Source organism: Meles meles, chromosome 5 (genome assembly GCF_922984935.1).
Source record: "Meles meles chromosome 5, mMelMel3.1 paternal haplotype, whole genome shotgun sequence".
Classification (NCBI taxonomy): domain Eukaryota; kingdom Metazoa; phylum Chordata; class Mammalia; order Carnivora; family Mustelidae; genus Meles; species Meles meles.
The window spans coordinates 138,166,337-138,310,515 of record NC_060070.1 but is presented as its reverse complement, the minus strand read 5'-3'; the positions used below and the strand labels follow the sequence as shown (position 1 = coordinate 138,310,515).

General features: G+C 42.3%; 2 protein-coding genes across 5 annotated transcripts; one reads left to right on the top strand and one right to left on the bottom strand.

The window, feature by feature from the left end:
- Nucleotides 1–66,388: 66,388 nt before the first annotated feature.
- Nucleotides 66,389–115,920, bottom strand: TMEM170B (transmembrane protein 170B). 4 transcript variants are annotated; one of them, XM_046005845.1, is made up of 3 exons: nucleotides 115,601–115,920; nucleotides 98,163–98,333; nucleotides 66,389–67,433 (listed from the first exon to the last, which is right to left on the bottom strand). In XM_046005845.1, the coding sequence occupies exons 1-3, from the start codon at nucleotides 115,917–115,919 to the stop codon at nucleotides 67,252–67,254; spliced, it is 672 nt and encodes a 223-aa protein (XP_045861801.1). In that variant the 5' UTR covers nucleotide 115,920; the 3' UTR covers nucleotides 66,389–67,251. The 4 variants fall into 4 exon arrangements, with proteins under 4 accessions (XP_045861801.1, XP_045861802.1, XP_045861803.1 ...); XM_046005846.1 differs by lacking the exon at nucleotides 66,389–67,433 and adding an exon at nucleotides 78,760–86,393; XM_046005847.1 differs by lacking the exon at nucleotides 66,389–67,433 and adding an exon at nucleotides 78,760–86,281.
- Nucleotides 115,921–116,087: 167 nt separating this feature from the next.
- On the top strand, nucleotides 116,088–116,570 carry LOC123942253 (vegetative cell wall protein gp1-like). Its single transcript, XM_046006113.1, has one exon. It carries the CDS (start codon nucleotides 116,088–116,090, stop codon nucleotides 116,568–116,570), a length of 483 nt encoding a protein of 160 aa, XP_045862069.1.
- The last annotated feature ends 27,609 nt before the right edge of the window (nucleotides 116,571–144,179 follow it).

Below are 144,179 nucleotides of genomic sequence, written 5' to 3'. Positions count from 1 at the left end.
TCAGAAAGTACGATCAGAAACTATATTCCAAAATTTTGCTAATCACTTTGAAAAGCCAAATCTAAGACCTTTTTTAAGTGTGTCATGTTCTCTCATTTAGCTCCATTTGATGCTGATGAAATTCTTTTATTCACCTTCTGCAACTCAATGTTTTCCTGAGACTGTGCTCATCTTTTGTTCCATTCCATCTTCTCTGTCTCTCCCACCCCTGCATCACAGGCCTTCTCCAGAGTTCTAGTCCCAGCCTTTCCTGTCCTCCCTTTCTCCTTCCCACTGAGCATCTCTTTACCCAGCATCTCTGTAAGGATCACTCCCTCACCAGATGCTCTTAATGACAATGACCTTCAGGCCCCCTGGCTGGACGTCATATTATGCTGCTGCTTCCAAGACTACAGAATCTCCTTTTGCTCAGAAACCTTTCACAGTCAGCTCTATTGCAATACAAGCTTAGATAAAGTATTCTCTGGGCTATGTAGTACGTGGATTGTAATATTATATTGCTATAAATTCCTCATAAAATCTTCATCTCCCTAAAGGAATGGAGATAAGTCCCAAACATATTGACTAAAATTCAGCTCTACCTCTGGGAATGAGCTATTTTCTTCTAAGACTAGAGGTCCTGAGAAAATGATCCACATTTCCCTTAAAGGATAAAACACGGTTCAAGCTCAGAAATATTTAACTATAGGCTTATCATAAGCATTAAAAAGATATTGACCACCTATCTAATACTGACATCCATTTCTCTAGTTCACTGATTCAATGTAATGTACATATTATAATAATAACACTGATTCAAGGTAATGTGCATATTATAATAATAACTACTTTGTGACCTCAAGGTAACATTTCCCATTACTTTCTTGTTGCAAGATTAGCTAAAATAGTTGTATGTGTGTGTGTGTGTGTGTGTGTGTGTGTGTGTGTGCGCACGCACATGTATATAATCCCGAAATTTAAAAAAAGTTTCCAACTGCTTTTGGTTGCTCTTTGAAATCTTCGGGGTTTTGTTTTTGTTTTTGTTTTTGTTTTTCCAGATTTTTTTCATTTATTTTATTTTATTTTTAAAAAATTTTATTTATTTATTCAACAGAGAGAGAGATCACAAGTAGACAGAGAGGCAGGCAGGCAGAGAGAGAGGAGGAAGCAGGCTCCCTGCCAAGCAGAGGGCCCGATGCAGGCCTCAATCCCAGGACCTCGAGATCACGACCCTAGCTGAAGGCAGAGGATTTAACCCCCTGAGCCACCCAGGGGCCCCTAGATTTTTTTTTTTTTATTTATTTATTTTAGTGAGAGAGAGAAAGAGAAAGAGAGAGAGCATGTGAGTAGGGAGAGGCAGAAGGAGAGGGAAGGAGAATCTGAAGCAGATTCCTTTTTAAATGTGTAGCCCTACGCTGGGCTCAATCCCACAATCCTGATATCATGACATGAGCCAAAACCAAGAGTCAGACGTTTAACGCACTGAGCCACCCTGGCACCCTGGCTTGTTGCAATCTTACCTTTGTTTTTCTTCCTAGAAAATGCACATGTGCCTTGCGCACGTCAGTAACTATAAAATTAACATTTTTAGCCCTAATATATCTTTAGAACACAACCCTCAATTTTTTCTGCTCAACAGACCCTTTCACTTAAATATTAACGTGAATTCCTAGAAAGCAGGGACAATATTGGATTTACCTTTCTATTCTCCATGCCTAGTACAATGCCCAGCACAGAGCAGACCCTCACAAACATTAAAGAAATGAATGGACATTATGCAAGATAATGAGATATGTGGGAAGCACCTAATGGTCAAGTATATTGGTATGGGTTACTATTAATTTAAAAAGTACTACTAGTTAAAAAAAAATAACAACCAACATTTGTACTACACTTGAAGATATATTGACATTAAAGTAATATATTAATACTTTAAATATAATTTAGCACCATCTTGCTCAGTATAGTTTCAACCTTCATGGCTACTCCTACAAACTAGTAAAATCAGCCTAGTCAATGTCCCTGGAATGTATTATCTTTATTTCTTTGCTTCCATAATCAATCACCTTCTTGATAAAATTGGATTACTATTTACTCTTATTTAAATGTTCTTCAAGATCTATCTCAACCCCCACCTCCTATCGAAAGCATTCCCTCGGCCTTCAAGTCAACACATCTCTGACTGTCCTCTGAATTCTTAAAGTGCACAGTCTAACCTCATAATGGATAATCAGGATACAACTGTGTGTCTAATTTTAGTTCTATCACATTCTACGCAAACTTTCTCAGCTGTTTAATCTTCTTGAACTTTGATTTTCCGATCTTTGAGGAAGACACACTACATTTACTTCTCAAGATTCTTTTAAGGATTAATTAAAATAATATTTATAAAAAACTTATCTTGTATGCCTTAAGTATTCAATTAAGAGTAGCTCTAATATTAACACATGGCACATACAATTTGCCATCTTATTGTGGACCTTTAGTATATATTTCAAAACTCCTTAGATTGGAGGTGTTTCTTTGTAATTCTTTAATCACTGAGAGTTGTGCTTTACTAAAGGGCTTGCTGATTTACTTATCATGATTGTTATTTTTGCTGCTATCTTTATTATTATACCTCAGGTGTATACAATACTTTATAGTTCACAAAATTCGTTGATATACATGATTGTATTTTATTTTCATAACCTTGTGAGGAAATAGGTCAAAAGATTTTTAGACAAAACAACAAGAAGCACAAAGTATAAAATAATAAAATTGTAAGTTGACTTTATCAAAATTTAAAATTTCAACTACTTGGAAAGTATGTCAAGCTGAACAAAATATTTACATTCTATATATCTGATGGAAGACTTATGTCCAGAATATATAAAGATCTCTTACACCTAAATGATAAGATAATTTTTTAAATGTTCAAAGTATATGAGCAGATATTTCAAAAATGAAAATATATGAATGGGGGATGCCTGGGTGGCTCAGTCGGCTAAGTGTCTGCCTTTGGCTCAGGTCAGGATCCCAGGGTCCTGGGATTGAATCCCCCATCAGGCTCCTTGATCAGCAGGAAGCCTGCTTCTCCCTCTGCCTACTGCTTCCCCTGCTTTTGGTCTCTCTCTCTCTCTGACAAATAAATTAATTTAATTTAATTTAAAAAAATAAAATATTAGTTATTGGAATATTAAAATTAAAATCACAGTGCACTTCATAAACCACTTTATCTGCACAAGAATGACTAAAGTTTGAATTATTGACTATAACCATTGTTAGCCAGGATATGAAAAAACTGGAACGCACATACAAAATGGTGAAGTTTGGGAAAGTTGAGTACTTTTTAAAATAAATAGATATACCCTTATCATAAGACTCAGCAATTCTTCCCCAGGTTTTGCCCAAGAAAAATGAACCCAAATGTCAGCAAAAACACTGTTACATGAGTGTTCATATTTACTTATGAGAGACAAACACCAAATGGCCATCAATGGGTGAATGGATAAACAGAAGCAAAGCTGCATAATGAAATAATACACAGCAATAAAAAAGAATAAGCAAAAGGAAGAACTATTGCTATATACAACAATATGAATGAATTTCAAAAGCATGCTGAGTGAAATGAGCCAGATACAAAGAATACATACTGTCATTAATAGTTTTCTCCAGCCTGACTACTGACATCATAACTTCTACCATGAAGTCTATTTCTGACATCTTGCTTATATCCACATCCATTAGGTCTGTGGGAGAGGCCATTGTCTCTGGATCTTTTCTTTGTTGGAGTTCCTCCTCTCAGTCATTCTGCTAAGTTGTGGTTGAAGGAATATACAGCTGAAAATATCAACCACAATCCAGGCAAGGTGCACCCTGGGAAGGTTTGGAGCAATGAGAACTCACTACAAAAAATATATATATATACTGTCTAATTCTATTTATATAAAGCGCTAAAATAGACTAAACTAATCTAGAGTGATAGAAAGCAGATCAGTCAGCTGTTGCCTGGGGCTGGGAAAAGGGGGAAAGATTAACTACAAAGGGACAAGAGTGAAATTTTAGGACCAATAGAAAAGTCGTGTATATTGCTTATGGTGGATGTACACCTTTATAAAAATGTATCAACTGTATACTTAAAATGGGTACATTCCATTGTGTGTCAATTATACCTCAATAAAACTGATTTAAAAGGAAGGAGGAAGAGAGAGAGCTCAGGAGGGAGCTTGGATGGTTGACTTGATTTGCTGAACACTAGAGCCCAAACCCAAGTCCTCTCATTCTCAATTACATTGCTCTTCCCCGAGACCATATTGCCTCTGGATTACCATGGGGGAAATTTAATCATTATGCCTTTTGAATGTTGAGAAAAAGCACATTTTTTTCAGAAATTGCCACTTGTCCTGTGTTTCCAATCAAATTTCCAAAGGGTTAATTCAATCTGCATTCTGCTTTCCACTTAGGACGACAGGTACGGAAACCTGGAGAGTGACCTGGTGACCGCCCATGAGGGTGACCTGTGCCGAAGGGAGGAGCCTGCTCAGACCCCATGCTTCTCCAGTCCTTATTGGTCCACACCACACTCTTCTTGCCACAGCTAGAACTAAGCATCTGTTCTTCCAGCTCATGGTCTAGGGCTTTTGCTGCTCTCCTAGAAGCAATATGTACTGTGAATCAGCTTTGTCCAGCCCTGTGCTTATGGTTTACACTGGGGTATTATTTAGAGACACTGGATTGAAAGGGACTTCTAATTCACTCCACAACTTCCGGGCAGACTTTCTGTGGCTTTATCTTTCTTCCATTAACGTACCTATTTATCCGATTAGCAAGCTATCTGCACTCACTATTGAGAGTCTGGATAGTTCATTCAGTGCATTTAAGTCTCGTGACTGTGCATTGCAGAAGGAGCACAGAAACCTGAAAACAGAGAAGGAGAGCGAATGTAGATACTGGGCAAGGACAGGCATGACAGGATCAGAGCAACATGGCGGACACCCAGGCACCCATTAGTGGGTACCACATCAGGAGAAGGGAAAACACCAAAAGCCAACCATTGCTACATCTAAGACTTTGCCTGGAACATGGGACACAGTGGTTTGGTGGCTTTCAGAGCCAGAGAGATCTTGGCTAGGGTGCTGTTTCATTTCTGAGTGAATGTGAGCAAGTGATTTATCTCTGAACTTCCACTTCCACACCATGCAGTGAAAATAATAAAATCTTTCCTCAGTATTATTAGAAGAATTAATGGGTCATGATACAGGAGAAGGTCACAATAATTTTTTATAGTAAATAGAATGGTAAAAATAGAAGAGACCCTAAATTCTTTTAGCTCACACCCTTCTCTTAAAGATATATATTTTTTAGGGGCACCTGGGTGGCTCAGTGGGTTAAAGCCTCTGCCTTCGGCTCAGGTCATGATCCCAGGGTCCTGGGATGGAGCCCCACATCAGGCTCTCTGCTCCTCAGGGAGCCTGCTTCCTCCTCTCTCTCTCTCTGCCTGCCTCTCTGCCTAGTTGTGATTTCTCTCTGCCAAATAAATAAAATATTTTTTTAAAAAAGATACATATTTTTTAAAGATTTTCTTTATTTATTTACTTACTTGACAGAGAGAGATCTCAAGTAGGCATAGAGGCAAGCAGAGGGAGAGGGGGAAGCAGGCTCCCTGCTGAGCAGAGAGCCTGATGCCGGCCTTGATTCGGGGACCCTGAGATCATGACCCAAGTTGAAGGCAGAGGCTTTAACCCACTGAACTACCCAGGTGCCCTCAACACCCTGCTCAGGTGAGAGAAGCACTTGCTTGTGATCCTACCACTGGCCATTGGCAACCCTGAGATCTCCTGACTGGTATGATCTTTCCACCACGCCATGGGGCACATCTAGTTGGTCATTCTAATGCTATATGTGTATGTGGTTAAGGGTCCAAATCCAAGGAGCTATCAGAAAAGACAGCTCTCTTACCTCACATTTTCCACTCAAGAACACCAAATTAAAGTACCTCCTGTTTTAAAAGCTGCTCTGATGAGTAGTTTGTAAACCTCTGGTAGATTTCCATAACCCAAGCCATATTTGATATCTCCTACTCTAATTTCTGAATGGAGGCCGTACCGGGAGTTCCCAAGATGGATCCCTCAAACTCTTCAAAGTCCACCGTCTTTCAGAGGTGAACAGCAACCATTTGAGGGTTGCCCTACACCCAGACCTCCTTCCTACTTGAGAAGAAAGCTCCACATTTTGTGAGCCTCAGGGGAATGCTGGACTCTGCCAGCTACGACCAAAGGAGCAGAAGAGAGATGTTACCTCCCCCGCCCCTAGAGCTAGAACTGGGTCAGGTGACATGTACTCTGCCAATCAGTTGTTGCCATCAGCCCATGATCCCTAAGTGAAGGGTGCTAAGATTAGAATTCACGGTGGCAGCATCAGGGACGACAATGCAGCATTCATGTGTAGTGTCTAGGACTGTGTTTCTCAACCTTTTTTTTTCCACTGTCGTTCTCCTAATGAGACTTTTCAGACTTTTTTTACTAAATTGCCCTCCCATGAAGTTTTCAGATAGTAGATAAAATGTATATCTGCTTATGTACTGTGTATACCCAAGCTTTATACATAAGAGTAGGACTTTTGCATTCTGCTCATTGGGGTGTGATATCGCCCTAAATGAGAAAGCATATGGTTTCCATCGGCATCCCATCCAGATGTTCCTGAGAATCAATAATGGTCGTACATCTTGTTCCCTAACATCTCTAGTCTGCTACCCATTTTCACAGTCTGGATCTTTTTTTGAGTTACCTCAGCTTTTTCCAATAAGGTCCTGTCTTACTTTGGACTTGCCCAGAAGTAGTCTCTGAGATAAGGATTCAAGTGCACGTTATTTATTTCAATTGGTGCTCAAGCCCCTGGGGGTGCTCAAGGTCAGAGGATAAGGCATTCATCAGAATCATCCTGCCCAATCATCCAGCTGTCAAGACAGCTGGAGAGTTTGTACACTAATTCACAGCAGTCATCGTCTGAGTACTACTGCCTTGGAGGCGAGGCACCCCACATTTCTAGCCTGCCTCATATGAGCAGAGCAGCTCTGGAGACCAGAGAAAGCCTCCAGGTAAAGAGACGGCAATGCCAGCCGTTGGAAGTCCAGCCCAGGAGATGTGGTCAAGAGATGTGGTCAAGGCACTGACAATGAAAAACAGATGAAAAACATAAATCATGGATTTTCACCAAGGATTTTGAGGACTATGTCAAGAGGACGACGTAGATGGAAATCAAAGAGAAAATTTGATATGAAGTTCCCAAATTACATTATCAGCTGAATTCCTATCTTTATGTGTTTTGTTTGCTTGTTTGGGTTTTTTTATGTGTAAGGATTGGAAGAAAACTGGAATGGGGTTGTATGGAAGGATTTAGAGACCTCTAGTTTTCCCAACCCTCAACCTATTCTTAGCACCCCCTTTCATCACCTCCTTCCCAGACTGATTAGGCTTGTCATGTTCTGATCTTCCAAAAGGAGAAGTGTAGATTCTCTTCATGTTCTATGCTCCTAACCACCCGAACACAAGGATCCTTGATATCCCCAGACCTGTAACTGAAGTCAGAGCCCAGCATTTCCAAATTTAGGGGAAGGGGGGAGGCAATATTTACAAAGGCAAACCCAGTAGGAGATTTACCCACCATAAGACTTATCATATTGACAAAGATCAGGGAATGTGTGAGAAAAGGGATCCTGAAGACTACCGAGCCAGGCAGGAGGAATAAACATCACTTTGATCAGGAATAAATATGAGTACACTCACCCATGATTCTGGATCTACCAGTGCTAGGCTGAGCAGCTGTGAGTGGTTCTGATAAAGGGCTTGTCAGCTGAAGAAACCTTGGGCTTCATTGGAAGTGAAGTCTGGGGAAAGCTGAGAGGTCAGAAATGGTGAATTCAATAGAGAAGAGAAGAATTCAAAGATGTCAAGAGATAGGAATGCAGCTGTAGATTTAGCCCTATAGATGATCTCATCCCTAGGGCCTGAGATATGCACTGATGAGGGAAACACCAACGTCTTTGAAAAGCAGCACAGTGGCTCTTCTCTGTGGGCTGGGGTGACTGTAAGATACTGCCATTGCAAAAGGCTCTTCAAATAGCATGGCCTTGGGAAAGCCCCAAAGTGACAAAGAGCATGTAGTTACACTAGGGCAGACAGATACAAATAGGTTCAGTCACCTTGGGGGACATTAGGACTCATCGGAAGAGACTGACCTGCTGGGGTCTTGGACTGTGGTAGATTGATCATAGGGTTCTTTGCCCTGCTGGTTGTATATAACGAAAAAAATATCCAAGGCTGGTAAATCAAGGTTACCACCATGTCAGAAAGTCGGGGTCCTTCCTAAGTCCCAATGAGTTCACAGATCCACACTCCCTTTAATGAAGCCTGAAGAACCCACCTTCTACCACTGCAGGTGTATTCTGTGAATTTCCCTCCTAGCCTCCTTCCCCAAAGGTACTTGTGTCCATTCCCATGGGTCACTGTACTGGGGAAAGGAAAATGCCCAAACTTTTCAGAAATATTTGGACAATGGGTTCAAGTCAACAGTGTTATAAAAGCAGGATACTAGTAGAGCTCAGGCGATAAATAGAAGTTTAAAGTGTGTGTGTGTGCATGTGTGTGTGTGTGTACATGGTGCTACTGGAGAATGGAATCAACATGGAGAAGAGTGTGACATTCATGATGTGTTTTCGTTCATGTAATCGCATCTATTCTCCCCTTCCTTGCTGAGCTCCTTCCCCCCTGCATCTCAGTGTCTCACACTCTCCAATCTCCCTCCCACTCCAGGGTCCTTGAACTTGCTTGTCCCTGGTCTGCACTTTCTTCCCACCTCTCCCTACCCCCTCACCTAATTAATTCTTCCTCACCCTTCACAGGTCCGCTCCAGCTGGGACACTTCCATCCGGAAACTTGCCTGTGCCCATCTCTGCTCGCATCTAGGAATCTAGGTCAACTTCCTTGGTTCAACAGCATCACAGGACAGTGTTCCTTTCCTTCAAAGCACTGTGCTCAGTTTGTTGTTTTAGGGGCATGAGGGTGACTTGATCAGTATCTGCTTCTTCTGCTCCATGGTAAGTATCCTAAGATCTGGAACCACATGCTTTTCTTCACCTCTGGATCCCGGTCTCCTGAAGACAATGTCTGGCATGGTGGACTCTCAAAACCATTTGTCCAGTGAATGAATGACTACATGAATGTACCAACACTGTTTGTCTCAAAAAAAAAAGTCTTGTAAGAACTAAAATTCATTATACATTGGCCATTATTCTTCAGGATCTTGAGTTCTGACAGCACTTTCTTCTGGTGACTGGAGCAGAGGTAGAAACCTACTATCCTCCTCACTGCCCCCACGTCTGAGGCTATCAGTGTGTCCCCCTCCAGAACAGCACCTGGATCAATAACGTCACCGAACGATACTCTTTCCTACACAGGACAACATTTTCACCAGACTACAATAGCTGTCTTGAGATTTGGAAAAAAAAAAAAAAAAAAAAAGTAAGATTCTGTGCAAGGGTAAAAAGGGGAAATGGAGCCATCCACCATCTCATTGTCCTGTGTTTTTTGGCGTCCCCAAGAAGGGGCTGATGGAAGGGTTTGCAGCTGAGAGACTGCATTTTAATTGGTCTGCAAAACTCTCATAAAGCTTTGTTTCAAGTCTTTAATTTCACCATACTTCCCTTTTAACAAACTTCAAGGAAATAACTCACCCCAAACTACAGCCGCGTACTGCCAAAGAGCTACCAAATAAGAAAGGCACATGTTTCCTGTATTTGGGTCAATGAACCGGCACCGCTCACTTAAAAGGCTTTTTTACTAGCAAAAGAGGTTTGCCTTCAGTGTTACTTTTCTAATGAAAACGTTTGGCGCCACCTGCTGTCAAAATTCAAAACTGACGGCTTTGCATTCAGGGAGCCTTCAATGTCTCCCACAGGAGCCAGCTAGATATGAAAACCCCCCACTACAACTAATTGGGTGAATTTTAAGAATATAGAGAATTTAAGTTCCTTATTTTCTTACTGGAAAAAAAAGTCCCATCTGAGATACTTCACCACGCGTGGCAATTTCCATTCCCGCAGAAGTGTTTAACGGAAAAGTTTCTTTAAAGGAATATACTTTTTGCACAGCTCGTTACTGAGCTAAAAGGGCAATTGAGAGAAGGAGAGAAATTCCCCAGAAATCCTACAGGCCTCTTCCATCGCTAACATACCAGGATCCTGAGAAGGCTGGAGAATGTGTCTGATGCTAACATTTGGCCCAAGCACACTAATCCAGTTGGCTAACTTTCCCTTTGAGAAAAGTCTCGCATTCCACTCCCTTGAGTAAAACATAAATAAACCCAGTTAGTACCTCTGATGCTTTATGAACTGGAATTGTACGTCTTCACCTCCCATTCTTTCCTGAGTATGAGAAAAACAAGAGGGGTAATATCGAGCGCCTGAACAAGCTCACGCTAGGATCGCTAGGATAGCTGACATAATGAACTAGTTGACTTATTATTTTAACTAGCTGACATAATGAACACAAATGATGTTTCAGAGAAATCCACCCCCTTATAAATCAACTGTGTTTACAAATCCCCACACGCACAAGCTGTGTATCTGAATAGCAAGGAGAAAAAAAAAAAAAAACAAAAAACAAAAAAACGATTTTCCTGGAAATGTATAGGTTGATTAGCAGAGACAAGCCCTGTCTGCCTCGCTCGCTCCAGAAGAACACCCAGGGTGAGGGCATTGCGTAGCATGCTGGCCTCATTTGTGCTGACCAAAGGAAATCTAGTCCTAAGCATCAGCCAGTACAGAAAAGCATCTGCAGACTTAGCAAAGTGGTAGGGTTTCGGGCACCAGAATCTAAGTCAGTACTTCGGAGAGGAGTCGCCAGAAACAACCCACCAAGAGCCTGCCATTCAAGCCCCTCTTTTTTGACAGGCAAGTAAATGGAACCCTAAGAGTTTAAGACATTTCCACGGGCCCTTGTCAGGTTAGGGCAGAGCCAGGGACAGACGGGAGGTCTCCTGATTCACACCTTCTTCTTCCCCTGCATCATCACGTTTGTTCTAACCAAGGATCTCCTCTGGGATGCAGAACACAGAGGTGATGGAGAAGCCACCTGTGAGTGCCTATAATTTACATCACTCATTTGGACGTCTTCCCCCTTAAGGAAAGAAATAAAGCTCTTAAGATAAAATAAAGGGGGAGAGGAGGGAAATGACGACTCCGGTAAGCAGAGGGCATGGAGCAAAGTGAATCCTGATGCTTGAGTTGTTAAGCCCCTGCTATGTCCCAGGTACCCTACGCACTTCATCTTCAGGTCTGGTGACACTCTTCAATAGAGCGTGATTATGTCTATTTCATAGGTGAGCAGGTGGTAAACGACGGAGCATCATGCAGAAATGAAGGGCAGAACCCGCCTGTGACATCAGGGCTCCCCATCTCCAAACCACACCCTCTGTCCCCTTCACCAGGCTGCCTTCTCTGAACACCTACATCTGCGCCCACTCGTGGGCGCCCATGAATAGGACAAGGGGCAGAGATGCTGAAAGTAGGTCCTGCTTCGAGAACCTAAGGGGGTTCTGTTTCTAATAATCCACATTAATAACACAGCTGCCCCGGGCAGTGTCAAATCCGTAGTTGTTGAGCTCAACATTTGCCTTGAAAATGAGAATTAGGGATGCTTGGGTGGCTCAATTGGTTAAGGGAATGTCTTCGTCTCAGGTCCTGGAACCGAGCCCCACATCAGGCTCCCTGCTCAGCGAGGAGGCTGCTTCTCCCCTGCCTGCTGTTCCCCTGCTTGTGCGTGCTCTCTGCCTCTCTCGCTCGCTCTCTCACTATGTCAAATAAATAAATACAATCTTTAAAAAAAAAAAAAAAAAGAAAGAAAAAGAATGAGAATTATTGACTCAGGGTGAAAACTTCAGTCTCCAACATTAGTCATCTTGCCTAGCAGACCTGGTTTGTTTTTAGTCAAGTGTGGGGTGTGTGTTCACCAGCAAAACATGTCACAGAGGATGTTGACACACACATAACCCCCATCCGCCTATTACAGCTGCCTCAGACATCTCTTGGCTGACAGAATAGGGTCTGTTTCCAACCCCCACACATCTTTAGGGAATGTGATCTTTGCAGGGATCACGGACAGGAAATGACCTTGAGGGAAGTCACTTGATGTCATTCCTTGAATATGCTGCTGTCAGCTCCTAAAACTGTCAGGAATGAGGTCGAGTGAGTGTCCCCTTCAGCTGCACAAACAGAGGCCACCAAATTCCAGGAAAGAAAAAAGTTGGTAATCACAGTAATTCGCACTTGGACCACACAGGGCAGCTGGTGATAGGAGACGGCTTCGTACTGTGAGTCAAGCAAAGGCGAGCTCAGACCCATCAGCTGCCATTTTCCCAAGGCAGGACATTGAACGACATGCTTAGCAGCTCAGTCTTCCCATCTGCTTGGTGGGCTTCAGACCATGATGTGAGTAGTTAGTCCCTGGGAAAAGCTGCTTCTTGTTTTTTCTGTCTCCAACCCCACGATGTGGTCAAAAATCACTGGTGTCCCTCCGAACCAAGAACTGTGGCCCATACAAAGGGCAAACCTACCTCCCCTGCCATCAAGGTCACACTGAGTCCAAAATGGAGCAAATCCATAAGCTTGACTTTTAATAGAAGTCTGCTTGCATCAGATTCTTTCCTCCCAAACACTTAAGAATGACTGGTATAAATTCTTCTCCCTCACATCTCCTGGAAGATCTCTCTTCTCCTTGGTGACTGTCATTGAAGGGGTCTAGGTCTCACAGCTTCTCCTCCCATACTGCCTCCCTGTCTCCCCTCTCCCCCACTGCCCCTTCTCCACTGCCAGAGTGCATGCTCTGACCTGTCCATCAAAGGCAGCGGGTATTGTCGGTTGTCTCCCGACATCATTCTCCTGTCTCCTTTCAAATGGAGCCTGCATTTTATTCAGGTATCTACCACTCCCTCCTTTGCCTGGGCCTCAAGGAAAGCCATCTCTACCCCCTTCTCCTGACATGGGTCTGATTGATCTAAGAGTCAGTCCACTCACCTTGCCAGCGCCTGGTTTAGTAATGGTCTGCATCTCAATTCTGGGCAATGATAAGTGAGAAAAGGTTTCTAGTTATTTCTTGGAATGTTCTTCATCAATCTTATCTGTAGACCACGAAGCATGCATCATTCTGTCATGATGCTATCACAAGGCCTTATTCCTTGACATCATTTGGTCCCTACTGAGACTGTCAGCTCAGAGTACAACTTCTCTTGGGCTACTTACTTTTCAACCCATTCCTATGCAATACCTAGTAGACGGCAAGTCCTCAAATAACATTTGTTGACCAAATAAATGAATAAATGAATAACATTATAAGCAGTCCAAAGGAGTGAGTTTTCCTAATGCGCTTCCTAATAAACAAAAAGACAAAGACCTTACTCAACAGTATCCACTTGGTGATTACATTTGGCTACAAACTGTTATCGATCCCAGCTGTCTTTTTCCAGAACATGATGCCGGGCCAGGTTTCACCCTTCTTTCCCAATTAGGAAATGGCTTCTCAATGACATACACAAGGAGACTTCTGCACAGGCTGTTATGATCACAAGAAGTGAAGGTTTTAGGACACCAAAGACAGGCTTTCAATAGCCTGTCTTCTCAGTAGAGACAGTACCACATGCCGGCTTGCATCATCCCAACCAACGAGACGGGTAAACCGAGGGGACCCTGGCACCACCTGGATGTAGATGAAATGGATATAAGGTACAAGGTCTACACCCTTAATCACCAAAAACATTAAATTAACAATCCTGCCTGTCCCTATACAGTCCAGAGGACAAATTAGCCGCCTTGTGTACAGACCGCTATGGAATCATTTGCAATTAAGAGCGGTAATTTAGCTCCTGTTCCTGTAATTACAACTTCTGTGTGGACAGACAGATCCCTCATTGTGTCTGGAACAATCCCAGCATTCCAAACACAAAGCAAGCCAAAGCAGCATATCCCAGGGCTGGCTCTTTCAACAATCTATCGCTCACAGCTCCGTGCTTAAGCCAGCTCGAGGACCCAGTTTCCTGCCATTGTTAGCACGTTGAGCCTGGAATTCCATCCAAATGGATTTGACCCTTTCCTAAACAACAGTGCATATTTCCCTGATTAGTATATTCCTGTGTTTAGATGGGAAGTGGCAAGACGGGGGAGGAAAAGGGAGAAAGAGAAGGAAAATAACAAGGGAAAAAAAAACCCTTTATTCTATTCATGCTATAATGATAACAACTTGGAGCTCTGGCTCCATCCACAAGTGTAATAAAAAGGCTCTCCCGTACATAAATACACAGACATCTATCAGAAATCCCGTGTTATGTGCATGCAGTAAAGTAACTGGACCGGAAATGAACGCACACCTGGCTACGCTAATAACCAGGCATTGCTACGAGGGGTCTGTTTATTCTCAGCAGGGGCACCCATACAATTACAACCTCCCGTGACTGTCCTTATCTACATACGTTCTGTTTCTTCAGGATATTATTTTTTCTCATGGTGACATTGACTAGGAGCCTTTTGGTATGAGGCAATTGGGGTGATTCCTACATGTGCAAAACTACAGAACTCCTCTCCACACATCCCTTTGAGCATCAGACCTTATTTCTTTTGTTTTTTTCTCTAATGCTACCACTTCTACCCATTTTTATTGCCCTTTATCTCAAGCTGAAGCTACCTCATATTGATCAATTCACCATGTGTTCTATTAGCAAATATTCTATGATCACGTGTGTATTAAGGTCTATTTGTAAATGACCCAAAGGCAGAGGAAAAAAATGAGTCAGCATTTAAAAACCTGTGAAGTTATCAACATTTAAAATTTATGTGTTTCAGGGTGCCTGGGTGGCTCAGTGGGTTAAGCCTCTGCCTTCGGCTCAGGTCATTATCTTAGGGTCCTGGGATCGAGTCCTGCATCGGGCTCTCTGCTCAGCAGGGAGCATGCTTCCTCCTCTCTCTCTGCTTCTCTGCCTACTTGTGATCTCTGTCTGTCAAATAAATAAAATCTTAAAAAAACAAAAGAAATAAAACTTCTGTGTTTCAAAAGTCACCATCGAGAAAGTTAAAAGACCGTATGTTCACGGAATGGGAGAAAAAAATTGCAAATCATATACATCTCATAAGGTTCTTGTATCTAGAAGACACAGGGAATTATTACAACTCAAGATAAGTAACCCAAGTGAAAGTGGACAAGAATCTGAATAGGCATTTCTCCAAAGAAGATGCACAAATGACCAGCAAGCCCAGCAAAGATGCTCAGTATCGCTGCCATCGGAGATATGCAAATCAAACCACAATAAGATGCCACTGCAGACCCAAAACCTTAAAAAAAAAAAAAAAGGGCAGATACTAAGTGTTGGTGTGACTATGAAGAACCCAAAATGCTCCTGTGCTGCTAATGGGAATGTAAACTGGTACCAGTGCTTTGGGAAACAGTGTGGCACTTCTTTAAATAGTTAATCATAGAGTTATCATATCATTTGGCAATTCGACTCCGAGGCAGGTACCCAAGAGACATGAAAAGATTTGTCCACACAAAAACCTGCACATGAATGTGTCCAGCAGCATTATTCATAATAGCCCAAAAGTAGAAACAACCCAAAGTCCAACAACTAATGAAATGCTAACGAAAGCCTATCTAGCCATACAGTGGAATAGTATTCAGCAATAAAAAGAAATGAAACACAGGGGTACCTGGATGGCTCAGTGGGTTAAACCTCTGCCTTTGGCTCAGGTCATGATCTCAGGGTCCTGGGATCGAGCCCTGCTTTGGACTCCCTGCTCAGCGGGGAGACTGCTTCCCTTCCTTTCTCTCTGCCTGCCTCTCTGCCTACTTGTGATCTTTCTCTCTCTCTCTCTGTCAAATAAATAAAATTTTTTAAAAAAAAGAAAGAAAGAAAACACAGATGCAGGTTATGACACAGAAGAACTTTGAAGATATACTGGGTGAAAGAAGCCAGTTGCCAAAGACTACACATTCTATGATTTCATTTTATGAAATATTCAGAATTGGCAAAGGATAGAGACAGAAGTAGACAGATGCTGGGGTGCCTGGGTGGCTCAATGGGTTAAAGCCCCTGCCTTCGGCTCAAGTCATGATCTCAGGGTCCTGGGATCGAGCCCCGCATCGGGCTCTCTGCTCAGCGGGGAGCCTGCTTCCCCTCTTCTCTCTCTGCCTGCCTCTCTGCCTACTTGTGATCTCTCTCTGTGTGTCAAATAAATAAATAAAATCTTTAAAAAAAAAAGAAAGAAAGTAGACAGATGCTTATCCAGGGCTGAGGGGACAAAGGATCCGGACAGAAATATCCCCAAAGAAAATGCAGAGATGGCCAAATGGAGTATTTGGGGCCGACAATTAAGTGTGACAACAGAGGCACAACTCTGTGAATGTACTAAGTCATCGATCTTGGGCGCCCGGGTGGCTGGGCCGGCTAAGTGACTGCCTTCGGCTCAAGTCACGATCCCAGAGTCCTGGGACTGAGCCCCGCATGTGGCTCTCTGCTCAGTGGACAGCCGGCTTCTCCCTCTCCCTCAGCTGTTCTGTCTGCATGTCCTCTCTTGCTCTCTCTGTCAAATAAATAAATAACATCTTAAAAATTAAAAGTCACCCATCTGTGTACTTTAAATGAGTGAATTGCATCTCAAGTGAATCGTACCTCAATGAAACAAGCAAAAAAGAAACCTGTGAGGTTAAATAAATGTTCATAATTTGCTATCAGACTTTCATTGAAAGGGTGTGGGACTTAAACCCAGAATCTTTGCAGTCTCGTCCTAACATTGACCCCACTCTAAATTAAGTAACCAGGGTAAGTCTCTTTAGTCCTCACCTGTACGTGAGGAGGGTGGACGGATGTTCTCTGAAGACCTTCTCACCCCGAATTCTTTTAAAGAACAGTGACCTCCCAAACAATTGTGTTGATAAAGTGGCCTGACTGTTCTTTGAACTCCCTGAAGTTATCATATTCTTTTCTTTGGTTTTTAAAATTCCACATGGACTCCACTGGGTAGTTAAAATAATAAGTTAATTGTGTTTGATTTCAATGAAAGTAGTGCTTTAAATTAGCATGTTTTGTTTACATGCTGATAACAGCCATTTTCTGCATGCTGAGTTGGGGGACGTGGTGGGGAGGAGTGAGCTTGTGGAACCTACTTACTCAGAACCAGGCTGGGGTGGGTAGAGATGGGCAGCCGAGGACCTAGGAAGCCCCCTCCTACTCACTCTACATAGGACCTGTGGTCCTTCCTATGCTATTTCTTATTTTTCAGTGTCCTTCTGGATGATTCTGAGTTTATCAGGTCACTAGCCCGGCACCACATAAACTTGCAGATTAATTCTGGCCTGTGGGCGCATCAATCATGGCCCAACATTTCGAGACAGGAGTTTTGTGGTTATAATTTTGACTTTTTTTCACTTAATGGTAATGGGCACAGTGTACTCTCCCCCGCCAAGCGGACACATGTATCATTGGCCAGATGTCTGCTTGACCCAATCTAAATCACCCAAGACTGGGCACAGAGAGTGCAGAACAGGTCCCCCTGTCTCCCGAACCCTCACGTTTCCAGGTGACATAACCGCTCTGATGCAGACTGTTTGCTCTCCCTCTTCTGCTCAGCCCTTTGACTTTGTTCTGAAGAATCTCTTTTCTCCCATTAAAAAAGCATTAATGCTTTTAAACCACAACTTTAGCTCAAACCCTATCTTTTCCTTAAATTCTTCTTATCTACCTACACTCTACTGTGGTAGACTGCAGTATCATCTTTCTCTGAATTCCATTATGATAATGGCCGTGAGCATAAAATGCATGGAATGAGTTGCTAGTTATTTAATGACTGTGAAGTTGGCATCTTCAACCAGTTGTTGAGGTCAGAATTCAGCCTAACGTCTCTCTCCTATCCCTCTCAGTACCTACTATAATCACAACAGACATGAAATAAGCATTTACTAACTAGATTTGTGAAAACTGGAACTCAGAGAACACCTACAAAGATGTGGCAAAATGTGGAAAACAGAAGTAGAAAATTTTGTGAAACATTATGGTCACACCCTACTTAAGAGTTCTTAGTATCTATATAATAATATAGATATATAATATATATTATATTATATATTATATGTTATATATATAATCTAATATATAATAATAAGAGTTCTGTAAATAATAATATCACTTTCTCTAACTTTTCTATTGGCAGCATTGGGGTGGGGAGAGAGGTAGTACTTCTGGTTGATGTTTCTATTTATTCTGGCCAGAAATGAGGTCTCTGGACCTCCATGTTCCCCTCCCGGGTGCCTTATAGCAGATCTTCATCTGTACTCGGAAGATTTCCCCAGATCTTCCTCCTTTTCATCCCTTCTTTCTAATCTCACTAAATGCTCTTCAACAGTTTTCCTTGTCCTCACACAATTTTTGGAATAATAAAAATGTTTGGATCTGTGTAGATCAATCCTATATTCATATACAATTAACAACCTTCTGGAAAATAAGATTATTGCAAATTACTTTAACCAATTTGATTACGGTTTGGTTTGGCAGGTCACAGTAGCTTTTAAGAGCATTTAAGTGGACAATAATTAGCTTTCCTCTGCAAGCTTGCCAACCAGTCATGATGGAAGCCAGTCTCACACTAGATTCTCATACACACACATCTATCTGATAATCATTTCTTAACAAACCAGGCTCAGTACAGTTCAGCTGGTTCTCTAAACTCGATTAAGTCCCAACTCTCTGTTCCTTTAGGTGTTCCAAACATGTCCTACAGAAGGTTTACTCACAATAGACACAGTAATCTTCCTGACCAAGACTTGAAACACTGGAATCAACATTATTATGTTGGTTAAACCAATGACTGGACTTAGGACTAAATAAGGTTCGAGCTAAGAAAATATCCCCAAGGGAAATGGGTCCGTGGTTGAGTGAATTCTTAGGTCCTGTTCAGTCAGAAAGAAGGAACACCTCCAAGCTCTAATCTACACATCTTGAATCTTTTTAACTGCGTCAATGAGAGCTAATTAACAAGAATTAATAAAAACCCATTGTTGTTGATACCTAATGTAAGAATTAACAAGGAGGCTTTGTAAAAGATGTATTTAGCCTTTCTGATAAAACGTTGGATGGCTACATCCTAACTAGGCCAGCACCTGATTAGCACCTGATTAGCACCTGATTAGCACCTGGCACTGACATAAGCTAACAAAGCACCCACAGAATATCAGACTATTTATACTCAAATATTTGTAAGAAACTTACAGGCATCACAAGAAGCTTGGAAATTAACACTGTATAAGTTGAACCTCTTTGAAAAAATACTTTGCATCATTTTGTAAAGAATTTCTCCTATCCCTGTATTTATCTTTTAAGTGATTTAAAAAAAAAATCCGGTATTTACCCCAAAGACACAGATGTAGTGAAAAGAAGGGTCAACTGTACCCCAATGTTCATAGCAGCAATGGCCACGGTCGCCAAACTGTGGAAAGAACCAAGATCCCCTTCAACAGACGAATGGATAAGGAAGATGTGGTCCATATACACGATCGAGTATTATGCCTCCATCAGAAAGGACGAATACCCAACTTTTGTAGCAACATGGACGGGACTGGAAGAGATTATGCTGAGTGAAATGGGTCAAGCAGAGAGAGTCAATTATCATATGGTTTCACTTACTTGTGGAGCATAAGGAATAACACGGAGGATATTGGGAGATGGAGAGGTGAAATGAAAAGGGGGAAACCGGAGGGGGAGACAAACCATGAGAGACTGCGGACTCTGAGAAACAAACTGAGGGTTTTGGAGGGGATGGGAGTGGGGAGTTGGGTGAGCCTGGTGGTGGGTATTAAGGAGGGCACATATTGCATGGAGCACTGGGTGTGGTGCCTAAAGAATGAATTCTGGGACACTGAAAAGAAATAGAATAGAATAAAATGAAAAAAAAAATCTGTCAGGGGGGGAAAAAACTGGATTTCTTAAAGCTAGGCTTCCAGAAGGTAAAATGTTGTTCCTGCACCAGGCTCACTGTACCTGGGAACATTTGGAGGGTCTTCCGAGTAAGCAAAGAAACTGTTCACCTAATAACACTGCTGATCCCTGAGGAGGGTTCTGCAGGGAAGAAGAAATTCTTGCTCTACACCTTGAAGTCTTCCATATGACTGAGAATTGAATTGACATGAGACAGATTAGCAGCAGGGAAAAAAAACAAAATGTTCTATAACGCACACAAGGAGGCCCAATAATGAAACTGAGACCTAAAGAAATGACCAATGCAGGCAGTGTTTATACACCTTAGACAAAGGGACATAAATTTGTGAGGAATTGACAGGACAAAGAAAACAGGTGTTTGGGAGCTGTAATTAGTAGGGAATTCTAAGCAGAATCTAGGCTGAGCAAGTAGATTGGAAAAAAAAAAAAAACAAGGTTTGTTTCTACAGCTTTCTTGGTGATAAGGATGTCTTCTTAGTGCAGGGAGGGTGTTCTCCATATGGGAGATTTGTTTCCTGCTTTCAGGGGGACAAACATGGGGTCTGTTCTTGCAATGGCGGTGACTTTAAGTGACTTTCATTTAAAATAATCAATATGCCAAAGGGATACCTTTTGAGGTGGCCTTTGTAGGTCCCTGAAGTTGGGTTGGGACAGAGGGAATCTCAGGTCCTTTGCCTGCCAGGCTGGGCTCCCCACTTCACTTGTGGGCCCCAATCTCTCCCCAGAAGGGTTATGGAATTTTTCTAGTACCATGCCAGCAACGCATGGAACAGCGTGCAGGTCTTCAACTCTTGTGAGTTCGAGAAGCACCTGGAGAATGTGGTGAAATTCTCTGCAATAAAAACACATGTATGCACATGCAAAACATTAGCTGTAAACACCGTGTCAGAGTTTGCAGAGAGCTACGACCACCACCGCTTGCAAACTTAATCTCCTGGGAATCCACCAAGGCAGTCAGTACACCAGCTCTGATCTCGTGGCGTCAGGAACACCAGTGGACTTCCCTGAGCTCCGTCGTCTTCCCTGAAATCGGCATCACAGCGCTCTCTCTTGCTTCCTCCCTACTGCATCCCCCTCTTATGAGGAGGCACCTTGGAAAGTATGGATGAGTATTGAATGTATGGTGGTCATATCAATGCAATGACAGCCTCCAGTAAACACAAGCTTCTGTCCCCCGTGCCTTTCCCTGGACACACACAGAGTGCCCTGGCACCGAGTCAGCTCATATCCTAGTGTTTCATGAACCAGACAAGCACCCCTCTCCCAGGACTGCCCTCTGCAGGTGGCAAACAGGTAAACCTTATACCCGGGGTGTCTTCTCCTCTCTTGAAATGCTGCCCCTTGCTTTCAATCTGTTTTCCTTCCCCACCCATCCTCACCCAGAGCTGTCATTGGACCCTGAGTCTTTGCACCGCTCAGTTCAATCACACGGTAGCCACAGGGGCCTGATGCAGTATGTATCCCCATCAGGATTTCGCACTTTGAAAACACGCTGCCCGGTTCACACTACGTTGATGTTAAAGAATGCATCTCCAATAATGGCATTTTTACAGTAATTATCACAACAGTCCGGGAAAGTTACGTTTTAAGGCATTTCCTCAGATCAGTCATGTCGTTGGTCACATAGTCCTCATCAGCTAGAAGACAGATTGCTAATTGCTTGAAGTTTTTATGGGCCATCGGTGAGGAGACCCTCGGCCCATATCTAGGCAAGACTACTTCCAAAGAGACAGTGAAGAATTCTGCCCCTCTTTTCTTCAGAGAGTACAGCTTTTCCCTAAAAAGAAGAAGGAAATCAGGTTCATTTCAATACTAGTGGTGTCAGAACCCAAGTCAGGGAACACTGGCCATCCTGAGGACTTGTATTTCTGTTAGTTCCATGGGACAAGCAAGGCACCTGGCCACCCTGAGCTCAGAGCACCATCAAGGAATCACTCTGGGATGGAAGACCATCCCCTTACCCCATCTTTTACTTGAAAATCATTCAAAAACTCCAAGTCAAAAGCCCAACTTAGCTGCACCTATCTGGCCCCTTCCCACTCACACCTCTCCGCCGCCACCACCACCACCAAAACACACACCAGGAGCACATCTAGAGTCCAGATCCCTCTGTTACAAGTTCTTGTCTTTCCCCATGATCTTGTCTCACTTCAGATGAACAGCCTGGGCCTGGCTCTGGCTCTTCTTGTTCCTATACTGCCTTTCCCCATGCATGACCTCTCCTTGCCCAGGATCCTACTTGCCCTGTCAAGTCCTGGCTTGAATCCCTTGGAGAGCCTGCGGGCCCAGCTCACGCCCCCTGACAACTCGGAGCCCACCCAGTCCTATGGAGGAGGGGGAGAGGGCCTCTCTGTCTCAGGTTCACACGACCCTCTGCCAGTTCCTCACCGCAAACAGACATTCCAAAGGAGAAACTTTTAAGTTCACATGCTTTCCTAGAAGCCAACACTGATAGTGCAAAGGCTTCTAATACCATCCTGTCTTAAAAAAAAAAAAAAAAAGTCTAAGTTAATTTTATGTTTTGGATATAAGAATCTTGGAACCCTGTATTTTCGATCCACTTTTTATTTCTATTCTGCCTTTCTTCTCTGTCCAAGTTTTAATGGCTCCGCTGGAGTCGAGACCGTATTTGCTACTCATGTTTGTTTGAACACTTAGGTTCTGTGAAAATATTTGCCTCCTAAATTCCCAATGATAGACAGATGTCCTAGCTCATTGCCGTTGTTTTTTAAGCATCTTGGCAGAGAGAGAATTGGCTTCATCTTTCAAAGAATCCCATATATATATATATATATATATATATATATATATATATAGAATCCCTTATATATATATAAGATATATATAAATAATATATATTATAATAATAAATAATATATATATAGATATATATATAAAGAATCCCATATATATATATTTTTTTTTTATTTTTTTTTTTTTACTAAAAATTCTGGTATCATCACACAAAAGCACTTAAAACATCCACTCACAAAGTGCGCCTCCCACCCCTTAAAAAGGAAAGGCAACTCTCTTCATTTTCTCTCAAGGCCCACTAATGAGCTCAGTGACCTTGGGTCTAACCTCACTGAGCCTTGGTTTCCTTTGTAAATGAGGGATTTGTTTTGATTTCTAAGGTTTCATCCAGCCGTGACCTTCCACGGTTCTATCAAAACAGGTCACAGTGAAAGAAAGCATAATTTTACTCTGAGCGCAGGGATTTTCAGGAGAATATTACGAATCTGCAAATAGTGCTTGAGACGTCTTCAATCTCCTCTTGCTAACAAAATGCATTTCCACTTGCCCCAGCTCTACTCTTTCACTGAGTAATTGGAAATAGCCTTGAGCGGTAAAGATTTGATGGGCCTCAGGGACAGCAAGCTGCATTTTCCTGCCTGTAGATTCCAAAGTTAAAACACTGTTCGAGCCAATTCTTCTTGCCAAACCAGATCCAGCAGAAGCCCTGTCAACTGGGTCCATCTCCAATTCTGGCGCAATGGATATGAATACCTGTTTGCATAGACCGCGCAAATGCGCAAAGGACCCCTGGGTCAGCACTTTCGTTCCTGGTCTGTTTCACGGGCAAAGTAAGGTTCACCCTCCTGGAACTGAAAGAAGTAGAGAAAATCCGTGATCTGTTGCAGAGGCCTTTGACATGCATCCGCTCAACCATCTGGTCAGTGAGTCGAGGCTCCACTGGCCCCTTCAGTTCTAGAATTGAGGGTGTCGGGGAATCGGGAGTTGGGGAGACAGTGTTGTCAATCATCTGATGTTTTCTCCTGAGCTGGGCTGTCAGTCAGTTAATAAAGCTGCACCCATCACTTTGCTCCTACAGCCCCTGACTTCCCCACACAGCTCCAAAATGTTTCTGCATAAAAAAAGACAACTCAGTGACAATGTCTCTGATCATTTTAACCACATCTTGAGTCTAATAAAGGACGAAGGGTGAGCCATAAAGTACTTAGCTGCAGAAACTTGGCCTGGTGCCTGGAAGTTATTTGGTCTTTTCTCCCCTTATTCCCTGGATACTGTGTCTCTATCACTTTACCGTTCCTTTGGGCTCTTATTCAAACCCACAGGCTGTGTTTCTGTGAACACATACAAAATGGAAATCTAAGCTGTCAGTTTCATGTACCACTCAGAGAAGAAATGACCGATCCTAGCCCTGTCCTCAGCTGAAATTACAGGCATGTGGGAATATTTTTGGCTCAAAATTCAGTCCTCAACCTCCACTCCTCCACATGTCCTTTTCTAATGAAAAGCAATGTGGAAATGCACACACACAAACACACACACACGCACACACACACACACAGAGAACTAGCTGCAACTTCATTTCATTTGTAGCTTTCGTGAACCAAAATACAGCTTTTATTTCTTCCCAGGAAGCACATGGAGGGAGAAATCATTGGAAAATATTTGCCTCCTAAATTCCCAATGATAGACAGATTTCATATTTTCATTTAAAAATGTGCCCTTAGAAAGTAGAATTATTTTTCCCAACTATGAGTTTAAAAGGGTTAGGAAAAGTTCATTGTCAATGATTCAGTTGATAAAGGTCTAGAGAAACATTTCATACAGGAAAATGAGGCCAAGCAAAGAGGAAAATGAAAACAGGGAAAGGGCTCTGCAAGAAACCAACAGACAAGAGCAGCTCAAAGGAAAAGCATTCCCAGGCAGCAAAAGGCACGCCTGTGCTCCATCCATATACACAGGTACGGGTAGACATACACCTACTCACATGGCTTTGAACCCAATGGGCCAGTGCAACCATTCATGTTTCATGGACTCCTTTTGTGCTTTGTCCATGTAAGCTCTAAATTCTGCAAAGTTCTGTAAATGTCAAACATAATTCTAGAGTTGCTGGTTTGCTTTGTTTTGTTTTGTTTTGTTTTAATGCAGAAAATCCTGACTCAATACCACATATGACCACTGATGTATTCAACAAATATATTCTCTGATGAATTTCTACCATGTTCTAGGCACTGTGCACAGAGCTGCATAGAACCCTGTCTCTGACTTATGACACTCCTGCTCATGAATGAGATGGGTCTAGAAAAGTAACCAGAATAAAAATATGTGGTGTGAAGGAGTACACGCAGCCATGTGGAAACACAGATTAAAGAATAACTATCTCTGCTTGAAGAAACACTTGTGCTAAGTCTAGAAGGATAAGGAGGAGTTCACTAAGGAAGCAGGAAGAGCATAATGAGCAAAGGGCAGACCATGGACAATAACAACAACAAGGGAGAGAAAGAGAGTGGGGTGTATAGTAGATAGCAGATCTCATGAGACTGGTGTCTAGAAAGTGAGTCAGATTTTGAAAGACACTGATCACCATGCTGAGAAGTTTTGGTTTTATCCCATAGGCAATATTACGGCATAAAGGGATTCTCATTCCCTCTCTCCCCCTTTTTCTCCCTCTTTCTCCCCTCCCTCTGCCCAGCCTTCACTATTAATTTATGGATTCTTTGAGATTTTTGTTGCTGCAAGATATGGCAACAGCAGGACAAAGGGGTAGGAGGTAGGGGATGGCAACAGCAGGACAAAGGGGCAGGAGGTAGGGGAGAGAGAGAAATCAGTTAAGAGCCTTTGGCAATATTCTTCATAAGAGCTAATGAAGGAAGTGGGCAGTAGGAAGTGAGACCAGAAAGGAAGATTCACAGAGACAGGCCAGCAATGACCCAGACCATCCTTATGTCCCTGTCTCCTAGATTATCCCTCTTTGGGGTCATCTGTTTCCATCGAGGCTCTGTGACCACAGAGAACCCCCTGACTCATCTGAGAACAGTCTACCAAGCCCCTCTGTAGGGCGCCCGTCATATTCACTGGAGTGTCCTGACTGGGGACTGAACAGCATAACCTCATGAGACCAGAACTCATGCTGGACTTAGAGTGTCGTTCTCAGAAACAACTTTCCATCTGACTCATTAGGACAGTAAAGCTGGCAGTTTGATTCACCTTTGAAATCAGTTTCCAAAATAAAAAAATCAATTTCCTGGGTTATCAGAAGCAGCTTAATACTGGAGGTAAAAAGGGGACATTACTTTTTCACAGCTTGGTGGCCACACATCAGGATCTCCTGGAGCAGTAACTGTCAACCCACTGTCATGAACTGATGAGAAAATACCCAGACAGATAATCCCATCATTAGTAATGAGATTACTTCTTCATTAGTAATGAAGAAGCCTTTTGTGAGGATGCACACGAGGAAGGGTTACTTTTGGTTAAGGTTACTTATGGTTAACTTAAGGTTACTTATCCATATGAAAGAAGAAGCTGAAAAGCTCAGTGGATTCAGCAAAGGAAGCAGCAAAGCACCTGCTCCTGCCTTTATCCTTGGAGGGCCAACTACCCTCTGAATCAACCTGCAAACATGGGAGCACACTGAAAGGAAACAACAATTAGGACAGCTGACTTTCCATATCTACTTGCTTTCAAGCCTCAAATGTGGTATACTGCTGGTATACAATAAATGCTTTTTGAGTAAATAAGAAGTTTGGATTACACAAGTGATTTTTTCTTTTCTTTCTTTCTTTTTTTTTTTAATGATTTTATTTATTTATTTGAGAGAGTGTGTGAGCAAGGTGCAGAGGGGAGGGACAAGCAGACTCCCTACCGAGCAAATGTGAGGCTTGATCCCCAGCACCCCAGGATCACAAGATCATGACCTGAGCTGAAGGCGGGTGCTTAACTGATTGAGCCACCCATGTGCCCCTACATAAGTGATTTTCAGACTGGACTTCACCAGGGCCTAGGATTTCCCTGGAGATGCCCAGGACTGGCTTATAGTCCCACTATAGTAAGACTGCTTTATCTATATTCCCATGATGGTCCACATCTCTACATCATCTTTTATTTCAAGGGAAGTTTCTACAAGTAAGACTAGGTAACTACTAAAACCCTCCCATTCCTAAAATATCATTTGGATTCTATGCAGCAAGAAGACCTAAATGAACTGAGCACTGGCAAGTGCTCAATGTGCTCTAGCAAGTCATGTTTAATGTATTTTTAATTCACTGATGACAAATAAAAACCAGCTCTCCTTCCTTATATTTGAGGAAATTGGAATTCCAGAATTGGCTGGAATTAGTAGGAATGGGGCTGCCATCATGGGGTTCACCCAGCTTGCTTTATAAATATTATTCTACCCATATCTCCAGTTCTTCAAACTGTTAGTGATACCACTGTGGCCTAAAATGACAAACTCTTGGCACCCTCCAACCCTAACCATCCCTCCCAAACCTCTCTAGGGAAGCCGGACATCCAAACCAGAATGACTTCCTCACCCACAAAGCAATGAGGTCTGGATTTTTCTCTTCTTAGGGTATCTTTCTAACTTGTTATTTCCATAATTAGCTTTAATGACTCTCCTCCTCCTCTCTTTATTTCCAAACAACATGCTATTTTCATTCCTTGTGGGGGTGGCAGACCTCCAAGCTTTTGGCAACTCTCCCTTTGACCGAAGACCCAGGGAAGAATTTTAGACAGTCAACTGAGGGCGTCTAGGACAGTTGCATGAAGAATGAGACTGAGATGATGAGGTGGTGTTGGAGGGGGGCTCAAAAAAACATTGATGGCAAGCCCCATTTCACAGATGAGAAAGCTGAGACCTAACAGGTAAAGCAACTTACCCAAGATTGTCATTGTAGGGACTAGGAGGACATCAAACTATAAAAGCTGGGGTGTGGGGGGTGGGTGGGAATGAAGTTGACAATGTCCATGGTTGGCTTAGGTGGTGACCTGAACTTATACTTTCCCAGGTGAAATGTGGTGACAATGGCATCCATTTTCATTTCTGAAAACTCCAAGTCATGTTTCAGCAGGTCAGGCCTTTTGGTAGATGCAGCCCCTTCTTCCTAGCAGGGTGCTCTTCAGCTAACTCTGTTGGGGTGTTCAGCACTCTCCAGAGCAGCTGGTCCAGTGCAAAAGGAGATGTGGAATCTTCTTGGGTAGACAAAGTGTTCACCAGCACAGCAAACAGTTCCATAATCTTCTCCTGCAAGCTTCTGTCTCCCATGGTGGGTCCAATACACACCTGTGCCCATCCTTCAGATCAGTTCTGAGCCCACACCTATTTTGTCCCCCATCCAGACTGGCACCTCACCTACCTAGGTCAATCCCTCTCAAATTCAGTCTGAGATCCAAGAAAAATGTGCACATAGACATATGGGACACACACACACACACACACACACATCACAGAGAAACTTGGAAAACAATGGGAGGGATTGCTTTAGAGAGGGAGTTTATTTTCTTCTTCCTCTTTATCACTCCTAAAATTTTCTCAAGTTCCTTTGAATTACTAATTCAATTTGGACATCTAAACCAAAAATAAACATGTTATTTTTAAAATGTCCATGAAGGGGCACCTAGGCGATGCAGTCAGTTAAACATCTGACTCTTGGTTTTGGCTCAGGTCATGATCTCAGGGTTGTGAAAAATGGCCCAGTGTTGGGTTCCATGCTGAGCATGAAGCTGCTTTAAGATCCTTTCTCCCTCTCCCTTTGCCTCTCCCCCCATTCTCTCTCTATATATAAGAAAGAAATTGTTAAAAAATAATGTGTATGAAAAGTGTATTAAATAGGTATCCTCTCTCCTTCATGTATGCTACAATCTTTCATTCACTCAACAAAGGTTGGTTTTCACCTGGTTGCCAAAGACAGTACTTACTTACTAAGGACAAGAAGAGGACTGATACACTGTTTGTTCTCAACCTGTCACTTATCAAGGAAAGAATACACTGAAGACATCCGTTAAACACACATAGTGTAAACCCAATCCCAATATTAAAACACGATTACAAAAGATTTCTCAGCACTGGTTAATGATCCGTGTGTTACAGATGGAAACATTACCCCACAGGGTAAGTTGCTAGTTCAACCAAAGGATCCCTCAGGGAACACAGGTAATGTGGTTCGACCTGTACAAGGTGTGACTAATAAGATAACGAGGCTCAGTTTTCATTTTGTTTATTCACAAATACAGCAGAACTCCCGTCTCCAAACAAATGGTGTCCTTCAGTGCAATCACACGGAAGGCAACCATTCTAACCACAGAGACATTGTTCAGGTTATTTTTCCAACTGTTCCATCAAAACGTTGCTGATAAACAGTTCACAACCACATGGGAAAAATCAGTCTTTTTTTTTTTTTTTTAATAGTCCACCTTAGAATTATATAAAAAAGAAAGGGGAGAAATGAGGCATGGGGAGCTTCACTGGAAGAATCAGGACACAAAAGAAGCCAAGGCTAGTGGAAGTAACAAGCCAAGACCGCCAGTACTCTGAGGGCGAAAACAGGTCTTGGCATCTCCCAGCACCTAGCACAGCACCTGGCATACAGTTGGCCATTAATCAATATAGATTGAAAGAAAAACTAACAAAGGCAAGGAAGGAATGAGGCAACGTTGTGGTCAGGTCGGTAATCCCGGCATGCCGCACTCACAGAAGACCAATCCGGGCATGCCATGCTCTCAGGTGGGCAATCCTGGCATGCCGCACTCACAAGTGGCCAATCCCGGCATGCCGCACTCACAAGTGGCCAATCCCGGCATGCCGCGCTCACAGGTGGCCAATCCCGGCATGCCGCGCTCACAGGTGGCCAATCCCGGCATGCCATGCTCTCAAGTGGGCAATCCCGGCATGCCGCGCTCACAGGAGACCAATCCCGGCATTCCGCGCTCTCAAGTGGGCAATCCCGGCATGCCACACTCACAAGTCAGCATTCCCGGCATGCCACGCTCACCAGGCAGGACTTCTGCCCCACAGAGGGGCATTGCCATCACCCAGAGTTAAGGGGAAAGGGGCTTTCTACGTCCCTTTTTTCTCATCTCATCTGCATTCCTAACAAAGACACAGGGTTAGGTTTTAACTAAAAACATTCTCACCCTCCGTGTTTATGACCGTGTATCTGACACAAAGGCAAAGGGATTCCAGCATCGTCGTAACAGCCAAAGGCAGACAGGTTCAAAGCCACAGCCCTCGTTCTCAACTCTCAGGCCAAAGCCCTCGAGTCCAGACAGGCTCTTGTGCTGGCCGGAGGCCTTGCTGGCCCTGCCTTTCATGCCTGCCCCCTCGCTGAGGGTCAGGGCTTTGAGGGAGCCTCAAGCCAGTGACAGGCAGGTCAGGTGGTGGTGTGGCAGCCCTGCCTGCCGGGCAAAGCAGACACCTGTCTGTGGGGGAGGCTCGGCTTTGCTCCTGCCTGAGCCTGAAGGGCCTGACGTTCCTCGCAGTTAGCCAAGGCCTGTGGAAGCCCCTCTGGGTCCTGTGTCTGCCAGGGGTCTCTGGAGTTCACTGCTCTCCAGACGAGGGCCGCCAGCCAGGGCTGGCTGGGAATGATGGTTTTCTCCAGCTTTTTCTCTAAAACAAAAGCGATTTCAGAAGATAGTCCTCCCTAGGGTGGGGTGAGGAGTGTTGAGAATGGATAAGAGAGTGAGCTTTGTCCAGACAATCAAGATCTGCGGCTCTATTTCAGTTATCCCGGAACACAAAAAAGAACTCTTTCTTCCATTCAAAGTGCACACACCTTAAAAGAAAACAATGGCCTGCAAGTGTGTCATTCAGTAGCCAGCTGATTTTTGTGCCCCTGGAAATCCCTGACATGGGCAAGCTGGTCATATCTGGCTCCATCAAAACATTCTTCCCTCAATTCAGAAATTCCCAGCCTCTCCTCTATGCCCTCCTTTGGGTATATCGCAATTTGTGTTAGTAATTAAACCAAATCAAATTATTAATTAGACTATCGGCTTTATTCTATTAGAGCTTACAAAATACCAAGTGCTAAGAGTCAATTATCTCATTTGATCCTCATAAAAATGGGGTTTGTTCCAATTTTACAAAACTAAAAATAAGACATGTAGGCAGCACCCAAAATAGAGTATCGAATCCACATTGCTGTTTGCACTACCGACATAACTAATGCAAGCGTTGTGATTGTTGGAAGATAGTCATGCTATGTGAGCAGAAAGTGAGTTCTGCTCGCACAGGCCCGGAGTGCACGGTCACGTCACCATCAAAGAAACTTGAGAAACCAGATTAATCAGACACTTTCCACAGCCGGTCGCAAGCAGAGCTTGGCTATAAGGTCACTAGGTGTGGACTGCCTGGGAGGTGAGCGGCCACACATAGATGGCCCCCACTTACACCTTAGCCCTCTCTGACCTCTGTCCTCTCAGCGCACTTTCCCAACACCAGCTTATCTGAGCTGGCTCCAAGGCATCCTGGGCACTAAAACTCAAAGCAAGTGACATTTACAGTGGCATTCACTAGCACCTAGCAAGCCTCACGCATGATCAATGTCAACAAGTTTTTGCTGAATTACCAGTCTTGGCCAGAGACTCTCAGTGGGCCGGTGAGAGTAGCCCCACACCAACACTCCGTCATCTGGAGCTGGGCTTTCCCAAAAAGGCACACAGATGGGGTTGTGCCTGTCAAATGGTTGACTGAGCGAGCTTTCCGTTCCAGCTGGGTCCACAAGAAAAAGCCAAGCCTTCCCTAGCTTTTCCCAACCCCAAGCCCGATCTCAAGCAGGTAAGACTAAAGGCTGCTCTGCCCACATTGGATGTTTTAGGGGTATGAGCCTGAGCCCCTCAAAGCTTAGAAAACACTGACCCTGGACATTCACAGAATAAGCATATATCTTTGTTGCTGCCTCCTCTCCTCTCTGTTCCTACTCTTCCTGGTGTTCAGTGTCCTTTAAATACCCCATGAAGGCATTTATGGATAATTAGAGTATTTACTAGAAGCAGGACTCAAATCTGGAAAACTCTCATACCCAAGGAAGACAGCTCTGATGGAAATAATCAGTGAAGATGTGAAAGTTGAGGGGAGGTATCTTTGTCCGATTTTCCTAAAACTCACTCACTGGCAATAATTACTTGGAGCAGCTCCTTGAAAGACCGATGTCAGCCCCACACTCTAGAAGAATTGTACAAGGAGGTGCCTATTACAACATTAGTCTCAACAGAGAGCTACAGATGCGCCAGCATCCTTTGTTATAAGCCCCCCATTGGAGAAAGGGGGATTGCTTAGCAAAGAGTTTTAGGGCTTACTGTTTACCAGTCACTTTGTTGAGCCCTGCTCCTGGGCACAGAGGTGAATCAAAGATAAATGTTCTCAAGAAGCCTATGGTCTATGGGGCGCCTGAGTGGCTCGGTGGGTTAAAGCCTCTGCCTTTGGCTCAGGTCATGGTCTCAGGGTCCTGGGATCGAGTCCTGCATCGGGCTCTCTGCTCGGCAGGGGCCTGCTTTCCCCCGCCTCGCCTGCCTCTCTGCCTACTTGTGATCTCTGTCAAATAAACAAATAAAATCTTAAAAGAAAAAGGAGCCCATGGTCTAGCATAGAACACGAACTATAGAGGCAGATACTGTCAGTATAATGTACCAGGTCTTATGAAACCAGTCGCATCAAGGAACACAGGCATGGGATAATTCACTTCTAGCCTGGGGTTTCAAAGAAATTTTCCCAGAGACACTTTATTCACATTAAAAGCTGTGTCTTTGTCCTGGTTTCCAATAATGGAGTGATGCTGATTTCCTCCACCTGGTTTCTCTCCGTCGACACCCTTCCTAGAGCCCAATGTCTAGACATGCCAGGACAGCCAGAAAGCACCCCAGTTAGACCATGAAGGACTAACTGCCAATCCAGCTTGGCCCAGTGAGCTTCAGGGCCATGAAAGAGAGAAATGCCATTTGGGGCATTTCTCTCTTTGGGGGACCAAGAGTATAAATATTTGCTGCCTCTCAGGAAATGCTTGTCAACAATGTCATCCCAGAGACAAGGACAGATTTGGGTTTTGTGGACCCTGGAGTTTAGATAATTTGATGGACATTCTTTAAAAAAATAAAAAAAATAATTTGTAAAGATTCCTTCTGAAAATTGTCAAAGATGTGTGACTTATGAACACATTGCTAGGATCATGTGCAGAAAGGGGACCCCTGGAAGTAATGGGTCCTAAAGCCCGAGTTTCATGGACTTCCTGGCAAACCCACCTTTCCTCAAAGGCAAAGAAATGGTTTTTCTCTGAAGGAAAGGATCAGGTTTCCCATCCACCTCCAGTAACTTTTCATCCTTGAACTGCAAAGACAGAATGGCAGTTTCCCACTGAAAGAGAAAAACGTGTTCCCAAACAGGGCTGCCTCTGCCTGTTCCTGTAGGTCTTCAGGAGGATTAGAGTTATTTTTAGTAGCACAAACCTTTAGCACTCAAGTTTAGCCTCTGACATTTTCATAGCAAAGCAAATTATGATACTGGGTTGGGGAAAAAAATACTTTTCCTATTGCTTTTTGTTGTTAGTCTAATGAACCAAGGGCAGAAGATATTAATTTTTAAGGAAAATATGAAAAAATATGCATGCTAGGGGCGCCTGGGAGGCTCAGTCGGTTAAGCATCTGCCTTTGGCTCAGGTCATGATCCTGGGTTCCTGGGATCCTGGGTTCGAGTCCTGCAACAAGCTGCCTGCCCAGTGGGGAGTCTGCTGCTCCTCCTGCTTGTGCTTTCTCTCTCTTGCTTACACTCTCTCTCTCAAATAAATAAATAAGATCTTTAGAAAAAATATCTGTGTTTATTGCTTTTCTTACTTATTTTTTGGGGGGGGGGGTTGGATTATAAAGGTCTTTGGGGGGGGTTGGATTATAAAGGTCCAAAGTTCTAACACATCATATGAATGGCAGCAACATTTTTTGCTTTTGTTTTGCTCCAACACACAGTGTTGCTAAAGATTAAGAAAGAGTCCAGTGAACAGATGGATATTGATTACTCTATCAGCACCATTATTATTGATACAGTGACTATTACTAATACTAATTTAACAGCCATAGAGATCAGCTCTCCCTAAGACTTCACTAACAAAATGAGAAATGAACAAATTCAGAAAGTATCAACCCAAGCAGAGTTTAGGGGAAAAAAATTACTGGAAATGCTGGGTCTGCTGAGTTTTTCACTCCTAATCCCAATCCATGAAGCCTCCCCTGATATTCTAAATCATGGAACACCTCCTCTTCTATATCCAGCCCAAGGCAGGAAGCTAACTATTAAGCAAAATCCCTCCCTCCCTCCCCACTTTGCCTCCCTAAGGAAACAATCTGCCCTGTGGCACAGTTAGTGCTGGTGATATTATTAGGGAGGAGGCCTCTTCTAAAAACCAAAGGGCAGAGCCTTGCTAGCAGGAAGCTCTTCATTCTATGGTCCCCTTAATCTCCTCTTCTTCCCCTCCCCTTCTTCCTACTTGACAGCCTGAAGCTGTGGCTGCCATATTGGAAAACAAGAGTCGGCAAGTATGAGCAAGGGCCCTATGTGCTAAGTATGACCCAGGAGATCCCTGTCTTGGGGCAGAGGTAGGCCACCCATCGGCCATGGCCTGGCCTCTTCAGATTATTATTTGATGAGATGAATAAATCCTTAGTTCTTGAAGCTACCATTAGTCAATATTTTTGGTACTTCTTACCAAACACATTCCTAGTTGATGCAAGAGAAAGAAATAACCTGATCTGCTTTGATTTCATCATAAATGTGTTAGCAAATAATAGAACAAATATAATAGTCCTGTGTTCTCTAAGCTTCTATTTTCTCCTGGGTAAAACAGCTAACTGTCTTTGGCTTCCCTCTTCATTGGGTTGCTCTGAGAATAAAATATTATATGTGAGAACACTTTGAAAACTGTAAAGTGTACTTATTGACTATAGCAGGCATGCTAGGAGACACATCTGGGAGCCTACCTATCCTGGGGTATTAGGGCCAGCCAACAGGATACTTATTTTTTAAGTCTGCCTAGAGCTGTGCCAGAGAGAGTAAGGGTCAACTAACAAGACCTATAGAAACTTGGAACAAATATTAGAGTTAGGGTTCAAAGTACCCCTCATTAACAATGCCAGAAGGAATACAGACCAACAAATGACTAGGAGTTCTCAGATACAGCCCTGCATTCATTTCCCTGGATTTCTGCCACAAATTACCACAGACTGGGCAACTTAAACAGATATTTATTTCCTTCAAGTTCTGGAAGTCAGATGTTCAAAATCAGAATGTCCAGTAGGGTTGGTTGCTTCAGGAGGCTCTGAGGGAGAATCAGCTCCATGCCACTCTCCTAGCTTCTGATGACTTCTAGCAATCCTTGGTGCTCTTCGTTTGAAAATGAATTGCTCCACTCCCTGCCTCCATCATCACGTGGCGTTCCCTGTCCGTGACTTCATGCCTTCTAATTTTTTCTCTCTTATAATGACTCTCCTTATTCGATTTAAGGATCACCCTAAGTGAACATGATCTCAATTTGAGTTCCTTACCTTAACTCCATTACCTTAATTGCATTAAGACACTTATTCTAAATAAGGTCACATTCTGAGGTTCCAGTGGGCATAATTTCAAGGGGCCATAATTCAAACCCCGGTAGGGTAACTGAAATGCTATTAGACCCAGGTCCAGGGTAACTGAACCATATTCCTGCAAAAAGGGGAGTTTCAGTTTCCCCTTGGGGACCATGGGATCTGTGGTTACTGAGAGGTCCTCACCCTTTCTCCAAAGACTGAAATGGAGGAGGGAAATCTGGTTCCCCACAGCAGCAGAGGAGACTGTGAAAGAAGCAGAAGCAACAACATCCACTGCAGGAAAGGAAGCCAGCACTTCCCCTGCAATGCCCCTTCATCCCTCCCCGATCAGCCACCTGTCTGACTTGCCCCAAGTTCCAGAACAATCTCAACAGGACATTCCAAGCATGTTCACTCCTCCTCCTGACATCCTTCCCCTCTCCCCCACTAACTGCCCACCCACTCCCCACCTGGCAGGGCTGAGAATCACATCACTCCCCATTGTGGTCTAATCTGGGAAGATCCTGAACCCCTGAGATCACCTTAGCCACAACTCCTCCCCACAACTCTCTCCACAAGTTTTTTTATACAACTTCTTCTCTGGAATCCACCATGTGCCTTGGGTCACTGAGCTTCTCTTTTCTTCTCTTCACCTCTGTTTCTGAGTCCCATCCTGTCATGTGACAGAGCTGGGATTCCACCTTGCTCTTGCCAGGTCTCCTGAATTCCATGCGTTCTCACCATCTTCTCTTGCTGAGTGACACTGAGAGAAACTGAGGTACAAGAAAGGAAGAAAGTTATGAGGACATTAATGTTGCCCCACCAAGCATCCAGCCTCACACAACCACCGATCACATGACTTGAGGAGAAAAGAAATCCATAACAGAACTAGGAGGTCTGGGGCAAGGGTCCAAAAGCTGGACAGACATGAAAATCTGGAGGAAATTCTGAGAAGGGAAAGATCACCTCAGGCACGGGGAAAGTAGAGTTTGATTTAATGAGGAAAATGTTCCTTGAGCATTCTTGACTATCTTTTCTTCTACAATGTCTTACCCAATCCCATGCCAGATGACTTCCCAATCTGGATGTCTAGCTAGAAACTTCTTAGTTTTCACTTGTGGTTCATCTCCCCTGGGATAACCCACAGGCCCTCAATGTCAACATGGCCAGGCTTGAATTCCTTGTCTTCCTCTTCGGCATATCCCTACCTTCCCACAGCAAAAATTTAGGAATCACCTTCAACAACTTTCTCCCTTTTACCCTCTCATTCAATGAAGAAAAACAAAGAAAGAAAACACAGAATACATAGGTTTAAAGAAAAGAAGGAAGGGAAAGAGAAGGACTTAGGTGTAGAGCCCTAAACACCAAATCCTGAATGGATGTTTACTGCATCCAAGAGGTGTGGCCTTGCAGGTATAAATGCCTGGTCCCTCTCCAGAACTTAGGACAATTCTGAAGGGCCACTGCTTCTTTACGTCCCCTCCCACCCGTGGGATCAGCTAAGACCCTGTGGTGACTGCAGGGTCACCTGCAACTTTTCTCTGTGTCCCCAAAGTCATTGACCCCGAAAGCATTCCCCAGACAAACCCCTGCAGCCAAATCTCCATCTCGGAGTCTGCTTCCAGGCAAGCCAGTGTGCAAAGAATTGTCCTAATTACAAAATGTAAGAAAAGGAAATCTCAGCCTGTACTTGAGACAGTCAAAAGTGCTCGAAGTGCTCAAATTAAGGCACTTTCAATTGTACAAGGAAATAACTTTTTTTTTCCTTCTGAACAATCAAGTTATAAAATAGTTTTATAAAAATAGAATTAACACCAAGCCAGATCTTATGCAGCATCCCGTACTGGCTTTACAACAAGCACTTGAAATGACTTCTTATCCTACCGTGGACTCTCTCAACTTTTTACCACTTGGCTTAAATGTTAACAACCTATTGTCTGATTTTTATGGACTTTAAACACGGTTGCCAACCCTCCTGGAAAAGATCTGTTTTTTTGTCAGCAATTCAGGCATGAGTATTAGGATTTGAAAACAAATAAAAAGACCTAGCAAGCTCATGGGACTCATCCTTCTAGAGGAAAATGATTCCCACATCTATACACACTCCCATAAGCACACGTGTACCCACATTTCTCCTATCCCAGGTCTATTCAAAATTCACAATACAAACAGATGTGTTCTGTTTAGGGATGGAGTAATCGTGTCTTATTTCAATAAAATGATTTTGTGCCACTATTTGACTGAGTCATGGAGCCATGAATTTGAATTCCAGGTTGCCCAATAGGCTGGGAACTCTGGTGAGTTGCAGGAAAGAATTCTAAAGATGTTTAGGAATTTCCCAAAGAACTGTGAACTTAGAGAAAAATGATGAAACTTCGTAGTGAGTTCAGGAAAAAAGGACTTGAGCATAGGAAATATGATCAGAAGAGAGCTGAGTTCGCTTCAGGGAAATTCCATGAGCCTTAAGAAGTCACTGAGTTTCAGTCTGGGTAACTGCAACACAGGGAAGACAAAAGGAACTTGGAAGGAAGGAAAAAGGATCTTGCTCTCTGAATCAAGTCTGGAAGAGTCCTCAGAGAAAGATTTTGTTGTCATGCTAAATAAAACTGGAAACAGCTAAAAACTGGATCTTGAGTCAATCTTGAGATTTTTTTTTTCTCATGTTATACTGAATATATTGAATTGACTGTTGAACTTTAAAAAAAAAAAAATGATGCACCCAGTAACATAATGCTGGCTCAGTGCTTTGAGATGATCTCCAACACATAGGATCTTGGGAAAATACAGGCTTTAGTTTGGGGTATGTGAAAATTTCTCCTTCCTCACCTTCCTGGCTACACAAATGTGGCCTTCATTGGTTTCCAACTGTTATGCACTCATCCTCTGATGTAGGACATGGTAACTACAAAAGGTCCTTCTTGTTACTGAGGGATAAACCAATGAAATTGACTATGGAGTAGTGATGCTTTCAAAGAAAGATCTTGATCAAAAGGGGAATATGTGAAAATTAGTAAAAGGAAACCTTACTTAGAATGGAGTCAGGAGGCAGACGGGGGAGTTCTCATGCCCTTCAGGGCTTCAGCAGTTGTAGACCCAAGAGAAAGAGAGGGATCTTGAGTGTGGATACTACTTTACTATCCCAGCAGGAGGAAAGAAGTTTTCTTCCTCTCCTGGCAACAACCTAGTCAATGTGGTACAGAGAATCTTGGCTGAAGAGGACAAAACGAGCAAGTGGTATGTCATTAACAGATGGGGGAAGGGCAATGCTTCAGGGACCTGGCAGGGGGTAAAGAATCCCTGAAGACCATACATGGAGGTGGGAAGAACTCCTCCAGCTGTCCCCTGAGTTAGAGACAGGGCCAGGTGAGAGAAGGGGAGATGTCCTGGCCTACTTAAAGTCAATCACGGGACCACACATCTCACCAGTTACTCATTTGCGTGAATAAAAGCCCCATTGCTACCACAAATTTCAAGAGACAAGAGGCATACATACCTGGGCAGAAAGATAGGCCTGTCTATGTTACAGATGGGTTTTCTTCCTGTCAGAGGATCTTTATAGCTAGCTCAGACATGGCGGCTTCCCCGTACTCCTGAGATGGTCTTCCCAGGGACTGGGGATGGGATAGTGCTCTTGGTTACACAGAATCTCTCAGAATATTAAGGCAGGCAGACAGGGAACAATCTGTTATAGGCCGGATTGTGTCCTCTAAAATCATGTCGAAGTCCTAACTGCCAGTACCTCGGAATATGACTGTCTTTGGAAATAGGGACTTAAAATGAGTACTTAAGGTAAAATGAGGTCACAGGTGTGGGCCTTAATCCAATATGACTGGTGTCCTAATAAGAGCCGGAGATTAGGGCACAGACACACACAGAAGGAAGACCCCATGATGACCCAGGGAGAAGAAGGCATCTACAAGCCAAGGAGAGTGGCCTCAGAAGAAACTAACCCTACCAGCATCTTGCTCTTGAACTTCTCTCCTCCAGAACTGTGAATAAGCAAATTTTTATTGTCTAAGCCCCCCAAGTTTGTGGTACTTTGTTGTGGCTGCCCATGCAGACTAATATACTATCTATTGAGATCATAGTTTTAAGAGACTCCCAAGTGTCTTCATAGTGGAAGGACTGGGTCTCTGCCATTTACCCTGTTGCCCTAGAACTAAATCTGGTGCCTGGCCTACAAGATACTCAACTGGCTTGTAGGGTAAATGAATGACTTGGGAAAAATCCTTTATGGGATTGAAACTTTCCAGGTGGTCTCACTTGCTCAGCTAGAGAGTCTTATCTGGGTGGCTTCCAGGAGTTTTGCTCTGTCACAAGAGGTTATAAATGTGTAGCAGTAGTACCCTGTCAATGACAACAAGTCTCTCTGGGTGGGGGTCAGGGTTGGAGGACACAAATGCTTTTTAGTTTGCTTCTTTCAGTCCTCAGCATGATTGCATTGGGCAGGTTCATGCTTCGATAATATTTCTTTTCATGAAAATAATTGTAATATCGCCCATGGGTTGATACCACAAAATCCATGTTTAGTAATATTATTGCTATGCAAATGTTTCCATTTGGTACTCATTGCCCTAGGACGGATCCCATTTTATCCCTCCTCACTTCTGTCGATGGTATCCCTATTCTCCCATGGCTCAGACACAAGCCCTTGAAGTCATAGCTGATTCTTTCTTATACTTGAATCCCTAACTCCAATCAACAACAATATCCCCTCCATTTTATCTTTCACTCTTTCCCTTGCCATGCCCGCCATTATCACAATCCAGCCCTTGTCTCATGACATTGGAATCTTCTCTGGTCTTCCTGCCGCTAACCTTGACTCCACTGGAAGATGGGCTCTGCCGCCAGACTCACCCTTATCAAGCCTCAAAAGCTCTTCTTCCTAGGGGCCCTGGAGAGATAGTAAAGAAGGTTATTCTTAGTCATTTTATGCCTAGGAGCAGTGGCTAAAAGGTTTGTAGGAGGAGAAAGCATGGGAGGCCAGTAAAATGGCTAGAAATATTTGCTACCTTAATCTACCACCACCACTGGGAGGTCTTCTGGAATCAGAAACCACATTTCCAGCTGCTACACTATCAAATACGCAGAACAAGATTCACCTTAGGTTGCTGGACACAAGAACTCAGCTTTTACAACATACCAGAGTTCACATGTAAACTATTAATTACACCATCTTTCCCGTGTGTTTATTTTTGCAAGAACTGTTATAAGATGGCGTGGGGTCGGGGGTAGGGGGTGACATGTGGAGGCCAGAGGGACATGGGGAAAGAAGGCTGCCCCCGGGAACACTGAGTAATGGCCAAGAACTATAATTCTAACCTTCGCCCTCCATGGTTCAGTGGTTTGTGGGCTGGAGGAAGGAAAGTGACATCTGTGATTTAGTCCATATGAAACGCTTGACCTCCCCAGCTTCATGCTTCAACAGGCTCAGTGTGGGGCTGAGGCCAGCAAGCAGAGCAGGAAGCGCAGAGCAGAGGAATGTTGACGGAAGAAACATTCATATGTTCTCTGGGTGCTAATTACAAAAAAGCCTACCCTCCTACAGACTGTTTTGTGATAGATTTTCTGCTTATGTAAATTTATGAAACAAATTAATCCATTTGGTACGGTTAGCCATGGAAGGATGATTTCCTGAATAACACTGGTACAGTGCAAACACCTTCCACTGCCCTGGGTTTCTCCATGTCTATGCATGTGTCATAGGCGTTTCCATAGCAGAACCCCATAAGGGCCAGCAGCTGAACCCCCCCCCCCGACTCTGAGCCTAGGATTTCCGTGCCTGACATGCGAAGGCAATTTGGAATTAATAAAGGACTTGTAAAAAACAGAAATTGATTTTCTTATTAATCATTACAAGTCTAGGCAGAGGCAAACTATCCTTGACATGTCCACCATGCATTCGGGATTTACTCTACCACGCTGCCTCCCCTGACCCTACCACACTGGAGCTTTGAAAATCCTGTCCCTAGATACCCACTGCCTTAGAATCCTGAGAGCTGAGACTTGGAGGGAGAGCACAGAAATATCATCTCCAAGAGGATCCAACTTGGCTCATCATTCTCCACCTCTTCCAGCATACATACATATGTATTTGAAGTATTGCTCTCTTGGAGTGCCTGGGTGGCTCAGTCATTAAATGTCTGCCTTCAGCTCAGGTCATGATCCCAGGGTCCTGGGACTGAGCCCCGCATCAGGTTCCCTGTTTGGCAGGAAGCCTGCTTCTGCCTCTCCCACCCCCGACCCCCGCTTGTGTTCCCTCTCTCACTACATCTCTCTGTCAAATAAATAAACTAAACCTTTAAAAATACATAAAAATTGCTCTTTTAAGCATTATTAACCTATTAATCTAACAAAGATTAATATTTCTTTTTTTTAAAGATTCATTAAGAGCCATTATTTGAGAGATGGAGAGCATGAGTGGTGGTGGAGGGACAGAAGGAAGAAGGATAAGCAGACTCCCCGCTGAGCAGGGATTCCGACTTGGGTCTCCATCCCAGGACCCCAAGATCATGACCTGAGCTGAAGGCAGATGCTTAACTGACTGAGTCACCCAGGCACCCACATTAATATATCTTTAACTAATTGATTACTCATTTTAATTGACTATGATTGACACACACACGCACACACAACACAATGTATGTGTTGGTAACAGTGGTATGCTGGCAAAATGACTCTTCAGAAAAAAAGAGAAGAAGAAGAAGAAGAAGGAGGGGAGGAGGAGAAGGAGATGAAGAAGAAGGAGGAAAAGAAGAAGGAGGAGGAGGAGGACAAGAAGGGGAAGAAGAAGAAAGAGAAGAAAAAGAAGAAGAAAGAGAAGAAGGAGGAAGAAGAGAGGAAGAAAAAGAAAGAGAGGAGGAAGAAGAAGAAGAAAAGAAAGTCCTGATTTATATTGTTTATAATTATATTATTTATAATCTCACCACGTAAAACAGCATGACCATGGCCAGTTTGAAGCTACGATCCTGATATTACTAAAGCACTGAACAAGGACCTGGAAGATGTACCCCTGATCCAAGCCAAGCTCAAGCTCAAGCTGGCTCAATACGCTACCAGTTGGGTATAAACTAACAAATGTCAAGGTTGGCCAGAATATGTTTAAATTCCTATATTATGGTTTTGTTCTTTGTTTTCTCCTTAGGACACCCCAAAATTTGTGACAGGTAGTATAGCCTGACAATAGACAGACATATATTTCGAAACTGAACTTCCATGGACTGGACAATAAGAGGCAAAGATATTAAGACCATGTTGGGGTCTGTTAATTTGGCTCTTCTCCTGCAGCTCAGAGAACAATGGAAGTAGGCAGACCACAAAGTCCTCCTTTTCACTTTAAGCCAGTTGACCTCTTAGCTGGAGTAGCAGCCTTATTTCCAACTCCTATCGAACTATGTTCCAGGAACCCAGCTCAACCCATAACCCATGATAGGCATTCAATAAATGTTAATCAAATATGAATGTATTCTGAAACAGGGTCTTGAATTCTAACCATTAGGACACTTTACAGTTTCTGTTCTGATCAAAGACAAGCAGATGCAATAGGCTGTGGGCCAAATGAGTGAAAAAAACAAAGTAATGAATTATATACCCAGCAAAAAAAAATAAATGCTGTCCTCTCCAGTGATGCCTGGACTCATTCTTGCTGATGCTCTGGGTTTAGACCAAGTTTACCAACAGCAGATTCTGGGAAATCTATAAATAGACTTTCTTCAGGGAAGGTAAGTCTAGTTATTAAAAACCACATTCAGAAACATCATCTCTACTGACAACTAGTTGTCCCTGGGGATCTACCTAGGAAGGAAGTTGTACAAACAGCCCAGAATACTTGTATAGCTCAGTTCTCTCACCTTGAAACACAGACACCTGCTTTCCAGCCATTGATGCAGATCAAATGAAATAATGTATGCAGGGTACCTAGGACTGTGCCTGGATCACAGTAGAAGTTCAGTAAAATAATAGATGTTAGGTTCATAATTAAACTCTTTCAAGCCTCCACTTTCTCTTCTTATCCCTTCTCATTTTTTCAAATGGACTCCATTCCAGTAAAAACATCTCTCTAAAGTTGATCAAAAGTATGATTCTGCTTCTCCATCTCTGAGGTGTGCAGGAATTATTATGTGGTATGATTCCAAGAAGCTCAAGCTATAGGTGGTAAGTAGAATTCCATCTTAGCTGGTCGAAAAATGCTGAAGGGTCACAATTTCAACATTGTTGCCTTTTAGGCTATAGTAGACAGCAGAATGACTCCCTAAAGATGCTCCCATCCTAATCCCCAGAATTTATGCTTATGTTGTCTTATACGGCAAAAGAGACGTTACAGGTGTGATTAAGTTAAGCGTCTTGAACTGGGTCGATTATCTTAAATTATCTGGTGAACCAATGTAATCCTCAGGGTCTTTATGAGAGGAGGACAAGAGGGTCTGTATCAGAGAGAGGTAATGATGAAGCAGAGTTCAGAGGGTGCACTATGAGCTCAGGAGTGCTGGAAGCTTCTAGACCGTGAAAGAGGCAAGGAATGATTCTCCCCTGGCACCTCCAGGAGGGGCCAGCCCTGTGACACTTTAACTTTAGCCCAATGAGACAGATGTTAGGCTTTCGACCTTCAGAATAATAACACACTGTTTTAAGCCACTAAGTCTGCGGTAATTGATGACAGCACCCACAGAAGTCTACGCCTAGACCATCAGTGGAGCATGGGCTTCAGAAGGGAGGCAGTGCTCCCTCTCCAAAATCCACATGTGAGAGACAAGGATACAGTCTCCTTGGCTTATGATAATGTCACTTCCTCTGATGAGATTTCTTTGATGCAGGAAAGTATTGTTTGCCAATGGGACCTCAGACCTTCCAAGACCACCATTTAAGTCAGGGAATGTAAAAGAAAGAAAACCAGTAGGTAGGCATTTAATGTGTAGAAAAGTCACAAGCTGTCAGTATTGTTGAACTCAGGTGATGTGTGTATATATAGATTTTTTAATTCAGAAAGTTTCCAAGTGATGACATTTAAGTGGATCAAGGAAGTCAAGTAAAGGGTTTTTCAAGTAAATATTAGAGAGGAGCTAAAAAATGATGACATCAACTGAATGATGGCCTCCTCTTCCAAGAAGGACTAAAAGTTCCAGCTGAGAACACATTAAGGCTGTTGTAGAGCAACGGGAACTACTCATTAAGAAAAAGTCCTCGTCTCCCAGCAGCTCCTCCTGGAGTCATTCTGTGGCCTCCCTGTGTCAGCTGGACCCACCCACCGTGTATGAACCACATTTGCGAAATCCAGGAGGACACAGGTCATTGGAGAGTGTCCTATGTGTGCTCTTGAGTTGGTAGAGAAACCTGAAGAAAGCAGAGGGGAAAACAGAGGTTGCTGGCCAGTTGGCTGAAGCCCCGGACTCCCATTTGGTTCATGTTGTCCCATTTTGCAGAAGGCCCCCTGCTGTTCTCGCTCTTAGCAAAATGCTTTCCAAACAGAACTGCTAACAGAAAGCCTTTCAGCAGACTTTATCTAGTATTTTTTTCAATTGTGTTGTTTCAGAAAGCATATGGAAAGACAATCATGAACGATTTTCTTATGCATGTGTGTGCGTATATATAGGGTGTAATATATACACACACCACAGAGCAGAAAACAGATGACGGTCTGAGTGGACCCAGTGAGCTTCCTGAATTAAGTTTTCTTACAACCAAACTATCCTGGACGGTGAATGGCTAATCTGTCTCAGGCGTGTGTTCCTAGGATAGTGCACCTCATTTTGGGTATTCTGGCACAAGGCTTTGAAAACTGAAATGTGCAAAGGAATCACCCTAGGATTGTGTTGAAAGGCGAGTTCTGATTCAGTACATCCAGGGTGGAGCTGAGATTCAGCATCCAGGGACGCTGATGCTGCTGGTCCATGGACCAACTGGGGGGTTGCAAGCACCCAGACCACTGTCAGACAAGGTAGTGGGTCATACATTCTAACTTAGGAATCAGAACATACAGGCCCCGCAAGTAGGTGGACCTCAGACCATTAAGTCATCAGCTTTCCAAAGCTAGGACCAAGATCTGCCCAAGATCAGACAGTGGACTTCAAAACCAAATTGGATAACTGGTGGTCAAGGTCCCAGGGCTCTTGGGGCTGAAGACAGTTCCTTGAGACTCGCTGCTGTCAACACTGGAACACTTAGGAGGTGTGGTGTGAGGCACATCAGCTCCCCTCTTCTTTACTGCTTTTCACCGTAAATGGAAAGGCTTCCCCAAAGAGGTCCCCGGGGACCTCACTGCAGTGTGGTCACTGCTCTTATCACTGATATTACAGTAAGTGCTGTGATGCCAACGAGCTGGAATGTTTGCTCCAAACACCAGGATGTCCAGTTCTTTGTGACTGCCCTTCAACAAGAACCTCTGGAATTTTGAAACTGACACACTTATTTAAAAAAATTAAATACGAGGTGACCAGCCAAAATCCAAGGGAATTTCCCACCCTGAATTGTGCAAGCCAAAACTAACCAAACCACTTGGTTGTGTTTTCTTTTTTTATTGCTGGCATGCAAACAATACAAGCATCATAGTTTATGCTGGAGATATGGTATCACCCCTAACCAAGACAAAAGATCAGAACAGGCTTTGTTTTAGGACTCTCTGTTCTGTGGCCAGAGAGTGCTTGAAGGATTTCTACTTGCAAGCACTTGGAGGGCAAATCAGATTCCTTGAAGGCCCTAGCAGACTTGTTACTATAACCACAACATTAAGAAGGACTTGGCGGCCTGCTGTCATCTTTACCATGGCTTCTCTGCACTTTCAGCCACGAGAAGGCATTGCCCGTGGTGGGGCTTTCCCTTCTTGCTGAGAAGACAGGAGGCAAATCTCTGCTACCATAAGCCTCTGGGTTTCTTACCGGTTTCTCAGGACCATTCAGCAATTTTGAATCACAAAATCCGATTTTTAACGCATTTTGGAAATCATCAAGCCCAGTCTCTTCTATGTGCAGATGAGAAACTCATGACCTTTAGGAATAAAGTGCCCAAAGTCACCCAGCAGTCTGTGGCAGAGCCCGAAGCAGAATTCTGTCTTTGGGTCCCAAACCCATGCTGAGTCCACTACCGCCAGGCAATGGCTGTCACTGAAACCCCATCCCACACAGGAACAGTCTGGGTCCTTAAAGTGAAAGCCTGACGTACCAGAGGCACTTTATAAATGCTTCATTTTGGAAGCAGAGAAAATGACGATGCTGGCCCTTGAGCAGCTCTATCTGTGGAAAGCAAGAGGATGAGCTAGCGCGTCAAGCACTTACCACATGCTCAGCACTTTGCCCATGTTCTCTCGTTTAATCCTGATGGCATCTCTTGAACACGGACGCTCTTGTGAAGCCCATTTTATGCTTTCAGAAACACAGATGCCAAGTGATTATCACACCCAAGATCTCAAATCTATGTAGTGGCAGAGCCGACCTTCAAACGTCCTCTGCCCTTGAGCCAGGCCTGCAGACGTGCTGCCTTTCCGTGGCCACAGGCTCTAAGCCCTACCACACTTCTCCTGGGGTCCATCCAGCAAGAAACTGGTTCACAGCTCTTCTAGGAGATTTTTTTCTAACTGTGGCTACTCATTGGCTAGGGCTTCCAGAACAAAAGTACCACAGAATGGGGAGGCTTAAGCAACAGAAATGTAGTCCCTCATTGTTCTGGAGTCTGGGAGTCCACCACCAAGATGGCGGCATGTTTGGTTCCTCCTGAGATCCCTCCCCCAGCTTACAGGTGGCCATTTTGTGGTGTTCTCATATTCACGGAGTCCAGTCTGAGTTGTCTGTGTTCTAATATCCTCTTCGTTGAGGACACCAGTCATATTGGATTGGTGCCCATCCTCATTTTAATTTAATTATGTCTTTAAAGACTGTTATTCCAAAGGGTTACATTCTGAGATATAGGGGTTAGGACTTCGGTGTATCAATTTGGGGTGGGTACAGTTCTGCCCATAACACCCAGACACATGGGAGTCTCCTCTGAAACAATTTTGAAATCCACAGGTACAAACATGATGGACAAAAGTTGGGGGGACAGGAGAAGAGCAGGGGCATAGTTTCTGCCTAGAAAGATGCACAGATTTCTTTTCAAACACCTTTGGTGATCCCTTCTGCCCCCTTGAATGATTTTACTACTTGGTCATTCCTTGCACCATCAATATTCTCCAATGAGCACTTTATACAGTGTGTCCCTGCTCAGAATCACCACATACCCACTCTGTAGGTTGTGCTCTGCTCTAAGACACTGGGGGCAGGGGTGAAAGATGGCTGAATCCAGTCTTTAATCTACTTGCCAAGGCAGAGGACACAGGACTGTGCTTCCTAAGAATGGGATGTCTTTTTCTTGATGCAAAAAAAGCGTATTTTTCTAATTGGTCTTCCCAGATGAGTACTTTCTCTATCTGGCCCAAAATCTTCATCTGGGCTCACAGGGCCTTGTCCCTGTACCCTCCTCACCCCTCCCCCCAACCCACAGTGCTCTGAAATTTGGCTTTCTTCTAGAACTGCTTTCTCTCCATCTCCTTTCACCCACCCAATCTGGTGGCTTGCTCTCAGACTCTGTTCCACATTATAGGACATGGCACACCATTCAGGCTTCAACACTCTTGACCTCTTGGAATCCCCAGTATCTCCCTCCTGATTCCTCTCCTACCTCTGAGATAAGTGTGCTGACTTCTCTGCCATTCTCTCTAGACTTGATCTTGGAGATCCCAGCCACACTCCCTTCTCCACCGCAACTATGTGGGACACTTACAGATTGATATGTATCTATGGTCTTCCTTCCCTTCTGGATCAGACCTATTCGGGGAATATAACAGGCTGCTTATGGCAAATAGCCATCCACTCCTCAAGCCCAACAGATCTACCAATCAACACCTCATCTTCCTAGACAGAAAAGTGCTTAGGCTCTGTCTCAGTTCATCAAAATCCCATTTCTTTCCAGCTCAAAACCTCTCTCATCCATAAAATGTTCCCTGAACTGCCCCCTGTTTCTGAAACAATGGCCTGTATCACTTCTTTAACATCCATCATTGGTGACTTCATGCTGAAATTGCTTCCCATGTCTGTAGATATGAAGAGAGGCAGATAGAAACAGAAAGGAAATAAGTGGACTGTGGGGGAGAGAGATGGGAGGAGGAATATTCCATCTTTATAAGTGCATCTTTGAGGGCAGAAGTCTCTGCCTTGCATCTTTGGGTGTTCAATAACACCTAATGTGGTTACTCATAGAGAGAGAAAATTCCTTACATTTATTCCCAGGAAGATTAGGCTGGGCCAGGGATGGCAGTTGGGGTAGTTTATGCAAATTTCAACTACTGGGATTTATTCCTACCTTTATTTCTCAACACCTTCAGCGCCCAACTATTTCTCCTGCTACCCCCAAATAGATCAAGTCAAACTTTTAAATTGACTCTAAACTCTGTATGTTGCTAAATTTTTCTGATTCACACCACATTCTTCTATTATTTATAATCTCAATAAGGGAAAAGACTACCAGCATCTTCCAGAAGCAAACACACAAGAGCTTTAATCCTCTCTCCCTGGCTGTTCTCCTCCGTGATCTCTCTTCCTCAGCTACTTTCCCCTCCAAGTCCCACCACTCCCTCTCCTATCTTTTTTCTTTTGGTTTTCTAGCACAAATGTAACATATTTCTTGTTCACATTACAGTGCTGAGAAACAAGTTCTTTCTAGGGCATTTCTGCTCCACGTGGAGACTGAAATCTGGAACTGATGTCATGGGTGAAATGACCAGACATCATTCCTGACGCCCTTCGCTCCCTTGTGTAGACCCTGCTTTTTATCGGGTAACATGTTCCGTCTGCCTGCAGGATTTCCTTTAACGTGTCTTGCACAGTCTACAAGCGATGAATTCTTTCAACTTCCATGTATCTGACAGAGTCTCCATTTTACATTTGTTTTTGAAAGTTACTATTGCTGGTAGAGAATTCTAGGTGGACAATTGTTTGTTTGCTCGTTTGTTCTTTTAGAACTTTAACATGTAGCTCCACCATCTTGTAACTCCCATTGTTTCCAAAGAGGAGTCTTCTAAAATTCTTATCTTTGTTCCTTTGTATATGTATGTTTTTCCCTTGGTCACTTCCCAGATTTTCTCCTTACTGTGATTTTTTTTTAAATTATAATCTAAATTTTAAAATCTATAGGCAGGTTCCCTACTCAGTGGGTATCCCACTTCTCCCTCTCTGCTCTCCCCCTGCTTGCGCTCTCTTTCTCTCTCTGCCTCTCTCTCTCAAATAAATAAATAAAATCTCTAAAAATAAATAAGGAAGGAAGGAAGGAAATAAATAAATTTTAAAATCTGTCATGGACTTTATCCCCACCACCATTCTTACCCAATTGAATTTGATTACGATGTGCCTTGGAGTCTTTTTTTTTTTTTTTTCCACATTTCTTCTCTTTGATTTTTGTTCCATTTCTTAGTTCTGTGAGTTTATGGTTTTCTACAATTTTAAAAATTTTTGGCCATTTTTTGGTCCCCTCTTACAACTTCATTTACACATATATGAAATTATGACTGTTTCACCCAGAGCCCACTGATATTTGGTTGATGTTTGTTCACCATTTTTCTTCTGCATGTTCCGTTTTGAGTAGTATTTACTGCTGAGTCCTCAAGTTCACTAATATTTTCCTTCATCATGTCTAAGCTCCTATTTATGCCATGCAGTGTAATCGTATCTCAGACATGGCATTTTCATACTTAACTAGTTGACTCAGGTCTTTTTTTATTTATTTTAAATTAAATGCCATGTTTTTCCTCCATATGCTCATAATTTCCTCTATCTTCTTAAATATGGAATGCATTTCTAGGGGGTGTTTTACTATCTCTTACATCTTTTACATGGTGAGCCAATACTACAAGGCCCTGTCACTCTTTATCCAGGCAATTGTTTAGGAATGTTCTTAGAGCTGTTCCCCTTGAGAAATGAGGCAACACCTCTCCCTGAATAAGGGCCAAATTAACTTACTGTTTGCAGTGGATCCCCCCAAGGTCAGGGTCACTTATAATGCAAACACACTGAGTGGCATTCATCTGGGCCACATGGTGTTTCTCTGGTGAGAGGAGGCATTTGTTAGTGGCATTGCCATAAGTACTAGAATTCTTTTTCTCTGATTCAAGAAGCTCGTAGCTTCTGCTGGCTTCCGGAAAACACTAACACACTAACTTGTTAACTTGTATATATGGTAAACATCAACCCCAGGCCCAGAGGAATACAACAGTGAACACTGAATAAAAAAGTAAAAGCAGTCTGATCTTTTAAAAATCTCAAATGAAGGGCATCTGGGTGGCTCAGTCAGCTAATAGCCTGACTCTTTTTTTTTTTTTTTTAAGATTTTATTTATTTATTTGACAGAGAGAGAGAGCACAAGTAGGCAGAGAGGCAGGCAGAGAGAGAGGAGGAACCAGGCTTCCTGCGGAGCAGAGAGCCCGATGCGGGGCTCGATCCCAGGACCCTGAGATCATGACCTGAGCCGAAGGCAGCGGCTTAATCCACTGAGCCACCCAGGCGCCCCTAATAGCCTGACTCTTGATTTTGGCTCAGGTCATGATCTCAGGATCGTGAGATGGAGCCCCACATTGGGCTTTGCACTGGGCATGGAGCCTGCTTAAGATTCTCCCTCTCTCTCTCCATCGGACCCTCCCTCAACTCAAAAAAATTATATAAAATAAAAAATCTCAGCCTTTCTTCTTGGGGCGCCTGGGTGGCTCAGTGGGTTAAAGCCTCTGCCTTCAGCTCAGGTCATGATCCCAGGGTCCTGGGATCGAGCCCCACATCAGGCTCTCTGCTCGGCAGGAAGCCTGCTTCCTCCTCTCTCTCTGCCTGCCTCTCTGACTGCTTACGATCTCTGTCTGTCAAATAAATAAAATCTAAAAAAAAAAAAATCTCAAACGAAGCTCAGGTGAGTATATGCACACACTTTGTTTATTTAATATAAACTTTTAAAACCAAAGGGATTCAGAGTAAATGAATTCCTCCTCTCAAAGTCACTGGCTGAACCACTATCATTTGATAAGTATTACATTTTACAACCGCTCATTTGCATTCACAGAAAGCAAATCAGGATTGGCTGCATACTTGTCCATCCATCCGTCTTTCCTATGTTGACTCTCTGTAGAACTGATTTTTTAGCCGTAGGTAAATCCTTCAATTTCCTATGCATTCTGGGACTCCCCCCATTTGTGCTTCGGGCCTGAGAGCAGTTGTATGGCTGACGTGGGACCCTTTGAGACAGAGAAGCTGGACATAGCAAAAATGGGAGCAGAATCTAATGGTCAGCAGCCTGAAAAGGCAGAAGAAAAAGGTGAAAATGAAGCAGGTGAAGATGATGAGGCACAAGATGGAGAAAGCGGAAAAAACAATAGCTAGAAGGAACAGGAGTGTGAGGTCAGGGTGAATACCAAATCAGAAGAAGGGAGGGCCAAGAGAACATGGAACTCACCAGAAGGTGATCTTGGGAAGAAGAAAGCGGAACATGTCATTTCTGAAGCACAAGCAGCTGCTCCTTCCTCCGCTGCTCCCAACCCCAGTGCCTGGTTGCGGTGGAGGGACGAAGTTCAAGTCTCTGGTTGCTCTCCTGCTTGAGACAGAAATGAAGAACGTGGGGATCAGACTTGGACATGTTGAGGCGTGTGGGGGTGGAGAGAGGCTTTAGAACGACGAAGGCAGCCATCGTTCACTGAATGCCAGAACTTGAATGTGGAACAGGGCAAAAAACCTGAACTGTGAGCTCAGCGGCCAATGGAACGTGAGAGCATGGACAGGGGCACATGCACTCAGGACGACCTGGCCTGGCACCTGCCATGATGCCTCCTCAGCAGCCCCTCCCTCCCCGCCGATGCATGCACCACCAGATGCCACCGCCTCCTCCTCCCTGGCCCACTCAACCACCAGGTCCCATGATGCCTGGGCAGCCCCTGCCGGGCCCCAAGACTCCCGTCACTCTGTAGCCTTCTGGGAGTAGTCCCATCCCTTTTGGTGTTCCTCCAAGACCAGGAAATATCTCAGAAATCTGGGTACCCCTCCCAGCCACTGACAGCATGTGTCCTGAACTCATTAGTTCAGAAGCTGCAGACCCTTCCAGGACTGTCCAACCTGGTAGCAGCTGCCTTGAGGGAGGCCCTCTGGCCCTGGGAGAGACAGTCCATCAGCAAGCAGTTATCACTCACCTATTGTGTCCGGCCAGGCTAAGCACCATGAGAGTTAAGAAAGGAAGACACAGAACTCATCCAGGAATGAGCTTATCATTGAAGTAAAGAAATAAAATTAAGAGAAAACCATTAAAATACAATGAAGTGTTTAAAAAGACAAGGAAACCAAACGGAATTCGTTTCTGGGGGGAATAAAAGGTCAAAGGTCAATGCAGTTGGAGCTAGGTATATACTGAGCCAGGATCATTCGTTTATGCCCCATGAGATTTTGCAGGGGGCCGGTATATCTCTGAGCATCTCTGAGCCCTGAAGAGCTGGGGCATTAGGAAACCAACAGCAGGCCAAAGTCATCAAAGACTTACATTCATCATAAGTTCTGAAGCTGGCCGCTGGCAAGAATGTAGGATTCTCTTTCCAGGCCTCCTGATGGAGTGTTGGCTCTCCTTAGCAAATCTTTGGCTCCCCCAAATCTTCCATTCAGATCCTCTGTATTTCTCTGTTGTCTTGAAAGTTTCATCCCACATTCTGCACAGGATCATCCAGACCCCTATCTGTGAGGACTCCAGTGATTGTGTTTTTCTGAAGCCTCAGCCAGGCAAAGCAAAGATTCATCATTGTGTTATTCTTTTTTCTGCCGGGGCGGGGGGGTCTCACTAGTCATTTTAACAGGTAGCTCCAATCTGTATAGAATCTCCTATTGCTTGACAAAATGTAGATGCTATGCCTACCCTTCCCATTCCTGCAACACTCTTCCTTAGGGCTAAGTTTCTGGCCATGGTAACCAGAACATGGTAACCAGAACAAGCCAGAAACAACAGAGAATTCATGTTCCACTCATGACAGATGGAAATTTGAAAGACAAACACCCCAGCTTCCTCGGTCTTCATCTGGGGTGAATGTGGGATCCCACTGTCTCCTGGGGGTCCTAACAGGATCGAGCTCAAGTTCCCCACAGTGGTAACTAGTTTGATAGCACAATGTCAATTGGTTTCCTTCTCTATCTCCTTCTCTCCATCGCTCCCCTCCACACTCTCCTCCTATGGAGGTTTTCAGGGATCATCTTCCAAATACATTATTTCAACTCAAATCTTTATGTCAGGGCACACCTCTGGGGGAATGCAAACACAGGCAATCACTAAAATGAAATCCTAACTAAATGTGACATGAACCCTCGTAGACCTGAACTAGACAAATCTATGATGGGATTGAGTCTAACGACCACGTTAGGTGTTTCTGCAGACGTTTATATTTACCCCCAGCTCCCTCTTCAGTGGGGCCAAGGGCAAAATGAAGATTGTTTAAGAACAAGGGGACTGGGGCACCTGGGGGGCTCCGTTGGTTAGGCATCTGCCTTTGGCTCAGGTCATGATCCCAAGGTCCTGGAATCAAGCCCCATGTCAGGCTCTCTGCTCAGTGGGATGCTGCTGCTCCCTCTCCCTGCTGCTCCTCCCTCTCCCTGCTGCTCCTCCTCCTGCTTGTGCTGTCTCTCTTTCTATGTCAAATAAATAAATAAATAAAATCTTAAAAAAAAAAAATAAAAGCAAGGGGACTAATGTTGTCAAAGCTACTACAATATGGGGGGACCTAGGTGGCTCAATCGGTTAGGTATCCAACATTTGATTTCAGCTCAGGTCTGAAATCAGACCTGATTTCTGTGTCGGGCCTTGCTCCCGGGGAGGCATCGTCTTGAGAGTCTCTATCTCTGCTCCTCCCTGCCACCCATGCTTTCTCTCTCTCTCTCTCTAAAAAAAATAAAATAAAATAAAATCTTTTTTTAAAAAAATAAAATAGATAAAATAAAATTTAAAAATGAATTTAAAAACAGCTATACCTTTGATTCTAACTTATGATTAATATTTTTCAATATTTGAGAAATCCTCCTTTTTTTTAAGGTTTGTGTTTCAATATTCTCCATATAATTATTGTCTACTCTGATCAACAAATTCAATGAGGAATTGTTTTTTTTTTTAATTTCTTTTCAGTGTTTCTTTTCTTTTTTTTTTTAATTTCTTTTCAGTGTAACAGAATTCATTGTTTATGCACCACACCCAGTGCTCCATGCAATAGGTGCCCTCCGTAATAACCACCACCAGACTCCCCCAACCTCCCACCCCCAACCCCACCCCTGCACCTTCAAAACCCTCAGATTGTTTTTCAGAGTCCATAGTCTCTCATGGAGATGAACCATGAGAGTCTATGGACTCTGAAAAAATGAAACATTTTAATTATTAGCATGAATTTTACCATTTCTCTTTACAGGTGCAATGCCAGTTTTCTTCTTTTTTTCAATGCCAGTTTTAAATGCAAATCTAAGAATATGTAACTCATGCAGAATCACTGAAATTATATAATTCATATTTTTTAGTTCATTTTATCCTTACCAAAACAGTGGAAATACTATTTAAAAAAAACCTAACTCAACTGTTTTTATTTCATTTCATGATATACACACATGCTCTCAACAGCCTATCCCTCTGGCTTACTGGTGAGTAAGAAAAAACTGAAAAGAAAAAGAAGTACCATTGGCTCTATCTTTCCATTTTCTTCTATGTCTTCATTTTCAGCCGAAGTGCTTGGCTAACTCAGGGAAGCAAAGGCAGTAAGGAAGGACATGGCAGGGGTCGGTGGTCATCTGTGCTCCTCAGAACACCGCTGCCTTCTTTCTGGAGTGGAGTGAGTTCCGTGGTCATTTGGGCTGTCAGTGCTCCCTCCTTCTTTCCCGCTCCCACCTTAGTCATAGGCATGCTTTCCTTGTATCTGCTTTGAGTCTTTCCTAGACTCGGACCCATCCTGGGTCCTGTGGAGTTCTGCGCTCATGGGGCATCTCAAATGGTACACACAAATGGGCGCTAAGAACCAGAACCAATGGAGGCCCATACTGCGTGGAATTACTCAACTCATATGCATATTCTGCTATCCCGTTGGACTTCATTTACAAAACACAAGTTCAAAGACGATATTATTAAGAATTCCAAGATGGTGACAGCAGAGTGTTAAACCAGAGGGTGTGGGTCCCTTCTGAGAGTGGGCTCCGGACCGCAGCACAGTTTACGTGTCTGTGATGCCGGCCCTCCTCATCAGCGTAGAGAAGGGAAGTCGGCACGTTGGACACGCTGAGTTGGGAAATCGCCATTCTGCATTAAGACGGACAGATGACCCAGCAGAAGACCAAAGGCAAGGCACAACTCTTTGGTCATCAGAGTCCTTATGAGTTTCTTGTATATGATCTTTATATGATCTTTACAAAGTTCTTATTTCCAAAATCGTAACATTGTACCAGAGAGAGAGGGGTCCTTAAAGCTCTTTTTCACGTTCAAGCAGGTCTCAGTTAAGACCTGCAATGGATTTTTTTTTAACGATTTACTTACTGATTTTAGAGAGAGAAAGAGCGAGAGCATGAGTAGAGGGAGGGGCAGAGGGAGAAGGAGAAGACAGACTCCACACAGAGCCCGGGGACTGACTCTATTGGATTCCACCTCACAATCCCGAGATCATGACTTGAACTGGAATCAAGAGTCCGACACTCAACCCACGGATCCACCCAGAGACCCCGAACTACAATGACTTTAAAGGACATACCCACCCCTTGCTTTGGGGTTCCCCTCACTCTCCCTGGCAAAGTTGAGAAGAAAAAAGCCTGACCGCTGCAGAACCTATTTGGCAAGAGCAAACTTCTTCCTAGATGTTAAGATAAATTCCATGGCTATTTTTCTCTGAAACGCTTAGGGCTTTGCAGGCTTCCCACTGAGTCATTTTTCAGCCCAAGTGTCCCCACAGATCTGCACACACGCTCCTGGCTTTAAGTGGCCACATCCGCCAGGTGGGGTCACTGAGGCTACGGTGCCCAGGGACAGGAGGCTTGTTGTGTTCTCTGACTTCCGGCTGTCCTCCCTGCACCTGCCTTCACCTCTGTCCTCTGTGTTGCTGGAATGTCTGCTAGTTTTCCGTATCAGGCCCGCGGAGGAACACAAACATTTTGCCTTTTCTGAACGAGACGTCGTGTGTGTGCGTGTGTGTGTATCTAACTTCCTAGAAACCAGAACTGTTTTCTCTTGCCAGGCGCCACAGTGGGCCTTCCTGTGCAGGAGGTCATTTCAATAAGGACTCGGAGCTTAGTAAGTGGAGAAAAGAAGGTCATTCTCAGACAGGATGTTGGGAAGACGCCCTGAGTGAGCCTTGCTGGGCAAGAGACGCCAACGGGACCAAGAATGTGGGCCAGTCCCCCAGGAAGTTATTCATGAGCCTGCACTGTATGATAAACAGGCAACCAAAGCCTTTCTAAACAACAAAAAGCACAATGCTCCAAATTCCAGAAAATCCTCAAACAATGACTGGACATTCCTTATCCCCAATTTGCTTATTTGTGCACCAAATACTTTCAAAGAAACCAGAAACTGGGCTCTCACTTGGGCTCAGAGTTGAATGTAGTGTACAAGAAGATGTGTGGGCAATGGCCTCCCTCTCCGGGGCCATCTCCCTTCATGAGGAGCACGAGTCTCCCGGTGCTGTGCCAGCCCCAAAGCCTAGAATTCCCTCTGCTCCCAAAAGCCATCTTGGGGTGAAGGACAGCATGAAGGAGTTTTGACCTTGGTCAGCAGGATCAGCTCAAAAGACCGGGAGTTTGCCTCTGCTGTCCGTGTCACCAAGTTGACCAAGTGAGTTGATCAGGTCAAAAAGCTCTTCCTGAATAAACACAAAGAATATTTGGGGAATTAGAAATTTCAGATATATAGGAATCTAGATCCCCCTGACTTGAAAGAGGTATCAAAGCTCCTTGAGGATAAACTTTTTAATTAAATTACAGCCTATATTATTATGTACATGTGTATACCTATAATTATAAAATGATATTCTGAATATTGTTTTCTAAATAAATATTAATATCTAGGGAATATAAGATTTAATTCTACAGACAATGATATGTATATCACTGTCTCAATGCTTGTTTATTGGCAAGACCAACTCTCCATAAGAAGAAACAGAAATTCTCATTTGTCATTTTTCTCTCTTGTTCATTTAGGTTGCCCTTGAAAATATTTTGACAATTTTCTTTTCCCCATTCTACCTGCACACCAGGTCCCCCTTTATCTGCTCCAATTTTGCTTCTATTTTGTCTCTTTAACTTCTCTCTCTCTCTTTTTTTCAGGATTTGTTTATTTTAGAGAGAGAGAGAGAGAGAGCATGCATGTATATGGTGGGGGAGGGGTGGAGGGAGAGACAGTCTTAGTCAGATGCCCCAGGAGCTTAGAGCCCAAGGTGGGGCTGGAGCTCACCACCCTGAGATCATGACCTGAGCCAAAACCAAGAAGCAAGTGTCAGACGTTTAACCGTCTACGCCACCCAGGCGCCCTCTGTTTCTATGACTTCTAACGTGTCACACAATTTAATTATTCTTTATTGTTTCCCATCTGTCTCGCACGCCCACCCCCCTTGAAGGTCACAAGGTGACCTTTCAAGGCAGGAAGTTTCGTCAGTTTTCAGGTATTTCAAGGGCACAGACCAGGGGCGCCTGGGTGGCTCAGTGGGTTAAGCCTCTGCCTTCGGCTCAGGTCATGATCTCAGGGTCCTGGGATCGAGCCCCGCATCGGGCTCTCTGCTCAGCAGGGAGCCTGCTTCTCCCTCTCTCTCTGCCTGCCTCTCTGCCTACTTGTGATCTCTGTCAAATAAATAAATAAAACATTTAAAAAGGGGGGGCACAGACCAGTGACTGGCACACACTAGACCCTCAAAATTAATGGATGCGTGAACGAATAAATAGGGCAGGTAGACGAGCTTTGATGACAGATGTCTAGAATTGAAGGCTTTTTCCCGGGGTTGGGCACGGATCCTGGCACTCAGGCCTGGTACAGCAATGAGAAGGAACTGGGCTTAAATATCTGGATGAGGGCTTCGGTCTGGAGAAGCTCATAGGCAGCCCAAAGACCATCAAAGAGGCATCATGGCTTCATTATTCCCTTAATCAGAAGGCTGAGGTTTCTTAAAGGGCACCTTCCTTTCATGGATTTATCTCAAGGACTGGCTGCACTCAGCTGAGCATCCCTAGGGCGGTTCAGCAGGCTGTCTCTGTCACAGGACGGCAGGTGGCCAACTAGATCTGGAAGGAGGAGGAAACTGAACCTAGGCGCAGAGCTGGTGAGCCCCAAGGTTAACTACCCATTGAAACAGAGCCTAAAAGGAGAAATCACCTCCGTTCCGCACAGTTTTCATCAGCGGCTTCATCTGCAAAGGAGCAGAGATCCCGCACAGAGTCAGAGCTAAAGAAAGCCTGGACGTGGTTCACTGGATCCTAGCAAGCTTGCCAAAAACCTGAAGGGGCTGGCGGAGAGCATCTGCTTTTATAAAGGGTCTTAAATGTGAAATCAATCTACTGTATATTGTTTTAGAAACACACACTCCTTGGCAGCTCTCCTGCCTCTCTCCAAGTGGCCAGCAGGGCCCATTTCAAAGACCTGCCCCCCGCCCCCCACTGCATCCAACTGGGGCAGCCTCGGAAGAAGCCCTATGCCCAAGGCCAGGGTGCCTTGCTCCTTGCAAAACTTGAAGGCAGTGGCTTCTCTCCTCTCTCTCCTCTGGCATTACTCAACACGGATTATCAAAGTTTGCTTTCACTCAAGTCAACCCAGGGCTTGTTTTCCTGGGAGGCTCAGAATTTATTTTCTTTCTTTTTTTTTTTTTTCTTTGCAGGTGGTTCCCTGGGAGGCCTCCACTGTTTCCTCGGCCCCAAGAGCTTGTATTCTATTTTCGGCCTCTGCACACGATAACCCTTTTGTTCTCTTAGGAGCCCTCATGCTGACACGGCGTCCTTCCTCCTTTATAATCTGTCTGTCTTTCTGTATATTTATCTCGGCAGGAATGTAGCTCCAAAGAAAGAAAATCGGCTACAGGTTTAGTCCCCACAGCTTAGCAGGCTGTTTGTGTCCATACAAAGCATTCACCCCAGAAAGGAATGTGTGCAGCTGTAGGCATCCCAGAAAACAAACCATCCCCATGTCAGGTAGCAGAGTCAGGTACACGGGGAACTCACAACAGATCTATTTGTGCCTTTGTCTGAGAACAAATGGTACCCTTGAGGGCCCAAACTCAAGTAGAGAAAGGGGGAGGGGGGGTAGGAGAAACAAAACAAGTGATGTTGCAATCTGGTTTTATTCCTTTCCCAGGCCTCCCGCACCCCGCCCGTGGGGCAGCCAGGCCAAGAACGGGAGTAGATCCTTGATGGGAAAGCTCCAAAGGTTTCGCTCAGGGTTGCCTAGAGGAGGGGGGGGTGGTTTCTGAGCATCTTCCCCATTGATCTTCGAGTCCTATCTGCCAATTCCGGGGAATCCTCTGTAGTTAGTTAAGTCCCTCTTCCAAGCTCCTAAAATAAAGGTGATTAACAGATGATTCAAAAAGGAAGCTTCTGGAAGCTGATAAAAATTACTTTAGGCTTAGAGGCAGAATGCCTTTTCCATGCACTTCTATTCTTCCCCAGAACCTTTTATTTTATTTTATTTTATTTTTTTCCCACAGAACCTTTTAAATAGACATGATAAGATTTTAAAAGGCCAGGTCTAAGGAGTCTAATAGGGAAAGAGACTAGGGGCTCTCCTGCTTTGAACCATTTTCTGACTCTGATAAAACCCAGATGAAACACACAGTGTAGACTTGGAGCCACCTGTTTTCTCCATTCCCTTCCCAGAGCCCTCCTCCCTCTGTTTCTCACTTTTCCGGTCACCCGAAGTCATCCTGATGGGACTGCTTTTCTAGGGGTTAAATTTCACACACAAATCGGAGCTCTCCAGAGGCAGTTCTGGGTTAGCCTCAGCCTGTCGGTGGCCATGGATAGATGCTATCAGCTCGGGTCCCCTGTGGTCCTCACCCAGCAGAACCCTGCGCTGCTCCAGCAACTCCCCCCTCCGCCCCTCCAAAGTCTCCCTGACCAGAACCAGTGTTGCAGCCAGACTGGCCCTCCGTGGTTCTTGGGATTCCAAGTTGAGCCTGAGCAACCTGCATAGAGGGACTTGAAAAAACAAGGCTTATTACTCACAGGTCCTGCACGGTCCACAGCAGCATGCCCGAGACCACACAGTAAGGTTGTGCGGGTGTGGGGGCAGAGAGAGAAAGAGAGAGCGAGCTCACAGACCTAGGGTTTCGCTTCAGGGAGGTCAAAAATGGAGTGCCTCAGGTGTTTTGGGTTCATTTTTTATTGGCAAACTTAAAAACCAGAGCAGGACGGGGAAAGCAGGGTCCCTGGAATGGTCTGTTGTGTTCGCACTGGGGACTTTCTGCAAGGGGGACCTCCGCGGCTGGGGTGGCCTGGCCCTGCGTGGAGGTGTGTGGTGGGCCACGTGGGTATTGGAGGTGACTGTGTTTGAGATGGAGGCCTCAGCGATCACAAGCTTCACGTCAGGGACCCACGCTAGAGCTACCCGGGAGAACGTGCCGACCGCCACCCCCCCCCCCGGCCGGCCCCTACTCCTAGGTGACATCATCTTCGAATGGCATCAGTGTCTCGTGGAGACCGCTTCCTCGCAGTGACGTGGACAGTCTGCCCAACCCCAGGCACTGTCCTACGCATTCAGTGTCACCACGATGCCTTACGGGTCATTAGTCTGGCCACGGCCTCCATTCACGCGGGTGGATTCCTGATTACTTGGTTCCTTTTCTTTGTCACTTGAGCCTCTGCCATCTTGATGAGCCAAAATGTGCTCTGGCCCAGCTCTCCAGGGTAGGATCCTGGAATGTCCCTTACCTTTATGTCCCCTGCCTGCATATTAGGGCATATTAGGAATTCGAGGCCCAGCTACTAACAACCTGCCCCGTACTGTGGGTGAGCGGTCAGGCGCCGCGATCTCAAGAGTTTGGATTTCAGCCAGGGTTCTTGTGCATGAGTGAGGCCTAGAGAAGGGGGCTGGATGAGAAGGACCTCGGAAGAGAATTGCCCCGTCACCATTTTCTTTCCTGACATAAAGGCTTCTCGTCCACTCCTACCCGCCGAGCGTGCAATCAGTCCTGGGAAGCAACTTTGGTAGTAAAGAAACCCCAGGAGGCAACCCTAGGTGTCGTTTCCTTTTTTTTTTTTTTTTTAAAGCTTTTATTTGACAGAGAGATCACAAGTAGACAAAGAGGCAGACAGACAGTGGGGGGGGGGGAGGAGGCTCCCCACGGAGCAGAGAGCCTGATGCAGGGCTCGATCCCAGGACCCTGAGATCATGACCTGAGCTGAAGGCAGAGGCTTAACCCACTGAGCCACCCAGGCGCCCCCTAGGTGTCGTTTCTAAAGCACAGTCCAGGTCCAAGGTCCCAGTCAGCATCTCTGGATCTGGAAAAACACGTCATTAGCTGTCTGGCTGTTGCTGCTGGAACTCACACAGGCATCCCTGGATTCGTTCAATGCTACCCACATGTTCGAACGAGTCCAGGGATGAAATCACCAGGGCCTTCCGGAGCAACAGCCCTGACGCAGTTGAATTGGGCAACATTTATCTTATGCCTGTTACATGCAAGATAGTTTGGCCATCACTTAATGGAGTGAAAAAGCCCACAGTTCCAGGGATGAGGAGAGATACACATAAATAACGATAATGAAGAGCCAAAGGTTTATTAGTAATCGTATGTAATTGCAGACCCAAGCAAAGTGCTGTCAGAGCACAAAGGAGGGAAGACATGACCTCCATTGGAGAGGGCAGTGGGAAGAAAGACTTCATATTACCTGGGCCTTGTGAGCAGGGTCTCCAAGGGATTCTTACTGAGTGAGCCAAATGAGAAGTCCTTCATGGTGGCTCTATCCGCCAGCCCGTGGGTGCTGCCTCCGGACTTCTCCTCTCTTTGGTCCATTGTGAGTTTGAGGTATCCAGGAGAAAGGACTCCCAGGAAAAGACTGATATTCTGAATACCAAATAACCAATAAGGCACGGACAGGAACCAGTGGGAATGGACATATCGTAAACCACTGGGCAAGTTCATGCCTACGAACATCATTCCCACTTCCAGGGGTGCAGCTGGTACAGGAGATAATAAGATGTCAAAGAAGTTTGGGAGTAGGGCAAGGTTTGGGGGAGACCAGCCATGGTATTATAGCCCCTCTAATGCCTGGTAGGGTTTTTTGGATTTTGAGTTTTATTTTTTTTAAGGGAATAAGTCTTGTTTTTATCATTAAGTAATAAAGATATAAAAAAATAATCTACTGATTCTAAAAGAATTTCAGAATATTCAAAAGGGTTTCAAAAGGAGTCGGTGAAACCACCTCGTACCCATTAGGATGGCTACTGTTAAAAGAAGAAAAAGAAAGAAAAGAACGAGTGTTGGCCAAGATGTGAAGACACTGGAATGATCATACACTGTTGTTGGGAAGATGAAATAATACAGTTGCTTGAAGAGCAATATGGCATTCATCAGAATAATTCCTAATGGAATTGCCACGTGAGCCAGCAGTTCCACTTCCAGTTATAGACCAAAAAGAATTGTAACAAGGACTAAAACAGAGATTGGCACACCCATGTTCACAGCAGCATTAGACACAACAGCCAAAAGGTGGAAACAACCCAAGCATCTATCAGTGAATGAATGGATAAGCAAAACATGGTCTATACACACAATGGAGCATCACTCCACCCTAAAAAGGAGGGAAACTGACACACACGGCAACATGGATGAACCTTGACAGCATTATGCTGAGTGAAATAAACCAGTCACAAAAGGACAAATTCAGTATGATTCCACTTATGTGAGGTCCCTAGGGCAGACAAATTCATAGATACGGAGAGTGGAAGGGGGGTTGCCAGGGACTGGGAGGGAGGGAATGCAGAGTGAGTGTTGAAGGGCTGTGGAGTTTTTTGTTTGTTTGTTTTTGTTTTTTTTAAAGGTTTTATTTACTTATTTGACAGAGAGAGACACAGCAAGAGAGGGGACATAGCATAGGGAGTAGGCGAGGGAGAAGAAGGCTTCCCATGGAGCCCGATGCGGGACTGGATCCCAGGACTCCAAGATCATGACCTGAGCCCAAGGCAGACACTTAACGGCTGAGCCACCCAGGCGCCCCAGGGCTGTGGAGTTCTGTTACAGAAGATATAAGGAGTTCTGGGAGTGGTTGGTGATGGCAGTTGTGCAACAGTGTGAATTACTTCATTCCACTGAGCTGTAACTTGAAAATGCTTAAAATAATAAGTTTCATGATCTATGTCTTTTGCCACAATTAAAAAAAAAAAGACCATGGAAAAGAAGGGTATCGCTGTGAGGGGATTGTCTGTGCGAATCCTGGAGCGGGGAGAGCAGAGTGCATGCCTGATCCCGTCACAACGGTCACATGGCATTGCCTGGACCGTTCACTGGAAATGAACGGTGAGAGAAAAAGTTGAAATATTTGTTTGAGTCCAATGGTAAACGTGCATAACATCAGAGTCGGCTAAGTTATTTTACAGTGGTTTGACAGTTTTTGAGGAAGAGGGTGATATGATGGACAATGTATTTTGGGAAGTATCTGTAAACAGAAATACATGGGTTCATCGAATGCGGAAGAGACTGGAGGGCTCAGAGAAAAAGAAAGAGCTAGAAGAACAGGGAATCTTGGGGACACCTGGGTGGCTCCATCGGTTGAGCGTCCAACTCTTGATCTCAGTCCAGGTCATGATCTTGGAGTCATGGGATTGAGCCCCGTGTCAGGCTCTGCTCTCAGCACAGTTTGCTTGTCCATCTCCTTCACACCTCCAACCCCACCCCCCACTTATGCACTCTCTCTCTCTCCCCCTCTCAAATAAATAAATAAATAAAATCTTAAAAAGAAAAGAGAAAGGAAACAATGAATGTTTTCATGGGCGTGAAAACACAGGGAAGGATGAGACAGAAGTTGCAAAGGTGGGACCAACGTGAAGGGTGAGCCAACAAGAGCTATCAGATATGACATTCGGGAGAGTTGGGGAAAAGACACGGATGTGACTTTTCCTGAAACCAGCATGGAAGGGGTGGGAAGGGATAAGAAGTTCGAAACCTGTCCAGGCTTAAGAATCTATCACCAGGGGACGCCTCATCAAGTGGAGTTGTGAGTGCAGGAACAGAGCCAGTAGAAATGCCTGAGCTCCGCTGGTTGGTCCTGCAGACACTCCCCCCAAACTGTCCCCACCCTTCAGGTCTCTAGCTTGTCCCATTGCTCCTTCTCAATGCTGCTTCCTTAGAAAAAGTCTTTCCTCATGGTCCCAACACCACTGGGGGTCCCTACTGGGTTCTCCCAAAATGTCATGTACCCCTCCCCGCCGCCCACATCACAGCACTTGCCCTGCATCATTGTAAGTGCTATTTCAATGTCCTGGTACGGGGCCTGGCCCACAGAAGATGCTCAATAATTACCTGCTGGACAGATGAGAGGAAGGGAGTGAAGAGAGGGAGGGAGAATGGGAGGGAAAGAAAATCTGGAGTTTGGAAAAGAGGCAAGTGCCCGTTTAGATGTCATTGACAGATGAAGTCAGAAGAAAAACAAAAGGGACAAAAGAGTATCCATAGAAAAAATGGGAAATATGTCAGGACGGAACCTGTGCATTGAGGAAGAGGAGGGAGAAGGAGGAGGAAGGGAGAAGAGAACACAGTAAAGAAAACAGAATATTATCAAGGGTTAGAAAAAAAAAATCACCACGGAGAAGGTGCCATTGAAGTGGGGAAAGAGAAAGTTTCAAGAAGGGGACACATTGGAGCATCAGGGAGGGGGACAGTGACTTGGAGTGCTTTGGGCTCAGAAGTCAGAGAGGAGATGAGAGCTCCCAGCAAGGGTGGCTGTGAACAGAATTGCCACGTCTAAGACCTTGGCCACCGGCAGGGAGAGGAAGATGTGCAGGAGTTCAAAGGAGGAAGGCACGTGGGTTTTTCCCCCTCAAGAAGACTGCAAGGATGTGTGAGTGTTCATAATACTCTGTTAGGAGAGCACTCCAAGACACAAGAGAAGACACAGATAACAGCAAAGTCAGTGGGGTTTGCAGGAGGACTCTAAGTCTAGGTCAGGGACTAGGGCATTAGCCTTCAAGAGGCAGAGGAAAACATGGGTCCTGAAAAGAGGGGAGAGGCAGGAGGGATGGACAAGTAAAGAAAGCAGGCAGGCGAGGGAAACTGAGGGGCCCAGTGGATGAGCCAAGGTCATTGGCTGAGTGGGGTTCAGGTAGGAGGGGCATGGGTCTTGCTGGATTTAGAAAGAAAGGTTTGGAAATCGCTGTCTGGTTAAGAGGAAAGAATGTTAATATCACAGAAGGTCTAGACCCCACAGAACCCTTGAAATCACAGCATGCAAGTCCTGGAAGCTCACTCCTTTCCAACCGCCCAAGTGAGTTCGACAAGACTTTCCAAGAAAAGAAAAGGACTGTATCCATCCCAACAATTGTTCCAATTGGCAAAGTCAGGCTAAGAGAACACCCAGGGACAACCAGATCTCTACCTGCTGGGTGACTCTCCCACACTCCCACCTCTGCCGTGTAACCTGTCTAGCTTTCAGCCCTGCAGCCTGCTCCCTCTATCCGGCAGTGGGTCTCTTTAGAGTCGTGACCCTGACTTGGCTGGAGCCAGCCTAACCTCCAGGAAGAATGGGGAATTCCCTACAGGATGGGTACCATCAGGGGTGGGCTGGAAATGTGTCGCTCTTTCATTCGTAGAGACGTGCCTTGGAAATCAAAATGACAAGAGAGGCACAGGAGAGAAGGTCATTCCTGTGGTCACCTGTAGATGGGTCACCTGTGGGTTTCCTGCCCCAGGAAATGAGATTGTGGGAGGGCCATCACCAAGACAGACCATTCTGGAAAACAAGGAAGAAGGCAGAACCGGGCAGGCTGTTGCAGTAAAGTTGTCTGGATCTCTGAGTACTTGGGATTTTAGCAGAGCAGGCAAGAAGCAGAGATGAGAAACCTAGAGAAAAGAGGTAGAGAGGAACAAAAACAAAGCAACACCAAAGCAAAGCCCTATCGGCATCATAATTTTATTTGGATTTGGCTTTATTTCAGGAGCAGTGGAGGGTTTTGAGAGAGAATCTGTTATCAGAGAGTTTTGCAGAACATGGAGTGGAATTAGCTCAGAGTTTGTTCTGTCCGAGCAATCTAGCCAAGTACAACAGAATCAAGTCAGGGAGTACTGGAATGACACTAGAAGGTGTGAAAATCCCAGGATGGGACGTCCCCAGCAGGTGGCTTATCTTACACTCCTCCTCCCTTGAGCAGAGACTCAGTGAGTAGGTTTCTAAGGAGACCCTCCAGTCCCGCTGAGAATTCCCTTGTCCTCTTCTCTCCTTTAACCATCCCGACCACCCCATGAGGTGGCCACTGTGACCCTTCCCACCATACAGATAAGGAAACAGAAGCCCAGAGAAATTAAGTAATTGGCCCAAGATCGCGCATATAGTAAGTAAGAGTCTGGACTCAAATTCAGACCATCGAGACTCTCTAGCCGAGGCTCCTAACCAGAAGCTTCACCACCTCCCAGATGCTGCTTTTTCCCGAGCATCTAAAGGAAAATGATAGGGAAGGAGGGAGGGAGGGAAGGAGGGAAATGTTGGTGGGGAGAGGGAGGCGGGGAGGGAGGGAGCTGCAAGGGGACATTTGAGAAGGGAGAGATGACCCTGAGACACATTCCAACAGGCAAGGGGTGTAGTTCTACCGGACTTAAGAGAAAAGAGTTTCAGACCATCCAGTCCAGAAAGATGAGGCACTGTGTGCCCAGGACCCACAAATGTATACCCCAACTTGGATATTTTTACCTCTGGCTTATTCCTGCTCCTGCCTCCCTTCCAAGTATTAGTACCATAACATTCTTTTGATAATTTTTCCTTTTAAAGGAGATACTACTCTTACAAAAAGGTCAACTAGCTAAAAATATTTTGCTTGAATTTTCCATGGGATTTTCTGCATGATTTCTTTGCTTCGAGTCCTGCCTAGGAGAAACGGCGAAAACATTTTCCACACGTAGGGGCTCGTTTTCCAGGCCCAGTGCCGAGCTTTCTCTTTTCCTTCTTCCTTCCCTGCTTCACCCCTTTTGGTCTTCTCAGTCACTGTCAGAAGAACCAAAAGAAAGATTGTGTTTTTAAAGAAAGAGAGAAACATTTCTTTTTTGACATTTCAAACCAAAGGGCCAAAGTTCCTCTTTAATAAATCCCTTTATAATAACAAAGGCAGGGCCTTGTTGCATGTGGGTCGTTGAAATGAGCATTTTCCTGGGGGCAGGGCTATGTGCCCCATCGAGTGATTTGAGGGGGACTCCCAGACGGGGTCTGGAATCCTTACCAGTAGATCAGTTGTTTGAGCCAAGACATGCAAGGTCCCCATTCGAAGCTCTCCTCCTGGAGCACTTTCCTCTGTTTCTCTACGTGGCAAAGTTGTACCCATTCTTTAGCACAGAGCTCAGTCTAGATCCTCACAGCAACTGACTCCTAGCCCTGTTACTTTTGCTGTCGTCATTTTTCTATTTGCATGGCTGTCTCTTCACGCCCCCCACACTCTCCCTGTTGGATCCTAAGCACTTCTACCCCAGCTGGGACCAGTCTTAGCATCTCTGTAAAAATAAGACCTGGGACCTAGTCCATGCTGTTAAAGAGAAAATGATCCCAACATTTATTAAAATGGTATGAAAGACTTTTTCTCAAGACTATCGCAGCAGGGGCAGGGAGTATAGACTCACTTCTGAACCTGGTAAGAACATCTGAGGGTTTATACCCAAAGGAGAAAGGAGTCGGAGGGGAGGTGTGGTTGGATATTACTCAGAGGTCACGTCAAAAATAGGGGACTCTTGCTAGATGACCTAGCAGGATTCTTTGCTAAGTCTAGGCTGGGGTAGGCCAAGTACAGGAAGGGGGTCAATTTTAAGACCTGGTAGAAAAGAAGGCTCAGACGAGCCTGACCAATGTTTGATCAAGGACAGTCTTAGTAGCAAAGGGCACGTAGAATGAAAGGATCTCATTGCAGGTAGTAACTCATTCTGACTATTCAACTCAATTCGCATTATTCTCTCTACAAACCACCACTAGCTATTTGATACACATTCTCTTTGACCAAACTCGAATCCGGGCTCATCAGAACTCTTCCAAACTAGGCTTTGACCTGTGGGCTTCTGTGTTTGTCTCTGCATTGTCCAAGTTCAGCAAGAATCCTGCTAAGTCCACGTAGCTAGACTCCCCCCTCCCATATTTTTTCCCCTAAACTCCTTGAGAGATGTCCCCTTCCCCGGGGTAGAGCAGTGTTTGCCTGAGAACAGAGGTTCTCCTATGTAACCACAGTATAGTTATCAAATTCAAGAAACCAACCACTGATAAGATATATTCCATCTCCAGCCCATAAAATAAGGCGCTAATGTATCCCAAAAGTGTTAGCACAGTTTAAGGCAGTTTATTATTTGTAATAAAACAAAAGGAAAACATTTGGTGCACTGCAGAGGCCATTCCTGAGAAACTTCCCGCCAATTTCTACTAAAAACAAATGATTCGCACCATAAATTATTTATTGATCTAGCGACTTTTACTTTGGTTACTGCCTCATATTCGAAGGCCTCTAAATACCTATTTGTAAATCCAGGAAGATATTCTGACCATCCTGCTGGCATCAAGTTGATCTGAAAGATCTGATATTTCATTCTAAATGCAATTAATCCGTAAGGAAGTCGAAGAGGCAAAAATACAGCCTTCAACATTTTAGCAGGATTTGGGCTTCTGGGGCGTACAAGAATGGAAATGTAGACTTGCAATGTTCTTTATGAAAATGACCCCAGGACCCCAGGAGACCAGAAAATGCACAACCAACAGCCGCAGCAGGATCCAAGAGCTAGAAGTGCTGAACTCAACATATGACCAAGCTTGGCTCCAGAGCGCTTCCTTCTTACCGAGGGAGAGAGAGAGAGAGAGAGAGAGACAGAGCGTGCTCACAAGCCCGCACCGTTATCCACCGGGAGGGTATGTGCTGATTTCATGATCATGTGATATCGATATTGTATCAATGGCATGTACGTTCCCACAGCCACACACAGTCTTCTATCCCTTTCTTCCCTGTCATTGCAAGAGAAGCCTTAGCAGGTCAAGGCTTTCGTCCTCTCCCCCCGTGTAGGAACTTCTGGAGGCTATTTGCTCTCTTTCCTGTTCCCCTTCAAGACTTTCCTCCAACAATCTCTCTACTCCTCCCTCTCTCTGTTCTTCCCCTTCCCTCTCTCTCTCTCTCTCTAGCTCTCCCATCCCCTAGTTCTCTCTCCCCCCTCCCTCCATCCTCCTCTTTTTCCCTCCATCTCCCCCTTCTCCTTCCTTCTCCCCCCTCTCTCCTTTCCTCTCCTCTCTCCCTATCCCTAGCTCTCCCTCCTTCTCCTCCCTCTTTCTTTTTTTTTTTTTAAGATTTTATTTATTTATTTGACAGAGAGAGATCACAAGCAGACAGAGAGGCAGGCAGAGAGAGAGAGAGGGAAGCAGGCTCCCTGCCGAGCAGAGAGCCTGATGCGGGACTCGATCTCAGGACCCGGAGATCATGACCTGAGCCGAAGGCAGTGGCTTAACCCACTGAGCCACCCAGGCGCCCCTCCTCCCTCTTTCTATCTGCCTCCCTCTCCCTTTCTCTGCCTCCTTCCTTCCCTCTCTCTGTCTTCCTCTCTGTTTCTCTGTCAACTTTCCCTCCTTCTCCATTGGCATTTTTATCCCCATAACTCAGAGTCTACCCAAGTTCTTCCCCAGAAACCATATCCAGGCACAGCGGCCCCTGGAGCAGAGCCATGTGGGTGTCATGCTTGGAGGAGGCAGAAAACACAGGGACAGGGACAAGGCAACAAATGGACACATTATTTAAAAAGCTACCACGTGAGGAGAGAATGAGATGAGGCCTTTAGTCCAGAAAAAGAGACTGGGTTGAGGGATTAAAATCAATTTTTTAAAATGATTTATGTATTTATTTTAGAGAGAGAGAGGGCATGTGGGTGGGCAGGGGGAGGGGCAGAGGGAGAGGGAGAATCTCAAGCAGACACCCCACTCAGCAGGAGCCTGATGTGGGACTCAATCTCACAACCTTGAGATCATGATCTGAGCTGGCACCAAGACCTGGATGCTTGACTGACGGAGCCCCCCCAGGTGCCTGGGAGGTTCAAATTAATTTTGTAAAATCCCGACACGTAGAGACAAGATAAGGACAGAAGGGACATAAATAAAATTTAGCTAATAATAACCATGTACTAAGTGTCTTACAGTTTATATAAACTCCCATAGATGACAATGTACTTTTCCTTATTTTCAACACCTTGGGCCCCGGCTAGCATCCAGGTAAGAGCTCTTAGAGACAATTCCCATCTGGCCTTCTCTCCCCCAATTAAGGAACTTCAGAAAGAAGAAAGGGGAAAGCCACGAGGGAACTGGGATTTCCCAGCTTTCTGTGAAAAGAGCCAGGCTGGGGTCAATGGGTTTCACCTTCCTCTGACCGTCTCCTTTGCACGGAGCTATCTGGGCAGATTGGGTTTCAGCCCTCCTGCTCCCAGAGCCGGCCCAGGTGGCTGCTTTTCTCCTGATGACAGCTAAGGCTAGGGCTAATGCTGCTGAAGAAAGCAGCGGTAAGGGGCTCCTGGCAAACAGACGAACCCAGCAGCTCAAGAAGGGGAAGCATGAAGGTGGCAGGATCCTATCTGTCCTGGGCACTTCGGGCCATGCGGGCTCAGGGATGTCCCCGGGGCGTGCAGCTGAGCCCACGGCATGCTGATCAACGTCTCTGTATCCAGAAGAGCAGAGTGATGGCCAAGGGCATGGCTTTTGCAGCTGTCTGCAGCCATGTTTTATTATTATTATTATTTTTTTTTCCCTTTTTATTTATTTTTTTTTTTCAGCGTAACAGTATTCATTCTTTTTGCACAACACCCAGTGCTCCATGCAAAACGTGCCCTCCCCATCACCCACCACCTGTTCCCCCAACCTCCCACCCCTGACCCTTCAAAACCCTCAGGTTGTTTTTCAGAGTACATAGTCTCTTATGGTTCGCCTCCCCTCCCCAATGTCCATAGCCCACTCCCCCTCTCCCAATCCCACTATTATTATTATTTAAGTTCAGTTAGCCAACCTACAGTAAGTACATCATTCGTTTCAGAGGTGGTGGTCAGTAATTCATCAGTTGCGTATAACACCCAGGGCTCATCACATCACGTGCCCTCCTTCATGCCCAACCACCAGTTGTCCCATTCCCCTACCCCCCTCCCGTCCAGCAACCCCCAGTTGGTTTCCCAAAGTCCAGAGTCTCTCATGGTTTGTCTCCCTCTCTGATTTCTTCCCATTCAGTTTTCTCGCCCTTCCTCTGTGGTCCTCTGTGCTATTTCCTGCATTCCCATCCAGGCGGAACCGTAGGATGGTCCTGGTCTTTCTCTGACTGACTGATTCGCACAGCAGAATCCCCTCTGGTTCCATCTGCGTGGTGGGCAAACGGTGGGCAGCGTCTTCTGCCGACAGCACAGACGCTTGACAAGTGTGGAACTCGGACGCTCACGAGAACTGGGTCCCCCCCGAGGTAGTTCTGCAATCATTTCATACATGGGGAAACTGAAATTTTTGTGAGGCCAAGTGCGTTTCTCAGGATCATAAGTGGGATCGGGAGGAGGATTCTGAATGGAAGCCCTTGCTCTTCCCTCTAACAGTGAGAAGGGGACGTTGGAATGACCGGGGAGCTCCCGGACCCCATGACTCTCCTTCTTTCTCATCTCAGATGGAGGTGTGCCTTTCTTTCTCCAGAAGTTCCAATGGCTCCTTCTGCCTCTAGGATCAAAGTCAAGTGCATGAGCCCAGGTGAGGGCTGTTCTGTCTATGCACCTTCCAGGCCCCCTTCTGCCATCTCCCACTTCCCTCTCTCCTGTCTGTCGCTCTCCTGGCACATCCCGCCCCACCGCCTGGGTTTCTGTTATCCTTCCCCTTGCACTGTCCAGCTCTATCCTTTTCCCCCTCAACAGAGGCAGGAGAAACACCCTTCAGAGTCCTGCCCTGACGCCATGTCACTTGGGAAGCTGTCCCTGACCTTCCCGCCCCTGGAAATGCCGTGACATCCAGCCTGTACTTCTCACTTGACACGTGTCAGGTGCAACCTTTGAGTCTACATGAAAATCCCAGTGAACATGACTAACTTGAGCCTGGTTCACAGATGGCCAATGCCAGCCTGGGAACCTGGGACCGAGAAGTCCCAGAAGGTCATGCTAGTTACAACAATGCCTGACATACCTCTGCCAAGCATGATCTCACAGGGCCACATGGGAAGGCACCTGTGGCCAGAGGTCCGGGCCAAGCCAAGAGTGAGGAGCCTGACGGTCGACATATACCGGAAGCCAGAGACGAGCAGCCCCGGGTGGCTGGGATTAAAAACGTGGGTTAAAACTTAGATGTTGGGGCGCCTGGGTGGCTCAGTGGATTAAGCTGCTGCCTTCAGCTCAGATCATGGTCTCAGGGTCCTGGGATCGAGCCCCGCATCGGGCTCTCTGCTCCGCAGGGGGCCTGCTTCCTCCTCTCTCTCTGCCTGCCTCTCTGCCTACTTGTGATCTCTGTCTGTCAAATAAATAAATAAAATCTTAAAAAAAAAAAAAAAACTTAGATGTTAAGACCCTACTTCATCTTTAGCATGATTGAGCCCGGGGTCTTTGAGATGTGCACACCAGGTGGAAATTTAAAAATACGTTTGGGAAATTCTTTCCAAAAGACCCCCACATCAGCCATGAGATCCATCTTACCGCCATGGACAACTTTTCAGAGGGTTCATGGCAACGAAGCAAAGCCAAATAGGGTTCTTAACTCAAAGCTTTTCAAAATCCTAAGGAGGCCTGGGTGAACCGTGACAGTCTAAGTTAGGAAGATGGGAGGCGAGTGTTATCACTTCTTTGTCCCGGGAATTCTTTTTCTCAAGAGCGATCTTTGGAATATCCTTAATAAATGTTATTTACATTTATGTGAAACCCATGTTTCTCCGTGGCTCAGAAAGCACTGAGACTGGGAAATTTCAGAGAGATTGGGCCTGGTTTACCAGATTTTCACTGTATCAGAAGCCCGAGTTATTGGTAGCTTCAGATAAAATGATTCCAGCCTGAATTAATCACAGCCAAAATAATTACAGAACACATAAAAGTGCACCTCAAAAACCTGGAACCCTACCAAACGATTTGATACATTTCTCCAGTGACATCTGATATTTTCTAATAATAGAGACACTGAATGGATATTTCCAAAAATAAAACAATTCGTCCTTATTTTTAGCTTGATTGTTCTCATTTTAGTTTATGGGAGAAACCTTGCCCTTGTGTCAGAATCTATTTCGAGGGCTTCTTTGGTAAACTTCTGGGGTTGTTTTGACAAAAAAAAAAAAAAAAATCTTATCTTCTCAGTCCGTCTTAATTCTGTATTCTGCATGTAACAAAATCCTTCGAAATCCTTCAACACTCAACTACCTCTGCCCCCTTCCAGAGATGGTGAGTGAAGACCAAGTTTATATACATTTGAGAAAGAAATGCTTTAAGATACAAAGTGATGTTGATAAAGCGGTGTGGGTTTCAATGTCAGGAAAAAATTCTTTGGGGGTTATCCGCCGATTTATTATCTCTGCCTCTTGTTTCCTCCAGTGTGAAGGGGGGTGACACAATGTTGAGCTGGTCTTTATTTACGGACACGGCTGTAATCTAGGTTTTGGTTCCAGCTTTCAATAATTTTCTCAATACAGTCTTGAATACCACGAACAGATTGCTGATGTCAAGCGTGGATGTGTTTTCACTTAGTCCTGACTCGTGCTGTCCGCGCTGCCTATTGTAGTCAACGAGTCTGCTACGGAAATACCAAAGACCCTAATTTACAGATATCCCGAACACATTGCTTCCCATCTCCGGGATACCAAAATTACAGCTTTTTCTTTGGTCTCTTTTGGACGCAAAAATGTCTAGGAAGACTTAATGTTTTGCTTTGACTCGGCGAGTTTTCCTGTCTAGATAATTTGTAGTGTGCATTCAGCCAGTCAAGGTGAAAACAAGGCTCTCCAACAATCATGCTGTTTTATTTATGAAAGGAATTGTTTGCTTAGTGACGCTAGCTCGTGGGAAAACCTTAATTAAATATGGTGGCTCTTCTGTCTGTCTGAGCGTTCTATCAACACTGGGCACAGAAGTCTTAGGACTAAAAATGGTCATCACAAGGAAGTTCTTTCTTTTTTATTTAATATTTTCTCTTATTTATTTGCAAGACAGAGAGAGAGAGAGAGAGAGAGAGAGCAAGCGAGCGCACGAGTGGTGGGAAAGAGCAGAGGGAGAGAGGGAGAAGCAGGATTCCTGCCCAGCAGGGAGCCCCACATGGGGCTCAATCCCAGGACCTTGGGAATCACGACCTGAGCCGAAGCCAGACGCTTAACCAACTGAGCCATCCAGGCGCCCCAGGAAGAGATTTCTGTTGGAAGAAAATAGGTTGACTCTTTCATAAATTCTCAGGAGGACACATCTGGGCCTTCTGCATCTTTTCTGAAATTATCTTAGGCCAAAGCATTGTGGAAGAATGATCTAGTCATGGGTTATGGAGGAAATAATCAGTTTCCAAGGGGATCTCTTCAGGCATCTGAGGGCTACCTCAACCAGGTTGCTGTGGCCATTTCCGGTCTGTTCTTATTAGCATCTGATCATAATAACCTGTATTTAACCAGGTAAATGGCTTTGATTAAAAAGAAGAAGAAGAAGAAGAAGACGAAGAAGAAAAAGAAGGAGGAGGAGGAGGAGGACGGGAGGAAGAAAGAAAAAGCATTTTCTCTTTTCTTCAAATAAGAAAAAATTGTGAGAATAAAATGAGATTATAGATGTGAAAAATGGTTTGGGAGTAAAAGTTGACTGTCAACATTATTACAAGGGCTATCCATTCAGGCTTTACACATTTCCTCCAAATACTTGTTTAAAAAAAAAAAAAGTTACACCTTAGTTTTGAAAATTTCATCCCTTCTCCTTCGCCTTGCAAAAAGTCTCCAGGCTACATGAGCTTCAGATAAGAAATTGAAAGGTGGACCAAAGCTTAGAACTGTAACAGCTGTGGCAAATGTCAGGTCCGGGATGCCAAACCAGTCTGGGTCCAGTAAGATCCCTGAATGACAACACCTGTACTGATGTTGTCCCCTGGAAAGTTTCAACCCACATTTAAGAGAAGACAGAAAGAGTCAATCTGTTTTCCAGAAGAAACTGGCACAGAGAGGTTACTCTAACCTGAGGTCTCATGGGCACAAGGGGTCAGAACGAGGGAGAAGACCCGGATCCGATCCCTTCCCCATCAGTCCACACCATGGGGCTCCCAGAAATCCTAAGTCTCTCAAACCTGCTGTTCCCTCAGCCCTACATCTCCCAACCACCTCCATCCCTCCTCCTGTTTTCCACACCAAAGTGAACACGGTGTCTTGTATCACAAGCTGAGCTCACCCACCAACACCAGCTCCCCCCGAAACAATGCAAAGGGAACTGGGGTTCCCTTTGTGAAGGGATTTGAACCGGGGTTCGCTTTGTGAAGATCAGTTTGGTACCTTCTTTAGTTGCTCAAGTTGGGTCTCGATTTCTTTAAGACCCTGAGTGCTCAGGCATGTGTGTTTCCCCCTGTGCTTTTAAGGTCAGAAACTCGGGAGCTGAGAAGCCCAACAATTCCCTGTCTCTGCAGAACAATAAACAAAGCCGAGAAGCCCACTTGACGCAGGATCTGAGGTGACTGATGACTCTGTGTACGGCTGACAGGCGAGTCATGACCGTCATCGGGGGACTGAATCGATGTTGGCTGCTGTGGCTTCCTCATCTTGTACATATTTGGTTGGCAGAATGCAAGGAATTCGCTTGCTGAGCAAGTTTATCCATTCTTTTTTTCTAACCAGGCTCTTGTCTACTGAGGTATGTCTTTGAGAAATTCCCTCAGCAGACTGTTGCTAGAGCAGCGCACGGTTCAGTGGGACAGTTTGAACCTGCAACGAATCCTCTCTAAAAATACACTGTGCACTGTGTGGAAACAGGACCTGGCTCTGCCTTGGAAACGGAGGTATCTGAACTCAACTACCACAACTGAGGGCAAAGTCTAGACGGACATCACCCTTCCAGGTGCCCACATTACACGAGAGGAAAACGGGATGGAGTATTTGCTGAATACCCATGACATGCAACAGGAGATAGCGTCCCTGTTTACTGAGGAGAAAACTGAAGGTCACAGAAGGAAAATAACTTGGCCAAGTCCACACATTAAATGGCAGAGCAGGAATGTACGACCCAGTCTCATGCTATGACAAGGCATTATGTTGGGGTATCCCCTTTGATCCAACAAGGTGACCAACTATATAACTAAATGTCACTAAAGCATTAACTATTCAATGAAAAAAAATATGTGTTAAGAGTTAGAATAACAAATTTGAGAAAAATATGTAAATCCAGGTCCAGATTAATGACTTACCAAAATCATACAGTTAATGTGATTTTTCTGATTTGCAAATAACCCCTGACCGTGATCTTAATGTTCTTTGGAAAGTTAAATTTGCTAGTGATAATACATAGCTCTTGATTTTTCTCAACTTTACTTTCCTCATGTGTATTTTTGTCGGAAAAAAATGAACATTAGATGTACCCTACAGAATTGAGTCCAAAAGTACAGGCTCCGTTGGTAGGGAACGGCCAAGACAGAAGCCGCGGAAAATAAAATGGAGCCATTGCGCCATCTAGTGGTAGAACTCTTGCTCTGCAAGAAAACCGCTCGATGGTGATTCCATTTTGCAAATCAGTCCCCAGAAGTCTCTGAGCCTGAACACTATTGGTAAAACTGGCCTAAAGAAAGATGTCTGAACAACAAATAATGGGAAATCAATGGCAGTCAACAAGAACAAAGGAACGGAAACGATTCTTCGGTCAAAATTCTTCTGGTAAGATTCCATCAGAAGCTGGAGGCGAACCCAGATTCTACTCCTTAAAGATCAGCGGCTATTTCACTAATTGACACGGGCTCCATTTCAGCACATGGACGGTCCAGGTGCCTATCCAGGAAGTCTGAGCTCTTTTTCCTCCACGAGTCTCACTAGGACCCATGCTCCGGCGTGGAGCTCAGCCTTCCACCCGAACCTTTTCCCTCTGCTCTTGTTCTGCACCAGGGCAGTAAGTCTGAATTTGACATTTTTTTCTCAATGCTCAGTAAATATCAAAATACCCCAGGAGAGCTCACCCGTTAGAAAAACATTATAAAAATATTACTTCAAGTGTCAAAGGTAATAGAAGCAACATAGAAAATGCGTTATCATTTAAGATTTTATTTATTTGACAGAAAGAGAGATCACAAATGGGCAGAGAGGCAGGTAGAGAGAGAGGGGGGGAAACAGGCTCCCTGCCGAGCAGAGAGTCCGATGTGGGGCTCGATCCCAGGACCCTGAGATCATGACCTGAGCCAAAGGCAGAGGCTTAACCCACTGAGCCACCCAGGCGTCCCAGAAAATGCATTTTTAATCCCAAGATTTGTTTTGCTCAAGAACTTTTAAAGACATATAAAGGGGAAATATAATAATTTTATAATTATTATAAAGTTTCCTAGAAAAAATTATATTTCAGTTCGATAATTAGTATGTCCCTGTATATGAAAAAGAAAGCCTGCTTACTTGCATTTTTCTTGTAGTTTTTACGGTTACCTAGCTTTTATTCCTGCGGGGTTCGTAACAATGACAGTGACTGGCTCTGTCAGTCCGTCTTTTCTCAGGCAGAATAGAGGAGTCTAACTGGGTATCTAAGTACCAGCCCCTTGAAGTCTCTAAGAAAAATTCCAAGTATTCATAAATTTGACAATACAAATCCTGAGTTGATAATTTTTCAAATCCCCGTGAGGCCATCTGGTCTTGGTCAAGAATGCGATTTTCTTCCTGCAGGTAGGAGCTCCCAGAATGCTCTGTGGAAGCCGACAGAGCATCGTGGAGAAAACACACAGTAAGAGAGGAAGAAAACCCCAGCACAGCGCTGTTAGCTGTGTGACCTTGAGAAGTGCTCACCTTCTCAGAACCTCCAATGCTTCATCTGCAAAGGATTACCTTTGCAAACCTTAGTAATCCACTTAACTTGAAGGATCACCGTGTTAAAGAATAAAGTGTCTAACAGATAATAAACACTCCATAAATGGTAGTCATTTATTAATAAAAGTGAGAGTGTGCCTTGTAAAACAATAATTCTCAGAAAAAGATGTTTATGTGGCCTACGACTGGTCCTGGATAAAACAATAAATTCAACCAAGTTTGTCTTTTGGACATCTTACTTTTGCAGGACTACCTCCAAAATCCACATGTAAAACGGGCTGAGAAAACCCGATTGAAGGGTAAGAGCAAACATTCCAGTCCGCAGTGAATGAGTTGAGAAGCTGTCATCAAGAGTCAAAACACCCCATAAAGCTTTTAAAGACAGGTTTATTTATATATAAGTGCATGAAATTGAATACAGAAATTTTATTAAAATACTGTATATTACAAATTTTTCATCCAATAAATTCTGTGTAATGACTTTTAAGTGCGGATTCGCTTTTAACAGTTGTCCTGTGTGTGTCAGTAAAGAGTTCACCCTGTATATTACAAAGAGGAGAGACACACGGACCTCAGAAATGGTCCTGTGATCAGACAGTAGATAGTAATTGTGCATCTTTTCTTTAAAGCAATGAATTGGAACCTAGATCTTGTGTTTGCAGACCAACTTTCTAGAGTCAAAAAATAACTTGCATGTGTTTATTGCTGCCCTTTGAAGAAAATGAGTGGTGAAAAATAACTTAAAATAAAGACCAACATCCCTAAGGCTAACTTGATGCTTACCACACTTAAAATAAAGTTCACTGCAAAATTTGTGTTCTCCAGGAAATTAGGCTATGTACACAATGAGGTTTGTACATGAATTGGGAAATAAAAAAATTGCTTATATAAAATTAAAAATCAATAGTATACAATATTTACAGCTCGTTAGGTATTATACATAAACATCGTTTTTAAAATAATCCTTCAAAATTAAAGTGTATTATGTAAACATGCAGTACACAGACTCATACAGTGTAGTTTATAGTCTTCACGGGGGGGGGTGTTCACATAATATGGGGTAGTTCATCACATATGCCTTTGCTTTTGTGTGTGACCCCGTCTAACATTTATTCTTCCAGTCTTTAAACTTCACAGTTCATTAAGTTTTTCTATAGCAAAAAGAAATCCCTGATGGTAAACATATTCCTAAATGTTACATAAAGTTTCTGCCCTTTAATACCACGATATAAAACTAACACTGTCCACACTAGAATTTCTAGTTTGCGACAAAACTAAATTTTAAAATCCCACACTTAATTGTCTTGACTACATTTTTCTCCATTTCAAACTTACTTGTAAAAAGAAAAAAATTATAGACAAATACCACATCATGAAAATGTAAGGAAAGTAGTTGTCGTCTGTTGGAGTCAATGGCAAAATGGCTGATTTTTATTCACCATAAGGAGTTCATTCAATAAAACCGTCCCTAAATTCTAAATCTCCAGTAACAAGTATGCCAATCCTGAATCCTGCCAAATTGACTTTGCAAAAGTATCTTAACTTCCAAGGCACTAAGGCATCATTTAACTTTTAAAAACTGCTGTATTTTACTAAATGATTCATCAGTGGCCTGAGAGTTAACACAATTTGAAAGTGAATTTTTAATACCTGTCGGGTAAACTATATTTTTTGCTATTTAAATCAAGCCATTGTTGTTGGTTAATTTGAAGTTGATCCCCTCGTCCTCAAATGTCTAGAGTCAGAGGTTAATACTTCATGGCAGAATCCTATAAATTTTAGGAAGTTATAGGACTGTAATGGAAAATACTGTGGAGTTTTATTTGTTCATCTAAAATGTGTACAGCTCACGTGTGTGTGTATTGAAGGTGGAAACTAAAAATTTCTCCATATAAATGCATCTCCTATCACAAACACCAAGAAAGGGTCAACGGTCAGACAACCAACTCACCCAGTACTGAAAGTAAATCATTTTTAACTACTTTTCAAACAAGGGCCTCTATTTCGCTCTCTATGGAGGAAACTTTAAAACGTTCCTCCCCCCAAGAAACTTAGTGATGATGTACAAATATTTAAGTCTAAAAACAAGAGAAATTTCTCCTGATCAGTAGTACTGTCAAGTTAACATTCACTCGTACAGGGCTCTAAAACGAGAGATGGACTTCAGAAATTATCAATATGTAATTAGGAGAAAAAGTGTTACAGTTATGGTCATTATGGATGATGGTGCCTCGTTCTATATATTAGTGTTACGCTGCTTTCCAGTTTCAGTTCCGTACCTAAATAGATTCCCAAAGAGGGGACAGTCACATTACCATTGAGGGGAGATTGAGAGGACGCATAATCCAAAAAATGCGGAAGAGGTTCATGCTCTCTTGGCTTGACTAGAGCATTTATTTTTCAGTGAGATTATAACTGCACGACCGAAGATGTTACGAACCTTTTCTTCTAAACGGCACTTCTGAGTCTATCAACAAACTGCACTTGGGTTTAACCTTTAACTTATGACAGCGGTATGGAAGGAAGGGGGAGATTTTTAAGAAACGGGAAAATTCGTTCTCGAAATTGACAAAAGGTCATTATGTAAGTTCAACGTATGTGCACTGAATGTAAGGAGGAGTCCTCTAACCTCCGGAGAGGAGACAGTTACAGTTCGGAGCTCAGCTCATGCAGAAATGCGGGTGCTTCCATCGATTTAATCAAGTATTAACTGGTAAACCTCCACATGCACTGAAACATACTAAGCACTACTCCCCCAAACAAATTCGCAGATACATTTTTAGGTAACTACCTTAGCAGCCTCCTTAAAAACACTGTACTGTCTACACTGAACAGAGATCATTCTATGAGAAGAGCAAACCTATCAACACACACACACACATACACACAAACACACACACACGGATTGCGAATGCTCCCTTGAGTCTCTCAAATAAACAGCAGACATCCTCACACAGTGTAGTTCACAGACCTACCACCGGGGGGCAGCTGTGTTCGCCCCGGCTTGCCGGTCCCTCCGCTCCAGCTTCTTCCTGCCTAAAGGAAAAACTGCCCGCTGCTACAAAACGCTACCACGTGTTTGAAACACCTTGTCATCTCTAATCGAATAATGTCCTTTTGCACCTGAAGAGTCTCCCCTCGAGATGTTGGAAAAAGGACTAGGAGTTAAGAGAAATTATGAGCCAACGGATCGGATCACTAGCCCATTTTCCCCACTGAGATTCTCACCCCTGACTATTAAAATAAGCAACAACCATTTACACAGCGACCCGGCAGGTGGTGCCCGACTTCTCTAACCTTTAGGTCTACCAGAACTTCTTCCTGACGTTCTGTGTTCTTCACATCTTACAAAGAAGTAAGGACTCTGAGGAGATTCTGATTAAGACGTTCAAGAGAGAAAAAAAAAATGTAATAGCAAGAGTGAAGTAGTTTGAGAATATTTCAGAAAATACCCTTCGTGTCTTGTGACTTCATGAATTATAACCTGGACGTAAATCAAAAATAACAGAACCCTCTGCAGTTAGAAACAAGTAGGGCATAAGCACCTTTGGTCCGTGGGATGAGGGACACGGCAGGCGCCAAAGCCCAGATCTATTTCCTGCAGAACTGACCCGACACCTGGGGCCGGCGGCGCAGGGTGGCGGAGGAGGGGAGGACACCGAGGACACCCTGTCCCATCCCTGAAACAAGGACAGTGACGCTGCATGTGGTAGATATTCAGCGGACGTAGGCTGAATGATCCAAGGGAAGCAAAGCAGGGTCAGACAAAGACCGGAGCGGGGAGGGCGGGTATCAGAGCTGGCTACTCTCACCCTCTTTCTAGTTGAACTAGCAATAAACAAATGCATTTAATCCTGCTCGCCCTGGCCACCTCCACCCCCTCCAACTCCCAGAAGTGGTCTTGGAGAATCTGCTCATTTTCCAAAATAAAGAGCTGGAGGGGAGGTAAAGGAAGCAAGATTACGAGACATTTTTTCAAGTTTCCTTCTTAAAATAGATGTAGGGGAACATGTGGAAATGGAAGAAAATAGATGAATTTTACAAAACAACATATTCAGTTGGTGTTAAAAATGTAATTGAAACCATTCTAATGATTCCCTTGGTCACCTACTGCCAAATATTTACTGCTGTGCATTCAACGAGAGACGGGTCCTGGGTTCAGGTGAGGGGGTGGGCTAGAGTCTAGCCTTCTGTCCACTCTGTCACAGCAATGGTATCTCACTTTCAGAAAGTCCATTCAGCGGATAAACTGGGAAAACCAGAATCTGGGGGCAGGGGGGAAGGGGGAACAGGACTTAAACTCTCAAACAGAATTGGGAAGTAAAATGTCCCAACCTCTTTAGGATTTACAATTACCTTGCTAGCTCTTGGTGGACTCAAGGGCGGGGACCCCCATCCTTGTATTTACTAGAGAAATACTGAGGACAGCACCTGGAAAACCACAGAGCCATGCGTACCAGACGGAATTAGCTGGCGCGGAAGTGCTGGTATGGCCAGAGCAACATGGCAGCGCCCTCTGTGTCTTAATTAGTCCTTCTTTAAAGGTGTTTTCAACAGCACTCTTTGATTTTAACTTACCCCTATTCCTTATATCAGAGATGCGGAATATACGGGGCAGCTCATTTCCTTACTTCTTACTTAAAGGACAAACGAAACCCTTAAGCTTTTTTGGGCTGTGCAGATATACGTTGCAAATACTAAGAAAGTACCTCAGGTAACAGACTAAGACTGCTTAGTACACAGTAAGATGCAAAGTCAGAGTGATTAAGCTGTGGGCATTGAATGCAGCCACCGTTTGGAAATGTCCTTATTCTAGGCAACCAGTGGAGTCATCCCATGGGGCCGCCTGCACCGCCTTCATTTAAAAGTTTTGCGTATTATTTGTAGCTTCAATGGGCCCCCCTGATCAATTCTGATCTATGGACAGTTCTAACCAGTATGTTGAATAATAATTAGTTTGGAGATGGCGGCATAGATCTCTTCTTTGGGGAACTATTTCACCATCAGTAGTATTTTAGTAAACATTTTTTTTAAATAAAGGAGTATAAACTCTAAAAGATTTCCCCCTTCCTTCCTTTATCACAAAGAAAGTTTACTGCTAAATCATATATAAATTTTAAGACGGTGTAACCCAAATACATCAATAAGGGCTTTTTGTCACATCGCAAGCAAGGGTCTCCAGCACTAATAACCCAAGAAAAATTTCTCCAAATTCAAAAATCTCAAACATCCTTGCTTATTTAAAAGATCCCTCAACTGAACAAATATTTAAAATTCTCTACTAGAACGGGAAAGTGTTCACTGAACACAAGCTTTCCAATTAGACTATATTCGTGCGTAGCAGCTTCACATATACATATATAATGATATATATGTGTGTGCGGATATATAACATTAAGCATTTGTTGTCTCTGTAGGAAAACCACTGATTTAAAAAAGAATCTCGGCATAGAAATAGCTATTAAGACCATTTCATCAACTCACACTATTCAACTGCATTTCAAAACATCAAGACAGTGACATCTGCACAAAATCCCAGTGGAAAGAACTGAAAACAGCAAAGAAACCAGCAATTCCTCCAATGGCTAAAAGCACACACAGAGACGCAATTCACGATGTAAAGCAACCTGATGGGGAGAGCTGCAGGACACCCCATAGACTAATTAAGAACCAACCAATTATACTTCCATTCTAGAGTAAAAACAGGAGTTAGAATCTCTTTGGTCCACACACTGGTGGATTTAATGTGTCTGCATTATTTTCTGGCTAATTTCGGATTCTAAACCATGTGCTCGCATTCCCTTACCAAGGTAACTTTCTTAAATCATGAAACAACCAAATGTTAAAATAAATATTCGTATCGTCGATCTGAAACAATGTGAACACGTGATTGGTAACTCCTCTCAAAGAATATGAACACTTGAAATTACCAATAGAAGAGCCAAAGTAAAGGAAGAACACAATTCAAGTCTGAAAGAAAAGGAGAAATCAAACTGACTTGGAAAATTTATGCCTAAATTTAATTTGGGAAAACATCAGGAGCATAAAGAACACATGAAAATAATTTTTAGGCTTGTACATAATAAAAAGAATCAATTTTGAGGTTTACTTCAAAGATCTCTAGGGATGCATAGTTGCTTATTGGTTTAAGAAAAAAAAAAAAAAACAGATTTCCAAGCCACAGCATTAGTAAACCCCCAAAACTGGCTTCCATACTGGTAAAAGTATCCCCTTCCCCAACTCCCTATTGTGAAGTCATTGAAAGATCTTCTGCCTTCGGGTGGAAAAGAAGTGGTGTGGGTAATGAGGGTCTTAAATTTGAATGGGACCTAGTAGAAATGTACTTTTTACCAAATCAGGGTATAAAACAGTGAGGCTAGAGTATGCAGATTGTTTTTTGGATTGCCCTTAACTTCACATTTTCTGCAGTGGGTTTCTGAGTTAGCACATTTATCAGAGGACCTGGAATTTCAAACAATCAGTTGGAGACAAATTCAACCAGGTTCTGTCCCCCTTACTCCTTGCACTCTTAAAAACAACTCCACCTTGCCAAAACCTCTTGAAATGTTGTATTACTAAGGACTTTTTCATTCTATTAAATGTCGTCACTGATTCTAGGAAACTTAATAGCGCAAATCGAGAACTGAACGACAGAACCACTCTAATATATGTTCAGTACTGTACTGATATGCTGAGATTAAGTGCCAAATTTTTAAATTACTTAATTATATCCCCCCATTTTTACCTAGCGAAATTATGTTACCACATGCCCAATGTAAGATAGTTTATTACTCTTCTTATATAACTTGTCACTTATCTACAAATGAGGCTCTTTGTTTTCACAGCCTAATTTAGGCCACTCTTTAAATATAGGTAATACTCCAGAATGCAAGATTGTTTATGTTTTGTCAAAAACCAAGATATATGCAACAAGTAATATAATCCCACCGAGATACGAGTTATAAAGATGTTTTCTCCATGAGATACATGGCAAAAGCTTTCTTTAGAAGGGCCAAAGAATGCAACATGCATTTCAGACTTCTTTTCTTACAAAGTTTATAAGAAAATTTTCAAATTATATTTTTATGACACACAAACTACAGTCAATGTGTGTGACCCATAAAGTTTTGAATTCATATCAATAGAATAGTTACATAGGAGGGAAACTATTAAAAGAGTGTTATTTAAGTGAGTGGGAAGGATGTACCCTATGGGTCTACTTTGAGTCCTTACAAGAGTTTAGCTAGTTTTCCATTAAGTATTATTTTCCACATAAATTAAGTAACAATAATGCCTAAACATATTAAAGCCCTAAATCCCAGAAACGTTCAACATTAAAAACCAAAAAAGTTCGCCTCATACTAAAGGATTCGGTGTTCAGCACTCATACGGGATTTAGCGTCACGAAACAAAAATCTCACTACATTACCTGAATTCATGTCAAATGTGGTTCACAGCACTCATCTACATCTACACTTGCAAATTGTCACATGATCAATGTTAAAAAAAGAGAGAGAGTGAGTTTGGCACATATATCAATTCCTCAAAACGTCCCTGTAACTCAACACAACACTGTTAAAGAACGATGAGTCAACACCAGTGTTAACCTGATTGGCAGCTGAACAAGGTGCTTCTGCTCACGGCTTCCAGGATGCGCCTGGCCTGGGACGGAGGCACGTTAAGGTGCGGTGCGGTAGTGCAATCACTTGGACACCAGAGGGCGATCTTCGCACACAGCTCAAGGCCTTCTGCAGCGACCTGCTCCTTCCACGTTCTCCTTGCTCAACTTCATTGCCGCTCCTTCACAACGCCGTGTTCTGAGAATCTGTACATCTGTTTCCTTCTGTGAAGTTAGCCATTCCCACCGAAAGCTCAGAGTGTGGCGAGGATCCTTGAGAAGGAGATGATTAATGTCAATACAGTCTGTCCCACGCCCCACACCAGCGCCTCCAGGGGGGCCATGTTCTTCCCTGCCACTCGGTAGATGCCCGCGACGGCTGCGCCTGGATGACAAGGGGCAGAGAAAGACAAGAACGCGTTCATTCCCTTCCTGACACCCTGCGCCGTGGGCACGTCAGATCGCTCTCCTTCTCAGCACACCAGAGTCAGTCACCTACACGCTCGTCTTCTAAACTGTCCACGGAAGTTTCCGTGTGATCCGTAAAAGTCACACTTGACCACATCGCTTCCAGGAAAGACGGGATTTCTATTCTGCTGCAAAATACGTATTTACAACACGTGCGTTTACTTGACACCAAACATGTTCATAAACATGAGTAATCTGTTACTGTAATCTCTCACCTGGGTGTTGAACTGGCCGATCATCACTATTTTTATAAACATACAACTCAATATGCTGATAATCATAAATGAAAACATAGAAAACTGCACAGTTTAATGCAGTTCCCAAATTACTCCAGAAATTTTTTTAAAATTCTTAAATGTGATATGAAATATCGAAGAGTTGATGGCTACATTTCAGAACTACCATGTAGTTTTTATTTTGTAATAAAGCATACAACCATAAAGTTATTTAGAGACTAGTATCACGACATCTAATAAAAATGGAAGATGAACCTGACATCTGTTCTGGGAAAAACGTTTAGATCATGCACACTTCCAAGAATGCAGGAATCCCGGAGTTCCAGGAGTCTCAGAGCCTGTCTGACTCAACACTTCACCTTATTAATATACTACATGTAATGAAACATTTAATTTAGAGTATGCCTTCTAAGCATTTAATTTAGAGTAAGTAGAGTATTTAATTTAGAGATTGAGAAGGCCTTCAAACTTTCCCCTAGAAAAAAACGATCTATCCTAGAATGGCCAAACAAAAAGCAAGACCAGAAGTAAATGCTTCAGAGATACTGACACGTACGACAATTCTTTGAGACAGAAATCTGTTCATAAAGAATTAGCTAAGAATTGGGGCGCCTGGGTGGCTCAGTAAGTTAAAGCCTCTGCCTTCAGCTCAGGTCATGATCTCAGGGTCCTGGGATCGAGCCCCGCATCGGGCTCTCTGCTCAGCAGGAAGCCTGCTTCACTTCCTCTCTCTCTGGCTGCCTCTCTGCCTACTTGTGATCTCTGTCTGTCAAATAAATAAATAAAATTTTAAAAAAAAAAGAATTAGCTAAGAATTAACTCTGTCATTCTCTTAAAATCTCCCAAATAAAAGTAACCATATTCCTTTAAAGAGATATAAGCTGGAAAGAGAAGTTACTAATGTAAGCCAAGGACTTCATATGTGCATTTTTTAAGAAGGAAATTAAAAGGTACTGCCTTTTTACTACATACTATGGAGTATGTAGTAGCAACTTTACAAATACAAATACTATCTTGTTTAAATATCATCCCAGGCCAGAATATTATCACCTAATGTAAGGATGAGAAACAGAGGTTCAGAGAGGTTAGATGACTAGCCCAAGGAAGTACAGTGAGGACAAGAGCTGGAATATCAATACCAGTTAATCTGGCTATAAATCCCCAAGTCATTCTACCATGTCACATATGTACTAAGTAAAAAAGATAACAAGGAATTCAGAAAATCATCAAGTCTGATAAACATCTCAACATTAAATATAACTAGTGGCAGTAACATTTACCTCATCAAGTAAAAAGTGTCACTAGTGTAATTGGTGATGTCCTCAAATTTTAGAATTAGAGAACATTGTTTAAAAATGTTAAAGATCTAGGGGCATGTGGGTGCCTAAGGGGTTAAGCATCTGACTCTTGATTTTGCGTCAGGTCATGATCTCAGGGTCCTGGGATTGAACCTGCATGGGGCTCCTTCTGCCCCTTCCTACCTCATGCACTCTCTCTCTCTCTAAAACAATAGATCTTTGAAAAAGAAAAAAATATTTTAAAGATCTTATGGTTTCTGTTATCAAAAATTATATTGAAATAAAAATATTAAAATAAACCTGAAGAAATACTATTTTTCTGTGGATTTACCCTAGATTTCCATGACTCTCTTCAGTCTGGCCTCCATCTCTCTGGCACTAAGTTTTCAAAAATGATCCAAGCAGTGGAAAATCTAAGCACTTACTAGCTCAGGCTTCCTAGGAAATGGTAAGCAAATGCATCCAGTCAAACATCTCATGCTCATGTGAGGTGAAGAGCATGGGTTTTGGAGCCAGACTCGTGGATCAAACTCCAAAATCCAGTACCTAGCAGAGATGCTACATGGGGCAATCCCTCAACTTCTCTGTGCCTCATTTTCCTCAACTGTAAAATGGGCAAGCATGAAGATAAAGAATGACCGCCCTAGTATGCACTCAGCTTTGGCTAATGGTTGTCATAGCAGAAAATGAAAAATGTATTTCCAGTGACTTAGCATTCGGTAAATGGTGTTGGAACAACTAGCAGCCATTGGAAGGAGAAAATCTAGATCCTTCCTTCACACCACCCCCCAGAATAAATTTCAGATGAGTTAAAGAACAAAATATTAAAAACAAACTTATAAATGTAAACTTTAAAACAGAAGAGAATGTATCTATGATCTTAGGAAAAGAAGATAGCTTAAAACTACATAAAAAAGGGGCGCCTGGGTGGCTCAGTGGATTAAGCCGCTGCCTTCGGCTCAGGTCATGATCTCAGGGTTCTGGGATCGAGCCCCGCATCGGGCTCTCTGCTCTGCAGGGAGCCTGCTTCCTCCTCTCTCTCTGCCTGCCTCTCTGCCTACTTGTGATCTCTCTCTCTGTCAAATAAATAAATAAAATCTTTAAAAAAAACAAAACAAAACAACAAAAAAAAAACTACATAAAAAAGAGGGGCGCCTGGGTGGCTCAGTGGGTTAAAGCCTCTGCCTTCGGCTCAGGTCATGATCCCAGGGTCCTGGGATTGAGCCCCGCATGGGGCTCTCTGCTCAGCAGGGAGCCTGCTTCCTCCTCTCTCTCTGCCTAGTTGTGATTTCTCTCTGTCAAATAAATAAAATATTTTTAAAAACTACATAAAAAAGAGAAAAAAACCCTAAAAGGACAGACTAGAAAAATACTTGATTCATGTCCACAGCACAGACACACACATACATACAAACACATATGATAACCAAGGCAGTACATTTTGTAGTAGCAAAAACAAACACAAATGAAAAAAACACCACAGGGGCACCTGGGTGGCTCAGTGGGTTAAAGCCTCTGCCTTCAGCTCAGGTCATGATCTCAGGGTCCTGGGATCGAGCCCCACATCGGGCTCTCTGCTCCTCTGAGAGCCTGTTTCCTCCTCTCTACCTGTCTCTCTGCCTCCTTGTGATCTGTCTGTCAAATAAATGAATAAAATCTAAAAAAAAAAAAAAAAAAAAAAAACACCACAAAATCAAAAGCAAGGACCCAATATTCTTCAGTCTGGAGTGGGTAAACTAGATCAAGCCCACACGATGAAACCCATACAATTTAAAAAAAAAATAAATAAATAAACTTATGAACTGATATGAAAAGAACCTAAGACATATCATTTATGCAACAAAGAAAATGAAACCTGAAACTATACCTGTTCTCTACTCGTGCATGCATCTGTTTGCAGGTGTGCCTGTGTGGAAACGTTTACACACGCAAATATGAACAAATGTAACACTCATATATACATGCAATCTGGGGGGAGAAAAGCCAAACTAAAAATAGGGATTACCACTGAGAAGAGCACTAGATTGGGAGTGCTAGTCCAAAGACACAAAGAGACCTTTGCCTCATCCATAATGTTTTGCGTTTTACAAGGAGAATATGCAGTCATGTATGACTTATGAAATTAAAACTCATTTAAAAAATCTAACAATTTCCAAGCCAACTTGCCTATACTTCTCTATAAGTCTAAAAAACTTTCATCCTCAAGTCAGAATATCTTTGAATCCTCTTTTCCAAACTAAAATATTTGTAGGTAAATGACAAAGCTCACTGAATTCTTGATATAAAATAAGGAATAGGGGCGCCTGGGTGGCTCAGTGGTTTAAGCCTCTGCCTTCGGCTCAGGTCATGATCTCAGGGTCTTGGGATCGAGTCCCACATCGGGCTCTCTGCTCAGCGGAGAGCCTGCTTCCTCCTCTCTCTCTGCCTGCCTCTCTGCTTACTCATGATCTCTCTCTGACAAATAAATAAATCTTTAAAAAAAAAATAAAATAAAATAAAATAAGGAATAAATTACACTTTAAGCTAGGTAGCAAATCTTGCAGAATAAGAAAAATTGGGTACACGTTCAATGTCAAGTGTTTTTGAGGTAACTAAAAGAGGCGGTGCTTATATTTATTATTTCTGTGCCTCTGAAGTTCAGGGTGGGGTCCTTTGGCTGGAGGTGGAGGGCCCAGGAAAACATATTTGGGGCATCTCCGTAGGGGGTTAGATTTTAACTGGAGGTCTGGAGCAATGGAAACACACCCAAAGAGACAAAGAGAGAAGGGAATTAAAAAAAAAAAAAAAAAAAAGATTTAAGGAACAGAAAATGAGTACTGAGAACCTTTCCACTCCTTTCCCAAACAAGCTGACTCCTTTACTGAGTATTTGGCTGCTCTGGTGATTAAAATGGATTTCACGCTGGAAGGCCTTGCTGTTCGAGGAAAAACAAACAAAACTACTAAATAAACCATTCTTCTTTAAAATCTTTCAAGGAACAGAGGACAAGCTCTTCAAGCCTATATAGCATTATACAGAAAATAAACCACTGTTTTCTTTCCAGTGGATAATCAGTCAGGAAACAATTCAGAAGTTACAACTTTCCTCCAGAAGAAGCAGATTTACAGAAACCCGCACTGTGTTGTAGGATTTCACACCCAGACGCACTGGTCAGAAAAGAGTGTACCAGTGGCATTCTCAATCTAAAAGATCTACAAGAAAACAATTTTATGTGTCTAATAAATGAATTTGGAAATATTGCTATTGAATATTGAATAGCTATGAAAGAATATTTATAAAAACATATGTGGGGGGGGGCACCTGGGCGGCTCAGTGGGTTAAACCTCTGCCTTCGGCTCAGGTCGTGATCTCAGGGTCCTGGGATCGAGCCCACATCAGGCTCTCTGCTCAGCGGGGAGCCTGCTTCCCCCTCTCTCTCTGCCTGCCTCTCTGCCTACTTGTGATCTCTCTCTCTGTATCAAATTAATAAATAAAATCTTAAAAAAAAAAAATATGTAGGGGCACCTGGGTGGCTCAGTCAGTTATGTGTCTAACCCTTGGTCTCAGCTCTGGTCATGACCTTAGAGTTGTGACCTCAGGGTGGAGCCTGTTGGGGTTCTCTCTCCCTCTGCCCCTCTCCCACTCTCTCTCAAATACATAAATCTTTGAAGTGTGTGTGTGTGTGTGTGTGTAGATTATAAAATAACGAGTTCCCAAGTACCATCATCCAACTGAAGAGAAGAACATCACTATTTCCTCTGAAATTGCCGTGGACTCTGCTCAGTTTATGTCCCATTCCCTCCTTGAATTTGTTTTTTATCATTCCCTTGCTTTTTCGTCAGCTTTATCACCTTCTTCTATACTAAAAATATATATTATTTTGTTTTTTTAAGTAAATTAATTTTATGTAAATTGATGCTGTAAGTATTCCAGAATTTGGGCTCTATATCATAGGTCTGAAAGCTACCCACGTTGTAGTGTGTAGCTATAATTCATGCATTTTCACTATTGCATAGAATTCTAAGCATGAATATACCACAATTTGTTCACTCTACTGCCAATAAATTTGTTTCCAATCCTTAACCATGACAAACACTGATTCTGTGAAGATCCTTGTGCATGACCCCTAGCCCACATACATAGTCAAAAATTTCTCTTCAATACACAGGTAAAAGTAGAATTGCTTAGCCTTATATTGTGGGCATTTTCAATTTCAGTAAGGAATGCCGAACTATCTTCCAAAGTAGTTGTACCAATTTATATTTTAGTTACTTCGTATCTTCAGAAGCAGTTGGTATTTTTTTTTTTTTTTAAACGGGTCAGAACAGAGTTTATTACGGGAGGAAACAGATTATCCACAAGCAGCAGGACAGGACGTGTGCTGGGGGGAAGGGTGGCTGGAAGGGACCAGAACCAGGGCAACATGGAGAGTAAACCACAGAACTCGGATAAACCGAAACGGAACGTGTCCCCAGATGCGCACAGACTCGCGCTCTGGGGGCTGAAGGAAGTGAAGGGATTACAGAGTCGAAGTCCATCAGATGTAACTGCTGGGAAGGTCCCATTTTCTCCCATGTGGGACCAGCAGCTGTGCGCCGAGAGCCCAGTGGACGCACGCTCCCCCGGCGGTATCTTTTTAAAAAAATTTTTATCAATCCCGTAAGAGATGTCATCTCTGTGATAAATTTGCATTTCCCCAATAATTAATGTGACTAAACTTTTCTTCACATATTAGAGGCCAGGAGGGTTTTCTACTTTTACTAAATGCTTGTCAAATCTTCCGTCCTTTTCTCTATTGAGTTTTCTTCCTCTTATTTGATGCATAGGGTTTTTAAAATATAGTTTGGATATTAATCCTTTTATATTTATGTATGTTCACAAATGTCATCCCTCCAATTCTTGCTTTAGTTTTCACTCTCCCTACTAGGTATTCTGCTACACACAAGCCAGATGAAAGACCACAAATATTACGGTCTTTATTTTTTTGGTGAAGTACAAGGCTAAGTTATGCAAGAATAAAGAAGACCCAAGCAGAACAGGATGCCTGAAATAAATGGTGCATGTCTGGAACTGCCTCTGCCAACCATGGCAGAAAGAATCCCTTAGAAATAAGGAAAGAGCTCCTGAGGACCGAGGGACTAGCAAAGTCTGGCACAGTAAGGATGAAGTGCGGAAAGCAATACTGCTGAGCTGACATGAGGGTTAGTGAAAGACATGAACCTACAAGGTCAAGAGAGACTAGAAGAGCCACCAGCAGAAGAAAGATGTCCATATACAGCAACACGCCAAAGAAAGTGACCTGACTTGCCCTCCGAATTTCCCGAGAGAAAGTCAATGTGAAGGCTAAGGCAGCTATGGTTTTAACAGTGTTGGTTCCACCAGCCTGTGTGGCCCAGCGAGGGGCTGGCAAGCTGCGGTTCACAGGTCCACCCTGCATACCACACCACACGGATGTGGCACAGGAGTGAAGAATGGTTTTTACATTTTTAAATGATTTTTTAAAAATCAAAAGAAAAATACTTCATGATACATGAAAGTTGTACAAAATTTAAATTTCAGTTCCCATAAATAGCATTTTATTGGCACACAGCCATAGTCATGCCTGATCCTGAATTATTTTTGCATTCCTAGGGTAACACTCAAAAGGTAACTGAGCCTATACTTTTCTGCTCCTGCACAGTCTTTATTTTGCTTAACAAGATTACTTTGGCCTCAGCAAATGAGCTGTGCATGGCTTTTACTCTTTCCATTTCCTCAAAAATTTGGATAAAACAGGAACTAAACTGTCCCTTCAAAATATTGGTAGAACTCACTTGACCCTGGAATTCCTTTGGGAGGGGAGGGTCTTCAGCATTTCAATTGTTTAAATATACTTACTGTCCTATTCTCATTTAGTTTCTTCTTATGCCAATTTTGACATTTTATACTTAGGAATATATCCCTGTTCGCAAATAATTCTTTATTCTACCTCTATCATTGGGTCTCTATTTATTTATTCTATTTTGTTCTATACTTTATTTTTCTGCCTTAACTTTTTTTTAAATTAGTTTACCAGTGATCTATTCATCTTAGTATCTTTCCAAAGAACCATGTTTTGCTTTATCTTTCGTAGACTCCACTCAGAAAATCGAAGAGCGCTTCTCTATACCAATAAAACTAACTAATGCCACTGAAAGATACCATGCACAACAATCACGATGTAAGAGTTTAAGAATTAACCAAAAACATGCAACCCTCTTGTTGAGAAAGACATTTATTTTTAAAGATTTTATTTATTTATTTGACAGAGAAAGATCACAAGCAGGCAGAGAGGCAGGCAGAGAGAGAGGAGGAAGCAGGCTCCCTGCCGAGCAGAGAGCCTGATGTGGGACTCGATCCCAGGACCCTGAGATCATGACCTGAGCCGAAGGCAGCAGCTTAACCCACTGAGCCACCCAGGTGCCCGAGAAAGACATTTTTAAACTCTAACGAAAGACACAGAGGGTGATCCGAATACATGGAAATCTAATATATGTTCTTGGGTAGAACAGTTTACTATGCCAGGTCTTCCCAAGTTAGCCTCTCCATTTGATTAAATCCCAATAAAAATTATACAGTTATACTCCTTGAGAAATTGAGTAGACATATTCTAAAATCTATGTGAAAGAATAAAAGTCCTGAAACAGCCATGTTAACTTAGAGAAAGAAATGAGAGGGATCTGGCCCGATCAGGTATCAAGAAATACCACAACACCACAGGGGGAAAAAAAATGTGACCTTGCTGCAAGAACACAAAAAAAAGACTAACAGATCGGAGCAGGGTTCGGAGACAGATCCTCGTGCTTGAGCATAATATGCAGACAAGGTGAATCGATGAGGAAATGAAGGGTATTTTTAATGGATGGTGTGGTCAAAACCAACTTATTATGTGGGAAGAAAAAGAAATACACCTGGAATCCTATCTAATACCAAATACAAAGTTAGACTCTAAACCAGGGCACAAGTCAGGCATTTATGAAAATATTCCTGAAGGCCAGACCCCTGTTTTTGTAAAGTTTTATTAGAAAAAGCCAAGCCTATTCATTTACACACTTCTGTGTCTGCTTTCACACTACAGTGGCAGAGTCAAAGAGCTCTGACAGAGACCGCCGGGCTTGCAAAGTTTACATACTCCCTTTAAGAAAAGCTTGGCTGACTCCTGTTCTGTAGGTATTAAAGACCTCAGGACTAAAGGTAAAAAAATAAAATTTACCTGAGAAAATATATCAGCATATCTTTTGACCTTGGTGGGGGGAAGAACTTCTTAAATTACAAGCCATAAGGCAAAAAACTCTCTGAGCTGATAACACAGAAATTCAGGCTTTCTGCTTTAGATCATGGAATCATAGAATAGATCATCTACCATCATAGATGATGGAAACTGATAACAGATGGAGAAGTTATTTGCAAAGTCCAAAACCAACAAGAGACCAATACCTCTAGTGTATAAGAAACCCCTATAATTTAATGAGAAGGAAGCAAGAAAAGCAAGCATATAACTTAAAGAAGCAATTTGCAGAAAAAGAAATCTAAATATATAATAAGCATAGGAAGAGATGTTTAAACTCCTTAGTGATCAGAGAAATGCAAATTAACCCAACAAAGAGATGTCATTTTATACCTTCAGATTTGCTAAAATTAGTCAGCTATATAATGTCGGCTGATGGCAATATACAGACACCTGGTTTTTCCCAATTTTATTAACCATCAATACCAACTAAAATGAAAAATCACTGCATTCGAAATAAAACCTAAGGAGGAGCGAAATATAATAGATACGTGTCTATATTCAATCAGCATCTTATTCAGAAGAGATCTGAAGCAATCATTTGCAGACTTAAATACACAGTTGTGAGAATACAGACACTCACAAATTGCATTAAGAAAATAAATATAGCTAAAATAGTTTCACTTCGGCTAGTTTTCTTAATTCAAGTGTCTGCGGGTCAAAAGACTAGCCAGAAGAATTTAAATGCTTTATTGCTAACCTGGATACACATTTTTACTTGAAATTATGTCAGACTTATCTTTTTAAGGATTTAAAATAAAACACAGCAGTTTCTAAAATCACTGGCGTTATTTTATTCTTGGCTGCATTGAAACTAGGTAATAAACATGCATCATAGAGATAAACTGAAGGAGAGTGACATTTCTCCTCCCCTCTGAGCTTTTACGGTAATTTATGCCAATAGATACACATATCCGCACGTGGCTTACAACTCCTGAGCACAACGTTCCTTCTTTCCAACTCTGCTCACAATTACAGCAGTGGCGCCCACCAAAAACACTGGCAGTCCCTTCCAAGCCTGTGTATGCCACCACAGTGGGTAAAATTAATTTGGGTTGTTTCCTTTTTGCCATAGTCCTTACACGTCACGTCCAGGCACAGCTACAACTCTCGGTCAGATCCCAGCCTCAAGTTCAGATCACAGGTAAGGTCTCTTACTTCCTCTTCCTTCCCCCTGTTTCTCCCTTCTCCCCTCCCCTGTTTCTTCCCCTGTCCTTCCTCCCCTACTGAGCCCATCCCTCCGACCAGCATTTTCTGAGGATCTGTTATGATCCCGGCACTGTTTCATTGCTAGAAAGGCAGCAGTGGTGAAGACAGACGAGGCCCCCGCCCCTTCAGAGTTGTCTCTTGGTTCTTTACGTATAACTACATTCAGCTATTAAAACAGACTTTCCCATCGGACTGCTTTGTCCCTTGCCAACCCCATTCAAAACGATCTTACTTGTTTTCCACGGCCTGCAGGAAAAAAAGCCCCAATTTTCTGGCTCGCCTTCCACGACCCTCTAGGATCTGGTTCCACTGTCTTTCCAGGTGAATCTCCACCTTCACTCTGCGTGTCCTGCGCTTCAGCTAAACCTGAGTGCTTGCCCTACACCCCACCTATGGCAGAATGGACGCGGTGCCGTATGATCAGGTTACAGGCTGCCTGCGGCAACAACGGAAACCTAATACAGAGTAACACAGAAAAACCAAATGGTGAGGGAAGAAAGGATGAAGAAACAGATGACTACATGGAAATCTAATACATGTTCTCGGGGGGAACAGTTTACTATACCAGTTCCCTCCAAATTAACCTCTCCATTCCCTTAAGTCCCAGAACAAATCATAGTTGCACTTTGTCCTACGACTGTTTTGTGACTGTCCTGTCAGTGCCACAGGACCGGCACCAGGACATGAGAACAGGGCAAGGTACGCAAATCCCTCTGGGAAAAGGTGACTGCCCCCGCAAAAGGAGGCCTTTGAACTACAGAAGAAAAGGACTGACTCTTATCTGGGGGGCTAGGAACCAACCAGAAAGGAAGATGTCCTTCTTGTGGCAGCAGTGAGCTGCCCCAGACACCAGGGAGCAGGCCCCAAGGGCAGGGCCATGTAAGCCGCTATGATGCCCTGGCAGTAGCAGAAGTCCCCAGCAGCATGGAGAAGCAGCCCGGTGCAGGCAGAGCTGCATCCAGAAAGCGGCCGCTGCGCCCTCCGGTCTCAATAGGACATCTAAGCCCTGGCTCACAGCACAGCAGGAACTGGGACCGTCTCTCTGAACCCCAGGCAGAAGCAGGGCCCTGCTCTAGCATCAAGGAAAGGCAGAGGGAAGGATGCTGAGGGCCAGTCTGCTGGGCACTTCGGGCAGCACCGGAGGACAGCTGATCAGGGCTCGAGGACACTCGCACGTGGCTGATCCCCACTAGGTCAGAGGAGATTTGTGTCGTAACAAATTGTATTTAAGAAGAAAGTGCGGTTTTACCTTGTAGTCCTCGGCAGGTCACATCGAGGACCTCCAGGCTCTCTTTTCACTTTTTTGATGACAATGATCACTGTCAAATCGGTGTGCCTGTTTCTCTCCCTGACTAGATCGGGAGTTCCTTTAAAGCAAAAACTCAGTCCACTAGAAAATAAACTTCCCCCTGAATTTCTGTGCCCCTTGTCAATTTTCACAAGTTGTTCTAGTTCCCACAGAACCTTCCATAACGAGTCTTCACAGAGAAGTACAAAAACTCTCCATTCAATGAGCCCATGAACGGATCTTTCCCTCCCAGGTGAAGTGTGATCAGTGCTGAAAATACCTTCCGTGGGAGAGGACACGAACGTCCCCTTTGTCGTAAGAATAAAGCGCATGCACGGTCAGGTCCTTAAGCAAAACAAAACCAGCTTACTAGTAATCATTGCGCCGGTGACAGAAGCCAGGAATCCGACGCTGACAGCGATGAGTGAGATCACTCTCCCCTGCCTGTGTCTCTGCAGCATCACGAACATCAACACGCCCGCAGCACCGTGGACAAACAGGGACGAGAAGAGAGCCCACAGGAAGATCCAGTACCACATCTCTGAAAAGGAGAGCAGAGGGTTAATAACTCTGTTGGAAACAACCTAGACAATCCGGGTTCACGAACAGGGGCGCACCCAGGGCTTGCAGGAAGGGTAAATGAGAGAATGGATATAAAAGTGCCCAGCACTGTGCCTCACACATAGCAACACTAACTAAACATTAACGATGATCATCATCGCTGATGCTCGAGGGGGTAAGAGTTCAGCCTTCAAAACATTAAGGCGAAGACGCTCTGACTGGCTCTGTCTCCATCATATAGCTATAACCCATCCACGTGTCTAATGAGTCCCTAATATTTGCAAATCTCATGCATAAATTAATTAACTCCTGGTTGAGATAGGATTTTCTATTTTCTATACTAAATAACAGTGTTGACATTTTTGAAATCTACCTCTTAATTCAAATTTTTCCAGAAATCAACAATTTCATCTTTTATGATTTTAGGCATTTCAGACAATTCCCCTCTTGGCTCCCAACTTTATATACTAAGGCATCACTCAGAATGTTTTTTGTTTTTTTTTTTTTAACTTCTTTGTCTTGCATCATTTGAATAGTCCTTACCCAGACCTTTCCAACCTCCATTGTTCCTTCCTCAGAGTGTCCTTAATTACTGTTCACGGTTTAGGTTACGGTCCGTGAGCGCACCTTCCATTCTGTCTCTCTCGTGCTCATTCCCTTTCTTTCTGGCTTCCTGCGCCTTCCCAGTCAACCCGTGCAGCTCCTGGAGGCTTGGCCAGGTCCTGGCACTGACTCCATCTCCCCACCCACGCCCGTGGTGAGGTACGTCAGGGGAGACAACTGATCTCAGCTGGGCGGCTCTTTCCCTTCCCCTGGGAATTCTGGACTGGGCCCAAGGGAGTACCTCCATCTTTGGGTGGATGAGGGATTTCTGAAGGGCCATTTCTTCATCACGTGGTGAGAGCCACGGGACAGGACGAAAGAAAACTGTACCCACCAAAGAAAAGAGGCAACCAAATCCCTCATTCCAGTGATTCGTAAGGCCTGCCACATCACCACCCTTAGTTTCCACTAACACCCTAGTTTCCTTGTCATAAGATTCCTTTTTATGTAAACGAGTTCTGTTACTTAGAGCTGAAAGAGCTGGCCCGAAAACGCTGGGATGTCACCTTGAGGATCATCCTTGGTAGGCCAACATTCCACAGGTAAAAGAAAGGTCAATGGAACAGTCATGAAACAGACAGAGAGAACAAAAATGGATGAATAAAAACAGATTTATCAGGTATAAGCTGTTGGTGGGAATGTAGAATGGTGCCGCTGCCAAGGAGAAGTAGAGTCGTTCCTCAAGAACTTGGAAAAAGAACTACCATGTGATCCAGCAATTCCGCTTCTGTGTATAGAGCCAAAGAATTAAAGGCAGCATCCCAAAGAGCGATCTGCATACCCGTGCTCATAGCAGCATTATTCACAGCAGCCAAGAAACGGAAGCAGCTCGAGTGTCCACCAATGGGGATGGCACATACGATGAGTATTATTCAGCTTAAAAAAGGAAAGAAACCTTGGGACATGCCACAACAGGGCTCAACCTTGAGGACTTCGTACTGAGGAAAGTCAGCCAGTCACAGAAAAACACACATACTGTGTGAGTCCATTCACATGAGGTATATCAAAAGCAGAGTAGTTCAGAGACGAAACGGGATGATGATTGCCCGAGGCTTGGGGAGAGGGAAACGGGTACAGAACTGCAGTTCTGCAAGACGAAGATGTGGAGATCTGTTATACAACAGTGTGAAGGTACTAAACACTACTGAACTACACACTTAAAATAGTTACGATGGGAATTTTTTTTTTCCATTTTATTTATTTTTTCAGCGTAACAGTATTCACTCTTTTTGCACAACACCCAGTGCTCCATGCAAAACGTGCCCTCCCCATTACCCACCACCTGTTCCCCCAACCTCCCACCCCTGACCCTTCAAAACGCTCAGGTTGTTTTTCAGAGTCCATAGTCTCTTATGGTTCGCCTCCCCTTCCAAATTTTTTTTTTTAATAAACATATAATGTATTTTTATCCCCAGAGGTACAGGTCTGTGAATCGCCAGGTTTACACACTTCACAGCACTCACGATAGCACTTACCCTCCCCAATGTCCATAGAAATTTTATACGTTTTTTTTTTAACCACACTAAAAATAAGCTTTTTAAAGTATGGATATAATTTTCAAAGATTATTACTTTCTGAGTCCACAGTCTCTCACGGTTGAGAAACAAAGAGCGTTTTGGAGGGGAGAGGGGTGGGGGGTTGGGAGGGCCTGGTGGTGGGTATCACGGAGGGTACGTATTGCATGGAGCACTGGGTGTGGTGCATAAACAATGAATCTTGTAACACTGTAAAAAATAAAATTTAAAGAAAAAAAGAGATAATTATTTCAAGTCATGACCATAAATGAGAAACAAATTAAAGACCTGTGAAGTGGGGTGCCTGGGTGGCTCAGTTGGTTAGGCACCTGACTCATGATTCTGGCTCAGGTCACGATCTCAGGGTCCTGGGATGGGTCCCTGCGTCTGGCTCTGCGCTCAGCGGCGAGTCTGCTTGATCTCCTCCCTCTGTGCCCCCCACCCCTGCGCTCTCCCTCTCTCGAATAAATAAATAAATAAATAAATACTTTAAAAAAAAACCTCACGAAGGAAAGAAGGTATGGATAGAACAAGGTAAATACTAGGGGTCTTGGGCAATGGAACTATTCTACAGTTTGACTACAGTGGTTTTGTACAAGGGTACAGTTCTGTCGTTCTGTACAGAAATAAATACACACACATAAATGAGTACACCTATCCGAGTAATACCGGTGAAGTCTGAATAAGGTCAGTATCAAGGTTTTGATATTATACTGTGGTTTTCCAGGTGGTCTCATCGGGTAAACCGCATAAAGGGTAAGGGAGTTCTCTCCACATTATTTCTTGCAAATGCATGTGAATCTACAATCATCTCAAAGTAAAAAGCTCTTTTTTTTTTTTTAAAGGGAGGATACACAGAAAACAGATTAAAAAATAAAATCATTTCAGCATGCCAAATTCTTTAGAGCAACAATTAGATTGGACTCAGTTAATGTGAAATAATTTGAAGGAAGAGTCATTGGATATATTTTCCAGTGTGTGCTGAATGACCATGCATGCTTCTCAGTGGCATTAAAGACAGATGCTGGTCATTACAGAAAAGCAGACAAAGCTTGCCTTTCCAGCTTTCAGGAAAATCGTGTTTTCATGCTGTCACTCCCAAACAAATAGCTTCAATTTATAATAAATGCTTTAAAGACAAAAAGGCTTAACCTGCTCAGAAGATATTTCTATCTTAAAAGATGTAATTTTTCGGGGCGCCTGGGTGGCTCAGTGGGTTAAGCCGCTGCCTTCGGCTCAGGTCATGATCTCAGGGTCCTGGGATCGAGTCCCGCATCAGGCTCTCTGCTCAGCAGGGAGCCTGCTTCCCTCTCTCTCTCTCTGCCTGCCTCTCTGTCTACTTGTGATCTCTCTCTGTCAAATAAATAAATAAAATCTTTAAAAAAAAAAAGATGTAATTTTTCAAAGTAAACCTAAAAAACTGGAAATATAAGGGAATAATAATATGAAGGCATTTTCATCAGGGGAGCTCTGAGACAAGAAGTGTTCTAGAGCAACAGGCACATACTCTGAAGAAAGAAAACAATCGGGGCACCTGGCTGGCTCAGCGGGTTAAGCCTCCACCTTCAGCTCAGGCCGTGATCTCAGGGTCCTGGGATCCAGCCTCGCATCAGGCTCTCTGCTCCTCGGAGAACCTGCTTTCCCCTCTCTCTCTCTGCCTACTTGTGATCTCTGTCTGTCAAACAAATAAATAAAATCTTAAAAAAAAGAAAGAAAATAATCATCTGCCTCGTATCCCAAGCCAACTCTGGTAGCTTACCAGATCTACCCCAGAAAGCACTTTTCTTCATTGTCCTTGAAATACAAATAGGGTGAAAGAATTCTTTTTTTAATTTTTTATTTATTTTGAATTTTTTTATAAACATATAATGTATTTTTATCCCCAGGGGTGCAGGTCTGTGAATCGCCAGGTTTACACAATTCACAGCACAGGGTGAAAGAATTCTTAACTATATTTAAGACTATGAGTGAGGGATTATTTGACATTATAAATAATTGTGTTTGCCTATTGACTATATAGTTATTGGCCTCAACAATAAATTGGCCTGATCATTTAGAAATGCAAATTTTAAGTTTAATGTTTTACGAAGCCCCAAGATATCAAAGAATTATACAACTAAAATAGAACCTCGAAGAGTCCTCTAGTGACCAGGCAAGGGTTATCCCTTCAGCAGATTGAGCATAAACTACCTAAACTTAAATTTATTTTCATATTTCTCTTTGTTAAAAAATCATTATTATTTATCTTGGAAAAACTGAACTCTGCTGAGAATATCTATAGCTAACTTAGGTTTCATGTTATCACTATGCTTGTGAATTACCTGATGGATGCACGCAACCTGGTCCATGGACAGGACTTCTGAAGAACATGATCTCCTCTGCATAAGCAAGTCTGTCTTAGGCCCTGCTCACTAGTGGCAAACACAGGAAACCTGCTGGGTTAGTTCAGGTGAAGAGAACTGCAGGATCCTAAGAGCAGAGCAAGACCAGATGTCCAAGAGCCCTAGAGGAAGGGCAGATGCTAAGAGGACAGGCATGGAATACCACCACCTTCTCTTCAACTGCCTAGGCCATACAGCTGATGTGGACATCCATAGGCCCAGTGTTCCTGTCTGCCAACAGCCCACCTAATCCAAGCCTCCAGCAACTGAGCAACGGTGAGAGGAGGATAGGCTATAGGGAGACTCAGTGCATGCTAAACAAGATGCAACACAAAATTTTAAAAATACAATGCACAAAACAGAAAATTCTGAAGCCTGCCATCCAAACACTCACCTTAATTCACTGGAAGGAAATATTCCTTCTTGGGTGCATCTCCTCTGGCTATTTTTCCCTATTCAAAGATTATGGAATCTTCACCGTAAACAAATTTTGCCTGGATTGCTGCACGGAGAACTGTGATGTGTCCCGGCCTCCAAACAATCCTAGAATAGCCCTGCTCCCAATCTGTATCTCTCATCAGCTCCCGTTGCCAAGTTGCTCAAAAATTATCTTCTGTGCTTTTGTTTTTAATCCTTGGACAAAATTATTTATGAGAAATGGTTTTCTCTAGATGTCTAAAATGTATTAACTGAGTATAAACAAGTCAAAGAATGGTACATATTGTACAATCCTATTTGCTAAAAAAATATGTTTATGTACAGAAAAAAAGCACAAACAGAAAACTTGGCAATGGCTATCTTTTAAAGATAAGAGAAGGGTGATATTATTTTATATATTCTTTATATTTTTCAGCACCTGCCTGAAATGTGTGTATTTTTAAATTTTGCTGCAAACATACTGTCTTCAAAAAAGTAGTTTTTCATTCTAAAATTTCATTCTAAAATTCACCTAGACAAGGGTGCTCTACTGGGTCAAAGTTCCTCAACCCGGGCTGCTCACAAGAATTACCCTAAACTAAAGCAATCTCTGAAGGTAGGACCTAAAGAACAACACATTCATCAACTCTACCAAATAATCACAACAGGCAATAGAAACCAGAATTACTACTCCATGCTAAAGTTGCAGAAGAGATACTTATGAAAAAATCCCAAAGTCATAAAAACAAAACCATCTCATTAGACAAACACTAAATGCATTTTTAATCCTCTAGAGACTATCTCACCTTTCTACTAAAATCATTAACAGATACTGAACTCTTACTGAGTGCTCGACATACTTGAAGTCTCCAGCTGAAAATCTCATGCCATTAAGACCATACGTTGAAGTTGTTCATGATTTCTACCTTCTTTATAGAAATGGTCCACATTGTATGTTTAGATAGTCTGTGTTCACATTAGATTATCTCAAGCTTTGTTCTCATTCCAGCAAATCTAGAAGTGTGGAAATCAGTCCCCTTAGTTTCCAACATCAGTGACTTCTCAGTTTGGGGATGCGTCTCACCTAGGTGGCTTATTAGACTCTTAGGAAGATGATGCACTTATAATTTGAAAAAGTCCCCTAGATCGAGGTCAGCAAAGTAGGGTCCATGAGCTGTAGCTGGCCCACCATGTTTCTGTAAAGTCTGTGAGTTAAGAATGGTTCCTACATTTTCAAGTGATTGAAAAATCAAAAGAACTATATTTCACACCTCAAAATTACACAGAGTTTGAATTTCAGTGTCCATAAAACCTTACTGAAACATAGTCAGACTCATCCAGACTCTCTATGGCTACTTTCATGCTGTAAAAGCAAAACTGAGTAGTTATGACAGAGATCATATGGCCTTCATAGCTGAAAATATTTACTGTGGTACTTTAATTAATTTAATACAGTACTTTCATATATTAGCAAGAGCTGACATTCGAGTGTTTAGTTAATGATACTTCAATGGCATATATTCTAATAACTCGGATTCTTCAGAGCACAGTGGGTAGCTGATGTTATGCGGAAGAGAAGCTTGAACAAGAAGGACAATGTCAAGGAAGGTCCCAAGAGAATTCACTGTCACATATGAATTTTTTTAAATAAATCTAATTTAACCAAATAATAAACATATTGGAGATGGCATGAGGGTAAAGAAAACAATCCACTGTCAAGAAATAAAGAATCAATAGAACCAAATTGAGGAATGACCCAGACTTCACAACAAGCAGAAAGGGACTTTACAGTTACTATAATCTACTTGTTAAAGGCTTTCCTGGGAAAGGTAGAAAACTCACATGAACAGATGGGAAATTTTAGCAGAAAAGTGGAAATTCCAATTAAAAGTCAAATGGAAATGCTTGAAATTTTTTTAAAGGTCAATAACAAAAACCATAATATCTGAGATAAAAAATTCCGTTAATGGTCTCCCCAATAGACCTGATAGAGTTAAGCAAAGAATCAGTCAATTTAAAGATGGACGAAAATAAATTATTCAAACTAAAATATGAGAGAAAAAAGAATAGAACAAAAGGAGAATAAGGGAAAGAAGGAGATTAAGGGAAAAGAGGAATCATCCATCTAAGAGCTATGCAACAATTTCAAGTGGCTTAACACACATGTAATTGGAGTCATAGAAGGAGAAGAAAAAGAGAATGGAGAAGAAAAATATCTGAAGAGAGATAGTTGAAAAATTCTAAAAGTAATGAAAGCTATCACACCACAAATCTAAGACTCCCAGAGAATCTCAAGCAAGATAAAGACTTGCCAAAATAACCAAAACACAGTAAAATAAAAATAAGCTACACATTACCTAGATACATCATAGTGAAACGATGAAAAATCAAAGATAAAGGGAAAATACTGAAAGTAGTGGTAGGAACAGTTTACATATAGGAGAACAAAGATAAAAAGTATAGCAAACTTCTCATCAGAAACTATCAAACCAGAAGACAATAGAGTGACATTTCTTTTTTTAATACTGAAAGGGGAAAACAAACCAAACCAAAACAAAAAACCTGGAAAGGCAGGAATCTATATTTCGGAGAAAGCTTTCAAAACTGAAGGTGAAATGAAGACTTTTTTCAAAAAGAAGAAAAGCTGGGAGAATTAATTGCCAGTGGACCTAAAAGACATATTAAAGGAAACTCTTCAGACAGAAGGAATAAGATAGTAGATGGAAGCTTAACTCTACACAAAGAAATGAACAAAAAAGAAAGTTAAAATGAAGGTCAACATAAAGGACCTTTTTCCTTATTTTTAATCATTCTTAACATATTAACTGGACTTAAAAATAAGTTGCTGTATTCGTCCACTTGAAACCCCAATTAACACAGAAGTTGAAGCTACAGTAAATATTTAATAGCTATCTGCTTCTGCTTCTTAAAGAGAGAAAAAACACTAGTTTTTAAATTCAATGGTGATACTTTCAAGGTTTGCCTTAATTCATTGGCTTTCTCAAAGCTTATGGCAACACTTATTACCCACTTTCACTAAATTACACTTTTGTCAGCTAATTATATAATTTCAAACTGTAAATTACAGTACTTATCATTGAATAGTAAAAGAAATTTCTTTAAAAAGCAAGTTTTTTAATTTAAAACAATCAAAATATCACTGCTTTAAAGCAATCAGGCTAAGGCTACGTAAATAGTTCAAAAACTGCTCCAGATTCAAGCCATAGTACTGTCTTCCTAAAGATGTCACTCAACTTGTTCTTCCTTGTAATTGATTAGCTACTCAGTTACAAAAGCGTAAGAATTAAATGTCAAAATCTGAATCTATTACGAAATTATAGCATTATACAATGATTTCAATTGTTATTACTTGTATGCTCTCAAGTATCTTAAATTATACATGTCATACTAAAAAAAAGTCAGTAACAACATGTTTGTTTGAATCAGTCACTGATCTAAAAAAATCTTGTCAGCAATTGATAAAATGTCTCACAATCTCATGACACAGTATTTCCAAGGGATATTAACACTGAACACTGAAAATTGAACTTTTTACATCAATGAGCATAACGTATAATGAAATTCTCGATGTAATAAACTCCTAAAGTTAAATCTAAATACAGAACCAGATGAATGGCAGATCAGAAAATAAAAGCACAACCAAGAAAATTTAGCAAGTAACGTGCAAGCCTGGTCAGAGCGTCACACCTTGGATATCACTGACAATAATCCGGAGGAAGTGGTTACACCACACATGGATAAACAAAACGAAATTAAACGAAGACATAATTTCAGATACTGAATCCAGAGTTTCCTCAACCAAATTTTAAGAAGGCCCAATCCTAAGAGCTGTTAAATGGTGTTCAGAGAGTATGGATTTTTCTAGGTCCTAAGCTTCACCTTACAAATCAGCCTATTAAAAATCTGAGGAAGCACCACTTAAAAAAGAAAATTTTCTTAATTTTAAAGATTAAAGAAACAAGTTTATATGCAAATGGTAAGCGTTTTCCTTAACTCAGTTAACTAAACTTTTTTCTTTTCTTTTCTAAGATTTTATTTTATTTATTTGACAGAGAGAGAAGGAACACAAGCAGGGTGAGTGGGAGTGGGGAGAAGCAGGCCCCTTGCCGAGCAAGGAGCGCAATGTGGGGCTCCATCCCAGGACCCTGGGATCATGTCCTGAGCTGAAGGCACACACTTAAGGACTGAGTCACCCAGGTGCCCCAAACTAAACTTTTCTGTCCCTACTTTCTAATTTCTAACTCAGCTTTCCCACAACATCAGCATGAGAACGGCTGGCATCAGATTGTATTACACACAAGGAACCTAAGCCTGGGAAACATGTGGCTTGTCCAACGTGCAAAAACCAGTTAGTCGCCGTCAAGCATAAAACTCAGTTTCTTGTCCATAAATGTAAGGATCCTACTGCTTCTTTATACTCTTTATTTGCATTCAAAAATCTGACAGAACCCAGATTATTCCGGAAGGAAGAATTCCAATAACTGCACATTATTTGTTTACATAAATATTGCTAATGTTAAATTCTTCCATATACTTCAGATCTAATGTAGCTAAGCTACATTTGAATTTTCAAAATATGATCATTTAATAGAATTATTCTCTATAGCTGATGGTTCATATAAAGAAACATTACTAAAATATGAAATAGATTAAAATATTAAAATAATATTAATAATTCAGATTAAAAGATAGTCACTTTTTAAAAACTGGGTTTGAGCATCCTCCTGGAAATGATTTATTTATATTGAAAATTTAATAAGTCTTTAGTTATACCAAATCCTCCATATTAATTTGCTTTATATATCAAAACATAGCTGCAGACTGACCACCAAAAACTTTATTTTTAAAAATTGGGTGTTCCCAAACCTCGAGCTCTCAATAACAAAATCACCTAGAACTAGCTAAAAATGTAGTTCATAGACCCCATTCTCCAAAGTCCTCCATAAATAGGGACTGGAACCCTGGATCTGTACCTTTAACCCAACCCAGGTGATGCTGATGAGCAGCCAAGTTCGGAAACTCTGTAGGATTAAAGTAATTCGTGACAGGGAATGGGAGAGGGGAGCAATTTCATCATGAAAATCCAGTCCACAACAGACAGAAACATCACAGCTAGACATTGATATCTGAGAGTAGTATACAGGTGCCTCCTGCTTTTCAACATCTCCTATTATACCACTTCACTCTTACAAAAAGTCCTTCTAGATTATATCCCAATATTTGTAAGAACAGGCAACAGGACCCGGGTAAAAGTCTGGTTCTTCCTACTTGTACAAAGTTTGGTGAAAAATCTCCTCAGCTAAGGTTACTGGAATTGGATAATCTAATGAGACCTTTTTTTAAAAAATTTTTTAATTTATTTATTTGACAGACAGAGATCACAAGTAGGTGGAGAGGCAGGCTCGATCCCAGGACCCTGAGACCATGACCCGAGCTGAAGGCAGAGGCTTTAACCCACTGAGCCACCCAGGCGCCCCTAATGAGACCTTTTTTCGAATGATTCCACTGCCACTGTTTATACTACTTCTCCTTTTTTTTAATATCATACTTTTTTTACATTACACTTTTTATTTATATTTTCCTTTTTTTTATATTACACTTTTACTGCTAAAATACTTTGCCGCGAAAAGCACAATTAGTCTATCATGCCTGATATAACCACACACATTTAATAAAGCAGTAAGTTACATGGTCACTTCCATTATAGGAAAAAAGAAGCACACCAAATGCTTTGCATTTTGTCTGGGATGTAGTAAATATTCAATGAACATCACTATTTTAGAGCTTTGGTATTTATTAGAACTTTTCATCTGGTACTGCGGTAAATTCGACACGCTATATAGTCTCGGGGCTCTCTTCTTACAGCCGATTTTTTTTTTTCTTGGTTGAGGAAGAGCTGACACACAGTGTTAGTTTCAGGTACACAACACAGTGACCGCACAAGTCTATATGCTGCACTATGCACTCCGCTCACTATGGCAGTACTGTCTCCATACAACGCTATTACAACACCATTGGCTATAATCCCTATCCTGCATCTTTTATCTGGGTGACCTATTCATTCAATAACCAGAGGTCTGTATTTCTCAATCCTCTATATCTATTTTGCCCACCCCTCCATCTCCCTCCCCTCTGGCAACCATCTGGTGGTTCTTTGTATTTATGGGTCTGTTTCTGCTTTTTATTTGTTGGTTTGTTCTGGTCTTAGATTCCACATGTAAGTACCATCACATGGTAAATGTCTTTCTCTGACTTATCTGTCTGGCTTATTTCATTCATTGTAATATCCTCCAGGTCCATCCATTTTCTCACAAATCTTTCTTTTTTAATAGCTAATATTACATTGTACATATATACCACATCTTCTCTATCCATTGATCTACCAGTGAACACTTGGGTAGCTTCCACACCTTGGATGTTGTAAATAATGTTGCAATAACAATAGGGCTGCATGTATGTCTTGGGATTAGTGTTTTTATTCTCTTTGGGTAAATACCCAGTAGTAGAATCACTAGATCATATGACAGTTCTATTTTTAATGTTTTGAGGAAACTTCACACTGTTTTCCATAGTGGCTGCACCAGTCTGCATCCCCACCAACCATGCGTGAGGGTTCCTTTTTATTCCCATCCTCACCAACACTTGTTATTTCTTGTCACTTTGACTCTAGCTGGTCTGACAGATATAGGGGATACGTCATTATAGTTTCGATTTACACTTCCCTTATGATGCGTGACGTTGAGTATCTTTCCATGTGTCTGTTGGCCATCCAAAGGCGTTCCTTGGAAAAATGACTATTTAGGTGCTCTGCCCATTTTTTAATTAGATCATTCTTTTTTGATATTATTTATATTCCTTTGATAGGTTGGATATTAACCCCTGAACAGATATATCAGTTGCAAATATCTTCTCCCAATCAGTATATTGCCTTTTTGTTTTGTTGATGGGGTTTCCTTCGCTGTGCAGAAGCTTTACTTTGCTATAGTCCCAACGGTTTAATTTTGCTTTTGTTTCCCTTGTCCAAGGAGACAGACCTAGAAAAATGCTGCCATGGCTAATGTCAAAAAGATTACTGCCCCTGTTTTCTCCAGGAGTTTTGCTGTTCACACCTAACTATTCTTAATCCCAATTTCCTTTCCTGGTTTCATTGCCTCCGCCTCACCCCGGACTCACCCTTCCTCTGCAGTTTAGGCTTTCTCTCTACAAGACAAATACCTCTAGTTATTTTGACTCCTCTTCGTGAATTACCTTACTTTTCTGGTCCTTCCTTTCAATCACCAAACAAAGCAAAGGTAAGTTTATATTAAGAGTCTATTATAAAGCGTCAAAATTACAGCTCACACAGTCCAAAGACTTACCCAGAAATTGCTTTAAGAAATGTCATCTAGACCTCAGACTTGCTATTGCCAGAGGATACGAATGAATCATATGGACGCATGATTCAAAGATAATGAGATGGAGACTAAGAAAGCAAGAACACGTAGATGACAATTTTGGTTTTTGAAAAACTACAGTAGCTTCATTCTCAGTAAGACATACAGGTAAAACTTCCAAAAAGTGAAAGCCTATAAAGTACAAATCATAGCAGTGCTAGTTAATGGGCTCTTTGCCACAAAAGAGTAAGGAATTTTTTACTTGAATTGCAGAAAAACCTCCTATAATAGAGCATTTAGAAAGAAGAACTTAAATCACTGGGAAGCTAGGGAGCAGGGTACCCCAGAAAGCTGCACACTTTCTTGGGAGCATATTGAAGGAAGATGCTGGCTATCCCCGTGTGAGTATGGACAATTCCAACTACACACAATGGATAAAAACTTCCCACCCCCCACCTTTCTTTCTTTCTTTTTTTGCTGACAGTCAATATTAAGACTAAAGTAGCTCAGCCACTACAAAGTCTAAAAAGGAACTAGAATAGTGTGTATGTATAACAGGAAAATGAGCACATATGTATTTTATCTGACCTTCGTCTGAATTCCCAGCTTCTTGATATCTGTACCAACAGAAGAGGGGCACCTGCCCCACATTTGCAACAGACACTGCGAAAGGAGATGAGCCTGAGGCCAGCCTGTGCCTTTTTTCCCAGGGACCAATTATCTTTTCCCAGTACCAGCCTCACTCTCTGTTGACACACGGGTTTAGGGATCCTGCGTTTTTCTAAGTAAAAAATTCTCTCTAAATTCTTAGCAACTAAATTTGGGTCAGAACACAAAATTGGGAGCCAAAGTAGTTGAAGAAAATAAAAGTAAAGCAAAGGAATATATTACACTGTAGATTATTTTTTAAGTCAAATTACCCATAAAACTGAAAGAGTACATGCATAGTGACTATAATTTTAGATTGGGGAAAGGGGACTTAGAACATATGGAAAGAAAGAAAAACTATTTCATAAAGAAGGCATTTATCTCTACTTTAGTAAGCTGAAGAAGCATATAACCTACACACCATTAATAATTCTGGAATCCTGTGAATTACACACTTTGGGAAGTGATGGATAGAGAACTTTAGCAATGGTGATTAACAGAAGAGATGAAATTTCCAGGTACTAATCTGTTCTATATGGAATCCCTATACTAGTGTCTTCAGGAAGGAGAAAAAATAAATAGCAGAGCAAATTTGGTAGGATTTCTAAAGCTACATATATAATAAATATGGATCACTAACTTTTACACAGGCAACGACAACTTAAAATTTCGGGAAAGAAATATTATTCAATAATATCTTACATTTTCCAGTATCTTTTGTTTGCTGGACAAAAAGTAGTTCCATTCACATGTTATTAGCTTTATCAGGGCAAATGATGCTAGGCTATTCTTAAGTATCTTAAGATTTATCACCAGATGTGCCTGAGTTAAAAATCTGTGTGGAACAAAATGAAAGGCACAGAACTAAGCATGAGTGAACATCATCTCTAGGCCTGCCTCTGTCCCTGAGTCACTGATCCCAGCCACATTGCTTTAATGATGTGATACGTCAGTATTTCTAAAATGAGGCAGTCAAACTATGTAAGTTCTAGTTCTAAAGCCTGTTCTAATTTCTAGCTCTTATTTTCATTTTTTTGAAAATGTATTTCTATCAAAGTAATACATACACAAGACTGTTTCCTAAAGATTAGTGTCTAAGGAAAAAAAAAGTCAATATAAAAACTTCCCTACTTCACCTTTGTTTAGGATAAAATACAGAGAGAAGAATAAATAACACCTGTTATTTATGTTAGTGTAAGAAAAAATAGAGATGAGAACACACTCTCCTTTTGTTTAATTAACCAGAGTTCCTATTAACCAGATTTCTGCAATCCTTTACATAGTCATTTCTTAAATCCAAATTAATTTGGTTCTACACTATGCTCCTTTCTACCTGTTTCATTTCTAAGTTTGTCATGATGACAAACATGTCTTCTGAGTTAATGTGTTATCATAGCCTGAAAAAAAGGTAATAAATTTTCACTTATTAGCTATCAGAGCTGAGCAAGTTTCTCTCAGCTTCCATGTCTGAATCCATAAAGATAAACAATAATCTCTTTCAAGATTATTGAAAAGATCAAATACATGAAGGCATGATAACAAGAACAGAAATATTTAATAAGCATTTTAAGTAGTTTTAGGATTAAGTAGTTTAAAGGTTCAACATCTAGCCATAAAATTTGCTTAAACAACTCATCTCCTGGTTAACAGTATATTCACACCAACTAACGCAAGTGGAATGTTTAACTAATGCAATTGTTAAGTATTATTTTAGAAATGCAATTCAATAAACACATATTGAGATATGTGCAGGTAGAATAATGCTAAAACTCTAGAATTCCATGATTATAACAATGACACCAAAATCTCAGTCTGGAAGAGACAAATAAAAATTACAATTGGGACACTATAAAAATAAAAGCATGTACAGGGAGCAGAGGCAGCAGGGTGAGGTGAGTAACTCATTCTGCCAAACGGAAGAGGAGGAGCAGAAGCAGGGGGTAAAGGGGAAAGAGTACATTTGTGGGCAAAGACTGGAGGTTGAAAGTCCCGCTCGGCCACTTACTGGTGATATGATTTGGGGCAACTTCGCCTCTCTTCTCTGCAATTCTACTTCGGAAAGTTATTCTTAAGATCAGAAATAATATATGTAAAGTGTCTGCTACATAGCAGGCACTCACAAAATAAGTGTCAGGCAAGTCTTGTCTTAGGACGTGTGTGTTTGTTTGAATAGACCAAATCCTAAATGGCATTATGGCGAGCATCTCTTGACTAATGACCAAGCTACATATGAGATTACTAAGGTCACCAGCATGAGAGGGCCACAGTGAATCACATCACGTCAAATGTTGCCACTTCCAGAATTCACTTTTTTTTAGAAGTGGATTCCTAACATGTGGTCCACTTACCTGCTGGTGAAGCGTATTTCTAACCTACATCTTCCTCTGTTTCTACCGAGACAAGCTCGGTCAGGCTCGATATTTCCTAGAAGTGGTTCCCATGTTCCTCAGTCCCACTCAAGGAACTAGTTTTGGATGTTCAGCATATCCTTTACGAAATGGTGAAGTCTGATGAGAAACCTATGATGACTAAGATTATATTAAGAGATAATGAGAGCTAACCCTGGCTTGAAACTATTATCAACCTATTGGCTGACTCATAGAACTGGAAGCCACTATAATGATTGGAATTCTAAAGTAAATATTTTAGAAATACTGTTAAATCTAGCCAAGTGGTAAGTTACATTTACATTACTCTATAGCTCCCCAAACTAATTTTCTTTAAACAAATGATGAGCTAAGCCAGTCCTTACCAAATACAAACATATATTTAAGTTCTTACTTTTCACTTCAATACTACAAACACTACTGATAGAACATTTGAAATATGAACAGTAGATAAATACAAGCAAAGTCAGAAGTAAGATAACGTAGGCTATCTCCAAATTCAATTGAATCATGAAATGGTCTTCCTGTCAGTGTATTTTTTTTAGAAATAAAAATATGTTCCTGACCCTCAACCATCATGTGAGGTCAGTTTGCATCAAGTTAAATAACCACAGATTAAAAGTGAGGACACCATGAATCAATCCAGAATCTATGTTAATTTTATGGTTGCCATATTCAAGAAAGTCAGTGTCTTTAAATTCATTCTATGATATAAAATTCCATAAAATTGTTCTCTACAGATATCTCAATTCCATATCATGCCAGATTTTATAATAAATATATACATATGTTACTATATTATAAATGATACTCTATATTTGTCATATATATAATACACATGTGTATATAATGTCAGGACAGGTTATATTTGTAAAATTCTCCTCACACTTAACAAGTCTGACATAATGTATTTTAGATGTTCCTACCAAATTTAGCTTTATACAGTTCTAAGAATTAAATCCTGAATATGTTTTTAAGTTTTTTCCCTGGGAAGCAAGACTGAGGAGACACCAAATTGCAAGTGAATCTCTTTCTTCTAACCACTAATCTTAAAGAGTATTTTTTAAATTCAGAAATTAGAGTGTAAGGTTTTCCACATTAACGCAGAAGTTTCTTCACAAACCAAACCTACAAATTCGATAAAAATGAGTATTACTGCTCACTTTTACAACCAAAATTGAGGTTAATTATTATAATGTAGTTAAGCCCAATTCCCTCTTGACAGCCTTGACAAATGAAGGGAAATGCAAAAAAAAAAAAAAAAAAAAAAAATTAAATGTCACAGAAGCGGCAGCTTGAGGCCAGAGAGACAAGAGAGAGAAAATCCATGGTTAAGCTGAAATGCTTGAAATGCACTAGATCTTGGCCCAAGCCCCTGACCCACTATAACCTACTTCATCAGTCATCTAGAGCAACAACCGTTAAACAGGTGAAGCAAACTGATCATGGTGAACTTAAGTCCTGCACCCGCTTTGAGATTTGCCAGAAAGAAGAGGATTTTAGCAGCAAGAAGCGGGGTGTGTGTGCGCGCTTGCGGGGCGGGGGGTGGGGGGGAACCGACGCTAACTGTGCCCGAGTCTCAGCACTAACGCTATTCGGCGCGTACTACACAAGGCAGCACCGTCGGCAGCCCTCCCCGCGCCGGGCAAGAGGAGGGGGTCGTGGATTCTCCGCCCGCAATCAGGCCCCTCGGAGCGCCCTGGGAGTGGGTCGAGCGTCTGGCCCCAGGGACCCGCGTGGAGTGCCCCCAGTTAACACCTTCCCGGCCAGGACCTGGGACCGCAGGCCAGCCCTCCGGCGCGCACGGGGGTGGGGCGGCAGGAGCGCGGCCCCTCCTCGGGAGGGAGAAGGGAGGCAGGGGGCGGCACCGCATCCCCGTCCCCACCCCGGGCGCATCAATTACCCGTGAGGTTCCTCAGCACCGTCCCGTGGGCCCAGAGGCTCAGGACCTGCTGCACCGACAGGTTGATCATGGAGTGGTCGCCCCCCTCCGCCTTCATCTTCCCCGGGGGGCGCCCGCCGCCCTCTCCTCGGGCGCCGGGTGGCGGCGGCGGCTGCGAGGCTCCGGGGGCGGCGGCGGGTGCACGGCTCCTCCAGGCCGCCGCCGCCGCCGGGGAAGGTTGCGGGGCGCCGGGCCGGGCGCTGCTGCTGCCGCCGACGGGCCTCCGGGGGGGGCAGCTCAGCGCGTCTCCCAGGCAGCCCCCTCCCCGCCGGGGAGACATTGAGGACGGCGGACGGGGGAGGGGAGGGAGCCGGGCGCTCTCCCCGCGCGGCCCCCGAGCGAGGATTCGGGGCGGAAGAGGCCGCTGCCGCTCCCTCTCAGGGGCAGCCCCGCGCCGCGGGGGCCGGGCACGCGAGGAGGCCGAGGTCACGCAGGGAGGCCCGGGGTGATGGGCAGACGGCAGGTGCAGCCCCCGACGGGGCCCAGCTCATCACCGCCGGAGGACGAGGAGACCCGGGACCCGGAGGAGGCGGCCGCAGCGGCACCTGCCGCCAGCCTGCCCACCCTCCGGCCGCGGACACTCGAGGAACCGCCCCCTCCACCCGCGGCCGCCGGCGGGCCGCTCGTGCGCGCGCGCACAGGTCCCCACCTCCCCCGCCATCCCCGGAGCCGCTGCGCATGCTCACTCTCCCCCCTCCCCTCGACCCGCCGCCCTCCGACAGCCTGCCGGCCCCCAAAGCCCTCCTCCTCCCCCTCCCGGCGCGCGCGAGCTCGGGTGGCTGATGGTGCCGAGCGTCGGCCCGCAGTGGGGCGGAGGGAAGCGCGGCCTACGTCACTAGCGCCACCGCCCGGCCCCGCCGCTGATTGGGTGCTCCGAGGGAACCACCTTCACTCCCTCCCCGCCCCCAGACCCCGGGCGTGTGCCTGGTGAGAGCTGGAGTCTTGCCCCGGGGCGGAGCTGGGGGCGGAGATGCTGGACCCGAAGCGTGAGGGGCAGCCCTGACCCACCTTGTGGGGAGCCTGGGTGCTCAAGCACGTGCGATGGGTTCTGTGGCATTACAGCTCCTTGGCCTCAAAATGCTTTTAATAAAGATGTTTGCGTACAAGTTTGTTTTTTTTTCTTTTAAGGGTGTAAATATCTCAACGTTTTAGATGTATTAAAATTTGCGGTTTTTTTTTTTTTTTTCAAGTAAGTCAGCTGATCTGGCTAGGTCACAACCTGCAGAATATATTTCTAAGCAGCTAAAACAGAAATAGACCCGCTGTATCATTCATCCAGTCCTTCCCGCTTCAAGAATTTGGGCCTCCCGTGGCGCTAGCATCTGAAATCACCTATTGACCCAGGGATCTGGAGGTGTCCTACTCCTGAATGCCATCCTCTAGTTTATCTAAATTCTCAGAGCCTCCGTTGTTTTTTCCCCCCCTACGACTGAAATTATACTCTCTTCCCATGGCTTGCTGCCCTTCTCTGTGTCCAACCTGAGCCTGAGGAGCTGTCTAATTTACAACTGCAGCAAATTCATTTATTAACTCCTCCTTGAAGGATGAAACCTTTTAACTTGAAAAATAAAAGCTAAATTTTGGCGATAACATAAATATACATTGGGCAACCCCCTCCTCCTCTCCAGCCTTTTTCAACTGCTCTGCTTTCTGGTAAAGAAAATCGACAAAGAGAAGTAAAGAAGTTCATGTGTTAGCTAAATCACCAAGTATATTTGGCCAAAGCACAGAAGGATTGAATCACCTGTAAGACAGTGGTCTTGGTGACCACTTTAAAAATAATTTTACATGTATGTAATTGTCTGTTGTGTATATGTATGTATTATCTGTTTGATATTACAACACAGGAAAGGGAAATTTTTGCATCATTAATAGGAATTGAGCCAAACTCACAATGTAGAGTTTATCTTCTTCCTACAGTTTAGAAGTATTAGATCTTAATTAATTTAAGATTATACACTATCAGCCTTAAAAGAGGCTTTAATAATTTTCTAATTCATTTTATTTTACAGGTAGAAATCTAATCCTGCAGAATTAGGTGATTGAACAAAGGTGACACCGCTCGAAAGCCCAGTTTCTGAATTCCTCGTCTATGAATTCTTTCTTGCAAATGACACTATCTTTCTCACCTCGGTAATTAACTCCACAATTTAAGGTTTTGAATGGGGAAGTGCAGGTTACCTTATGGCAGCATTAAGAGACATGGTATTATTTGATTAGTGGTATTAGAGATCATGAGCACATCCCATGATGAAGGGTTTATAAGAACATCTGCATTAAACTCTCACATCAAGAACTCTTAGTTTACATAGAATCAATTGGGGTTCTTCTGGTTACAGACTATTTAACTATGGCAGCGTATATTTAAAACATTCAGGAGTTGGGGCAGTGCCTAGCACGTGGTATTCAATAAATATTAGCTGAATGAATAATTGAACTTCACAGAAAAGTTGACATTTTTCTTGTTTTGCATATTATTTTAAACTAAATCTAAACAACGTCAGGAAATGAGAAAGTAAAACACAGCAATGAAGCCTCAGGTTGATCTGCACTTCGATAACCTGACAATTTTCTCCCTCCTTTTCAGTTCATTTTACTAAGTATTTATTTGGCTCCTACTATCCATAATGTTCTATGTGAGGCCTCATCTATAGGATTTGAAGATGAATAAGGTCCCTATTCTCTAGGCTAATGTATTGCATGTAATTTGTCTTTGCTTTGATAAAGCTACTGATACCCACCATGTGGAAGCCTATAGTCTTAAGAGAACTGAACATTTTCCTAATAGCCAGAGTTATGAAACCCCAAACTGAGTTAATGCAAAAAGAAGTCGCATGCGTAACTTCTTTCCTTGCAGATTTTTGATACTGAATTAATGTAGCAATCAAGGAATGGCTTAGTCACACTGCAGAAGTCAGGGAATGCCTCAAATGAATCCTTGAGATGTCTTTCAATCTTGTGCCCTTGTGCCCAATCTACAAACAGTTCCTGGTTTATTTTTTGCTTGCGAGTGAAGGGACATCCCTAAGTCTTGGGCATCTTATTAATTGTTCAGAAAGGGCCCAGAAGAAAGCTTTCAACATCATCATCAACGGGAATATAAAATGATACGATCCTTTGAGAAAAACATTGACAATTGAGAATTTTTTCCTTCATTTTATTATCTTCCTCTCTTGGTCTACAGTATTACAGCATAATGTCACATTGTGTAGACAATCTAATTTCATCGTCTTGCACATCTTAGTGGTTCTAAACCCTGAGTGGTGGAATAGGTTCGATAGATTGATTATCTGAAAAATATGGTTTGAATACTGCCTGCAACACTTACTAGCTTTAAAATGGGAATAATAATATTATCTCTCTCTTCAAATATTTGATGTCCTTTGAGAAATAGTAATAATGAACGCAACCTCCTTCCTTATGTCAGGTCTTGTGTCAAATACTATAGATTTAATTTTCAAAAGGATGAGTTAAAATTTCACAACACTTTTAAACTATTTTGTTTTCAAAATCCATACAAAAAGCTGTCCAGATCTTCTTTGCGCGCGCGCACACACACACACACACACACACACACACACACACACAGTGAGATCATTGTTGGTTGTTTTCTGAAGAAAATAAAATTCAGTAGAAAGAAATGACAGAAATAAGAAGAAGAAAGAGTCGTATATAGATATGCTATGGCACCGAAATTTACATGTTGCAGTGTTTCTCAGAACACCTATTAAGTTGAGAGACATTTCTATCACAGTAAATCAGAGAAACAAGGTAAACAGTATTTCCTTCTCTAAAGCTGTAATTCTAAAAACAATGTTGCAAAATGACACTGTGAAAATTCACATCCTAATTATAGCCTTGCTACCACAATTAGAATCATTGGACTTTGCCCACCTTGGGAATTTAAAAAGTTGAAATTTCTGTGGCCGGGAAATACAAAGGTGTGTCCTATTGTATCTCCCCCAATATGGCACACTTAGGATGCCATGCTACCATTATGGAGCTGCCCAGAAAAGGAAGAGTTTCCCCACATTGGCAGTGGGACGTCGATCCACAGTCATCAAGAGTCAAGGCCATGTTTGAGACGGGAGGACAGATAGATAACCACCAGTGCCTCCAATTCCATTTTCCATCTCATTTTTGTGCCTTCCCTCTACCTGTGTATTCAAACCACCTTATTTATCATCCCAAGTCTTAAAAAGAAAGAATACATAATGATACTTGGACTCTAAAAACTCATATATTGAAGGCTAAATGTGAGCATAAGAAGAAAAATATTGCTAAAATCACATGCACACAAAATCCTGCATTGGCAACAATACAAGACTTAGTTTTCACCCTTAAACCAATGTTTACAAATTACCCTGCATCCACCCTGCTCGTATTATAAATGGAAGGCCAAATATAAAATAGTCTGTTGACTGAACAGCATCTATAGATTTGTGATACCTAATTCTCACTGCATTCAGTTCTTAAATTATTTCACTGTTGAGCTAAACATCAGCATCCATTATATGCCAAGAACAAAATGGTGAAAGTCGGGGCGCCTGGGTGGCTCAGTGGGTTAAGCCGCTGCCTTCGGCTCAGGTCATGATCTCAGGGTCCTGGGATCGAGTCCCACATCGGGCTCTCTGCTCTGCAGGGAGCCTGCTTCCCTCTCTCTCTCTCTCTGCCTGCCTCTCTGCCTACTTGTGATCTCTCTCTCTCGCTGTCAAATAAATAAATAAAATCTTAAAAAAAAATGGTGAAAGTCATATTTCACTGTATCTTAATTAATGCTTTTCTGATCTTGAGTGAAGTTACGCATTTTTCATGTGTATAGGAACATTTTGATTACATTTTCTAGGGAATTTAACCCATTTTTCCTTGGGGTATTTTATCTTTTAAAAATAACATATAGGACCTTTTAGATATTTAACAACGCACCCTTTGTGACATGCATTGTCTTTATCATTTCCATAATCTTTGTCCATTGCCTTTTAATTTTAATAAAATTCTTTTGTCATACAGAATATCTGATATTTACGTTGTCAGGCTTTCCTTTTATGGAATCTGAGTCTTTGGTCATGCTTTATAAAGTCTTCCTTTCTCTCAGGTTTGATTTTTAAAGTCTTTTATATGTTTCCTGAATATTTTATGAGTGTTTTTGTTTACGACTTTGGTCCACTTGTAATTTTTTTTAATATAAGGAGTTTGGCAGAGATCCAATTTTTTTTAAGATGGCCACTCAATTGTCCTAAAACATTTATTGAATAATCCATCATTTTCTCACCTAAATGCTTAAAATATCTAACCACCTAAAATACCAGCTACTTCATGTACAACATTCTTTATATACTTGAATCTGTCTTCAGGCTTTCATTTCTGTCCTATCTATCTATTCATGTATAAGTATTACACTGTTTTTATTTTAACTGTAAAATATGCTCTAATGTCTAAATTGTCTTGCTTATTCTTCATTTTCAATTTTTAAAAAATTCATCTTGAATGCGTATTATCCCAGAGGAACTTTAAAATCAGCTTCTTAATTCTAAAAATACTACTGGTTATACTTTTAGTGGAATCATGTTAAATTTATAAATAAGTTTAGGGGAAATTGAGAAACCTTCCCCTTATTTTAAGGATTTTAATTTTGAGAAGTTATTGAAAATGTCTGTTTAATATCTGTAGATAAGGGGCACCTGGGTGGCTCAATGGGTTAAAGCCTCTGCCTTCGGCTCAGGTCATGATCCCAGGGTCCTGGGATCGAGCCCCACATTGGGCTCTCTGCTCAGCAGGGAGCCTGCTTCCTCCTCTCTCTCTCTCTCTCTGCCTGCCTCTCTGCCTACTTGTGATCTCTATCTGTCAAATAAATAAATAAAATCTTTTAAAAAAATATCTCTAGATAAGACCATGTGATTCTTCCTTTGGTTCTCCACACATGGTGAATTGTATTAATACATTTCCTAATGCATTCTCTTTGAGTTCTTACAATTAATTCTACTTGGTCATGATCTCTCATTCTTTTAATATGATACTCAATTCTGTATCTTAATTTTTTATTAAAATTTTGCCATCGAGGGTGCCTGGGTGGCTCAGTCAGTAGACCATGTGATTCTGGATTATGGCATTGTAAGTTCAAGTCCCACACTGGGTGTAGCGATTACTTACAAATAAAATCTTCAAAAAAAGAAGGGGTGACGACAGCCCCTTAGTAGCTCAGTTGGATAAGCACCCACTCTTGCTTTTGGCCCAGGTCACGATCTTAGGGTCATGAGATCTGGGCCCACATCTGGCTCTGCGCTGGGTGTGGAGCTAGGATTCTTTCCCTCTCCCTCTGCTCCTCAACCCCCGCTCCTGTGCTCTTTCTCTCCCTGTCTCTAAAAAATTAAAAAATAAAACACTTTAAAAATTGAACAAAAAGAGTTGTGCCATTAATATTACAAGTGAGATTGATCTGCATTTCTCTGTTTAAAAACATGTTTAATTTAGGGGTTTTTTTCCTAATTAATTTGTATTGGCTTTATATAAAGTAATTAGAAACTGTTCTTATTTGGGTTTCCTCTCTTCTTTAAAGGTTTGGAGGAATTCAACTGTTAAACTGCTGTTGATGCTTTGGGGAAGCTGTTCTACATCAGCTTTTTCTATTTAATATTTTCCCCCCCAGGGCAGTCAATCCATGTGGATATTTTTCTCTTCTTGATTCCTTTTTATAATTTTTCCACCATTTTAAAAAATAATTTTCTTTTTTTTAAGATTTTATTTATTTATTTGACAGAGAGAGGGAGACGCAGAGATAGAGGGAACACAAGTAAGGGGAGTGAGAAAGGGAGAAGCAGGCTTCCCAATGAACAGAGAGCCTGATGTGGGGCTGGATCCCAGGACCCTGGGATCATGACCTGAGCCGAGGGCAGAAGCTTAACTGATTGAGCCACCCAGGAGCCCCTAAAAAATAATTTTCATTGTTAACCAATGTCTCCTGTAATTCTTTTAACTTCTCCAACACATTGCTGAGTTTGTGAATTTACATATTCCCTCATTTTATCTTAATTATATTTGCTGATGATTTTATATTTCTCCCAATTAACCAGGTCTTAGAGATATTTATCAGTTCTCCATGGGTCTGTTTATTCATTCACTTTTTTACTTTTATCATGATCAGTTTTATTCTACTTTCCTTTGTATCGTTTTGATATTTTTTATTAGTTTTACATTAGCTGTTTGATTCATTTACTTTTGTTCTTCTTTCTTAATAAGTACATAAGTTTGAGTGTTCACTGAGCCGTACTTCTGTCCTAGAGCTTTTGAAGCGTACTGTTCCATTAACATTTTCTATTATTACCTTCCAGAAATTCTGCCATTGTAGTTTTGATTTCTACTTTTTAAATTATTTCAAAGAGATAATTTAATTTTTGGCTTTTGGGAGAGGAGGTTTTCTATGGATTAGCCATTCATCATGCAATTACAGTCTGGCCAAAGAGTGTTATCTATACAATTTCTACTTTGGGAGGTTTATTAACATTTTCTTTGTGGCCCAGTAAACGGTTAACTTTGGTGAGTGAGAACACACAAAGAAAAAATGTGTATTCTATTTTTAGTAAATTTCTGTATCCATGAAGAGCTACCATTTTTACTCTGTTACCAACAATCTTCCAAATCTTACTTATTTTTACCTGCTAGATCTCCATAGGCTGTATGTTAGGTTTCACTAGCCCAAGGTACACAAGGCAGAAACTCAAAATTTCATTGGATTAAACAACACATCTCATTTCTTGCTTGTGGAGCATGAGGACTTTAGATCAGTTTTTGGTCTCCTGGTATCCGCTTGCTTGGGCTCAGTCCAGCTCTAGGTCTATTCATATCAGATACTGTCTGAAGGTTCAAGCTGTCCTCATGGTCTAGGGCTGGAAGTAGGGTCACAGTGAAGGCTCTGGCCTTGCCTGCAAATTTCAAGAGGACTCCAAAAACTCAGCAATTGATATAAATAATGTTCTCGTGCAATAGTTTCAAAAATCAATATTAATACAAAAATCCACGATGATCACAATATCACAAGTTTTAAATAAAAGGAGAATCTGATCCTGCACTTGCATAATCCTACCTTGCCCACCTCACCCCCAGTCCCAGTGCTGGCAGGAACAAGAGAGGAGCGCCAAACTAAACAGGTGCATTTAAAGTTTATGAACAGATATGATCCATGTCACATAGACTCACTTTCTTTTGGCCAGAGCAGGTTGCATGATTAAGACCAAAAGGGAGGGGTGCCTGGGTGGCTCAGTGGGTTAAAGCCTCTGCCTTTGGTTCAGGTCATGATCCCAGATTCAGGTCCTGGATCAAGCCCCCCGCATCCAGCTCTCTGCTCAGCAGGGAGCCCACTTCCTCCTTTCTCTCTGCCTGCCTCCTGCCTACTTGTGATCTCTCTCTCTGTCAAATAAATAAATAAAATCTTAAAAAAGACCAAAAGGGATAGGAAAAAGAAGGAAAAGAAGGAAGGAAGGGATGCATGGATGCATGGAGGCAACAAAAAATTTGAACAAATAATATAGTCCAAAACAGGCTGAGTGAGGTCAGTCTCCTACAAATAATATATGTGTTAGGGTGGCCAGTGACATGGGCGGCAAAGAATGGCACCAAGAATAGAGCAACAAGCCTAAGAGAGCTTATTCATTCTCCAAGGGAAGAGAGGCGCCAGACATTAAGAGAGATGACAACCCCAAGTTTCTGTTAGGAAACTTAAGCATGTGAAAAAAAAAAAAAAGGGAAACTTAAGCATGTGAGAGGGTTGTAGCTGTGCCTATGGGAGAGGGTGTGTGGGGAGGAGGTCAGCGCTTGGCCTGGTAGAGCAGGAAGTGACAGGTTTCACAAAGGGCTCTGTCCAGGGCTTGTCCAGGGGTGTGGTCCAGCTGGAAAAGAATATGTTTGGTAGTTGGGGTCTATTTTCTGAGGATGTGGAGCACCATGACCTAGAAATCTAAGAGTTGAGGCCAACTACAGACACCTGTGAGATTTGTCTGTAAGCTTGGCTGGGGAGGGGACTTTGAATAGAACCCTTTCAATATGTCTGTCTATTTCTCCTATTTCTGTAGTTTGGGTTTTATGGATTTTGATTGTATACTTTTCAGTGAGCAGATTTTCTAGTATATTAGAGTTTAGTTATGACTGTTACTTGTGTGAAAACTAATAACGGGAAACCTCACTAAAAACAGAGTCCGGAGATTGGGCGACAGGAGCTCTCTGGCCCTACCACTTGTTACCATTGCAAATCTGACAGGAAGAGACAGACCTTATTCATGGATACAACTTTACTATCCCAGCAGGAGGAAGAAAGGTTTTCCTCCTCTCCCAGCAACAGCCCAGCCAATGAGAGCTGGTCGCACCTCAGCCAATGAGGGGCCACTAGGTTTCTAACTCCCAGTTTACTCCCGTGGACTTTTGTTTGTATCAGCTTCCTAACTTCCCCCTCTCCTCTGTAAAGAGTACTCCTCTGCTTTGTTCAGTGGACTTGCCTTTGGTTTTTTTCTTAGTTTGCTTGTCCAGGATTGCAATTCTCTGCTATTCCCAAATAAATCCATTTTTTGCCTGGTAAAATAACTGGTTTTATTTTTTAAGGTTAACGCCTTGCTATTTAAAATGTCTTCATTTGGGGCACCTGGGTGGCTCAGTTGGTTAAGTGTCTGCTTTCAGCTCAGGTCATGGTCCCATGGTCCTGGGATTGAGCCCCACATTGGGCTCTCTGCTCAGCGGGGAGTCTGTTCCTCTCTTCCTCTCTGTTTAGTGCTCTGCCTGCTTGTGTTCTCCTCTGTCAAATAAATAAAATCTTAAATAATAATAATAATAAAATGTCTTCATTTGTATTATAGAGGCTTTCAACATTTGGTTTAATCTCGTCTAATGTTAAGATCATGACTTTAAAGGAAATATTCTTGTTTGTATTTGGCAAGCATAATTTTGTCCATTCTTTTTCAACATTTCTGAATAAGTTTGTTCTAGCGTTTCTGTTGTTGAGTTTGACTTTATGATGCACCATTAGACTATTTTACGGAAAATTTGAAACCATTTCCATTTGCCGTTATAATAAGTAGGTGGTATCAGTTTTATAGTTATATTATTCTGTTTGTGTTGTTTTTTAAAAGAGGTATTTAATTAATGTGGTTTGTACATCCTTTATCATTTAAAAGAGTAGATTCTGTTTTTATTTCTTATTATAATCTCCATCACCATCACTAATAAACATATCATCCTCTGTTTAGAATGTGACTTCTGACCCACTCTAAGCAATCCTAAAATTACTTACTTCTACTTCCTCACATCTGTTTTTCCTCTTCATCCCCATCAGATTATAGTAGATTATATATTTTTTCTACTCTTTACTTCTACTGCTAAACTACATTGGTCTAATCTTAGTTTGTTCCTCCAGAGATGAACACTTAATGTTAGGCAAATTACCTAAACTGTCTAATCTCTAATTTCCCCATATAGATACATACATATATGTGTGTGTGTGTAAATATATATATGTATATATAATTCATTTGTATATTATGTGTTTTATTTTAACATTTCCTAGAGCTAATATGAGGGTCAGACAAGTACTCAGAATGGAATCTGGGAGCTATAAACATTTAATTAAAGCTAGCTTTTATCATTGTTTTATTTAAATATTAATGGATTTTTATAAAACTATATGGAAATGTCAACTTTCTGAACAATAGTTCTTCTAAAGAATGTACAAAAGGACTTGCAAGGAATCGTCTTGATGGGAAAGCATCTACTTCTGTTTCTCCTCATTTCTTCTTCTTTTTTTTTTTAAGATTTCATTTTTTATTTGAGAAAGACTGCACACAAATCAGGTGGAGGGGCAGAGGGAGAGGGGGAAGCAGACTCCCTGCTAAGCAGGGAGCCTGACATGGGGTTCAGTTTGATCCCAGGACTTGGGGACCATGACCTGAGCTGAAGGCAGACCCTTAAGTGACTGACCCACCTGGGTGCCCCAACCCCTTTTTTAGACATAAAATATCCCCATGGTTGAAAACTCTCACCATGCAAATGTGTTCAGTGAAAAGTCTTCTACCCCTGGTCCCCAACCACTTGGTAATCCTCAGACATCCACTGGTATTAACTCTTCTGCTGATTCGTTCTAAAGCTTAGCCACTTTAAATATCATTTCAATCCCAGCTAGGAAAGATGAGGAAATCTGAATGTTTAAACCTTCCCTTTACCCACTTCCCTCTCAACTTCTGTAAGTTACACAATCTTACTTCAGCATTGACACCAAGAAGTCTATGGAAAATACAATAAATTCTTTAAAATCTTTTGTTGTTGCTTTTGTCTCATGCTTCAATGAAAATTTGATTAAGCAAAAATTTAATAAGTCACAGTCTAGTTCAAAGTAAGATAGAATAAACCCTTTACTTGGCATCCTCTGTGGAGTGCAGCTATTACACTTAGACAGAAGGCAGGAAGAACTTTGAAAAGTAAAGAGTCGCAGATGGCGTGGAGAAGAGGGTGAGAAGTGCCACCAGACAGACCATTAGTTTCCCATGTTTTGTTCCTCTGGTGTTCCCTGGCCCAGGCTCTGGACAACACAGAACCTAGACAGGGATGTAGGTACTCACAGAGAGAGCCCTAGGGGAAGTCCTCTTGTGGCTTGAAGAGCAGGATAAGGGTCCCCTAACTGCCTCACCTGATTAGATGAGACCCACTCACATTAGAGAAGGCAGCCTATTTTACTTAGTCTACTGATTCAAACCTTAATCTCATCTAGAAGCACCCCCAAAGAAACATTGAGGACAACATTTGACCAAACATTTGGACACCTCATAGCCCAGTCAAGTTGACACATAAAATTAATCATCACAAGGGTAACCTAAGAAATTCAGGAGATTTGAAGACATCTGGGTTGGGATACCTGGGTGGCTCAGTTGGTTAAGCTTCTGCCTTTGGCTCAGGTCATGATCCCAGGGTCCTGGGATGGAGTCACACATTGGGGAGAGGGGTCCCTGTTCAGCAGGGAGTCTGCTCCTCCCTCTGCCCCTCCCCACCCTTCCCTTGCTTGTGCTCCCTCCTCTTCTTTCTAAAATAAATAAATAAATAAATAAATAAACTTGAAGACATCTGGGTTATACAATATATTTGACAGAAGGGATATCCCTTATATTATTGAAAGAAACTCTGAAACAAAAGGTGGAACTGTTACAAACAGCTTAAAAGCTATCACTTGACTTTTCTATCTTCCACGTGCTGAACTATGACCCTCAAATGCTCTTTTAAGGTTCGGGTGTTACTCTACTTTTTCAATGAGTAAAGTGTAGCTCTGAGCATCCAGTTACGTGCCAAGGTCACCAAGCATAGTACCATTTAACCTCAGACCCCTCAAACCTGTTACTTCCCCAAACTACTCCCTTCTTTTAGTAAGATTCCTGAGACTTGAAATTTATAGAAACTATAGAAGAAGACCTTCTTGTATGATATTTGTGGCAGAGATGTTAGCTGGTCACCAAATTCTCTTCTTCCCTTCCTCCTGGGCACACAGCGGGTTATGTTCTCCGGCCTTCCTTGGAGCTAAAGAATAGCCAGGGAATGTGCCCAGATGTGCTGTGTGCCCCTTTCAGGCTGGTGTGTAAAAAACCTCTCATAACACTTCCTTTACAGTCTCTCACTTTTCTGACCCATTGGGATGGTGATACCCAAGGAGACTTGAAAGCCAGAACTTGAAGATGTCAAAGCAATCATCAGCCCAGGTTCTTAAGAGGGTGCATGGAACAGGGCATAGAGCACCCCTACTGACCTACTCTGAACCCTCTCAGCACTGAGCTATTGTATTTTGGAGCTTTTGTTTCAGCAGTTTAGCTAACCTAATTAATGTTCCAATACTTTTCTGATAGGAATGCATTCTGTTGTACTTGATGGCTCACTAATTCAATTTCCTGGAATCTACTGATGAATTCAGTGTAATTCTATTTCTTGGAATCTACTAGTGAATTCAATGTAATAATCCAATCTAGGTGATCCAGATTTTCTATCAGACTCAAATAATTTGAGCAGGTCTTGTTTATCACAAAATCTTTCTACCTAAGCAATGCTTCCGTAGCTAGTGAAAGCATTTCCTGGATAACTCACCCAGACCAGCTTCCTTCCCCCATTCCAACAGCTTAATTTTTTATATCACGTGCACAATGAACATTACCCACCACTCCAGCCCATGTTAAATTTCTGTCCAATCATAGACTGAAGTCAACGAGAAATACATTGTCACATTAAAGTAAAGCCCTGAACATAAATTTTTCAGTAGCCATTTTTTATGCCATCTTAGATAATATAACGTTTTCAAGCTCATATAGTAAACATCTGGGGTAACTGGGAATATAATGAAAACATCGGGCCCATTGTTAGAGTCGAACCTTGAACCCAAGTTAATAATTTCCATCATTTTTCTTTCCTTATCCTAATCATATATGGTTTTTAAAAAGAAGTTGTTATTCCTACCCTTGAAGACCTCAGCATCGATTTAAGGGAGAACAGAACAAATATTAGAAACGATAAAGAAACTGGTAAAAAACAACTGGAGACCGAACATACACTAACATTATATATGAAATATACATGTGTGACATGTATTATACGTGTATATAACACACAATTAAATGATTTATGTATATATGCATGTACATTATATAGGTACTGTATGTAATGTGTATATATAAAATATATATGTATTACACATTATATGAATAATATGCATTGTATACTTTCCTATATTATATTATATAGTGTGTACTCAATAAATGTTACATATATATGTGTGTGTGTCTGTATATATATATGTATATATGTATCTGTATATATATATATGTATATATATACACACACACACACACACACACATATATATATATATATACACAAAATCACGTGACTCGATTCCAAATTTGAGGAAAGGTTGTATCAACTAGAGCACTCAGCTACCTCTCTTATTTTATCATTCCCAAAGACCAAAGGAATAGAAGACAGTGTCTTAAAATCAAATTAACAGATACTGATTGAGCAAGGTGCTGAGTCTGGGCAATGGTTGAAGTGGCATCTCTCAGAATTAGGCCAACGGTGCTGTGTAACCAACAAGTTGCACAACAAAAATGCAACTTCCTCTCTGCAACCAGGGAGCATTTCTTGCTTCTCAGAGTCTGGCTTCCAAGGGAACCTCCCCTTTAATTCAACCTCCTTGTATTTTGCCCTGGATTTCTAAACAAAGCGCAGTTTAGTATTTTACTGTGAAATATGATACATAAAACACAGACGGATGAATAAACATATTCATTTACTCCAGGGTGAAGATCAGCAGTGAAAAATTTGCGGTCCATGTATCCTAAGGGGCCCATTTACAAACATCACATTTTAAACAGAGTGACTATTTTGTAATGATTTTTCTCAGGGAGGGGAATCTGGAAACTCTGGGGAAGTTACTTGAAGTGGGCACAAATTAAAGACCATTTTTCCTTTCGTTTATCCTTCCTTTCTGAAAGTCTGAACATGATGTGAATAGATTATTAAGCATTTTGAAATCATTATTTATTCCTTACTAGTCTTTGTGAGTCTTTGAAAAACAAGGCCATTTCCTTCTTATGCATACCGAGGCCTAAGAGATGAGAAAGAAAAAAATGCATGTATTTAAATTGGTCACTTACTTTGATCTTGATGAAATCCCAGTAGTTCATTTTCGCCCTTGCTTCCCTTGCCTTTGCCGTTGTTCCTAGGAAGATGTTGCTGCGGCTGAGGTCGAAGAGGTTGCTGCCTGCGTTCTCCTCAAGGATTTTGATGGATTCCTTTCTCACATTGAGGTCCTTCATCCATTTGGAGTCTATTTTCGTGTGTGGTGTAAGGAAGTAATTGCCGACTTGACCTCAATTGGAAATACATCCTTGAAAATGTCATCATTGCTTCGGTAAGAGTAAGCAGTCAGGGCTAACTATTTAAGTATCTGGAAACAGATTGTTCTATAATATATGCTTTTAAAAAGTTCTGTTAAGGGGCGCCTGGGTGGCTCAGTGGTTTAAGCCTCTGCCTTCAGCTCAGGTCATGATCTCAGGGTCCTGGGATCGAGCCCCGCATCGGGCTCTCTGCTCAGTGGGGAGCCTGTTTCTCCCTCTCTCTCTGCCTGCCTCTCTGCCTACTTGTGACCTCTCTCTCTGTCAAATAAAAAAAAAAAAAAAAAAAGTTCTGTTAAAAAGTTTTCCTGGTTTGAAGTCAAGCATTTATGCCAATAAAGTTGCTTTTCTATTTGAAATCAGAGTCTTTTCCTTGGACATGTGGACATTTTAGGTTACCTTCAGTAAATAGTACACTTTTTAAAAATGCCCTCAGTGCTACTAATGTTTATCACTTGAGGGTGGATTTGTCATTTGGAAATAGTCAGAAGTTGCTTGGTATAATATGAGTTAAGTGATTAGCCTGGGAAAATATTTCTTTTGATCAAAAATGAGGTGTAACCTTTTTTCATGTGTCTGTTGGCCAACTATGTCGTCTTTGGAGAAATGTCTGTTCATGTCTTCTGCCATTTTTTGATTGGCTCATTTGTTCCTTGGCTGTTGATTTTGAGAAGTTCTTTATAGATTTTGGAGACTAGCCTTCACTCAGCCTCAGGAAAATATAAATCAAAACCACGATGAGACACCACCTCATACCAGTCAGAATGGCTGAAATTAACAAGTCAGGAAATGACAGATGTTGGAGAAGACACGGAGAAAGTGGAACCCTCCTACACTGTTGGTGGGAATGCAAGCAGGTGCAGCCACTCTCAAAAACGATATGGAGGTTCCTCAAAAAGTTAAAAATAGAGCTACTCTAGGACCCAGAAATTGCACTACTAAATATTTATCTGGAGGATACAAATATAGTTATTCAAAGGGGCACATGACCCCAAAGTTTATAGCAGCAATGTCCACAATAGCCAAACTATGGAAAGTGCCCAGATGTCCACTGATAGATGAATGGATAAAGAAGATGTGGTGTATATAGTATACAATGGAATAGTACTCAGCCATCAAAAAGAAAAACCTTGCCACTTGCAATAATTTGGTAGAACTGGAGGGTATTATGTTAAGTTAAATAAGTCAGTTGGACAAAGACAATTATCATATGACTTCACATATATGTGGAATTTAAGAAACAAAACAGATGATGCTAGGGGAAAGGAGGGAAAATAAAATAAGATGAAATCAGAGAAGGAGACAAACCATAAGAGACTCCTAACTATAGGAAACAAACTGAGGGTTGCTGGAGGGGAGTTGGGTGGGGGCATGGGTAACAGGGTGATGGGCATTAAGGAGGCATGGGATGTGCTGAGCACTGGGTGTTATGTAAGACTGGTGCATCACTGAACTCTACCTCTGACACTAATAATACACTATATGTTAATTAATTGAATTGAATTTTAAAAATGAGGTATAACGTAAGTGGTGAAACCTTTGTTTCCATAGCTCATAACTTGGTTTGAAAGAGAATTAAAAAGTGTTCAATGTAATACAACATCATTAGAATAAGACTCTAACCTTCCAGAGTGTCATCTCTGAAGGATAATATAATAGTAAATCTCTAAAGTATGTAGCTTATAAGACATTAATGAAAGAAATTGAAGACACACATAAACGGGAAGATAGTCCATGCTCATGGATTAAAGATTATTGTTGAACTATCCATACTACCCAAAGCAATCCAAAGATACAAGGCAATCCCTATCAAAATTTCAACGGCATTTTTCACAGGAATAGAACAAACCACCCTAAAATGTGCATGGAACCACGAAGGACTCTGAATAGCCGAAACAATCTCAAGAAAGAACCGAGCTCGAGAAAAAACAAAGCATCCCTGTCCCTGATTTCAAACTATATTGCAAAGCTGTAAGAATCATACAGTATGGTATTGGCATACAGACGGACACATAGATCAGTGGAACAGAATACAGAGCCCAGAAATAAATCCACCCATAGGTGTTTGATTAATGTGTGACAAGAAAGCCAGGACCACACAACGGGGAAAGGACAGTCTCTTTAATAAATGGTGCTGGAAGAACTGGACAGCCTGTGCAAAGGAATGAAACTGAACCACTACATTTGCAACGACACTGCCCAGTCCACATCCTCATTGCCTCATGGAAGAACGACTCCAGCAATGTCCTAGTTAGTTTGCCAGACTCCAGTCTCCAGCCTTCCGAGGCATCTTTCATGACCTTTGCCAACTAATCTCCTCAACCCCAATTTTTACCCTCTTCTTTCTCTGCTCAGAAATTCCTAATTCTCCTTATGTTTAAAGCCCTCTGACTTCTCTTTAGCCACCATGTTCACCCAGTATAGCTTCCTGTGGCTTCCAACATGCGCTGATGCTCTGGTAAGATTAACTGTTTCTCTGCAAAACTGAGTGTACGCGCATCTCCACACTTTGGATTATGTTGTCCGTGTGGCAACTTATCCTTTCAAATCCTGTCTCCTCCTTCTAACCCCACATCGAATCCCACGTCTCTCAGAAGTTCTCTATGACCATTTTAGCTTTAGTTCATTTTAGGTAAGCCCCAGGAAAGGAAGGACGGAAAAATTATCAGAAATACAGATTGTAACTCTCTCTGTGTGTCCTTTGGAACTTAGCTTTTGCATTTACTTTTTCCATTTCTCTCTTTCCTGTCTCAAAACTAAAAATTAGCATATGTAATGTATCCCATCTCTTCCCATCTACTTTTTTTGAGATTTAAAAAAAAATTATTCATTTGGGAGAGAGAGACAGGGAAAGCACAAGCAGGGGGAGACAGAGAGGGGGATTAGACTCCCTGCTGAGCAGAGAGTCTCGATCCCAGGACCCAGAGATCATGACCTGAGCCTAAGGCAGACCCTTAACCATCTGAGCCACCCAGGAGCCCCTCGTCCAATCTACTTTACAAGACAAAGGACGACAAAGTCTACATCTCATGGGGAGTGGGGGTTCTATAACACATACCACCTGGCACAAGGCTACTTATTGATAAATAAATTTTGCTTGATTAACGTCTTTAATAAAGTTTCACAATAGTTGGAGAGTGCAGAGAAACCAAGTTTCGAAAACCTAATGTGTTCTACAAAACAGTTTTCTAGGCTGAGAGTTTTTCACCCAAGGTAGACAGAGTCTGCAGCATGAATTACAAAGATAATTTTCTAAATCATATGAGGAAAAATCACCAGGACATTTTAGAGTTGTGCGAATGCTCTGCTCTCTTTGGCTTTCTACGCTAGCCAGTAAAGATTATACTGGTAAGGTGAGCCTAGGCTGTAAGAGAACCACTTGGAAGCCAGTCTTCATGTGAGAGGTCTAATGTCCTGAGTCCACACTGTTCTGAGGAAGCAACAAAAAGAAAAATACATATATACTGGGAATGCTGGAAACATTTTTATTTAGCAAGGTGAGTGAATGTCATTTTTTTTTCTTTGCCTTAATCAACTAAAAATATGACATGTAAATCTATGCTCCACCCAAGGCAAAATTTCTGGAAACAGAACTTGCTGACATTCAGAAGCCAAAAAAACGGAGGTGCTTCATTGTCAAAGTGTTAAAATTATTGACGACGTCGGAAATACTTACCAGTAGTACTTTCTAGGCAAATGAAACTTGATTTCCTTTCTAGGGACAACACAAGGGGATTCAAATTAAAAGCTCATCTGAAGGAATCGCTGAATGTCAAATGCTGTGTGCATTTTCTGACCATCTCCTCTGTCACCTCTGGATAAGAAAAGCAGAGGTGATCTGAGTGATTATACTCGGCATCTTAGTGAGTGAGCAGAGGGCACAGAAGTAATATGGAAGTGGGGGGCGGGGCGTGTAAGTAGTGAGTAGCAGGGGGCATATACGTACTGAGGGAGTGGGGAGACTACAGTGAGTAGTGAGTGAGCATCAGGCCATGTAAAGCTAACCTGGACCCTTAGATTGAGGAAATAGGGAACAGCCCTCTTCCATGCACTAATCATGAATAGGGTTTACAGGAGAAAACCTCCTGTACGTAAGCCATATTTATTTTTGCATTATTGGGATCTGTTTAACAGAAACTCAGTTTGACCAAAAAACAGAGAAGTTGGGACTTGGGTGTTGCGATGGTGAGGGGTTTCACAGAACCCAAAGGCAGGAATGCAACTGGCCTTCTGGAAGGAAGTGAAACCAGCAACTGACAGCTGACAGAATCCAGGAAGTGCTCCTGGTCTGTATCTGCTTCTCCTTTGTCCATTTCCTCCTGCTTCCTTCTCTCTAAAGCCTGCCTTTGTCTGGTCCTTCATTTCACAAAGTGGGTTCTATTGCAGACCACATGAAGAGGCAAACTCTACTCTGGGCTTCATTTTGAAATTCCTGGGTGAGAGCATAATTGGCCCATTTTGTTTAGGTTGCCAGAATTTTACAATCAACTGTGGTCTTGGAACAGATTATCTACTGTAACTTTGTCTGCCTAGAGACTGCTTCTGTGGTTTTTCTTGTAACAGGATATAAAATTCAATTTTGAAATGCTCAGTTTGACATCCCCTAAATGTCATCAGGGACAAGAGAAGAAGTAGACATCCGAAATGAAGTTTAAATTTAAAATAAAATTTACTATAAAACGGGTTCCATCATCACTTCTCTGAGCTGTGCTTGTTTAGCAACAAAGTTACATTTTAGAGAGGGGATTGTGAAATGGGCCATTTCCACGGAAAAAGAGTCATTATGGGTTTGGCATATAGTCCAGAAATAGATGTCTATTAGAAGAGTAGTTGGGATGCAACTTGCAGTTAAAATTTATGTCTTTAGAAAATGCAATCATAAATGTCATGAAAATATGTTGAAATGGAAGTTAGTACTATCACATTCCATGTAAACAAAAACAACAAACTCTTAAAGAGTCTTGAAAAGGAGAAAATCACAAGCAAAACAATATTAGGTTAAAAATGCATTATATAGGGGCGCCTGGGTGGCTCAGTGGATTAAGCCGCTGCCTTCCGCTCAGGTCATGATCTCAGGGTCCTGGGATCGAGCCCCGCATCGGGCTCTCTGCTCTGGGGGGAACCTGCTTCCTCCTCTCTCTCTGCCTGCCTCTCTGCTTACTTGTGATTTCTCTCTCTGTCAAATGAATAAATAAAATCTTTAAAAAAATGCATTATATAAATTTTATGACCTCATATATAGAAAATTAGAAAGACCACCCCAAAATGTCTGGTAGCTTTTTTTTTTTTTACTTTATACTTTAGCATTGGAGCTTTCATTAATGAAAAACTATTGCTTTTAGGGTGCCTGGGTGGCTCAGTGGGTTAAGCCTCTGTCTACGGCTCTGGGCATGATCTCAGTTTCCTGGGATCGAGGCCCGTGTCGGGCTCTCTGCTCAGCGGCGAGCCTGCTTCCCCCTCTCTCTGCCTACTTGTGATTTCTGTCTGTTAAATAAATAAATAAAATTTTAAAAAAAAGAAAAACTACTGCTTTCATAACTTTAGAAGATTATTTTTATAAAAAGATAAAGAATACTCCTACAGTGGGAATATCATCACGATGGTGGAAACAGTGTTTGGACTAGCTGATACCACATTACCAAGGTATAAATAGAAAAGGGTCACACATCAGATTAGTGTATTAGACAAGAACAACATTAAAGAACATGCAGGTTCCCTCTGGATAAATATTTGTCAGTTCAATATCGAATTATTCCAGTATCTTTCATTGAAAATATTTTCCTTGTGCCCAGTGTATTTCTTTGGTGTCTTTGTTAAATTAATTGATTGTATGAATGTGAGTCGCTATTCTGTTCCATTGACATTTGCCCATCTTTATGCTAGTATCACGCTGTCTTGATTGATGTAACTTTAGTAAATTTTAAATTCAGGTAGTATAAATCCTCCAATCTTTTTCTTCTTTTTCAAACTTATTTGAGTTTTCTAATCCATAAACACAGTATATATGTCCATTCATTTAGGTTTTCCTTAACTTCCCTCAGCAATGTTTTGTCATTTTTAGCGGCAAGGTCTTACATATTTTTGTTTAACTTATTTCTAAGTATTTTGTTTTTCTAATTGTTATTACAAATGGAATTTTAAATTTTTACTAGCAGCAAATCAATGAAATAGGAAAGAACAAATTATTTCAGAATATTGACCATGTATCCTGCAACATTTTAAAATTTGCTTATTATTCCTGTAGTTGCTTATAAGTTCTGTATAATTTCCTACACAAACACACATTTTCTCTTTATTTCATTTCTTGCCCTGTTCCATTGACTGGAGCCTCTGTTACAATATTAAGAGGGGAGATCTTTGTCCTGGGTCCAGTTCAAGAGGGAAAACAGTGTCTCACCATTGAGCGTTATATTAACTATAAGATTTACATAAATATCCTCTATCGGGGGAAGAAATTGCCTTCTATTTCCAGTTTACTTAGAGTTTTTTTTTAATTACCAGCAATGAGCATTTTTTAATATGTCAAGTGCTTTTTATGCACCTATTGAAAAGGTTCTATGGGTTTTTTTTTCCTTTTTTCTATCAATATATTGGGTGATATTGAATGACTTTTGAATGTGATACCAACTTTGCATTCTTGGGATACACTACTTTGTTGGGTGTATCATTCTTTTAATATATCACTGGATTTAACTTGCCAATATTTTGTTAAAGAGTTTGATAAAGTTTTGTTTTGTTAAGGTAATAAAAGATTTTTTAAAATAAGTTTTAAGAGAATATAGAAAGAAAACTCAAGAAAGCAAAACTCACATTTTATTTAGATTAATATACATTGGACAAATTCTCTTTTTCTCACCAAAAATAACAATAATGATTCTATTATTTTTACAAAAACAACAACATTTCTATTTTCACCAGGTAATTTTTATAAATCAAGACAAGAAAGAGGATATGGTTGCAGAAAGGAAACAAATACATGGTCAATATCCTTGACCCTGATTTTGTCTTGACCATGATATAAAAGTGTTGGTGTACACCTCTTAAAAAGTTTATGACTCATTACCTTATAAATTCAACAAATGAATATATATAAGAATCAGATACAAAACAACAGTGAATTGCTTTCTCTTCAAACTTCCAGTTTTCTCTTTATACTCATTTAATGGGATCTACACTATAATCTACACTGAAATAAATCTCTGTTGGGTAATTTGGAGCTTCTACTTGTTGCTAATGCCCTTAGCTGCCCATTAGAGATTTATAATAACATATTAAAACACCTATCAGTCAATGGCCAGTCCTGAGCTTTATTATAATATTTTATAAAATATATTCCTTTCCCCCATGCCTCTTCAATATTTACTTCTTCCAAGAATTGGAGATAATACCTGATGGTTATATCCACCACAATAATAATGTTATGTTCAAAATGACTTAACTGAAATATTCCCAGGGTACCCCAACAGAAATCACACAGAAATGAAACACTCTTTCAATGCTGTCTTCTGAGAAGAGAGTTCTTCAAAGAATGAAAGTGCAGACAGTGGTCTTTTAATGGGTGGTTTATCAATGTTTACTGCATTCAGTGGAAGGCCCATGGACAAATATTTGTGATATACATACCTATAACCGATATTTCTTCCAAATACCAAATATAGGGATAAAGTTATCTGCAAAACTTCTCTTAGGTATTTCTAGTGCTTTGTTTTGTTTTGTTTAAAGTATTTGTAGGAAGCTCTGGTTTAAATGTGTAGCTTGATCTATGTGCCTACCATTAAACGAAGATCACATTTTTATTTCCAGATTTTTGTTACGCAAAGTTATTTGACTTCTGTTAGGTTGAAGTATTTTTTTTAGATATGCTTAAGATGTTTTCAACTAATCTCATAGCTCTCATTCTCAAACTTCATCAAGGAAGAATATACACTATTTTTTTCTAAAGGTTCTTTTTAAAAAAATAGGACATTTTTATGAACAATGATGATGATTAAAACAACATCTGTTAATGCACTATAAAGAACAAAGGTTCAACCAGCTATGAAGTTATTCCATCTAACAATTATAGCATTGTTTATGTCAGCCAAATGTAAAACAAGTATTTGCCGGAGTTCCCCCAAAATTTCAAAAGCGTCATACCTGCCTACCCGTTGAGAATGGCGAACTTCCTTCAGTTCATTTGCCTTTTTTCCTTTATCGTTCTGGAGGAGGACAGAAATCCCATCACTGAGCTCTAAAGCAGTCGTGATCGATTAAAAAAAAAAAGAAAAAAAGAAAATCTTTAATTGCTCCCAAAGCCGCAGATATTCCCACCACAGATACTACCTTTGACCATTTAGGTATTTAAGGGGAAGGAAGACTAAAGCGCGTGGATATGCTGAGGTTATTTCTCTAAGGATCACGTTGCCATGACCTGCACTGGGGGAGAGAGTCCACCAGACGTAATCTAAGCCAACCCACACCAGCGCTCCAGGTTAGTTCCCCACTTCTCAGTTACCAACCATAGCGTGAAATTTCGCAGTCAGAATGTCTACATCAGCTCCCGAAGGTAGAACGCCGGTGTTCCTCTCTGTGGTGTTAAGATTCATGGATGAACTTCACCAGCACTGGTTGATTAGTCCTTCCTGCTATGTCTACCATGTCTGTGACAGTGCAAAAGACGTGTCTCGCGTTTCCCTGTTTCTTCCCAGTGGGGCTCTTGCGGATCTCCAGCACCTGCTTCTGCAGCGTTTTCCAAGGGATCAAAGTGTTGTCTGCTACTGTCTCAAAGCGCTTTCCCAGAGCTGCATCTCCAGGATAGCCGGCCCTCCAGCAGCACTGGCCGTCATCAGAAGAGATCTTGGAGATTTTGTCAGCTTCCTGTTAACCCACACATGTGTTTTATAAGAATCCAAACTCCAAATACAGATTTTCGATAATCTTTGTTTTCATTTTCTGCCAGATTTAGGGATAAAAGGTCTTCATCGTTTTCCTTACCTTCTTCCCCAGCTTCCGAGCTCTGAGTTTCACTGTCGTCTCCTTTTTTGATGTGTTTGCTCCTGTTCAGAAGTTTCCTTCCCCCCCCCCCCCCTTGTGTTCTGAATCCATTGTTATTTATTGAGATGGTTATAATAGTTCCAGGACTTCCCCTTCATTTTGCAGCTGTGTGGTCTCCCCAGATTCTGTCCTCTGGCTCACCTAGCCAGTAAGCCTGCGGATTTCTATTAGAATTTTAACCATATGGCAAGCTGCAGCTAGGGCCTAACCTCAAATAACAAGCCATTTAAAAACAAGAAAATTACCAGGTGCCATTTACTTCTTTCAAGTGTAGATGTCCTTCCAGTTTCTTTTAGTTCCTCTTGGAATGCCTTTGGACTACTGTATGTTATATTGCAAATAGAGTTGATAGTTGTTATTTGAGAGCAGGTTGACTTGATAGACGCTATTTCTCCATTACTGGAAGCCTATTTGCAGTAGCTTTTCATTCATTGAGAAATCGAAGTTAATTAATTAGTTTCCCCAGTACCTCTATGTAGCAGTTGCCTGGTATTTGTGGTGAGTATATTTTCCCCTACTCTGCCACTGTAAAATATTTTATTTATTCATTGGCTGATTGATTGATTTCCTACAGATTAACTGAGGATCTCCCATGTTCTAGATAGTGGACATATAAAAATGAATGAAGATATAGTCTCTACCCTTACAGATCTTAGAATCTCGTGCTACACAGTCCATCACAGTAGTTACTAGAACACATGTAGAGCAATTCCGTTGTCTAAAAACTTCTAACAGACTGTGTTTGGGCAAGGGGGAAAAAAAGATCTACTTATCACTAAAATATAGAATCATAAAATATAAGAATAGAGTTATATACAGAGTATGAAAGTTGACTAGAGGTGATGCTACTTAATTGATATTACAAAGACCCAAAGGGGAAGGGATTTTTCAAGCTGAATTTTTAGTGAGCAGAAAAATTTGACCAGTCATTTGATCTGGTCAAAAATTTGATCAGTTAGGGGTATAAATAGCATATCAATAAGCTATGAAGATTTGAAAGAAATAGAGGAACTATAAGAAAACTGCTGACTGATACAGGGACCATGGATAGAATGCAATTAACATGGAAATGATGAGTTTGGTTAAGGCTATATTGAATTTGAGATGCCTATAGGACATTCAAAGAAGTTGGATGCATAATTACTGAGTTTACAGAAAGGCAATTTGAGTTGGAAACACAGATTTGACACAGAATATGTTTGAGGTGGTTGTGAAATTTGTTAGCATGTTTAGTTGCCCCAGAGAGCAGAGAAGGAAAAGGGAAAGAAACTAGCACAATGGGATTATTTAATATTCATCAGAAATTGTGATATTCTTTGCATATATTTGGGATAAAGAACAATTACCATTGTATTTGGCATTGGAGACATCTGGATTTGAAACATTGCTCTACCACTTTAAGAAGTGTATGACCTTGAGCAAGTTACCTAATTTCTCTAAACTCTGGTTTTCTCAACTTTCAAAAAGTGTAATACGAAACTTGATGGAGTTTTGTGAGGATTAAATGAAAAATAAACAGGAGTGCCTAGTGCATGATAAGCTCCCCCAAAATGTAATCTACTAACATCAGCATTGTTATCATCGTCTTTAGCCTTCATAATAACCTTATGAAGTGGCTTTATTGTCATACATCTAAAAGTATTATGACTTAAATACGATTTCAAGTTGACAAATGGATGATTCATAGCCAGAATCCAACTGTTCTGACATCTTCCAGGTTTCCCATCACAAAACTCTTCTGCCATCATTTCTTATAGGAATTAGAAATATGTACTTGGTTAATTATATTCAAGAGTATATATTTTGTCTGTTTTGTTTTGTTTTTTAAGAAAAAGAGCAGCTCCAGACATGATTCTGAAGCAACTGCATAATCAAATTTCAACTCATGTAGCCTCTCCCTTTGCCAAGACAGTGGTATTATAGTAATATCTGTCTGTCAACAAATTTGATTACCCACTGCTTTTAGACAACTGAAAATAATAAATCTTAGGTGTCAGAATATCAACCAGGAACTACAAAAATGTTCTTCTCCTTTCAGTTTTGGACAGGTAACCTATATTTACCTTTAAATATCTTGCTAAAACCGAAGGTCTTAATAATATAAATATAGTGGCAGTGATTCATACCACCCACCAATTTCAAAGACTAGATGAATGCTTAAAAGAATATTATGGCTTTGTAAAGAGTTATAAGAACCTAACGATTTATAAGCATTCCAACTGCTGCCTTTTTCCTCCCCCTCTTTTGTCTTGACAATTCTTATCACAACGTCCTTAGCTGGTGATTTAATAGAAATAGTAAGCAGACCTTAGCTTTAAAATTATACAACCCCCTTATTGAAAGCTGCAGGCTCTTTGTTGCAATGGCATTTTACATATTTACTTATATGCTAGACATTGTTTGAGACTGGGTACTCAAAAAGGAAGAGGCATGGTCTCTTTCTTTAATGAGCTCATAGTCTACTGAACATAATCTACAGAGAAATAATTGCAGTAAGTTCTGTAATAGAAGAATGTTTGCATTGCATGTGGAGGCTAACCTAGGTGGTCCTCAAAGAAAAGGTTAAATTTTAGTGTAATATTAGAAGTAGGTACATTTTCGAAGCTCATTAAATTGAACAATTAAGGTTTATGTAGTTTAACATGTGTAAATTTTACCTAAAAGTCTGTAAAGAGATGCTGAGCTCCCATAAGTAAGAGAGCTTTCTACAGAGGTACCGTTGGCAATTCTGAGAAGTCTTTCTGTGTGTTCTAGGTTTAATAAAAATATCTATATATCTATCCTATGATATCTATACATAAAGATAGGTGGAAATATAGCTATGTTAATTAAAGAATGAGAGCCATGTTACTCATCATTGAGAAGGAGTTCCATATGGAAATGGGTAAAATGGCAATGTACATTGTAGTGTTTGATTGCAGTTGAAAATACCAGTATAAAGGGGTAGATATAAAAATAACTATCGGGGCGCCTGGGTAGCCCAGTGGGTTAAGCCTCTGCCTTTAGCTCAGGTCATGATCCCAGGGTCCTAGGATCGGCCCACTTCGGGCTCTCTGCTCAGCAGGGAGCCTGCTTCCCCCTCTCTCTCTGCCTGCCTCTCTGCCTACTTGTGATCTCTATCAAATAAATAAATAAAATATTAAAAACTATTGACATATGTGTCTCTCTCTATGCATGTGTGTGTTTGTCCATCAATCACACACACACGTAGTAGGGACACATAGACACGTGTACACGCATGTCTCTTCTCGCGCATACACAGGCATGGATACATATTTTCTAGTATCAGCGAGTCCTCTGGCTCAACCGTAGACCCTCACAGTTAAAACCAGAAATAGACAAGACCGCTTAATTCATGTTGTAACTAAAACTCATTGTGTTTATTTCTTATAGCACTTCCTTGGGGTATTGACAAAGACATTTTGCAATGACTGAAACATTCCAGCTGCCAGACCAGAAACGCCCTGGGAACAACAGAATGTCTAGAACACCACAAGTCCCCTTCCCTGCCCATGACCATGGGCTGAAAAGATATCTATGGGCCCCCATCCATGATTGTCCGCCTTCTGCCTACTATTTTTCATGCACCCCCCGAACCCTCAGGTGACCCCCAAGAACTCACTTCCTTAGAGTGATATGTCAATGAGTGTAGAATGGATTTAAATAACCTACAATGGGAGGCACTAGGGTAGCTCAGTCAGCTGATTGTCCGACTCTTGGTTTAGGCCCAGCTCATGATCTCATGGTGCTGAGACTGAGCTCAGCATTGGGCTCCCCAGTGAGTGTGGGACCTGCTTAAGCTTCTGTCTGCCCCTCTCCCCCTCTGCTCATGCATGCATGCACTGCATCTCTCTCGCTCTAAAATTTTTTAAAAAGTCAAGAACGGAGGCTAAAAGTGTAAGTGAAACAAATTTTGAGGAATAGTATATTTGCATACCCTCCAAATATATTCCACAGATAATTTATTAATTATAAAGAAGAAAAATACTAGCTTTACAGTGCAGGAACCCAGTAAACATCCCCTTAAGCAGGTGATTATGCGAACATCACCAATATTAGGACAAACTGCCATCGTGTGCCTTCCAGCAGAGCACACTGAGAATGACACACAACACACAACCACTTCTATGACCTCCCTACCAAAGCCTCATAACCTGCATCCAATCATGAGGCCAACCTCTCTGAAAGAAACTGTATATAAAAACTTGGCTTTAGTCTTCAAATATGTCAGGTCAAGAAAGGCGGAGTAACTCTTCCAGATTAAAGGAAACTGAAGTAGTGTGTGACAACGAAGTGTGTGATTAGATCCTGGACCAAACAATAAATAACTGAAAAAGAAGGTTATTGGGAAGACTGAAATATGGGGCACCTGGGTGGCTCAGTTGGTTGTGTGACTGCCTCTGGCTCAGGTCATGGTCCTGGAGTCCCCATTCAGCAGGGAGTCTGCTTCTCCCTCTGACCCTCCCCCATCTCTTGCTCTCTCTCTCTCATTCTCTTTCAAATAAATAAGTAAAATCTTTAAAAAAAAAAAAGAAGACTAAAAAAATTTAGATATAGAATATGTTGACATACACTCTTAATATTAAGCTTCCTGATTTTAATATACT

Bases quoted from the DNA above. Each gene is read 5' to 3' on its own strand.
- TMEM170B (XM_046005845.1), bottom strand. From the start codon at position 115,919: ATGTCTCCCCGGCGGGGAGGGGGCTGCCTGGGAGACGCGCTGAGCTGC. The intron at 98,334-115,600 runs GTAATTGATGCG...TCTCCTTTTCAG, and splicing joins GGTGCTGAGGAACCTCACGG to AGATGTGGTACTGGATCTTC. The intron at 67,434-98,162 runs GTAAGCTGGTTT...TTCTTCTGACAG, and splicing joins CACCGGCGCAATGATTACTA to TGACTGAGAAGACCAAAAGG.
- LOC123942253 (XM_046006113.1), top strand. From the start codon at position 116,088: ATGGGCAGACGGCAGGTGCAGCCCCCGACGGGGCCCAGCTCATCACCG.